The sequence below is a fragment of the Pleurodeles waltl genome, chromosome 5, assembly GCF_031143425.1.
Source record: "Pleurodeles waltl isolate 20211129_DDA chromosome 5, aPleWal1.hap1.20221129, whole genome shotgun sequence".
NCBI lineage: Eukaryota > Metazoa > Chordata > Amphibia > Caudata > Salamandridae > Pleurodeles > Pleurodeles waltl.
In genome coordinates, this window is record NC_090444.1 from 1815530749 (window position 1) to 1815674927 (window position 144179).

General features: G+C 45.8%; 1 protein-coding gene and 1 long non-coding RNA gene across 4 annotated transcripts; one reads left to right on the forward strand and one right to left on the reverse strand.

Annotated features, from left to right (window-relative positions):
• Nucleotides 1–21150: 21150 nt before the first annotated feature.
• Nucleotides 21151–35135, reverse strand: LOC138296839 (uncharacterized). Its single transcript, XR_011203909.1, has 3 exons — nucleotides 35050–35135; nucleotides 34321–34370; nucleotides 21151–21379 (listed from the first exon to the last, which is right to left on the reverse strand). It is a non-coding gene; the product is annotated as an uncharacterized lncRNA (long non-coding RNA).
• Nucleotides 35136–43527: 8392 nt separating this feature from the next.
• VEGFA (vascular endothelial growth factor A) lies at nucleotides 43528–103163 on the forward strand. 3 transcript variants are annotated; one of them, XM_069236306.1, is made up of 8 exons: nucleotides 43528–44604; nucleotides 75977–76028; nucleotides 78660–78856; nucleotides 79684–79760; nucleotides 80382–80414; nucleotides 96034–96087; nucleotides 98813–98944; nucleotides 101230–103163. In XM_069236306.1, exons 1-8 carry the CDS (start codon nucleotides 44539–44541, stop codon nucleotides 101249–101251), a joined length of 633 nt encoding a protein of 210 aa, XP_069092407.1. In that variant the 5' UTR covers nucleotides 43528–44538; the 3' UTR covers nucleotides 101252–103163. The 3 variants fall into 3 exon arrangements, with proteins under 3 accessions (XP_069092407.1, XP_069092406.1, XP_069092408.1); XM_069236305.1 differs by having other exon boundaries at nucleotides 43529–44604; nucleotides 96034–96105; XM_069236307.1 differs by lacking the exon at nucleotides 96034–96087 and having other exon boundaries at nucleotides 43536–44604.
• The last annotated feature ends 41016 nt before the right edge of the window (nucleotides 103164–144179 follow it).

Genomic DNA, 144179 nt, shown 5'->3' on the forward strand with positions numbered 1-144179 from the left:
CAAAACATTGGTCAACGCGCCTTTCGGTGGAACACAGACACTTTTGACCACTTTCTTCAGGACCTAACACTCTTTGAATTTCTTAACTCACCCACTCTGGCAACTAGGGGAATCTCTACTGAAAGAGAAGCATGTGGGTCACAACCACATTTTCAATTCAGCAAAGCTTCAAAAAATACTTTTTTGTTAATGCTCTAAACCAAACCTCACAGTTTCATCAGAAATGAACAGAATAAATAAAACATTGTGAAAAGGCAATTATCCTTAAAGCTAACCATGGAGCAAAATAAGAATAAAGAAGTTGAAATGAAAACTCTTACTACCTCACAGGTCCCCTCGTGCTGCACATTTAAATGCATTCAGTGTGCCAATAGTGAAGAAACAGATCACCATCACACACCCCCAGGAACCTTATATTCGAAATTGATTAAAATTACACAGTTAACTAGGTCTTATCTCTTATAAACTATAGCCACATTACTTGAATTTTCCAACTACTCATACATAGTCCGATATTGAATTTCCAATTCAACATGCAGCCATAACAGCCTATAGAAAATCTCCATCACAGACATCTTTCCTTAAGATTCTAGTGATCAAAGATTTCTTAGAAGGGCTTCAAAAAGTATTCCCTCCACTTAGGTCACCACTCACTCTGTTGGAACATAATATTATTCTCTCTAACTGAATGGGTCTAAATATAAAGCCTCTTTGCGGCATCTGTCATGAAAAGCTGCTTTTCATGCGGCCATAACTTCAGCACGCAGAGTTAGTAAGATTCAAGCTTACTGCTCTGTAGAACCATACACAGTTGTTCATAGTAATAACGTGGTGATGAGAGCGCATCCAAGCTTCCTGCCGATAGTGGCTTTAAACTTCCATATTAATCAGAACATTTCATTACTGGCCTTTTTCCCTGGTCCATCTGCACCATTTGAAAGGTCTTTACATTGTCTTGATTTTAAAGGATTACTCACATTCTACCTAGATAAAATCAAATACATAAGTTAATCTGATCATCTCTCTATTAATTATGGTCCAGTGAGAACAAGTTTGTCACCTTCAAAACAGACTGTCTCTAGGTGGATAGTTTCCTGTATACTTCTCTCATACCAAACGAGGTAAAAAGTCCTTCCTACTAGAACTAGGGCACATTCTACAAGGGGAAAGGCTGAGACTGCAGCTCTTCCAAGAAATGTGCCTATTTAAAAAATATGCAAAGCCACTACATGGAAATCTGTAATAACCTTTACTAGGCATTATTGTCCAGATTCAGACTCTAGAGCAGACACTTAGGTAGGGCAGGCTTCTATCAGGAATCTTTTTGGGTAATTGTTGGAGCTGTTTATTTTTATTTCAGGTCAGCTTCTTGTGGGATGGTCTTGCTTTTCTATTCAGTGCTTATGACTATTGATGAGGCTACACTGGAACAGAAGGAAAAGTTGCTTACCTGTAATCCTAGTTATTTTCCTTGGGAATCCTCATAAAAGTCGTAAGCAATCCTCCCACCTTCCTGGATGGAAATTGTTATAGCTCTCAACACATACTTCACCCTGGATTCCTAATCACCATAAAAATGACCTGTCCCAACTGTCACCTGTGAGGTATAATGGGAATCAGGGGTAGTGTCAGTGTCCTTTTCTATTCTTTGAATGGCAGCCTGAATTGGCTAACAATGTCTATAGTCACTTTTATTAATGCCAGTTTTTTGTGATTAGTTTTTTTAATGAAAACTCATGGTAATCTGGGCATTTTTTGTCTTTGTAAGCTGCAGATAAATATATATATGTAAAGCTCTGCATACAAGGTAATTACATATATGGAACATTTTTTAACCCCTTCTGTGCCCAGGACGTAACCATTACGTCCTGGTCACAGAGCCCAGAGGGAGCGCTAGCGCTCCCTCTGTGGGGTTCCCCCCCAACCCCCTCAAGTCAGGGATGGAAGGGGAAGCCCTTCCCCTTCCACCCCGACTCCCCCAACCCCCCCTGTGACGTCAGCGCGCGAGCGTGCGCTGATTAGTCACAGGGTCTCCCCCATTGCGCTGGAAGCTCTGCTTCCAACGCGATTGAAAGAGAAATGCAAAGCATTTCTCTTTCAATCCCATGTGGGAGGCCCGGAGGGGCTTCAAAGGGAAGGAAATGTATTTCCTTCCCTTTGAAGTCTCTCCCAGGGTTTCAAAAGCCGGATTGCTTGCAATCCGGCTTTTGAAACCCCACTAGACACCAGGGATTTTTTTTTTTTTGTCTGAAACTGACAAAAGGGAGCAACCCCTTGGGCAAGGGTCGCTCCCAGGGGGGGCATTTTTTTGGGAAGGCCTATTATTAGGCCGATCTGCCCCAGGGGGGGGCAGAAACCTCTAGGCACCAGGGATCTTTTTTTTTTTTTTTTTTGTTATGTTTTCTTTTTTTTTTAGGTGGGGAGCGACCCCTTAGGCAAGGGTTGCTCCAATAGGGGGCAAATTATATTTAGGCCATTTCTGCCCCCCTTGGGGTCAGACTGGCCGATTGTCGGTCAATCTGCCCCCAAGGGGGGCAGAAACCACTAGGCACCAGGGATCTTTTTTTTGCGCCGTCACGCAAGGGGAGCAACCTTGTAGGCAAGGGTCGCTCCCCGGCTTAAATTTATTTTAGGCCATTTCTGCCCCCCCCCCCCGGGGGCAGATCGGCCTATTGGTATCAGGCCGATCTGCCCCCAGGGGGGCCAGAAACCTCTAGGTGCCAGGGCAAATAGTTTTTTTGTGTTTTTTTTTTTTGTTTGTTTTTTTAGAGATGGGGAGCGACCCATTAGGCAAGGGTCGCTCCCCTGGGGGGGCAAATTGTATTTAGACCATTTCTGCCCCCCTTGGGGGCAGATTGGCCGATTGTAGGTCAATCTGCCCCCAAGGGGGCAGAAACCACTAGGCACCAGGGATTTTTTTTTGGCGCCAATGTCACGCAGGGGGAGCGACCCCATAGGCAAGGGTCGCTCCCGGGGGGGTTGGGGGACAAATTTATTTTAGGCCATTTCTGCCCCCCCGGGGCCGGCTGAGCTAGAGGCCAAAATCCACAGGTAGGCACTGTTTTCTATGAAAAAATGTGATGTGTCCACGTTGTGTTTTGGGCCATGCCCTGTCGCGGGCGCTAGGCCTACCCACACAACTGAGGTATCATTTTTATCGGGAGACTTGGGGGAACGCTACGTGGAAGGAAATTTGTGGCTCCTCTCAGATTCCAGTACTTTCTGTCACCGAAATGTGAGGAAAATGTGTGTTTTTTAGCCAAATTTTGAGATTTGCAAAGGATTCTGGGTAACAGAACCTGGTCAGAGCCCCACAAGTCACCCCATTTTGGATTACCCTAGGTCTCTAGTTTTCAAAAATGCACAGGTTTGGTAGGTTTCCCTAGGTGCGGGCTGAGCTAGAGGCCAAAATCTACAGGTAGGCACTTTGCAAAAAACAGCTCTGTTTTCTGTCAAAAAATGGGATGTGCCCACTTTGTGTTTTGGGACATTTCCTGTCGCAGGCGCTAGGACTACCCACACAAGTGAGGTATCATTTTTATCGGGAAACTTGGGGGAACGCTGGGTGGAAGGAAATTTGTGGCTCCTCTCAGATTTCAGAACTTTCTGTCACCGAAATGTGAGGAAAATGTGTTTTTTTAGCCAAATTTTGAGGTTTGTAAAGGATTCTGGGTAACAGAACCTGGTCAGAGCCCCACAAGTCACCCCATCTTGGATTACCCTAGGTCTCTAGTTTTCAAAAATGCACAGGTTTGGTAGGTTTCCCTAGGTGCGGGCTGAGCTAGAGGCCAAAATCTACAGGTAGGCACTTTGCAAAAAACAGCTCTGTTTTCTGTCAAAAAATGGGATGTGCCCACTTTGTGTTTTGGGACATTTCCTGTCGCAGGCGCTAGGACTACCCACACAAGTGAGGTATCATTTTTATCGGGAAACTTGGGGGAACGCTGGGTGGAAGGAAATTTGTGGCTCCTCTCAGATTTCAGAACTTTCTGTCACCGAAATGTGAGGAAAATGTGTTTTTTTAGCCAAATTTTGAGGTTTGTAAAGGATTCTGGGTAACAGAACCTGGTCAGAGCCCCACAAGTCACCCCATCTTGGATTCCCCTAGGTCTCTAGTTTTCAAAAATGCACAGCTTTGGTAGGTTTCCCTAGGTGCCGGCTGAGCTAGAGGCCAAAATCTACAGGTAGGCACTTTGCAAAAAACAGCTCTGTTTTCTGTGATGTGTCCACGTTGTGTTTTGGGGCATATCCTGTCGCGGGCGCTAGGCCCACCCACACAAGTGAGGTATCATTTTTATCGGGAGACTTGGGGGAACATAGAATAGCAAAACAAGTGTTATTGCCCCTTGTCTTTCTCTACATTTTTCCCTTCCAAATGTAAGACAGTGTGTAAAAAAGACATCTATTTGAGAAATACCGTGTAATTCACATGCTAGTATGGGCACCCCGGAATTCAGATATGTGCAAATAACCACTGCTTCTCAACACCTTATCTTGTGCCCATTTTGGAAATACAAAGGTTTTATTGATAGCTATTTTTTACTCTTTATATTTCAGCAAATGAATTGCTGTATACCCGATATAGAATGAAAACCCACTGCAGGGTGCAGGTCATTTATTGGCTCTGGATACCTAGAGTTCTTGATGAACCTACAAGCCCTATATATCCCCGCAACCAGAAGAGTCCAGCAGACGTAACAGTATATTGCTTTCGAAACTCTGACATTGCAGAAAAAAGTTACAGAGTAAAACGTAGAGAAAGATTTATGTTTTTTTCACCTCAATTTCAATATTTTTCTTTTTCAGTTGTTATTTTCTGTAGGAAACCCTTGTAGGATCTACACAAATTACCCCTTGCTGAATTCAGAATTTTGTCTACTTTTCAGAAATGTTGCGGTTTCTGGAATCCAGCGTTGGTTTCATGCCCATTTCTGTCACTGACTGGAAGGAGGCTGAAAGCACAAAAAATCGTAAAAATGGGGTGTGTCCCAGTAAAATGCCAAAATTGTGTTGAAAAATTGGGTTTTCTGATTCAAGTCTGCCTGTTCCTGAAAGCTGGAAAGCTGGTGATTTTAGCACCGCAAACCCTTTGTTGATGCCCTTTTCAGGGGAAAAAACCACAAGCCTTCTTCTGCAGCCCCTTTTTCCAATTTGTTTGAAAAAAACGAAGTTTTCACTGTATTTTGGCGAATTTCTTGGCCTCCTTCTAGGGAACCCACAAAGTCTGGGTACCTCTAGAATCCCTAGGATGTTGGAAGAAAAAGACGCAAATTTGGCTTGGCTAGCGTATGTGGACAAAAAAGTTATGAGGGCCTAAGCGGGAACTGCCCCAAATAGCCAAAAAAAGGCTCGGCACAGGAGAGGGCCTGGCAGCGAAGGGGTTAAAAGTGCTTTGGGTCCCCACACGTGGGCAGGACTATTCAGTGCTTATGACTATTGATGAGGATCCCCTGGAAGAGAATTATCATGTATCAGAAATTGAGGCATGAACTTAAGCTGTCTGTTGCTGCTGGCATGTGCACCATACGTCTTTAACGTTTTATCCTCAATCACAGCAATAACAGCTGGCACAATTTTCCAGATCTTGCACCCTGCTTCTAGCTGCTTCTTTGGTACTCTGACAACAATACACCTGCATGATTTGATACAAGCACAGTTATTATGGCGCTTCTTAGCACCAATACACATTCTTTTTTCTTGCCACTGTTGAAAGCTTCACACACACGAAAATAGCATTATTTTGTCCTATTGTGTGCAACTTAAAGTTGCCTACAACATATGATTCATGCACACCTGGTGCAGCTTAATGATCCAACACAGAGGACATGGAACATTCTGATTCTGGAATGGGAGGACACATTTATTTTAATTGGTTTTAGCATGTTCCTGTGAACAAATCCAGAACACAACAATGTTAGAAATGGGGTCTCAAGTTGGCAGTCAGTTTGCACCCTGTCCAAGTAGGGACCCTCACTCTAGTCAGAGTAAGGGAGATACACTGCTCAGATAACCCCTGCTCACCCACCTGGTAGCTTGGCACAGGAAGTCAGGCTTATCTCAGATGCAATGTGTAAAGTATTTGTACCAGTAAAGTAAAAAGATTCTTAATCCATAGAAATCAACGGATGCCTTGTTTTAGCACAAAGTACCTGGTATGCATGAAAAATAATGCTGCACGCACAGGCGTGCATTGGGAAAGCAAGCGATGTGTCGATTCCTTACTTGCAAGTGAGGCCATGCATTGATTCTTTCTCTTCCGGGTAAGCGATATGTCAGTTTCAAGACCAGCAACCTCGAGTCCATGCAGTGATGTTGAAGATTTTGACACCCAGGGATGATGTGTTAAAAATACCGACACACGTCAGCAATAAATCCGCACTGAGCTACCGATGCGCTGATTTCCCCGGTGCTGCATCGATTTTTCTGCTGCTCGGCTCCAGTGTGTGAATTTTCTCGCTGGTTCTACTAGCTTCTCCTTTCAGGGGCCCAGTGAGTGGATGTGGCACCACTTGGCAAGTCAGGAGGTCTCAGCAAGAGAACCCAGATGCTGGCAGATGAAGTCTTTGATGTCCCTGAGACTTCTTAACAGGAGGCAAGCTCAGTCCAAGCCCTTGGAGAATCTTCACAAGTTGGACACAGCAAAGTCCAGCCTTTGTCCTCTCTAAGGCAGAAGCAGCAACTGCAGGCCAACCCGGCAAAGCACGCACAGCAAGGGGTCAGTACTCCTCCTCCAGCTCTTCAGCTCTTCTCCTTGGCAGAGGTTTCTCTTGATCAAGAAGTATTCTAAACATCTGGGGTCTTGGGACTAATACTTATACCCATTTCTGCTTTTGAAGTTGGCAGACTTCAAAGGAAAGTCTCTGTTGTTCACAAAATCCTGCCGGGCCCAGGCCTGGCCCCAGGCACACTCCGGGGGGTTGGAGACTGCATTGTGTGACAACAGACACAGCCCTTTCAAGTGCAGGTGTCAGCTCCTCCCTCCCCACTCTATCCCAGGAAGACTCATCAGGATATGCAGGACACACTTCAGCTCTCTTTCTGTCTAGAGGGAATTCACAAACAGTCCAACTGTCAGTCTGACCCAGACGTGGATTCCACAGGTAGGCAGAAGCACAGAATGGTTTAGCAAGAAAATGCCCACTTTCTGAATGTGGCATTTTCAAACAGACGATTTAAAAAACAACTCTACCAAAAGCTGTATTTTTTAAATTGTGAGTTCAGAGACCCCAACCTCCAGATCCCTATCTGCTCCCAATGGTAAACTGCACTTAAAAGACATTTAAAGGCGTTCCCATTGTTAACCTATGTGAGAGATAGGCCTTGCTATAGTGAAAAACGAATTCAGCAGTATTTCACAATCAGGATATGTACAACACACTGGTACATGTCTGAAAAAATAGGACGAAGGAGGCAAAAAGTTTGGAGATGACCCTGCAAAAAGGGCCAGGTCCAACAATCAACAACCAATAAATATCCATTCTTTCCTCAACATTTTTCAGAGAGGCAAAATGCCTCAGAAGCAAAGAGACTCTTGGACTTGAAACTAAAGATATCAGTTTCAAGGGCTGCCTCATCTTTTTCAAACTCTTTCCCAGAAAACTTTAGATGTCAAGAGAACACTGGGTTGTTCTGAATAAAACTCATAACTCTACTGTTTGGCATTCATCTAAGCGTTTAAATGCTTTGACCCCTTTAAATGATGAAGGATAATTTCTATATGTATTGACTGACAACCCCTTCTTCGTGCTTCTTTGCTTTCGCACAAAGTACTTACGTCCTGCATGTTGTTTTGATTCTCTGTATGGTTACATGCTTTCTTGTTGTTTTAATAATATTCTATGTTTCTCACAGCTACTATTTTATTATTGATTGTAAAGCACATTGACAACTTTCGCCAAAGCTATAGAAAAATCTTATTTATAAATATATAAAACGATGCTGTGCTGCAGCTGATTGGTCGGTATAGTGTGTTACTGAAGCAGTGGTGTTGGCGCTGGATTTGGTAGGAAGCCATGTATGTGCCTGTGTTCTTGCTCTGCAGTATTAGGACAGCTATACCACAAGCTATGTTTTATTGGAGGAGGTGTAAACATTATGGTATTTAGGGACATTATGCTGAAAGACATTATTACTTGAGGTTGCAAGTCAATGGAATATGCCCCTCTTAAGCAACTGTGGTGGTTACCTTGACCCAAGCACAACCCATGTCCATGATGAGGGCAGAGTGCCATAGCTTACAGTGGACGGATGTCACCAGAAGAGCTCAAAGAACAAGAAGAAATCTCACAAAACAAGTGTGAATTGTTCACCATCTTCTTCATTCCCCTGTACAGAACAGGGGCCAGAACCTGGACAGAGGGAAAATAGGTTCCCTTGAACCTGGACCAAGGGACCATAGGTTCTTAAGGAACAGAGTGTGATGTATTTACTTATTGAAGGGGAAAATTGGGGTTTAAAGAGGATGATGAAATATTGAGTATCTATGATGATTCATTTGGTCAAGTTAACCATTTTAGCAGTCCTAGGCTGCTAATGCACCTGGTGGTGAAATGAGTAAGCTTCAGGGAATGCAAAGATGGGGTAAGATGTCAATCTCAAAGTTAATGACATATATGTTTAATATGGAGGGTGCAGAGGAAGCACTTCCTCTGGTAGCATAGATGCGCTTACTAATGAGTAACCTCTCATGGAAGAACTCTATTGTCATGTCTAATGTTCAGTCAAATTATTACAAGTCTCTCTTCTAACAACCTCCTCAAAACCCTTTCAGTTGAGCTTCCATTGCCTTCATTCAGCTAAAACCGCACTCAGAGATGTTGCCAACTTTATTTATTCAGCTCACCACAGTCACTTTTCTCACATCTGTCTAGGTAAAAGGCTGTCCTTGAAATGCATTGCTCAATAGCTCAGGGTTTATCTACAGCCATTAAACTAGGGCCTTCAATTGTTCCAAATGTTCTGCCTGCCACAAACATTAAACAAAAAATTGCTCCTTCGTCCCTTTTCCCGCAATGTTTCCTCTCTTGAGGAGGTGCTGCTCCACTCGCTGGGATGTAATCTTCAGCTTATTTTCAATAAGGTATCTCACCTTTTCATTATATGAATTCATTTATTTAAAGTGTACAGCTTTAATTACAAACGAATTATTGTCAATGTTTTTAAAGTATTTGTTTCAGTGTAATGTGATAATTCAGCTTGCTCAAATGTATTGTTTAATGTTGACTTCAGCATCATTTGATATTCTGATTTTCTAGTTATTGTTTTTAAATAATCAACACGATTTCTTAGAATCTGATATCTGGATTTCTCAGCTATTGTTCATAAACAGTAAACCATGTTTCACAGAACATAAATAAGTGAAAAGCCAGAGGAAGTTCTATATTGATTGCTTATTTTAAAATGTTAAGCAACTCTTAGGCACATAAACATTGCTGCACTGCCAGATAGAGAGGAACTTCTATCCAGGGACTGCAGGCTTAGGATTTTGCAATAGCTTTAAACACCTTTCCTTGCTGAAAGCCTAAAAAAATGGCACATTCTCCGAATAGGTTTATGTGCCTGCTTAAGGATAACATAGTCACTGAGGCGCAGACACAGAAACAACAGCTTCTTCTATTGTACGAAAAATGGCATGCTGGTGTGTGCAAGGCCATCTACAAAACACACTAGACCCCTTTTGGTGCCAGGAAAAAGTTAATTATCTGCGGTAACGATCTTTCCTGTAGCTAATCTACCTACCTGCAGATTCCTCACATATAGAGCAACCCCAGGCATCAGACTGGATCCGAAAAACTTCAAGGCTCTCAAGTCACCAGTAGAGGGTGCCGGAGTTGATCTACAGTGGAAGTGAAGTGAGGGAGCATCACCCAGCTCATAAAGCGTGGACATGGTGCAACAACGTCAGTTTCCCTCCATTATTTTTTTTAAAGTCTTCAAGGTGAGAGGGCAGTTCATCAATGAAGAATTGCAGTACCGATTACATATATATATATATATATATATATATATATATATATATATATATATATATATATATTATATTTGGATCTTATTAACTTTCCCTATAACTCATTCATCAAACGGAGAGGTGGGCGGGTCGGTGAAGAGTCTACAGGGAGATAGAATATTCATCAGAAAGATTGTTGCCACAGGTAAGAAACTTTTTCTTGTTATGGATACTTCTCTCTGGAGATTTCTCACCTTTAGAACAGATTTTATAACAACACCCAACCCTGGAGGGGGGCTGATGGATGGTTAGAAGGGAAACTCTTGTGGAACAGACCTGGCATAGTGTCCAACCCTGAGCACCTCCAGTACTGCTTTGTGAAGGTTTGCAAGGACACACAAATTGCCTCCTTATAGATTTCTGCAATTGGAATCCCTTTGGCAAGTGCAGAAGTGGTTGACTGAATCCTTGTGGTATGGGCTCTGATCCTTTCAGGAGATTGTTTCTTGGTTAAGGGATAGAAGATTGTGATGCAGAGGGTGATCCAATGAAAGAAAGAGTCCTCTTTAGCATAACCTTATCTTTTTTGGTGCCACAGTACCTGACAAAGAGCTAGTCATGTAAATGAAAATCCTTGGTGTGGTTAAGGTAGTTATTAGCTGGACGCCTAAGTTCCAACCCATGCAACCGTTCCTCCTCTTTGGTAAGATGAGGAGGAGGAAAGAAGGTTGAAAGGGTAATGGAATGGCCTAGATGGAATGGGGTCACCACCTTAGGATGTAAAGCAGGCCTAGTTTGCAAAACACCATCTTACTAGGATCAGGATAGAAAGAGGAGAATGGAGGGCACCAGCTAAGGGCCTGTAGCTCTCTAACCCTTCTAGCAGAAGTGAATAACATTCTCAAAGGACATCTATGAAGGGGCTCAAACGGAGTCCCCATCAAAAAAAATAAGAACAAGATTCAGATATCACTGGGGAACCACAAAGGTGTTAGAGGGTACACATTTGTCAACCCTTTGAGATAATGCATAACAACAGTGGACTTAAAAAGGAACGGTTGCACCAGCCGACAAAGCAGTGCAAACAAAGCAGCTAAATACCACTTCACAGTACCATTAGCACAGCCTCTTTAGGCAGAGAATGCACATATTTCAAAACCTGTGACAACTTGGTCTGCATAGGATTCACGTCATTATCTGCACACCACACAACAAACTTGCTCCAGCTGGAGTAAGCAGATTTTGTGGAGGGACGGCATACAGATAAGATTACGTCGACCATCAACTGAATGCGAATTAAAGGAAGTTAGTTGTCCCTACTCAATCTCCCAGCATGTAGTTGGGGGTCTGGTAGGCTGGGGTGCAGAAAGATTCCTCCCAACTGTGAGTGAAGGTCCGGCCTGAATGGAAGGTGAAGCAGGGGACAAGTGGAGAAGCACAGAAGGTCTGCATGCCAAATCCTTCTCTGCCAATCTGGGTTGATAAAAATTACTTGGGCCTGGTCTTGGTGAATCTCAGTTAGAACTCGATCAATCAAGGGTATGCAGGGAAGCGTAATGTAGCTGAAATTTCCACCTTAACTGAAAAGCGTTCCCCAAGGCTCCCTTCAATGGATATTGGAGAAGGCAGAAACACTGACATTGAGCATTTTCCGAGGAGGTGAACAAGTCCACCTGAGAAGTGCTCCACTGGGTAAAAATGTCCTAGACTACCTCTGGTAGAAGACACCAATCATGATCGGCAAGATAACGCAGCCTCAGGCTGTTGGCTCTGACATTGAGACCCTCCTAGATGATTGGCGGTGAGCCAGATCCCTTGGTGGTGTGTCCAAGACCACAGTCTCAAGGCTCCCAGACAAAGGACGTGAGACCCTATTAGCCATAGCTTGTTCATGTATCACGTTGCTATTGTGTTGTCCATCAAGATCTGGAGAGACCAACGTTGGGTGGACCGGAGGAAGGCCTTGAGCTCCAGATGAATCTCACGCAGTTCCAACAGGCTGATGCGAAGAATATGATTTTCCTGGAGACCACAGGCCTCTGATCTCCGGATCCTCCACATAGGCTTCCCAACCTAGAGTAGAGGCATCCGTCACTATTGTGGTCATGGATGGAGGGGGAATAGAGGCCCTCCCACAGCTCAGGTACACCTTGTTACCCCACCACCCACTTCCACTGCAGGGTTAGGGAAGATTAGGATTGGGTGCAACGTGCTTCACCTGTACTGTAGCCACTGCCAGCGGAGGCACCACTGCAGGGCTCTCATGGCCCAATGTGCATGAGTAATCAAGAGAATGCAGGAAACTAGCTGACCTAGGAATCTGAGGATTCACAGGATTGGGACTCTCACACCTTATGCAGTGATGGGACCACTACCCGGATGTCTGCAATCCTCTGAGATAGAGGAAAGACACTGAGAAGGGTTGTGTCTAGTACCACCCCTATGAACTAGAGTCACTGGGAGTGGCACAGCTGAGATTTTGGCTCATTGTTTGAAAATTCCAAGTCGTGCAGCAGAGATGCTATCGACTGCAGGTGGCAACATCATTTCTCGCAAACTGCCCTTGGTTAGCCAGTCAACCAGGTACATGAGAATGGGAAAGAGCTACCTTCTGAGAAGGGCCGCAATCGCTGCCATCACTCTTCTTGAAGACTCGAGGTGCTGATGTATAGCCAAAGGAAAGTACAGCAAATTGGTAATGCGTAGTACCCTCCCCCCTCCACAAATCATAGGTACTTCTGCTGTGACCACAGGATAGAAAGGTGGAAATACGTATCCTGAAGGATGAGTGAGACTATCCAGTTTCCAAGCCCCAGCACCAGTAAAACTTGAGCGAGGGTCAGCATCCTGAAATTTTCCTTTTTGAGAAAAAGTTCAGGTCCCTGGGGTCCAGGGCTGAACTGGACGCAAACCATCATCCTTTTTTCAGTACTAGGAAGTAACAACCGTAAAACCTCTGCCCCCCTTCCTGCTCCTGTACTAACTCCACTGCTTTCAGAAGAGTTGTGACCACCTTCTGAAGTATGGCCAAATGGAATGACAGTGGAGAAGCTGGAAGGGTGGGATGGGGTTGGGGGTTGGAGCCTGAAGAGAGGGGAGGGTATAAACCTTTTCTATGATTTGATGGACCCAACAGTTTGACGTGAGTGCCTTCCGGGCACGAAGAAAGAAGGGTTGGTCTTCCAGACTTCATACAGGCTCTGTGTCAGCTTGGGGAAGTTAACTAGTCTTGCTTCAGGGGTAGTGAAGGCATGGAGGAAGAGAAAGAGGGTTGCAGGGTGGATCAGTGGCCCTTACCTTCATTTTTACCCCTGTGTTGTTTGACGAGAGGGATTAGGTTATTGTGGAAGTTGTACTTGCAACTGTATAGGGCAAAAGGAAGATCCTCCCAAGAAGCAGCAAAAGCCACAAAACTTGTGAAAGTCTCTCATTGGAGGCAGAAGCTATAAACCAAGGGAAAGCATAGTGGTTTTGCTAGCTTTAAAACGTTCTAAGGTTGAGTCAGCTTTTTTTTTACCAAAGATTCGCTCCCCATTAAAAAGGAAGGTCCAACACGTTGTCCTGGACATCTGCTAAACAATTAGAAGTGTGTACCCAAACATGCCTCCGGATAGTAATTGAACTGTTCATGGCACAGGCTACTGAGTCTGCCATATCAAGGCCCGACTTGATAATATGACGGGAAGCATTTTGGTCATCCGAGCTAAGCTCCTGATAAGGACCTTTCATATTGTCTGGGATATGTGGTAAAATCATCTGGGCCATATCCCATTGGGCATAAATTACTCTGGCTAAAAGACAGTTAGCAACAAGAGAGTTTAGGGCCATACTGCCTGCTGAAAAAGCCTTTTTGCCCCAAGTTTCAAGGCACTTAGACTCCCTATCAGAGGGGACTGCTGAGAAGGCTCTTGCAGTTTGAGTACCGGAGCGTGAGGTTTAAACAACCAGGTTCTCCAGTGATGGGTGGGGTGAACAGAAGGCTGGGTCACCTGGTGCAGGGTGATATCAATGAGCTACTAGCCGGTTAACTGCTAGGGTGGAAGAAGGGTTATTCTATGCAGCTAACACAGGATGTAAAATAGCTGTGTTAAAGGAGAGAAGAGGCTCTGTACTAGCAGCAGAAGGCAGGAGTATAACCTCATGGTCATGGTGAAAGGCAGAGCTATCAATAGGAAGAAAATCTGGATCTAATAAAACACCATATGACCAACAAAATTACTAATAAACTAACAGTTTCCACCTGTTCAATCATATCTAGTGCTCTTTGGACAACTCATCTCTTGCCCAAGAGTATATTCTACAACTTTGGAGCTCTCTCTCATCTTATCTCTTGGCCAAGGATATTCTCTAACTGTCCTCAATCCTGAAAAAATCTAACTTTGGCTCTAATGTCCTCTTCGCCTACAATCTGCCTTGAATGTATGCCTTCGATCAATCATTAGACACCACCTATTGGTGGAATACTAGTCAGTGTTTCATGCCAGATAGAGCATTGAAACCATAATTAAAACCAGCATTTACAGTACAATGCAATGGGTCTCGAATATTTGAAATAAGTTAACTATTACCTTTTGACAACAGCGCCCACGAGCAAAAAAAAACATACGTGAAAAATGAGGGAAGACGACTTAGCAAAATCAAATGAAGTTAGCTTTAAAAAATAAAACTTTGTAATTTTGTTTGTCCTGCTGGGCTCGTTTTTGCCAGTCACAAGCCTTCTGTTTGCTGGGCACTGAAAGTTAGAACAAAATGGTACCGCAATCACATCGGGAGCAGCGGACGGGCACTAATTAAGTTGAAATCAATTACTGCTTGATCCCTGCTCCACACAGATGAATGGAAATGATGCCAGATATGCCTTGACAAATTACGAGGCTGTAAAGAAGAGTGCCATGCAAACCAACAAATGGTGAGCGACAGGCGGGCTCCAAGCCCTGTACTGAACACAACAGCGTCTCGTATGCAAGGCGCATGCACTAGCGCATGCATGTGCAGGCTCAACCCTAAAAATTGAGGATGATATGCACTGCATATTGGATGAGGGGAGTTCTACTTGTATCCCTTGACAAGTCATTGGACTTCAATACAGCTGATCACAAAAAGCTAAGACTAAACTTGGACAGTGGCATGGAGTTCCAAGTATTGATTTATTCATCTCCTTTCTATACAGTCGTTATCAACTATGATGCTATGTGATGGCTTCCTCTCAAATCAGTCTGTATCTGGAGCATTTGAAGTTAGTGTTTGAGGGGGCAGGACTGTTTATCAAACAGTTTGTAGGCTACACCCAAATGTACATCAAAACATCACCCATTTATATATCTTTACTCTCCATCACATGCTGGCAAGGCTCCAGGCCTGAATGTCAAACAACTCCCTACTGCTAAAGGCACTGAAGACTGAATTCCTTCATTCTCTTCTCTCACAAAAATATAAGCAAGTTTGGCACATCACTCACTGACAAACTCAACATGGCCAGTTTCGCTTCTTCTCTCTCAACATACATAAGGTTATTGATTTAATTCGACTTTACGTTTTCTCTTACTCCTAACATCAACAGAATCATTAAATAAGCTTTCATGTCTACACCCTCAAAAAATAAGACAGGTCCTACTTGCACAGCTGGAAGCTACTTGCTCATGTTCTAGACACTTCATGATTAAATTTCAGCTGGGATAGCTTGTCACTCTCCCAAAACAAACCAGCCCTTCATTCAACATCCAGGCTGTTATCATCATTGAGAAAATTCGTTGTTTTGGCTATCTTCAAAAAACTACATTGGCTCTCTGTCCAAGAGACTGAATTCAAGACATGCTGCCTCGCCTAGAAGGTCATCTACTTAAGTGAACCTCTGTTTCTGGTGATCATGTTCACCATCTCAAGGGTTCTAACAAGTCTCATGAGTCAGTACTCCCTGCACCTGGAAATAGCCAAATTAAAGACTTCTCAAGAGTTACACCAAACTTTCTATGAAGCCATCACCTTTAATTGGAACATCCTTCCAATGGACCTGAGACCCGATCTCACTCTGCCATCATTATGGAAATAACTTAAACCTCATCTCTTTTTGCATTTATCTGAATGATTGAGGCCCCCCTCCTCTGATCCTCAGCTACTGTTCAAACGGTTACCGATGATTATCTGAATCATCACTGCTACCCTCGCCCATCCTAATGTTTTTTATGAACTACTTCCCTCTGTTTTTTTCTGGGAATGTCAGGTATGCCTTACAACAGTGGTTCCCAACCTTTTGGCTCCTAGGGACCCCCACTGAATCACTACTGGAAGCCAGGGACCCCAAGCAATTTGTATGATTTGTAGGGGGTTCGCCAAGACACAATTTTCTGTTGTGTGCTACGGCCATGGTTGTTATTGGTAGTATTATTCACCTACGCCAATATGTAGGAATCTGCATTCAAATCAAACTTCTCAAAATAACATTTGAAAAGGATGTTAAGTGCTTGTCAGCAGGTGAGCAGTTACTGAAAGGTCCCCTTACATATCCGTTTTAAACTCAAAAGCATAAAATGCTTTATTTTCACTCTCCATCCCGCTGTTTTTTGTTTTTTTGCCGAGATCTCATAGAAATGGATGGCTCAGTAGGCAGCCCTACATTCATAGCTGCCAAGATGCCCTGTGTAGCATGTGACATCTTTTTAACTCGCCTCACATTGTATTCTCTGACTTGTAGCCATGCACTGATTGGTGCCATATAGCACCAAGCCTTGCCGGGTTGGAGAGACCAGGCAGAGGCTCCCAGTCTGCCTGGGAGCGCCCTGACTGGGTGCTCCCAGCCAATCCTGATGCTGCTTTGGCCACAGGGCAGGCTGGGAGCCTGTACCTGCAACGATGGAGGAGAGTGGAGCTGCTGGAACGGCGTGGAAAAAAGGTATGTTTTATTGATTTTAATGTTGAAACTGAGATTGATTGGAATTAGTGTGTATTGTGTCAACAAGATTTACCAGATGTTTTAGTGTGTCCTGCTACTAGTAAACATTCTGATAAAGGAATTGGGTACAAAAGTTAGCCTCATGATTTGCTAGTTTTTGATTAAAGAAAAGGACTTCCATCAATCATCAAGACAAAATTGATAAAAAATCATGATGCAGTTGAACAACTGTTAAATGAAAACTGTGGACAATTCAATAAAATGTGTAGAAACGAATTTGACAAACACGAATTTGCAAGCTTCACAAAACACCTAAACTAGTTCAAGACAGTTTTCAAGAGAGTACTTCAAGGTGTACGCATGTTTAATTTATTTTTGGTGAATTGAAAGACACATGTTTTTTCTGTGAAGAAGAGTCACAGGCTGAGCTTATGAGTAATCGAGTTCAAGATGCTGCAGTTGCATTAAGTGACTTAAAAGTGCTCGCCAAGTTAAATGGTGGTGATATGGTTGTGACTGAAGAAAAGTACCACAAAAATTGCCTATTTCATTTTTCTAACTAGCTTCAGCAAATACAGAACAAAGAAAAAAGCAAAAACAACAAACTGACATTAATCTATGGCCTGGTATTAGGTGAAATTGTAAACTATCTCGAAGATACACTACAAATTTCTGAAGTATCACAAATATTTACTTCATCTATCATAAGATAACTGGTAGTTCATTGTATGTCAGAATTAGGTGTAAAAATGCGGACAAATGTGTACACCGCATAAGATTAAAAGAAAAGATTCTTGTGTTCATACCAGAACTTACAGCTGAATCAAAAGGTAGAGATATTCTTCTAATACGCAAAAATGATATAGAAGAAAATATATTCAGTATCTGTAAACAAAATGCTCTGCAGGGTGGTGTCTGCCTGGCCACTGCAGCTGCTATTATTCAAAAAGAAATGTTTCAACTTGAAGTAGATGGATTTAGTGGACAGTTTGAATAAAACTGCCAAGAAAAGTCAGTAGGGACTGCTATGCAAAATGTAATACGAATGATTATGGAAGGTTGTAACATTTCAAATGACAGCACAGTAAATGATAAGAGAAGTGCAGCTTTGCCAGCCTCACGACTTGTTCTGTATCATACCAGTAAGTGTAAGAAGGCAAATCCTAAAGGAAACATCCGCCACAAAAAAGATGATGAAACTCCACTGCCTCTTTATATTGGATTAGTGGTGCATGATAAAACTCGAAAACGGGAATTAGTTGACAAACTGCACAAATTGGGCGTATGCGTGTAATACGAGTGTGTTCAAGAAGTGTCAGCAACAATAACTAACAAACAATGTAAGCAATTCTGCAATGACAGGGTTGTGTGTCCAACAGACCTTCAACTCTCTACTTTCACTTGTGCAGCAATAGACAATATTGATCACAATCCCTAGTCATTTTCATCCACTTATTCCACAGAACAGCCATATCTCTGAAACAGAGAAAATCAGATGCCCAGGATATATCACCCTTCTTAAATATGGAAGAAGATGAATGGACCACGAAATGTACTTCATCCCTACCACAGTGGTATTTGCAGTTACCATGTTCAACAACATAAAAACAGCCAAATGTACCTGTAAGTGATATCAATGCCTTCCAGCCTCCTCCTATTCATCATGAACCTATGTCAGACGGATGGTTGCAGATGATTTAAACTTGTGATCTCCATAATGTAACCAATATAAGCCACACCAGTTGGGCTGTTTTCCACTCCAACAGAAGTGGTTCTGTCACAAAAAGCCCAAGTATTGCTACCTTTATTCAATTAGTCAATAAATTCTACTTCTATGGTACACCACTGCTTTGATATACTAAAGCGTACACTGGCCACAATTAATCCTAATCAGACTCCTGTGGTGACCTGATCAACCACTCTGTGCAACAGCTAAACAACTACAGCGGTTACTTCCAGAATTGTATGGGGAAGACAAAATGGTAGTCATGATGGAAGCATTACACATTGAAACGTCATTCCTTGCAGTTTTAGGAGATTGACATCATGGAAGTGGCTGGGCCAATATTTTAGTTGAAGCCAATGTTACCAGTGAGGGAAAGGTTGGGCAATGTCTAAAAGTGTCTCATGTAAAACAATCCTGCAACATAAACGAAGTTAGTGTTGCATTACTGTATATACTTTTGAAGAAGGCTTATGATGTATCTACTGATGACCAAATATCCATGAAAGAATGGATTACACGAAGAGTTGCAGAGCCTGTTCATTTCAAATATTGGTATATTTAACTTTGGCTTTAATTACTGCTATTCCAATTTCTTGATACCATTCGATCAGCAAATTTTAGATGTTTATTTTAACCCAACAAATGATCTGTCCTTGGATGTTTGCTATTGACCACACCCACTATGCCAGGTGGATGCCAGTGTTCATTAAAACACTTGTCGAGCTGAAAACAAGAATTCCAGATGTTTATGAAGAATTTTCAAACAGATATTTTGTTGCTTGTAAAAGTGGTAGACTGCATTCCTGCAAATCTCATGATCAGGTACGAGAGCAGTGTAACAAGGAGGTAAAAATCAGATGGCGGGGCAGTTGGTATTCTGCATAATCCTAGTGCATTGATGAAATTGATAGTGTCTGGACATGTAATTGCCAACTTACTGGGACAATTTGATAAAGAAATGGCATTGAGTGAAAACGAAAATAACTGTGTTCACCATGACGACAACATCACTTGCAACACTTGATTTGTAAATGATGTTAAGGAACTTACACAAGTGTTTTCGCATGATAACAGAAATCCTTATGCCTGTGGTATTGGTGAAAATCTTATGACTAATGCATCCAACTTAATCATGAGTGATAATGCAAATAAATATGTGTGCATTGCTGACAACGTAGTGAGAACTTAATATGGAAAGTTTGTTCAAGAATGCCTGGTACGCTGAGAAAAATATATTTTAGAACTTATTCCTAGAAACAAGCTATGTTTATTTCATAAGGTAGTCCCAAAATCAGTGAACCACAAAGTATCCATCTTTAAAAAAAGCAACTAAAGATAGAGAAGGAAATTTAAAGCAAATTTTTGCCCATGAGAATCTTGATTATCCCCCATCACTTTCCGAAGGAGGATTGCTAAGAAAAGAGACGAAGGACCTCATTATGAGTTTGGTGGGCAGCTGCGGCCGCTCGCCAAACTCTTCCCGACATCAGGCCGACTGAACCCCGCCGGCCCTATTAGGAGTTCACCGCAGGGCTGGTGGGCAGAACAGAGTTTCCGTCCGCCGGCCCTGCGGTGAACACCGCCTTAACATTGCAGCCAGCTCCTAATATAGCTGGCTGCAATGTGAGGGTGCGGCAGGTGCAGCAGCACCCGTCGCGCATTCCAGTGCCCGTAATTTGGGCAGTGGAATGCGTGACCGGGCTGTGCATGGGGGCCCCTGCACCGCCCATGCCAAGTGCATAGGCAGTGCAGCTCTCCCCCCAAGTCCCCCATTCCACCAGCCTTTCCATGGCAGTGTAAACCGCCATGGACAGGCTGGCAGATGGGGACTCGTAATCCCCAGGGTGGATTACAACTGCCGGGATCACCAGTCTGTAGGCTGGCAGCAGTCTGGCGGTGTTGGCGATTGGACCGTGGCGGCTTGCCACGGTCATAATGTCTATGATGGACTGCCACTTTGGTGGCGATCTGGCCGTGACCGCCAAGGTCATAATGAGGCCCAAAGTCTGACATCATCTCTTGTTTGGAAAAGCTTAATGGTGCTGTAGATAACATGAATAACATTAACCTGACATTGGGGGTGGGAGGGTGTGGCCAAGATGGCGTCCGGAAGAGAGTGAAATCTCCGAACTCTGCTGTTGGATGGATGTTAACGGCAGAGATCGGGCCTCTCCTACTCTGCCAATCGGTGGAGGGGCGCCCGGAGCGTCACTGGTAGATGGAGGAACGCGGGGATTCCTGAAGAAGTGCCCCGGGCTCACGTTTCATTGCTTTTTGGCGGAGCGATATGAGGCACGCCTGACTCCAAAATGGCGGCTGTCTGGAAGTATGCGCAAACAGAGACCTGCTGTCCTCGGTGACAATGGTGGGCTCTCCCCCCACAGTGAAACAATAAAACTCCCCAAGGGGAAAAAACAATCACCACACAAACTCAGATAATCAATCTCTCAAATGATCAATCTCAAAATAAAGCAATCTAATAATAATAATTTAATAATACAATTCCATATGATTAAAAACCCAATATGACGACAATCACAATACAAAAAAAGTTAATAAAAAGGTCACATATAAACAATAAAATCCAACATGTGGGAGACAGAAGAAGACATCTACTATAGTCTATTGTAAGTAAACTGTCCCAGTTTTGGTAGATACAGGCCAATCAATTTCTGTCACCAATCCCTGTTCGATTCAGGCCTGCTCCTATAGGTCCAGTAATGTCATGTAGCGTCATCGCGTTTCGGTGGTCTTTCAGGTCCTTTCACCACCTTCTTCAGGACTAACAAATGTGCTCCCAACAATTATTAAACCAAACCTAAATAAACAAATAGAAAAGCAAACTTAAATATGTCCAAAAACTTAACATCACCCTTCAAAATAACCCCCCATTTTACCAAATACCCCAAATATTATTAAAATAACCAACATTTAAAAATAAACCTAGATTCCTTTATAAAGACCATCACCAGGAAAGATTTCATTATCAACTTTCATAAACACTCTTAGAGGGGAAAATGTATAAATAAATATCCAATTTCCCAAACACTCACCTCCATAAAAAGCAAATCAAACCATCAAAACCAATCCAAATGTTAATCTGTATACTTTCCTTTAGAAAGAGATTTATATATACTCACGAAGATGCTGGGGAAGAAAGCAAATCAACAAGAGGAAGTCACTCAACTGGTGCACTCAAATGCAACGGGCGATGCCACCAGAATATCCAACGAAGCTGAAGCAGTTACATGCACCTTCTTGGAGGCCCTCTTTGGAGCACTAAGCGTGGATATCGCAACACTTAAACAGAACCTTACAAAGGATATCAAGGGCCTTCACTTCTGTAGACAAAAATAAATCATTGTGGCAGCAGCACATGACCACAACCACATTGACTTTGAGGGTAACAAGATCTGACTGTACCAAGACCTCTCGCCCATAACACTACAGCGACGCTGCCAGCTACGACCAGCGACAGAATTTTTACAAAAGCTAGAGGTGCGCTACAGCTGAGGCCACCCTTTCTGTCTCACATTCATATGGTAAGCTGAGACACACAGCGTGCGCACTCTGGAAGAGGCACAGGCAGTGCTACCCCTAACCAAGAATCAGAATGATGAGGAACTACACCAACCGCAATTAAGTACATCATGTTCATCGGCGCCCTTCTGAAGCCCAGTGAGAAGGAAGAAGGGAAAGACGGCTGGGCTGACTGCCATGGAGAGTCGTAGTGAAAGGGCAGCCCTACTCTGCCAGTTGAATTCCCGGGAGCAAGCATGCGACCTGGATAATGACTCAGAGATAACTGCTTGGCACTGAACTCGCACTAGACTCCAACAATGGCACACCCTACTGCCTATCAGGCACTATACAAAGTTGGACCAGAGAGGCCCGTCTCCAGTTTTTGAGGAAGACATGAGCCGATGGTGGTGCCTCTGACCCCATCCAGGGGAACCCCATTTTGACTGAGATGCTTCGCCGTGGACCCCATCTTGTTGGTTCAAAGCAGCACTGCCAAAGGCCACGTTGGTTCTCTTTCCTGTTTCTATGTTTGACACTCTATGTTATCTTTTTCTGCTCTTTTTCTTACCTACTATGCAATATGAGACCTAATTGGTATGTTATAGCTCAACATGGAAAGCTAGTTGGTTACTCCCAAGCTGCCAGGGACACACCTCACAGATATGCACTTGTGCACTGATCCCATAATGATACGCATTATTAGTTATATTATGCGGGGGCTCAACGTGCCAGCAAAGCGTTTAGCATTTCTATCTTCAATCCGAGACTCTGGGTGTGATATATGTCTGGTACAGGAAGCACACCTGGTGCAAGCAGATTGGAAGGGTTTATGATCCAAGTGGTTTGGTAGACAATATTTTTCATCTGGTACAGGGAAAAAGGCTGGAGAGGCTATTCTGTGGGCTACCCACTTTCAGGGTAACGTGATCGAGACTCAGGCCGATATTCCTGGTAGGTTATCGTCACTCTGTATCACATTACATTTGCACAGTTTTACTTTAGCTACACTTTATGCACCTAATGACCATCAGGAGGCTTTTATATTAGAGGCCTTGGATAGAGTGATGGTCACTGCAGATAAGGATGTGCTAATTAGAGGGGACTTTAACTTAGTGCCTGGCACAAGTTTGGATTGGTAAGCACAGCGGGTGGGACAGACGGGGGCATTCTTCAGGCAGAGTCTGGGGACGTTAGCGGATTATGGGATAACAAATGTTTGGCAGCATCATCACCCCACAGAGAGAGATTACACTTTCTACTCGGCAGCCCACCAGATATCTGAGCGAATCTCTATCTAGCTACACCGTATTTTTTGCAATATGTCACTCAGGTAGCTATAGGTACAGCGTCAATCTCGGACCATACCTCACTCCATATGACTATATCGTCTCCTGGCCCAACCTCCCAGCAGCGCACTTGGCATCTCAACATCCGGCTTCCTACAAGTGAAACACACATCACAGAACTGTCAGGCGCCATCACTGAATATTTGGAACACAATGACTGCCCTGATACACCCATAGCAGTGCTTTGGGACGTGTTGAAATCAGTCCTTCGCAGCCGATTGATTGCATTGACGACCCGTCTTAACAGAGACCGGAGGGATAAAAGGACTGCACTTGAGAGATAGGTAAAAGGGCTAGAAGTGGAACACAAATGGACGGGATCTCATAAAATACACTGACAATTAAACATAGCTCGTAAACAACTATGGGCACTGGACGTGGATAGAGCAATGTATGCTCTGGTCCGCACTAAACAAAAGTATTATGCGTGGAGTAATAAAGCTGGCCGCCTCCTGGTGCACCACCTACGGGCCCAAACAGCACGACAGAGGGTGGAGACACTGGAGGGACAGCAAGGAGAATGCATTGACCACGATTAACAAATAATCCAAGCCTTTGAGCGACTCTATGCCCAGCTTTACACAGCTGACTCCTTACTAGAAGGGGACTATATATCCTACTTAGAACACGTACCATTAGAGGGACTGCCCACCATAGATGCTCTGCAGTTGGATCAGGACATAAGGTTGGATGAAGTACTTTTCGAGATCTTCCGCTTACAACCTAGTAAGGCCCCAGGGCGGGATGGCTACCACTCAGAATTTTATCAATTATTTGCTAACCAATTGCCCCAGTCCTCACACTTCTATATAATTCCTTTAGCGACACGGGCTCCCTCACAGACTCCATGAAGCTCGCCACGATCACGGTCCTTCCCAAGCCAGGTAAGGATCCATTGCACTGCTCCCCATATAGACCAATTTAGTTAATCAATGTAGATGCCAAGATATTCACCTCTATCCTGGCGAATCAGTTGGCCCCTTATATGCAAGACATTGGAGACCATGATCAAGCCAGATTCATTCCTGAATGTAATTGCAGCGACAACACAAGATGCATATGCCATCTGCTAGATAAAACTCAGCGATCTCGAATACCGGCACTTATGTTCTCAATAGATGTAGAAAAGGCATTTGAGCGGGTGCACTGGCCCTACTTGTTTGCAGTGTTGTGGAAGGTGGGCTGAGATAGGCGGGTTCATTGATTGGATACAGTGCAGTTATAATGGGCCTAAAGCAATGGTTGGGATCAATGGACTAATGTCATCCCCCTTTCAGGTGACTAGGGCCACTCGGCAGGGATGCCCATTGTCCCCACTACTATTTGCAGTACAGATGGAGCCCATGGCAGAGCGAATTAGACAAAACCCCCTAATAGCGGGCATCCCCATGAGGGAGAATGAGAACATAAACTAGCACTATATGCAGATGACATTATGGTGACTCTGTCCCATTTGAGAAATGGCTCCAAACTAGAGCTCTGACAAATGCATCCTTTCCGATATTTACGCTTTCATTAACAATATACAACACTCATCAATATCATCAGCACAGCGCCGATGGGAGAAGGAATGTGAGCGCTCTTTTACCTCTAGGGAGTGGTCAAATATCCTTAAAAGGGCTGTCTCGCAGCCCAAAGAACAGCGGGTAAGGAGACCCTACTAAAAGTAGTGCATTATTGGTATTACACGCTGGCAAGTGCCCTGATGGAGGAGGGATGGGGATGCACACAAGAAGGGACACTGATCAACCTCCTTTGAAGGTGCCCAAAACTCCACTGCCACTGGTCTGAGGTTCTGGATGCTCTTGATAGGATGTACATCATAATGATACCAAGATTCCCGAGTTATATTCTTCTGGGCCTCCTGGATGTCTTAAACTGGCCATATGTGCAGCTAAACAGGTGTTGTTAGCACAATGGGATACGGACACCATACCTACTCACTTAGTTTGGCTCCACAGACTCTGGGACCTATTAAGCATGGAGAAACAGACAACCACAGCTGAACAAAGACTGCCCCAATTTGATAAAACATGGGGGCCCTGCTTGTCATACCTCTCACAAGAATTACTTACGGGTACTCCGCCTCACACCCACAGACCCAGTACTGGCTTAGCTTTACATATTACAGACGAGAACCCTGGCTAGCCACATAGTGCGATACACACATCAGCCACAAGGCTGTAGACACCTACTCAGCAACATAGACACTCCTTCTTCTTTATTTCTCTGTTTCTAACTAATTTTAAATCTTCCTTTATTGTTCCTCACTGGCCTGAGGTTGTGGGTGAGTGCTTTGTACTGTACTACAAATTTTGGTAAAATCAATAAAAAGATGTAACCCTAAAATCTGACAATGTACCCAACTTTTTGAATCTTGAGATACCAGATGGTAAAACTGTAGTACTGACAAAGGATGATAACACAGTGACTATTCCTGAAAATCTGAATGTATCTGAACTCAGACCATGTTATCAAGAAGAAGCTGATACCTAAATACTATTACATGGAAAACATGCTAGTGAAAGTGGCCAGAAGTATATAACTATATGTATTGTTGATTACAATGTAGAAGATATTACTCTTTAAGCATTTAGCAGCTTAAATCTTTCGAATTTGTGGATTGATGTTGGTATTGGGAAACATCAAAGGCTACTGCCTATCCATGAGTATGATAATAAACTTGACATAAGTGTTTGTGAATTTACAGGATGCAACAGTGTATCCCCATTAGCAGGTCGTGGCAAGAAAACAGGTTTGGAAACATGGCAAAATGTTCAGGCTGTCACGGAAACATTTATTGTCCTCTCTAATTGCCCACCAGATATTTCAAATAACAGTTTCAGTCAGTTTCCACAATGTGTAATTAGATTATGAAACAAGAACATTAAAACAGATTCTGTTAACTAATTATTGAAGAATGATGGGGACCAAACTTAGGGCCATATGTACCAACACATTTTCCCATTGACACAGAATGGGAAAAACCCTTTGCTACATCTGGCCCTTAATCGCTCTCTAGAAAATGTGCTACCAAGTAAAGCTGCTCTTCTGCAGCACAGCAAAAGAGCTATTTTCCAAGCGGGTTATGTGTGATCTCAGTGGTGGAATGTGTACCCTGATATACCTGATCCAGCTCAATGGGGATGGCAGAGGGAAGATTCTGGATATGAACTCTGTGGTCACTTTTGCCTGATGCTTCAAAGTACTGCAAGGAACGTGTTAAGTGTGAATGTAAAACATTGTGTACCCATGCTTGTAAATGTAAACAAATGTCTCTTCCATGTACTAGTCTCTGTGTTTGTGATGGACAATGAAATCAGGAGGACATGTTTTAGATGACTGACCACATTCTAACCTTTAAAAAACTGTTGACTAAAATAACAATAAACATTAATAACAATATCATTTGTATCTTCATTCTTTTTCAATAAAAAATATTTTAATATTTAAATGTTACAAAATCTGTTTTATATGTAATAAATATATAGCAAAAATATGCTGGGTGTCATTTAGGATTTTGTAATAGACTTTTGGTGTACCCTCTATATGTGGCCCAAATAGCCCTAAAAAAGTAACAACATAAACTAGACATTTTTTGATGAACCTTGATTTTTGTTGGAAATTTCTATCTTTAGCCCTTCAAACGTTAAGGGGGTGAGGACGTTATGTGGAACACCCTGTATATCTACCATGTAGCTACATACTTATCATAGTGTAGAATGAGTCAATAAAATTGCAACATTTTTTAAATCCTTGGCTAAAACACCATTACAACTATGTGCTGGAAGACTAATATTACATTTATGATAATCTACTGGCACTTGCAGCAGCCATTTTGTATTATGACATCACACGCCTAAAATGGGGGTCAGATTTTTGGGGTCTTTATCAAACATCAATGTTCCTATGACTGCCGAACACTGTGCCAAGTGCCATATTATTACAACATTTTGCACGATTTTGTTGGTTTTTGACTTTAAGTTACCTCACCAGAGCCCATCATGGAACATGACCACGTAAAGAGCAAAACGTTTCAAACTTTTGGTAAGATTCCGTTTTTCCTTGAAAGAGGACACATTTTCAAACTTTTGGAAAGTATCCGTTTTTCTAGGGTTTAATTTCTAACTTTCATCCTAGATTTATCACTACGGGCATTTGTATACAGATTATTTTATGTTGATAATAATTACAGAAAGACAGCAAATTAAGGTTGAACTGCACGTGGAAGCTGCAATAGGACGCGCCAAGCAGTACACGCCGTGCTAAGAGCAAAAAGCGGTGAAGATCGCCCTCTGGTGGCTGATGGTCTGTATTGCTCTAGCAGTTCTTGCTTATTGACAGATGTGCAGTGTAGACTTCAAACTTACTTCTAGTGCTTAAATGGTCTCTGGAGATGAGAAGCAGGTTACGTATCCAGAGAGAACTCTAGTGATCAAATATTGTGAAACGTGTTCTCCGGCTTTCTCTCAGGTAATAACATTTAAAATCGGGTGTCTGCAAAATGACACTAACTGGAGAAGCATAAAGGGCGCCTCGCTAGATTTCTAGTTAGCAGGCTCCAGATGTCCGACGCACCTCTGCAGCAAGTGCATGAACACACTGACCTATCGTGTAAATCAAAGTTTAGAAAGGGGCTGCTCTCGGAGTGGGCCACGAGGAAGCCTCGACACAAACTGAAAACGGACCCCAAGACGTGGTCGTGCGGGGCTCTCTCTTTCGGCTCTCGATAGTCGTTTGTTTTACAGGAAAAAACACACAAGCCATGAGCCAGTGCTAAAAACAGGCTGGACGACTGCAGAAGCAGTCAACCATACAGAACAAAATCGCCAAAGAGCAGGCCCCCTAGATACGGTGACCAGATTTTGAGAAGCAAAAACCGGGACAAGTGAGACATAAAAGAAGGACTAAAGACTTGACTCTCTCACTTTTATACCTGGACAGTCACGTTTTTTTTGCATAGCTTTGTGAATGCGTGCCTATACCTGTGTGTGTACACACACACATTTATACACACACACACACATTTACAAGACTACATATATAAAATTAGCCATGGTTTGACCTCCCACACTGCGCCTCCAACTCGTCCCCCCCCCAACATATCTCTGCTTCCCACTCCTCTCTCTGCTGGGAGCAGACAGGGGACTGTGTTGCCTGACAGTAACAGATAAATTACTTTAATTATTTCATACTTTGTAGGCCTCTTTAACTTATGTTTCCCTAGATGATCTGACCTTTGTCCCAAAAAACTGGACATTTATTTAATAATCTGACCCTTGTTCCAAAAACCGGACATTTATTTGAAATTAAGAGAAGCGTCGGGACATCGGGACAGTCCTCTAAAAACCGGGACTGTCTGGGGAAATCCGGGACGTCTGGTCACCCTAGATGCACAATACTCAAGAATATATTGAACTGAACAATCTTCTCACATCTCACGAAGTTGCCCTTCTGTCCACAGTGGGGTCACTTCCCCGTGCCCCAGCCCCCCGTCACAGGCCCTTGATGCATCCACAGCGTCAGTATCTCTCCGCAAGTGGAGCCTCTTACCGCAGCCACCCTGCTTCCATCTGCCCCAGCCCCTCTACCTCGCTATAGCGACCCTCTTTCCACAGCACAGCCATTTCCCCAAAGCCTTAAAGCTCGAGCTTGTCTCCAGAGCCACCTCGTTTTTTGCCACAGCCCTGTTGTCTTTTCATAGCTCCAGCATCTATCATCCGCCCCAATGTAGCCCCCCCCAGGCCTCGTGCTCACACCACTCCATCGCTGTGCAGCCCCATCATTGCCCCCCAGTTCCAGTCCCTCTCCGAAGCACCCTCGTGATCCCTGACCCTGCATCTTACCAGTCAGATAATGTGACTACAGCCCGGCACCTGTCACCGTCACACAACGAGACCCTTTGTCTCTTTAAAACCCCAACTCGCCACTGCCCCCACACCTCCCCATCCCGATGACTTGAACGCAGAACCTCCCTCCCTCCGCAGGCTCACCGGGTCTCCACTTTCACATCACTTTCCCGCGGCTCAGATCTCTCAGGACATCATTCTTGTCTTTGCCCCAGCACCTTCTGTAGAGAGCCCGAGCAGCTTTAGTTTCAAATTCTTGCATCTTTTCATGTTCCCAACCCACAATGCTTTCAAGCACTCTTCTTTCCCCATTAGGGTGCTGGTGGATGTGAACAGTAGGCCGACGTTACCCATTCATTCTCTGATGCAGCAGAATATTTTAAGGGAACACTGAAGCCAAAAACCGATAAACGGGCCAGATCCGCAGAACCAGTAAACTCTCCACCGTGGGCAGGCATCTCAGAGTGATGACAGGCCACAGGCTTGTGGTATTTGATCCTGGGAGCTCCAGACAGGTGCACAGAACCCAACCATCAGGGGGTAACCCAGGACCTGTTTCACTTTACTGCAGTGACTCTTAACCCTTTGTCTTCTGCAGACCCCGTGGAAGCCAGGGACCCCCGAGCCAACACAACAAATATATAAACAGGCATACGACTCTGCATATGAACTCAGCACATCTACTCCCCTCTGCGACTCCTCCAAGTTTAATTTGAGAGCAGCTACACACTGATGCAATCCACAGGTCGTTCACACAAATCAATAGGTAATGATGTGAAACCAGGGCTCTCGGTAGAAGTGGTGGGACGGAAGCAGTAACTGGACAGACACAGGGCAGCAATCAAGCTTAGCATGCACACGGCTGGAGACAGCGCAGGGTCTTTGTGTCAATCGGTGACACAGAAAGGGATTCGATCAAAGCTAGAAGACCAGGTGCTCGTTATGCCAGAGCCCAGGCTGCCTAGGGAAGTGGTACCCTGCCTGTGGGAGTATGTCAGCTCAGCTCACACGCGCAGGCATGCCTGTCCCAATACAAGAAGGAGCTGTGCTCCAGTCTGTGAGTGCCTGCCCATGTAAAGTAGAGCGTGCGGCCCGGAGGGGGCTTTTCGGCAGTCACATGCACAAATTATGAGCACTAATAACACTGGCTGTCTAAAAGTACAGATGCTAATGAATTTCTAGAAAACCACAAGCAGTTCAACAATTGATTTTAGCCAGAGGCCGATTGTTAGTTCAGGTAGCAGTGTGTTTGAATGCAAACAATGGCTGTACTTTCACACCTACTCTGAACCGAACTAAGGGCCAGATGTAGCAAAGGATTTGCGCCTCGCAAACGGCGAAAATCGCCGTTTGCGAGGCGCAAATGCCTCTTTGCTATGCAGAAATGCATATTGCGAGTCAGGACCGACTCGCAATCTGCATTTCAGAATCGCAAATAGGAAGGGGTGTTCCCTTCCTATTTGCGAGTCTGAGTGGTATGCAATACCATTTGCGACCGCATATGCGGTCGCAAATGGTGTCGCAGTTACCATCCACTTCAAGTGGATGGTAACCCACTCGCAATTTGGAAGGGGTCCCCATGGGACCCCTTCCACTTTGTGAATGGACCCCAAAATATTTTTTCAGGGCAGGGAGTGGTCCAAGGGACCACTCCCTGCCCTGAAAAAATACCGAAACTAAAGGTTTCGGTTTTTTTTTTAAGTGCAGCTCGTTTTCCTTTAAGGAAAACGGGCTACACTTTAAAAAAAAAAAAAACTGCTTTATTTAAAGCAGTCACGAACATGGAGGTCTGCTGACGACAGCAGGCCTCCATGTTTGCGAGTGCCTATACTCGCTATGGGGCCGCAATTTGCGACCCACCTCATGAATATTGATGAGGTGGGTCATTGCGACCCCATAGCGAGTTGCAGTTGGTGTCTGAGACACCGTACTGCATACCAATTTGCGAGTTGCAAATTGCGAGTCGCATTGACTCGCACTTTGCAACTCGCAAATTTTTTTTTTGCTACATCTGGCCCTAAGGGCCAGATGTAGCAAAGGGTTTGCGCCTCGCAAACGGCGAAAAACGCCGTTTGCGAGGCGCAAAAGCCTCTCTGCTATGCAGAAATGCATTTTGCGAGTCGGATCCGACTCGCAAAATGCATTTCCGACTCGCAAATAGGAAGGGGTGTTCCCTTCCTATTTGCGACTCACAATGCTATGCAATTTCATTCGCTGTTACCATCCACTTGAAGTGGATGGTAACCCATTCGCAAACGGGAAGGGGTCCCCATGGGACCCCTTCCCCTTTGTGAATGATCACAAAAACTATTTTTCAGAGCAGGTAGTGGTCCTATGGACCACTGCCTGCTCTGAAAAATACCGAAACAAAAGGTTTTTTTTTTTTTTCTAAGTGCAGCTCGTTTTCCTTTAAGGAAAACGGGCTGCAGATAGAAAAAAAAAAACTGCTTTATTAAAAAGCAGTCACGGACATGGTGGTCTGCTGTCTCCAGCAGGCCACCATCCCCGTGAGTGCCCTGAGTCGCTATGGGGTCGCAAACTGCGACCCACCTCATTAATATTTATGAGGTGGGTCTTTGCGACCCCATTGCGAGTTGCAGTCGGTGTCTGAGATACCTTTCTGCATAGCAAATTGCGACTTGCAATTTGCGAGTCGCACGGACTCGCAAATTGCAAGTCGCAATTTGCTTTTTTCCTACATCTGGCCCTAAGTGATCAAGCCAGTCTAAGAAGATTTTTAGAAATAGTTATGATTAATTTTTTTAACAAATCCTTATTGATTGCATTCATTTCTATATCAAATAAATTGGGGAGGCAATAGAAAAACCTCAAGAAAGTATTACTGTTATTTGATAAAGCTGTTGTCCTTGTAGGAGGACAGGTATTTGAATCAGTTTGATACGACCAACTGCAGACCGACCTGCCTTGTGCCATTTCACATTTGACATTCTAAACATCTACATGCTGAAAGCTGAAGGGCCCAAGGCTGTCTGGGAACCATCCAGGCCTTAACAAAGAGCTAGAATAGAATACTAACATTTGTTTCAGATAGCAGGCTTTTGCTTGCCCATCTGCTGACTAGTGAAATCCAGTCCAGTTTCCACCATACCCACAGCAAATAAGCATAAAAAAACTGGCTGGTTATTTGTAAATTTCTTGGTCAGTCTGATGACATGGATGGATTTTACTATTCAGTTTGCTGATGAATACTACCTCATCACAAAATAAATGCATGTAACAAAGGAAAATTGGAACCGAGCTCCGGAGTTCATATGGCTTACAACCTCAATTTCATCTAATGTTTGCTTTACATACAATATTCACAATGAATATATTCACTTCTTTCAACCCCATAATATTCACAATACAAGTAAAATACTCTTTATAAACACACATCATAGTCATCATGTTCACATTTAAAATTCTACAGCAAGCTACATATTTAAAATGGTAATTGATCTATTCATACTACTAAAACTAATGAATTTTAATTATTTTACATATGACAAGAATTTCTCCACTCAAATGCACCATAAATGTCTTCTACTTAAAAATAGAAAGTGTATGTCTTATTCACCTGAAAAACTGTTCTATTGATGGAAAAAGGGCCAGATCCTGTACCTGTAAGATAGCTATGATCTGGAATTCCAGATCTAATGAATGAAAGGTCATTATGGGCCTTATTATGACTTCGGCGGAGGGGATTACTCCATCCTAAAGGTGACGGATATCCCGCCCGCAGAATGACGAGTCCATTATATCCTATGGAACTCGTAATACGAGGGGCGGGATATCAGTCACATTTGGGATGGAGTAATCCCCTCCCCTGAAGTTGTAACCAGGCCCTATGTGTTGTCTTGTTATGTCCAGGGCACTGTGGGTAGTACCAGAGACAGTTCAAATTCTCAGAATAATGTGAAAAATATTTTCAATTTCTGTTGGGGAAAACGTGTGTGTGTAAGATCTTGTGTTGTAATTGTGCTCTTACCCCCAAGAGCACACAATTGCTTGCTACATTTGGTCATGGTGAAAAAAAGACATGGACCGCTCGGTAAATGAGTAATGAAAGATGGGTAGAATCTCCTGATAGATGCTGCTATGACCCTCCCTCTTTTGACCAGGTAATAATTGCCTTCCTTTTTGAAGCTGCTGCAGGTTTTCACAATAATTTGAAATCCAGGCAGAGACAGAGAGTGCAAAAAAAGTTGAGGTTTAAAATAAATGCCTAGAAAGCACTGCAAACGTTTAGTGGGACATCCTTGCCTTGAGCAAAGTACACAGTCCCTGCAACTTCCTGAAGCACAAAAGTCGTGCACTTTGCACAAACGTTGTGCACTTTGCTCAGCTATATTTTGCATACATGTGTTTGATGTGGTTATGTTACACAGGCCATAACCCAAATCTGTTCACGTGCTGATATGTCCTGGGTCTTGGGGAGTGAGTTGGTCTGTCTACCCAAAACATGATGATGACGGAAGAAGAAAGACTCACTTAAAAACCAGGCAGAGAGGGTCAGACTACCTGGAAAAAGGAATGAATCAGGAGAAAATACTTAAAGGAGGCAATCGTCAAAGCCAAGATTAGAAGGATTAGCCATGTCCTCAAATTCTGCTTTTCTAGAATTGATCATGGTTTCATTGGCAAATTGATGAAGTTTCTAAATGAAGCCTATCAACGCTGATTAATTACAGGATTTAAATGATTTTACTCAGTTCAGTTCATGACCGGTCGTCTGTTTTAGCATCGATTTTTAAGTCTGTATTGTGCTTTTGTATTGTTAAGTAAAAACCTGAAAAACAAATAAGGGTGGAAAAGTTTGTTTAACAAATATACACATTACTCAAAAACACAAAATGTTTTTTCAATAATCCTCCGTTAGCACGTCCCATAAGTAGAGATCTTCATCAACGTGCACAAAGAAAAAGTTTGCAAAAAACATACAAAATCTACAATAACTGAATAAACCAACTTCCAATAGACTCTCCCTACAATAAAGGTACCCTTATGACTGCATGCAAGTAAAAAAAAAAAAAGGTTCCTACGTGACTGAAGCAGCAGTAAACGTCCATCCTTGACCGCTTCACTCCACCACCTAAAGAAAGAAGAGGAAAAACAATGAATACTTAAAAAATATAACAGCTGTAAAAACTGAAAAAAAATAATTAATAGGGTGGGCGGTGAACCCTGTGCTCCGCTTAGAACACTGAGTTCCGAAAAACTCCATGGAGCGGAGTTTTTTTCCCTCATTTGCGCTCGCCAATGTTAAGATGGCGAGAGTGCGAGGAAAATCTTACTCAGACCACCTCTCAGCGAGATTTCTCAAAGAGGTTGGTCGCGGATGGTCGCTACTGCTTTCGTTGAGAAACCTTCTGTTCGCGTTGCGGAAGGTGCCACTCGACTAGAAAATCTACTCGAGTGGCAAAAAATCACGCAGATTATTCAGCGTGGGACAAACACCCGGCGCTAAAAATCAGCGTGATCGGCGTGACCTTATGCACTCCGCTGCTTTCGGAACTCAGCGTAGACAGTGGAGTTTTTTGGTTACTTAGGGGAGTTCTGCATAGCTGAACTCTACAAACTCCGCCTAGACCTAATAAGTATACCCTACAAAATAATAGAATACTATGGGCAGCGGCAGCATTCTACCTGGGGTTAAAGGAGGAATTGAAGGATGCTTTAGCTTTGATTATGAACTGGCCTGTTAACACGGCCGCAATAATTGACTTAACTTTACAAACTGATGTGGAACAAAGAAAATTGCAAACACTCACGGAGACCAGAGTAGGGAATGTGTATATGGGAATCTTCAAACCGGACACAAACGTATGCAGTTATGCAGAACGAAAAAGACTCATCTAAAGAGAAGAAAATAAAAGAAGTTAGAAGGGCCTGTGTATATATTGTGGGGAACCAAGACGTTACATTAAAACATTGTCATGAAGGGAGAAAGCTCACCCTTAGAGGGATGCTAGAGATCAGGCTTATGCATGTGCAGTTCGTCTGCACATAGGAAGGCACATTTCAACATGGTAGTGTTTCTCTCGTCTTACAGAGAACCATACACCTATATATGGTGATCAACTCTGATGCATCCAGATGCTTTATGCACACTTGAGGAAATTCAATGGCACACTTTTACTTCAGGCGCAGTGTGCAAGGAGACAACCTATGAGTATGGCAACTAGTTTCGGCCATGTTGAAGAAATCATTGTTGGGTCGAGCCAGCAGGCACCACATGCACTGACGCTACGGCGACGATCTTTTGCATCAAAAAAATAAAATCGCTCAAAAGGGGCTTTTAGCCCTTATTTACCATTCGTTGGCATAATCATCACTCTTCTTTGCTTCCTTCTAATTCGGCAGCACTGCAATGCCAACACTTCCTGGCCTTCACCAAGAGCAACAGATTTATTTAACTTAATTGGTGTCCGTCCGCTATGATTACACAGCACCAACTTGATAAGCTGTTAGGACACTTTACATGAACTAAACAACTTACAACTTGTAAAGTTGTTTAGTCCAGTGTTCCTTTAAAATAATTTGTGTTTTCATTGAAATAAAATTTGTGCTTTATTACTGTTCCAATACAATACTCTCTGCTGCTTTCACATTTTTTTATTTTAAGTGGCCTTACATGACCAGCCGTTACTTCATACAAGTTTGCATTCATTGTTTTTAAAGCCAGCCAGGAGATTAAGTGATTTGCCCAGAATCACAGGCTTTTATTGAGGCGACGCTGAGACTCAAGCCGTGTCAGATCCTTCTCCTATTCCACCTACTCCATCACTCAAGTTGGGCATAAAAAGCAGAGGCTTTCTCTGTGATATTTCCAACAGCACAGCATCCAGAGGGTTGGCTGTGGGTCACAATAAACAAAGCTGGGACTCGGGGTTGGTGAAACCAGCGCACAAGCAACGTCAAAGAGGGCGCGCCAAGAAGGTAGAAGCTGAAGCGTAATTTAAAATACACAACGCACAGCATGCATTGCTCATCAGTAGGTTGCGAAGACTGAAGCTAAAATTGCTTTTCCGCACCCCCTTTAAGAGAACAGTCTTGTGCGTGTTCTAACACATTGGTGCACTGCCTATCCCATTGTGCTTGCCTAATAGTTCATTGTGGAAGCACTGTCGACTTCTTATGCAACTCCCAATCAATAATTTTGCCTTCCTCATGCTCATCAGTAGATGAAGAAGGATCATCCCTAAGAGGACAGCAATGTTAGATATTGGGGCCGTTCTTGGTGTAATCGGAGGGGGAAGGTGCTCCTGAGTTGTTTGTTGTTGAGGAGGTGGAGCCGGCACCTGGTCTGTAACTGGTTGGGGAGGCACATCTTGGTACCTAGTTTGGTAATCCTTCAACATCTTTCGCAAATCTTGCAGTAATGTTACAGGTACTTGAGACACCTGAGGTTGCTCATGTAATCTATAACACTGAGAAGGGGAGGGTTTACTAGCAAATCTTAGTTCTTGGTAGTACCCACCACCATATTGGTCATCATCATCATCCTTGTCCAAAACTTGGCATTTTACCTGTAGTTGTGAAGGACTATACGCTGTCCCAAATGGACTCTCATAGTCAGAATTGTCTATATCCAAAAGGTGGGTAGGTGGAAAGGGAGAAACCTTGCTGGGAGAGGTATGCTCCAGTCTAATTGTCTTTTTGGATATCTTGTTAACCATTGATGGTGTCGTCGACAATGCCATCGATAAGGGTTTTAGATTTGTAAGTGGTGGCAGTTTTGTGACTGAATCTGTAGTCGACAAGGACTTCGTCTGTACCGTCAACGGTGGGATCGTCAACAGTAAGGATGTCAACAGTTGAGTCGTCCACTGTGGAACCATCATCGATGGCGATGTTGGCGACAGCGGAGTCCTCTTCTTCGATGGAATTGTTGTCAGCAGTAATGCTTGCAGCATAGCAGGGTTCGTTGTCGCTGATATCATAGTTGATGGGATAGGCGTTGGTGCAAACGTCGACTGTGTTTTCATTGTTGTCGTCGACATTGCCATAGTAAATGTTACTGTACTTGTCCTCACCATTGTCAATGTTGCCATCGACAGTGTTCCCGTCGACAAGAACTTCAAAGATGATTTTGCCATTGGTGGTTCTGAAGATGGTTTAGAAGAGATAACAGACTTTCTGGATGAAACAGGAGAATGGAATCTACTCTGTCTATCCGCATGCCTTTGTTTTTTGTGCTTATCCGTTGTGCCTTTGGCAGTCTCATGATGAGACTTTTTTAAGGCTTTCTTTGAAGACTCAGGTTGTTCCCCAGAGAATATTTTCCTCTTTGATGTTTTTTTTGTGATGAACAGTAGAGGAGTCAGAGTCCTCTTTCAAACTGAGTGATATTGAGGTCTGCGATTTTTGAAGCCATAATAGGAGTCTGCCTTCTCGGTCTTTAGGGGGCTTTGATGAAAATTTGCTGCAAATCTTACAGTCCTTCACCTTGTGGTGAGGAGGAAGGCAGTATATACAATCCTTATAAGGATCATCAATATGTAATCTCTTTCTTTCACAGAGTCGAAATAATCCTTTTTTAGGTGTGTCAGCCATATCCAAACTGATTCAGTAGGTGAAAATACCTGAGATCTGAAAACAAAACTGGGCAGAGCCCAGGAAGACTCCCTCTCATAAGACATGCAGTAGAAAATCTGGGAGAATCAGCATGTCCTGTGTGCGTTCTAGAGGGTGCTGTCGTCTGATTGGTCATAAGTTAAGTTTGGTCCTTTTTTAAAAAGGACATGGATATGTTATTAAAAAGGCTGTTCATTGCCATTAGGGCCTACAGTAATGATATATACTGCTATGTTACTGTACCTCAGGACTCCCACTTCAATGACAGGAATGATTCAAGCAAGTGAATCTATGAAAGATCCAATACTGGTGAAATATAGAAACATCACTTAAATCAATAATATAACAATTTGAAAAAATCCTCCAGGCTATATATGGAGCTATATTACCACCTCCACAAGTAACTAACTGGGATGGCTTTCTTTATTAGTTTTCTGCAGTGAGTGTGATTCTCACAGACTACTGCACTTATATTATTCTTAAGTCTAATATTCCTTCACAGTGTTATTTTTCCCCAGTCATTGTGTGCAAATGAGTCACTCTACGTCACTCCACTCCTCTCTATTCTACTCCATTCCTCTTCACTCTACACCACTACACTCTATGCTACTTCACTCTACACTACTCTTCACTGCACCATTCTATGTCAATGCATTCCACTCTACACCACTCCATTCCATTCTGCACCACTCCACTCCACTCTGTACCACTCCACTCTATTCAATTCTATGCCAATCTACTGTACTCCATGCCACTGTACTGTATGCCAATCCACTCTATTGCATGCCAATCCACTGTACACCTATCTACACTACGCCAATATCTATGCCACTCTACTCTGCCACTGTCCTCTGTGCCTATCTACTGTCTGACACTCCACCCTATGCCACTTTGCTCTACACTTCTCAATGCTCTCCACTCAATGCCACTCTTCTGTATAATATGGCTAAAAGACATTGACCAAGTCAATAGTTCACATATAGGTGAGACCAACTGGCTTTTCCAATGCTTGTTTATATGAATGACGCTCCAGCACTTTTGGTTGTTTTAGGAACCTCACTGCTCTGTAAACACAATCCAGGGGTTGACTGGAAGACACTAGTGATAACATTTTGCTTTGAGAATTGTTAAAATACATGTTTTCCTTGTTAGGAAATGGCAAAGCCCCAAATTGTAACTTGTCTTGTAATACAGGAAGAAAGGAACATAACGTCAAAGAAGCAGTGCTTCCAGAAGATCCAGGTTCCAAACCAGGGGAGTAGCCAGAAAAAAGAAATACCCCACGTGGATAAACAGCCAGCGTGGCTCTCTGTAAGGACTAATCGACAACCCCCTCTCTCTGTCCTCTTTTCTCTCCCATTGTCTATCTCTCCTGCTCTCTAATCTTCCCTTTTCTCTCTCCTGCCCTTTTCTCCTATCTCCTTTTGTCTCTCTCCTTCCATTGCACTCCTTCCTGTTTTTGCCTTTTCCTCTCTTTTTTCCTTTTGTCTCTTTCCTTCCAATGTCTCTTTTCCTACTTTCCCTCCTTGACCTCGCTACTCCTTGTCCCACCCACTCTTCTCCAGTCACACTGTTCTCTCTAGGCCTATATTTGCATATCTCGTTCCTTTCCATATTTCATGTGTCTTTCCTTCTTTTTTCTCTGCTCTAATTCCTCTGCACATTTGTCACTTTCTTTACCTCATATTTCTCCTGTTGGCTCTGTTCTTCCCTCTCACTCCTCTCCTTCTTCTATGTTTATCTCCCTAATTTACTCCCTCTCACACCTTATTTCTCTTTCCTGGACAGTTGACACAGCAAGAATTCACTGTTTTGCTCAGCATGGCACAAGGTTAGACAAGCACAATTAATCATGTGTTACGATTATTACAAAAGGGGGCAAAAATTATGCATGTGATAAAATAAATCTTTTGGTTAGAAAAAAAATGCATCTTTGTTTCAGAAGCATGTTTGGTGTTTTACATTCATAAAGGGAAAAAGTAATTTAAAAATTATGTGATTTAAAAAATAGATTTGGCAGCTGGAAATGCTGTACAATGCTTTCTACTTTCAGCAAAGTAAATTCTGTTTTTTAAAAAAATATTCGTTTCTGCAGGCTTCAAAGTTTTTCATGCAGGATCTTAAGGGTTATAACAGGTTGGGAGTTTTTGAATGCAATTTGTGGATGTAAACATGTTAAAAGAAACAGCTTTAAAGATACTTCTCACAGTAAACAAGGAAACACAAGATACCATATTTAATACTATGCTATAAAGTATTGTTAGATTATGCAAATTATATGCACCATAAACAATATATACCCACCAACTTAGAAATAATTAATATAGACACACTGCAGTAACCATTAGCATATTCAGTGTCATGTTTGTCAACCATTTAACATCTGGTTTGGAAGGTGCTATCCTCTGCATCTGCCCCATGAGCACCCCCATAGATCAGACACCAGGTCCAGCAGAATGGATGTGTCTAGGATCACTTTGTGCTTCCAGCAACCACACTGCGTGGTAGAGGAGAGGTGTTGTTCAAGACACTCTATCCTGGGCATCAGATGCTCTTTTATCCCAGTGGCCAAAGAGCCTGTTGTATACCTTGCCAATGTTTCCTGGTCTCAGATCAATTCTAGTGAAAGTGAGGAGGGAGCAAGCTCAGGGGGTCTTGATTGCTGCTGGTCCAGGGCCTATTGGCTCCCTCTATTGATTGCCATGAGGGTGTCACCAGAATGGAGCCTTCTGATTGTTCCTTCTCCTCTTGAGTTTCCAGTCCTCAGCCAAGAGGACAGGGCTAAGTGGTCAGAGGGTTCCAGAGAGTCTAGAAGGTACTCTACAAGCTTCAAGAAGGCTATCAAGTTTAGCATCATATAATAGACATTGGAGGTCTTTTCCACGCAGGTGTGAGAGGAGGGACTTGGATCCTATCTCTATGAGTTTGATGCTGATTAAGGAATTTTTGCAGGAAGGGGCAAGGTTGGGATTGACAGTGGCTGCCCTTAGGGTACAATGGCCAGATATCTGTGCTTTTAGAGGACCTTGGAGGAATGTGGCAGATGAAGGAGGTCTAGCAGACATACTATTAAAGGGATTGGCCAATATGTGCACTAACTCATTGACGTCCTCTCCTCCTTTGGATTTGAATTTAGTGTTGGAGGCATGAACAAAGGCCTCTTTTGAACCTTTAGATCATGCTGATGTTCAGTTCCTGACCCTCAAGTCTTTTTTGTGTTGATCACGTCAGCAAGATAGCTGGGGGACTTAGGGGCTTTGTCCTGTAAATGTCCCTTCTGTAGAGGGTTTCTGAATATGGTGGTTTTGGTTCGGGTTCCTTCTTTTGTTCTGAAGAACATTTCCCCCTTTCACAAATAGCAAGAAGGTATTCTTCCTGAATTTGTTCTCTCTCGTGAGGAAAGAAGGTTGCATTCTTTAGATCTTAGGAGGGCCCTCCTCATCTATTTACAAAAGATTAATCCTTTTCGAAAGAGAGGATATGTGTTTGTTAAATCCGATACTGTGAGAAAAGTGGAGAAGCCTATGTTTTCTACTTTAAGCAGATGGATCAGGCCCCTAAACGCTGAGGCATATCAGGCTGAAGGTCAAGTTCCGCCTGAAGGGGTGAAAGGCAGGCTCACTCGAAGTATGTCTTCAAATGAGGTGGAATTGAAAGGCACTTCAATAGCTGAAATTTGCAGGGCAGCCACATCTTCTGACTCTTCTACCTTTACAAAGCGTTGAAGGCTTTCAGAAGTCTGTTACATAAATTATGCTTTTGGTTACAGAGTACTATCTTCTGTGAAAACCTGGGGCTCTGTTTCTTTATCTCTATCAGTTGTCCATGTGATATGCTTGCAAACTCTCATCTGTAATGAATTCAAGCAAGTAATGTGCGTAAGGGCATTGCTTCTATGAGCAGTGGTTATCTTCAGGCTTGAGGTGAATGAAATAGTGTACATCCATAAAGTAGAATAACAGGGCTTACATGTGGTTTTACATGAAGCTAAAGCAGTAATAGTATTTCAAATGGACTACACCATAACATATATAAATATATCTTCCAAGTAATGTTACATTTAGTGGGATTTTAGGCCGTGACCTACTAAGTTTAAAAAAACTACTAGTACCAGCATGCAGCACTGTAGTGCCTTATAAACCACATCTACCTGAAGTGCCCTGCAAAACAACAGACCACCTGGAAACCACTTGAAACTTTTAAAAATGAAGTTTCAGTTTGTAATTTTTGGACATTATTTTTGCAAAGAATTAAACGAAGTAGTGAAAAGAAGGGACGCTTGATTTTATGTGCAGATGATCGAACTCCAGTGCAAATGGAAAAACTTTCCCACACCTTTAAAACAATGGATTGTGCTAAAAACGGCCCTCACCATGAGAGCCCCCAGCGTGTGTGGGCCTTAAATCCCATCACCACCACATATAAACCTCAGCTCTCCTATGGTCACAACTGAAAACTACTGCAGTGAGAAGTTCTCACACAGAGCAGAGGCTTTGGCGCGAGGTAAGGAGGCGGGAACTATAATTACAGTACATAATAGGTACGCTCCAATACAAGGTGCTGACGACTGGAGGTGCCTCCCATGGTGGCATGAGAATGAGCTGAGTCTGTGATGCGCGCAGGCCCCGCCCCTGGTGTGACGTCACGCCACAAGCGCGGTTCCCATTGGCTCTGCCGGTCTCCACCCCCAGCCTCCGGCACTCCTGAACACCCCGGTGCCAGAGCCATCCTCCCCAGTCTGCTGCTAGCCGAGGCACGGCGAGGAGGTGTGTCTCGGACCCTTCGGCCGACTGCAGCACAACGGTCCGGATTGTTTAATGGAGCACTTACTACAAGTCTCCTCTAAGTGCTCCCAATTTAGAGTGCTCCCAATTTGGGGCTAAAGGCGGAGCGGTATATTTTGGCGACGGTCACAGGATTAGTCAAGTGGGGAGCCGGAGTGATAAGGACTTTGGCCATCTAGTTTAAAAATCCGCGACTTCAACAGACCATATGTTCTCGCTGGCAGAGACAGAGTGACAGAGGTCTACTGCTGGAATTAAACACGTGACTGTTCACAACGCTTTATGCAGCGCCCCGATGTTTAAGAGTTAAGCTGAAGCCCTGTAAATGCCCCGAAACAGTATAAGTGCATATAAAATGCCAGCGTGGTGGGCAGCTGTTAGAGGACAGCCGTCTTGGGCAATTTACGCAGGGAAGAGCGGAGATTAAATCACCTCTCAAGTGGGTGCTTGCTCGATGTCAATTAAAGTGCACCCGGACCAGCATTCTCACAGGTGCAGGAGCCCCAGTGTACGGGGGCGCTGCCTCAGGAGTTTGAAGCATGACATCCCCAGGCTGCGGTGGGACAATGCATCCCAAATCATGTTTCCTCGCTTTCAGTTGAATAATTCATTTACATGCCTTACCATACTAATGACCACAGCACAGCATTCATATTGTGCCTACGACCTCGGGCTAGCAGCGCTTCGAAGCCCCGTTAAAAGGAGGCGTTGACACTGACACATTTGGAGTAGCTGCGTAAATCTGCACGTAAATCTGCACGTTTACAAATCACGCATTCGCAGCTTTGGCGCAAAAGCAATAAAGCGTCATTGTTAGGTGTCTCTTGCGATATAATTATCACAGAATCCCAAATATTTGCATATTTGATTGAGTGCCTCGGGCGTGCAGCTTCTAAGCGCCCTGTGCGTTATCATCAGCCTCCACCTCTGGATCCAGTGAGTGTGCCAGGCTACCGAGTGTGCCCACCGCTGCCACGGTGTGCGCAGATCACAGCAGCCGGGGCCGAACCCACAGACCCACCTCCCGGCTAGCAGCCATTCCCACCCCTCCCCCAGCAGGTCGGGCGAGAGGAGGGCTCATTTGTATGGGGGAGGCGCAGGGGCGGGCCCTGTGGTGGAGCCGGCAGAGCCTGCCAAAGTGCCCAGATCAGGGTAGAGGCAGAGCGGGAGCAGCTGCCAGCGAAGCTTGAGCACCGCAGGACGCAGAGGTGACCCACTGGTTAGAGCCTAGGACGCCTAGCGCCCAGAGGAGGAAGGGCACGGCAACGCAGCACTCTGAGGCCGGCCAGCTAAGCCTGTGAGGGCGCACGGAGAGCCCTGCGGGATCCGGAGGAAAGAAGCGCAGACAGTAGCTAGACTCCTCTCCACGGTCAGACCGAGCGGGGGAACCAGTCGGTATTCGCAGCCCGACCCGCTCGTATTTATTTATTTATTCGGATCTGCGGAGAGATTAAAACCGATTTATTCGTGTCAGGCTTCGCCGAGGATCGAGGGCACCGAGAATATCGAAACCCGATTTGCAGAGCGAAAATGGATTGAAAACTTTTTTGTTTGTTTCTACTAACTTTTTTCGTTTTGGAGAAACCTGTTACAAATCGTGTCGCTTTAATTGCGCGGAGTGCGTGTGACGGGATCTGGTGTCGGTGGTTTGACCTCTCGGTGTCTGAGTGTCCTTTGCTCTCCGGGGCCATGGGGGGCCACTTCCACCGGAGGAACTAGAGGGGCGGCCGGCGGCGTCCAGCGGTCCTCGGCCCTGCCCGGGTTCTGCCGGGAGTTTGGGGGCTGCACCGGGGAGGCTGGTCCGCCTCCTCCTGCCCGTGCCTCGGGACCGGATCGCCTTTCTTTGCTCTCCTTCCATCCCGGGGTTGGATTTTGTTCCCCGGGTCTAGTCCCGGAATCATGAACTTGCTGCTGACTGTGCTCAACTGGAGCTTGGCGGCACTGGTGTACTTCGGCAATGCCAAGGTAAGAGGGCACAGGGTGTGGGGGCAAAATGCAGACGAGAGAGCGTGGCACTCGGGACTAACAACGGGGGCGCATAGCGACAGGGCACTGGGGTGCACGGGAGAAGGATCTTTTCTTTCTTAGGGGGGGCTGAGAGAGGACATGAGGACTCAGTATGTGTGAGCCGTTCAGCAGCCAGGCCACGGCACTGGGCTGACTCGTCTGTAGTAGAGCGCCGAAGTACAGGGGCATGGGCCAGGTCGGGCACTGGGGTGCACAGCAGAAGTGATCTTTTATTTCTTAGGGGGGCTGAGAGAGGACAGGAGGGTGCACTCAATATGAGTGAGCCATTCAGCTGTCAGGCCACGGCACTGGGCATGGGCCAGGCAGGGCACAAGACTTGTGAAGTTGTGGCACCGTACTGCCCGAGGGTATGACGCTCTCGAAGGGGCTTTACTGGTACCCCCGGAGGGCTCAACAGAACGCATTCAACTCACTCAAGTTACCCGAGACTTTCAGTGTGTTCACCCCAGAAGGCCCGTGGGGCCAGGTAGGGCACAGGGTGGGGGTAACGTCCGGGGAGCCCACCACAGCATCCCCGGGCACCATGACAACGGGATGAACCGAGGGCTAATAGATGGGTCCAGGGCAGCTTTCAGTCATACACAAGGACGGGCATTTCTGAGATTATTAGGCTAGGCTGGAGCGTTGTAAAGCGCCTTCCCGGGATCAGTGAGACGAAATGTACAGCTATAAGGTTGTAGACTGGTGACGTTGCTCCCTCTGTGCTCCAACAGCACAATAATTAAAATGACCGGTTCTTTATTACTCTGCTTAGTTCACTCCTCACGTGAAGAAGGGAAGCGCGCCGCTGTACCTGTGTACCCCAGTTGTTGGCTCAATGAAAGGTAATGCAAATGGCGCCACTTTAGTGCGTAACCCTCGGAGTTTGCTCCAGTTTTGCGTACAGAACCACGGCACGTGGGCATGAAGTGTGAATCAGTGCACACCACACGTCCTGTACAAGGTACGGACACAGTGTGCAGAACAGGCAGTGCTCATTTGTAAAATAGCGCTGCACGCCGGTAGCGCTGTGCTCACATGCAAGCGCTCCCAGTTCTCGCCGATCAGTGTCCCAGGCCCAGTGTCACACCGTGCAGTAAGGGGATGAAGGCAGGCACTGTCTGAAGGCTTCAAAGCACACGCCACAGGTCTACGTGTACCGGATCATTGGCCGCGTTTAAAGGCGCACCATTCTGTAAGAGCCCAAGTTAAAGGCGCTACTCGAGAACTATTAATGCACGCCCAAGTGTGCTTTAGCTTTCGATTATTGTGTTAATAACAGGCTTTTATTGTGAACATTCTGGGAAAGCAACAAGTACCTCCTTGTACAGAACACCATAAATGCATATTGTAATGTTCCTAGATGTCTTAGAGGCCCTTAAGAGCGGAAAGGTCTGGCACCGCTCTTGTGTGTGTGTGTGTGTGTGTGTGGGGGGGGGGGGGGGGGGGGAATCTTTGACTGTGATTGAGTACCCCTCCCCCACACCTCACTTTATTAAAAGCTAGGGCATTGGATTTCTATCCCGCAGCCGGGCCTCTCCAGCGATGTGCGATTTGGGGGGCCCAGGGGAAATTGGGCCCCCCACCAGCGAGGCCCCGACAGGCAGCTGCTGCTTCCCAGATTGGACAGACATATTCCTGCATTCCTTCACCGGCAAGGCGCGAAATTAAAACACGAAATCCCCGCATGCTGCACGGAAATGGAAAGGTCAGCCCCCGTCGCTTTCTCATTTCGAGACCAGATCCCCCCTCCCTTTATTTAATAAATCTTGTAGCTTGCCTTCGGGTTAATAAGTCTGGTGCGCAAAATCTGTCAGGGGGGTTACCAATGGATAAAACGCGATTTACCTGTCGTGAAGAAGCTTGTTTAGCACTATACTGCAGAGCGAAACGTGTGGGTTGCTCGTACCCTGTATATCTGTGTACAACCAGTGCCATCTTAAGGTGTCGAGGGCCCCTGCAAAAACATATTGTAGGAGCCCCTAACAGGAAGAAAATGTAATATTATTACCCACTCGAAGCCCATCGGATTCCAGACTACACTAAACTATGGTAACATTTAGCACTGTCCTACAAAAACAGTTAAACTATGTTTTGCCCAGATTGCCAAAAAGTCATTAAAATGTACTGGCAGTGCGAGACCGATGTGGAGGCGGCGATAGGAAGAAAGGGAGAGGCGTTTATATAGCGATAGGGGTGGAAGAGACAGAAAGTTGCGTTTCCCAGGTGGCCCATGCCGTGTGCGGCACCAGCCTGGCCGAGCGCTGACGTGAGGCGCATCTGTACCCCGGGACAGTGCGACCACCCTGCCCCTTTAAAAGCTGCGGCTCAGGAGTCGGTAACATTAGCAGGGGTGTTGATGGCCGGGGGCTGAGAGGCGGCAGGCCGCCCCCATCACATGCCCGGGTGGGAACGGATGACGCTGCAGAATGTCAGTGCCGGAGGGAGTGCGCCTGAAGGCGAGGTCTGGCCGCTGTGCAGCGAGGCAGGCTTGCGTTGGCTTGTCGGAGCGGGCGGGGGCGGGCGGGCGAGTGAATGAACTTGCAGCGCTTCGGAGTTCAATGAACTCTAGCTCCCCACCCCCGCTGGCCCCGGTCCCGTGGAGGGGCGTACCCGGGGCTGCCGTGACCCCGCAGTGCAGGGTGTCTCTTACCTCCACGTGGAGCAGAGGGGTGCAGGCCCATGCTGCCGCCCCGCTCCCTGGGATACTTGAGCCCTATTCACCTCGAGCCCAATTTAGAGCCTGTGGCAATGGAAAGTCCTCGGATTTCTGGAAGAAGTGCTAAGTCGGGGGGACGGTCCTCTGGTGGAGCCTCCACTTGAGACAGCCGCTCCTCGCCCCAGATCAGGGATTTTCTTCCAGCTTTGTTACTTCTTCCAAAAATCGGTCGAGTGCCTCCCAGCCGTGAATCGGGCGCTATTTAGCCTGAGTGGTGTGTCTGTGCTTGACAGCTGGGATGCATACTGGGCTAACAGGTGCTCGTATCTACAGCTCGTCGTCTACGTCGCCATTGTACAGCAGGGCTACATGCGCTGTAATCACTGCCTCGCTGTTTTCGGGTGATTGGGGGCAGAATGCTGCTGGCCTGGCGCCTTTCTAGCCCCCCAAGCCACCCAGCTCATTGTCCCATAAACTAACACGCTTACCTGCAAGTAACATGCGGGGCCCGGCAGAAGATGCTGAGCCTAAAGCGCTTCGAATCCAATGCCACCAGGTGTAGAGAAAATCCAGCAGTAGGACCATGTGGTTCAGCCTAGACGTAACTCTTGGGCAGGGCTATTATACCTATATATACCTTGCTGCAGTGTGTTCTTAATAATTCTGGATTTGTTGTACTTGCCACATAATACATCATTTGCTGAATAATTCGTAGAGTAACAAAAAATGTTTCTAGCTCAAATGGACCAAAAGTTACTAAAATGTTGCAGCACATGTTGCCACTCAGTGGAAAGGCCTTCACAAACGTTTACTGGTCCCCTTTCAGCTGCTTATTGCTGGATCTCAGGGCTTTACGTGGGCCGGGTTCTGTCCGGTCTCAGTCCTGCCAGTGATTAATAACCGACTTTGAAACAGGCCCACAGCAAGTTCTGTTCATCTATCTTTTGTGGTATTGAGACTATTTGATTTCGCAACCTTGCCTGTCAAAAGTAAAAACCCTTAAGGTATTTCATGTCAGCGATGCAATCCCAATTTATATTTCACTTTTCATCTTGTATCCTCTTTAAGTGTTTGCCTATTTCAAGGTGCGTTTCTGTAGTTTCTCTTGTCTAGTGTTTACCATAAACTGGGTCACTTCTATGTGTCTGGGTGAGTTCAGGTGGTGGGTGGGTGTTTGTGACGGCATAAGGTTGACAAGTCTGTAGTTGAAGCAGATGGCAGTGCAAGTTTCCATCAGCACCTGTTTGTGCGTCTTTAAGGTGTACACCCGTCAGTCCTTAGGGGGCTTTCTGAGAGTGCACAGAACAATAGTCACAGATCTGACAGTAGTAAGTGTGAGATGCAGATGGAGGATTTCAGAGAGATGTGGTGGGGAAAAAAGACATGAGAGAGATACCACACAAGCTAGTGCTTTAAAGAGCGAACAGGAGTGTCTGAGACGCTCCGAAGACCACTAACTGCCCCTTCCACAGACCTTAGTTAATGTTTAATTCACAGTCTCATATTTTCAGAATTAAAACATTTTAAAATCTAATTATTTACACAGAATCACTTTATTCATTTATCTCATACAGCTAACACCCAGTGGTGTAGCCTTGACATGCTTGTTGTGTGATTCAGGAACACAAATATCTGGTCACGTGACAAGCTGTGTGTAGTTCAGGATTTTAGTTTACGTTTCAAGCCCCACCCTTAATTGGAGAGGCCACGCCCATCGGAAATGAGTTTTAGTTCTGCATCATTGGCCATGTCGCTTTTAGAGACCACCCACCTTTTTCATCCCACTTAAAGCACTGCTGTCTTTTAGTGTTAAAATAGTACAAATAAAGAGAAACCTTAGTGAAGACATTGTTAACGTGTGCAAAGTTCAGATTAATGAAATGTGCCTCATTAAGATGCATAATTTGCCTTTTTCTTGACAGTTTAGTCAGCTTTCACATTATTTGTGTGAGTGTACTTTTTAGACGTAAAATAGTCTCATTCATTTCAGTGGGGACAACCAGACAGTAGAAAGAAGGTGACGCCGAACACTCCTGTGGGTTGGTCCACGGTGTACCAGTGTAGTATGTTGGGATATGGAATGTAACTGTAGGCCTGGAATGTAGAGCCTAGTTACTGTGAGTGGAACATTGAATACTGAGGGGGAGTTGGCGTTTGAATGGAAAGTCATTTAGATGCAGGCCAGTAGCAGGTGTATTTTATTTTTTGACCAGAGCGGCCTGGCTCCGGCACGTAGGTAACCCCCATGGTATTCCCTTTGGCGTGAGTGTGACTACAAGGGAAAACCCCCCCCGGTTCTAGCCAGACCAGAGGCAACACGCCCCCAGCTCCGGGGCCTACTCCACCGTGAACTACCTGTTCAGGTAGGACACACACGTTTACTTTGAGCACCGTATTGATTACACGTGCTCCGACCCTGACGAATGCCCCTGACCTACCAGCACTTAGTGAGGGCAGAAACATGTTGGTCATGTACAACCCCTTTTAGACTCCAAGAGACATTATCCTCTAACGAGCCTTTCCCCTTAGTTTTAGTCTTACCAACATGCACCACTATTAAAATTAATAAGAGCCACCGGTGACATGTTAGGTAATTTTATTATTCACCCCCTCTGGATCACTGTAATTATCCAGTCAATTTAATTTCAGCACTCCCTCTGGTTCTTTTAACCAGAGGTCGAGTCTGCCTGAGTAGTATCATCTTACTTAGGTGGGGCTAGGTGGTCATATGATGAAGCATGACACTACTATGTGTGTGAGACCACCTAGTCCGTAAAGGAAAATCCCCCGTCATTCCTGTAGGTCAATACAGCACCCCTTATCCAGCAACCTTAAATAACCAGACACTGGTTAAAAGACTAACCCAGTCTTACCCCCTGTTCCCACTACCCCACACCTTTTGTGATTATATAGTTTCTTTTGGGAAGCGGTGTGGGTTAGCCTTGCTTCCCTTGCTCTCTTTCTGTGTATTTGTATTTTATGTGTATCTGTCACTGGTTTAAATAAACTGTTCTTAGCTGAAAGAAGAAACTTGTTACTAGGTTGGTGCCACAGAGGTTAATTCACTACCAGGGGAAGGAAGGGGAGTTTGCTAGTGATGTGGACCTGAGGGAGAAGGTGAAAAGGTACCAAGAGAAAATGAAACAGAGATTAAGGGGTTAGAGTGGAAATGGCAGAAGTGAGTTCCCATAGTGTGTGGGACAAAGTGTGAGGCACGAGAAACCCAGTATTGTTGCAAAGAGTTGAACTTGTCGGTCGGATTCTCATTGAGTAACAGAAGTGATGTCAGCTGTAGGGGTTCAGGACGGCTGAGCCTGTAATTTGCCTAGTCTCACTGGGCCCAGAGAAGGAATCTAAGCATTGCAGACTAAATGAAATCGTGCAAGGTAATGTATTTTTATCTGTTTGTGATAGTGGTTTGGGACTAAGAAAACAAAGTTTGGAGTGGTGGCTATGGTGGTGTTCCTGTGGGAGGTATACAAGGTGCAGCTGGTGACGAGCCAGGGTGAGGAGAAGTTGTGAAATGCCTTATGGTTATTGGATCAGTTGTATTTCTTGTTGTTCCATTCACTGATACTAACAAACAGTACGCACCCTATCTCTGTCCAGTAAGTCTTCTAGGCCTTGAGTTAAAGTAGTCAATGGCTGAAGGAGGCTGAACTAAATCTTCCCAGAGCATTAATGAATGCCTTTACATGTCAAATCTGAAAGGGAAATGCAGATGAATTCTGCCAGGCGAGTCAACAAACTAATGGCTTTCTTTTTTGCATACAAGTCACTGGCTTTAGAGTTTATAATCTGGAAATCCTGAATCTCCAAAGAAGAGCAATTGCTTCCAAGTTTCCATGCATTTAATTACATTGTCTCCTCGCCCTAGAAATGAACTGCATATTCCAAGTATCACCTTCAGAAACCATTGTTAATTGGCTAACGCTAATTTCCAGGAGAAGTGTGTACAATATATATATATGTATGATTTTTATTGTTTTATTAAAAGTCCCTTAGGTGGCCACAGCAGTTTTTGCTGAGGAGTTTCAGGAACTCTTCTTCCTGACATTTTCAAAAAGCACCAGTAAAAAGATCAACTTAAAAGTACAATGAATAAAATAATGTAAAATGTTACTCATGAACACAACTTAAATTTGTATTTAAATTGAAAGAATACCATTCCCAGCGGGCACACAAATGGCTTCTTCACATTATGTGGCACAGGGGCCAGTTTTCTGCACTTCACATACAGTGGGTTGTCTCTTTGTATGAAGGTAGAGCAGGAGAGTTTACCATCTGGCTAGAAGGGTTTTATGACAAGGATTCAACTAGTCCAGAACAATCCAAAAACCTCCATATATTTGACCAGTAAGACCACAATTTCAGCGCATGATCTCCTTAAATCGACACCTCCAGCCATCTAACCTGGGAAGTCTTTAAAATTGGTGTTAAATTACCTGAATATCTGCTGATTGTCTGGTCTGTCTTCGGTTTTGCTCTGAGATTTGAACAGAAGGCAGGAGCTTTGACTTGCTAGCTTACTTAAGTTGCATTTATTGACTTTTGTGGTGAAATGCATCAAACTTCCAACAAGTGTGTCGACTTTAATATTTTTAAGTATGGAATTGTATTACTAAGTCTACTAATATATATACTAAAGCACGGCCTGCACTCCCTTTGAATGCAAGGAGCTGCGCATGGGTGCAGTATTCAACCTCATGGGAGTGGGAGCCCAATTGTGAGTCTCACTCAAGATGCATGAGATTCCAGTTCTATGGCTTGACCAGCGGCCGGTTTCTAGGAACGTGATTAATAAACAAATGCAAAACAGTGCGGCTGCACACGTCTGACGGTGGTTTAGGATTGCTTCAAATTACCAGAACTTGAGTATGGATGGAAAATAATACACGGGGAACGTCCTTAGCGTTCCCTGCCGCCTCCCTCCTATCAGATTCGCCTGCCTTCTCCCAGCCACGGCCTGGCACTTCTCCTCTCGGTCTGGACTGTTTCTGCTCCCTCCTAAGGCTGTCTGGGCTCCCCCCAGCATCCTGGCTGGGCTTCCCTCCTTACTACTTGGACTGTCTCCATTCACGGCCTGCCAGGCTCACTACCTGGTGTCTGCCTCCCCTCTGCTGCTGCTTGCCCCGGCTTACTTCCTCCCAGTCGGCCTCAGTGTCTCCCTCCAGCGAGCTTGCTTTCGGAGCCGGCCTGTCCTCCCCTACCACCGCTAGGACTGCCGTGAGCCGGCCCTACCCACCAGAAGGCTTGCCGGCAGCCAGCACATATCTCCGGCACGGTTGAGGATCTCCTGGGCCGGCTACGAGCGTGCACCGTGGGATGCTGGCCTACGGAGGAGGACGCGCGGCCTGCAGGCCTCGGCACACCCCGCAGCCTGGGGCTTGCGTCAGCTCCACCCGGGGAGCCCCCGACGCCCACAGGCGGCACAAGGCCGCCCGTGCTAATTGTTTCTGCAGCCATTCACAGCTCCAAAGCCGTGCTAATGAGGCTGCCCGGGGATTACAGGCAGACTTAACCCTTCCCCCGCGGCGGGAGCATGTCACGGGCCCCTAGGGCCCACCTTCTATACCCCCCCCGGCCCTCACTCATACAAGAGCCAGACTGAGTGCGAGGGGCGTGGGAGAGTCTTCCGTGGTGTGAGGGGGATCTGTGCAGCAAGGCCGGAGACACGGGAGCACTAGCAGGAAAGGAGATGGAAAGAAGGCTCAAACCCTGGGGTCTGGCCGCGAGACGCGTGGGGGGCCGGTCATGCCAGGAGGGGGTGGAGGCCTCCAAGGGTGTTTGTTGCTGCAGAGTCCACGGGAGGTGGGTGAAGGGGTAACTTACCAGCACTCGAGGGAGAGTGATTACAGCATAGCCTGCCCCTAGGAGTGTGGTAACCCCCACAGGGGGACAAAGGGTCGAGCCCGGTGCGCCTCAGCGTGGGGCCTTGTCAGATCATAGCGCTGTGGAGGCTGAGTCCAGCGGGGGACCGAGAGACATCCTCTCCTATCGGCGCAGAGGTTTAGTTAGGCAGAGGGGGTGACATCCGCAGGAGCGCACGCCTTCAGTCCTCCCAAACAGGCCCCCGGGTTATGGTGCCCGTAGAGACACGCGTCTGCCAATGCCCCGTGTCTCTCCTCTGATCAGAGTTCTCATTGCGGACTGATTTCTGCAGAGACATTCCCGAGGGTGATCTCTGCGCCCCCTTACTGAGGAGACATTTAATAGGACTGTAGAGTGAGTCCTGCAGGGACCCCCTTAATCTGAACTGGTTCCTAGAGAGACCCTGCCCCTATCAGAGCCCCGGGAAGGAGGCTCCTACGGTGACACAGGAGATATCCCTACCTAAGTGGACTTTTCGGGGAGGTGGAACAAGGAATCGCCGAGTGACTCGGGCAGAGACCCCCACCCCTCGGACCCCAAGGCGCAGATAGTCCAGGAGGCAGGCTGAGGCCTTCCCTGGCAGGTCCGACCTTCAGAGGCCCCGAAAGGTCGCAGGCCTGTTGGACACACACAGGCCCGGCCCCGGTTTCTGTTGACAGTGAGCTGTTCTGTGGACTGTGCCCGTGCCAGGGCGCAGAGTTCGCCTCTTACTGCCAGGCAGGGCGTATTATATTAACCATTCACGAGTATACAAATTGCGGGTTTGTTGGAACTGGACCCTTGCCCGACCACTGAAAAATTGGGCGCCGTGTGGGCGACAGACTGTCTAACCTTGTCGTCTTTTTCTTGTAGACAATGTGTTATCTTGTATTTATGTGTTAAATTCTTTAACTGGCTAATTCTCCAATTTACATTGCGAAAGCTTTCCGATTTTCAAAGAACACCATAGCACTTCTTTGGCTCTTAGCCCGGCCAACCGGACTTGGTATACCTATCCGAAGAAGGGTGTTTGGGAATCGGGGAGCCTGCAATCAAAAGCGTCAGTCCGAAGTAGACTCCCCTTCTGCACATGCATGGCCCTCGTTGCCCAATGCTAGGGCTGCTCAGTACCATTTAAGGCGAGTGGTCTCCTTCCCTGTGGGAAGGCCCTTGTGGATGAAAGTGGCATAGGTTGTTTGGTGTAACAAAGTGCTATGCCTCGTGCCATTTGCTTCTATAGGACGTGGAAGTGGAACGAACTGCACAGCTTGGCTATAGTGGTGTTGGTGGTGATGGCAGTATGGAACCAATGGCGGCAGGGACAGTGCATGTTTGTGACTAGCTGTGCAGTCTCTCTCCTGACCCCATCTCCAGAGCCATAGGGCTGGTGAAGAAGAAAATATCAACACAAAAGTGATCTTCGAGCTAGAAATGTCCTTCAGAAGAGTAAAGCAACAGGTGACATAATTGTGCCCTTTTAGTTCCACCCATAACTGCCCTGAAGGGATTTCACCTTAAATCTCCTCAATTCCAAAGTTTGGGATTTGGGAGATTAAGAAATGTGATTAAAGTTAGTGGAATGGAAAAATATGAATTAACTTGCGGTATGACCAAACAGGACAATGCGTTTTTTACCAAAAATGCCATTGCTACACACTTTCAAGGGCTCTGCAGATGGAGTTTGACAGGATGTGTTTCCAGTTCTGGGCCTTTCTACCACTTTAAGAAGTAGATGCTGAATGGACCATGAAAGGATGCGCGCGGCCCACTGTCTCAATGCATGGGTCTAGCGGAGTCCTGGAATACTGATGACACTTGTATACCACAGTAACACTAACAACACCGCTTCTTGGATGGTCTGTTCCCAAGTTTGGCTGCCCTCTGAAACGTGAAACACAAGTAGACAAAAAGACGTCTATACGGCCACATTAGTTACGAAACTGAAGAAGCAGGGACCAGAAACCGTGTCTTCTGGTTCAAAAAAGTGGCACCTTTTTAATGGAAGGGCTTGTCTTTCTCTTTCTTGGGACAGGACGTTCTTATTTTGTTAAAAGCACTAAAAACGTTTTCGGGTGAGAAGTACACAAATAGTTAATCTAGCAATACTCCTCCAGATCCTGCACAGACGCCATCCACCCTAACGTCCTTATCCCACAGACCCTCTTGTGTGCTTTGTCAAACACTCCGCAGACCTGCAGTCAAGAGCAGCACCATCTTGGGCACCCAGTCCTCTAGAAGTCTGGGTTTGTGTATTGAAGGTTTAGTTGGTGGATGGCTTCTTCACTTCCTTCTGATGCTGTACAGGCCTCTGCATAATAATACACTGAACATATGCTATCTTTTATAATCAAACATACTTGCTTTGCGCAATATAAACTTTTGCTTAGATCTTGAAACCTGTTTGGAAAAGGTGTTCATAGAATGCATTTCCACACCTATCAAACCTGGTTTAACACACGTTAGTTTAGTGCTCAAGAAAAAAGAGAACTGATGCATGAATTATGCATCACACATCACCGGGAATGCGGCAGACACCTGGTGAAGTCCTACAGGAGTTATGAGAAAAGCGTTTGAAAATGTTACCCCCTTCACAGTCAAAAGGCGGGGGACCAGTTTGATGCAACATTTATCTGTAGACATGTCGGTTGAAGTCAATTCTGTTTTTCACACCTTGCATGCACCATCCATGTGCCATGACGGTGAGCATGGTTTCTGTTCTAACCAGCACACACTGAAAACCATGGCCTGTTCCTTTTATATGAACGCAATCCCTGAATGCTCGCTAGTTTCCCAAACCAGGTTCTCACATAGACCAGGCGTGAGGGCAGCCATGCTGTTTGCTATGACCATTGAAAGGCCCATTGTTAGTGTCTAAAGAATTATTCAGACACCTAGGCTTTATTAATTCGATGTAAAACGGACAACCGGACCAATTTCCTTATCTCTCTGTCACAGGATCCCAAAAGTGTGACGTGATCGAAAATAAATCAGCTTGCAATAGCAGTGTCGGGTACTGCTATGGCGAGGATTCACATACATGGAGTGACTGCCAGACCGCTGAAATATTGCCACCTATGGGCTTGGGTCAGTAAGAAACTCGACAAAACACAAATGTAGCTGCTGACGTGCACTTGTCAATAAGTAGTCTCGCAGTATCTGTCGATGAGATGAGACAGCTTGGCATTGAACCCTGCAGTGAGTTACTATCTCTGACCTGAAGTGCCCTGTTCTCACATGTGCGTGAGGTCCTCCTCCAGTGATATAGCCAATATGATCTCTCACACAATCCACTTGCATGAACACCTTCAGATACCGAGAGTGGTGATTTTGTGTGTGATTATATGCAAGATATAATCCTCATCATACCCAGTAAGTGTCTTGGTGGACTTGTTTTGTGGTCGTGTCTGCCTAACTCCAACGATGACTGCTTTAAAAGATGTAGCCTGCAAGTCTCCATGCCGGTACACCATCTCCAGACCTATCTTGGCATCTCTCTGGTTCTCTCTCTTAGCACCTTAGACAGTCTTTGTACTACTGTGCGATCTTCATTTCTACTCATTGTGTTACATGTCTAGCTGTCTGCTTCAGTCTTAAATTACAATACAAAGTTATGGTAATCATATCGTTTCTTAGCGTGCTGTTCTGTGCAGTATATTTGTTTTAAAAAAGACACAAATCACATCCTTGGTGACTGTTTTCAACAAAGGACAAAATGCATACTGCAATAAAATCTCCCAAAGTGGTCACATCTTCTATATATGGTTGGTTGACGTTACGGAGGACTTGTGGCAATATCATAAATGTCCTCTCTGGTGGATAGGTTCTAGTCTATTATGTGCCTGTGATGCGAGTGACCACTTTCGTGATTCCATTAAGGATCAGGGCCTTCCCTAGGCAGCCACTGCTATGAAATGCTGCTTATTCGAAGTAACTGTAGCCATAGTCTAGTAGAGGTAGGTGACAAAGGAACAGAATCCTGGGGGACTCATCGACATCTTGGATAGACTAATGTGGCTACACAATTGCAAAAAGCCATAAGGCTTTATGTCAATTTTATTTCCACTCTAGGAATCCTTTCTAAGGCCTCCTCTGGAATTCCCTATATAGTTTTGGAAGCCATATCCCCTTAATATCCCCCACTGAACTCCATCTAAGAAGAGAAACTGCAGACCTGACTCACAGACTGCCACCCCCTCCCCCCAAACTCCAACTAGCGAAAACATCCATTGAGGAAAAAAGTTCCAGACTGGCAATGAAACGTATCCATTCGCTAAGATAATACTTCAAGAACCAAGAAAATATATTAAATAAGAATGACTATGAAAATGGAGCCAACTTCTTTCAACACTGACCACCGTGGCACAGAAACACACAAACTACACACCAGACTTGAATCTCTTTTGTCAGTGCTTTACTCTCTCGCCACTGACGTCAAACTTGCCAGCATCTTGATTCACAACCTGGAAAGCATGCTTGTCCCACTCATAAACACAAAACACATGCCTCGTTCACTCTCAAGCACTGAACATGGTTTCCAAATCAAGACTGACAAGGAAGGAACCGATTTGCTAAGACAAAAGCTGATTAACCAATTTTCTATTACAGTACCCCAAAAATCAAGAAACGTTATTGAGAATTCTCCTGATAAGTCTAAGACTCGAAATCATTCCAAAGAAGGAGCCAACTGCTGTCTCCCACTTGACCACCCCAGCACAGAAACACGCAAACTACACACCAGAACAGAGTGTTTTTGCCACTCTTACTCTCTCGTGACTGACCTCAAACTCTCCAGCTCCTCGAGTCACAACCTGGACAGCATGCTCATCAATACTTGCCTCAGACACTTCCAAGCATGAACATGAGACCCAAGGCAAGCAGTAATTGAGAACAAAGTCTCAGGGTTTCCACAGCATAAGGATCTAGTTCAATTTTATAACTATATTTGATCACTCTCAGACAAAAAACACAGGCAAAGGAGTACAATCTAAAAGACATAAAAACTTGACCCGCTACTGTTTTAGACTCATCACTTCCTCCCTCTGTATGTCTGGCACACCTGTAGATGAGCAGCCATACAGCAACCAGAGTGCTCAGACCTTAGTAGACGCTATGATCTGGGCCTCCTATTCCTAACAGAAACCCGGGTTAATGGAGCTTCTCAGCCAATGATGGGCTTGCTGGTTCCGCTACACTGGACAGAATCGGCAAGCAGCCACGCAGAATCTAAGAGCTCAGGGATGATTCGTCCCTACCTTCCAATGCTTTTCATTGTTAGTCTGCCCTCGATCTTGAGGTTACATCCAGGCTCTGGAGAGGGAAGGATCAGACATAACTTTGGATAATTTGGTCTGGCGAAGGCTACTGAATACATGCATCAGCTCAGGCAATGTGCTGTAAAACCCATACACAAATTAACAAACAAAGCTTTGAGCAGAACCCATGCAGCATTAGTACGCAGCTGTAAAGCCGGACACCAGGTGGTGTCCTCATGGATTGCTGTGAGAGCCACTGCTGCTGGCTGTTTCTGCCTCGCTACGCTGCCAGCTTGGAGTCACGGGCTGTCCAAGTGACCATAATAGCAGCGCATGATCTGATCCCTGCAGGTGCCCGAGGTTGATTAATATGCGCTCGATTAACCTGCCTGGAAAGGCCAAGCTGTAGCATGGTGCATTCTGTGACCTTGTTCAAAGCTCGTCTGTGTACCTGCTCCGCAAGTAGCAGACACCACAACGTGTGCTCGCCTTCCAGGGATGTGGAAGTCACAGGCGCCTATTGTATTAGGGGAGCAGGGCTCGCCGAGTGCCAAATGTCTTTCATTGCGAGCCCCCCCCCGTGTCAAAGGGCAATTTCCTTGGCACGGGAAGAAAGTCTGGCTCAGGTTAGAGACAAAACGTCAGTGAAAGCAGTAGGCAGCGGGCTGCCTCGCTTCAAAGTGTGTTACGTTAAAGACACCTTTCAGTCTGTGGGCGTGCGCACCCGGAAGGAAGCGTTTTCTGTCTGACCCGAGTTAATCTCGGGCCATTGGTGGTGGTGGTGGGGGGGGGGGGGGTCACCGGGGCCCGGCACGATGGCTCGTCAGACGGTAAGCTTCCCAAGGCGGCGAACCACGCCCTCTGCCTTTTTTGTGTTGCGTAATTCCTCTTACATGCCCGCCGGTTCTTCCACCCCAAAACATCTGAGTGCCGCTGTCGCAAGGCAATGTTTATTTTTAAGCTAAAATACATCAGTGTTGCACATGGCACGCCCTGTTACGCTCTGTTTCCAGCTCACGCTTCCAGTCGCCGCCTGCTCTGACGAAGCCCAGTGGTGCTAGGCGTGACGGTGTATTAGTCCTGTCCCACGCCCCTGTCGGTTGGGGTACGGTGACCAGGTGACTCCAGATCACCGAGGCAGGGCTTTCCCAGTTCTGAGGTTTGATTTGACATTCCAGTGCATTCCCGGTTCATTGTATTTGAGCTCACTGGACCAACACACACAAACCAGGTGAATGGGAGAATGGGGTCCGAGGACATGAAGCCATCTTTACATTGGCAATGTCTTCGTGGGTGGCATCTCTTTCCAGCCTGATAAGATGGAATTGGTCCCTGGGCGTCTAGAGACCAAACCCCTTGATTAGACTTTTACCAAAGCAACCTAAGATCCACATAAACTATGCAATGTCTTTCTTGATTTTAAACACCTGCACATCCCTACTTCTGAGGTTACCACAATCCAGATGGACTCGCACCGACCCCAAAACCCCTTGCCAAAGTGCTGGGTTAGGGGATATTCTGTCCCAAAGCTTTATTCAGTCTTGTATTTTAGTGAATGCCTTTTATCGCAGAACTACAGTAAAATCACATTATTAAAAGAAAAGCCTTATGTTGGCTTGAATGTCACCAGGTCTCCCGATGACAGGATAACAACACTTTCTCAGTCCTGGCCTTTCGTTTTCTCAGATCATCTTTTTCAGATGAGTATGGCCAGTTGGTTCGGTGTAAATTAAGACCGAAGAAGGAGCTAAAAGGAGGACATGAATGTGTTTTATATAGTCAATGTTTTGCACCAAACACGCCTTGGCCAGAGTGTGTGACCTTCTCCTGGGTGGTTTGGGGACACCCGCCTCCTCACATAATATTTTTTGTAAAGCAGGCCATGCAGTTAATTTTGTAGCACACTTTTTCTGATTAATTGACTAAGAAGCCATTGAGTTCTTACAGGCAGTTAATAAGATACTCCTGTGGGTTTTCAATACTTCAATGTCGAACTCACTGTTCCTGAGTATTATTTCTACACAGGGGCAAATCATGTCTGTTCCTGAAGGAAAGTGTGTGCTGCAGGCTCGGGAATGAGCTTAAGGTGCCGGAGGCGGCCCAGCTCTGAAATCCACCCCTCAAAGTCCACTGGAAAGGCGCATCCCCCATAGAAGCCAACATGCCCATGAAAGTGGTGCCCGGCCGACATTAGCTGTTCTCACAAACCCTGGCACACCCATACATGCCAAGGGTCACGATTTTGTTTTCATCCATTATAATTACGGGCTTAAATACCCAGCATGCACTGTGCTGATGGTTTAAAACAAGGCTGTCTGCAGTTGCTTTAATAGTACCATCAGGTCGTTAGTACCCACTGCTCCCTGCCTCTCACCTGCCTCACCTGACATCTCTGGTGCTAGGGTTGAGGATGCTATCGGTGTGTCTTCGTTGCTTGCCGCCTGCCACTCACAGCCCCCACCGCAGGGCTCTGAACATTTCTGGGAAGCTGTTCCCTGACAGGCCGAGCTCTGCTGCTGTCAGGAGGCCGCCAGCCTGGGGGCCTCTGATGTCTCCAGCTTCTCGCTGCCTTTGACAAAACAGCTTGGCCTTTTACTCCCCACCTAGGGAGACACGATGCTAACTAGTTCCAGGGGTTGTCGTGTTTAATCAGCAGCAATTGCTGGAGACATCCCTTGCATTTAAGCTTTATTTTACACGAATGCTGTAGCTGCTTTGTAACTATGGTCGGGTCGCACTCTCCACTGAAAAGGCATTTTTGTCTATAACTTTTTACCATATGGACTGATTTGCACGAAATTTGGCAGTCCATTAGTTTTGTTAGATAAGGTTGGTCATGACACGTTTTGTGAAGATCCATGCAGTGGGAAAAAGTAGAATGGGGGAGGGAGGATAAACAAACGCATTTTAGCTCCAGAGGTAACTTGCTGGCTTCTACAGCCTGAACCACTGCTAGCTTTACCTCAGACTTGGCATGAAAGTAGAACTTTGAGTGTTTTTGTTGGTATGGTGTAAATCTGTTCAGTAGTTTTTGGTATATGAGCATTAGAAATGTGTCAGAGCGGGCTTTAAACGGTTATAAATAATTAATAATCAGTGACTCTTGTTTATCACATTTTGCCTTTTTTTTTTTTAGAATCACCATTGGTTGGAGAAGGGCCTGAACAATGTTTTCAGCCATCTTGAAACTCACGAGTCAAACCAGACTCAAGTTTAGCACTGTGGAGGACATTTTTGTATAGCCACAGGAGGTCAACCTCAGAGTTGTCCGACCCCAGGGGAGCATATTCGAAAGTCATAACGAGACTTCGATTACACAAGCAGTTATTTTAGGTAGTGGACATGCCTGCCATTTAAAAAAAAAATTAAGGCAAAAATGGCTCGCTTGTAACCATACAGTTTACCGGTATTTACGAATCAAGCACGAACAGCACGTTTACAGCGACGCCCTCCAGAACATTCCCAAACATGGTTCCCTGGAAAATAGGATTCTTATGGGCCACCTGGGTGAGATTTCCCAGATTAATAAATCCCAGGTAATACATGCAGGAGAACTAGATGGACGGGACTGGAGAGATGTTTGTATGGCCCGTCGCACTTCGGTAATTTCTGCTAGACCCAGCTTTATACAATTCAAATACTTGCATCGAGCATACATGACCCCTCTCCGTTTGCCCAAAGCTGACCTTGTGCTTCAGATGCAGGAGCTTTCTGGGCATTTTTTTCCACGTGGTCTGGATATGTCCTGTGATCCAGGACTACTGGGGGCGGTATTGGATGTGTTATCTGCTGCCGTGGACGCAACCATTGCTAGGGATCCCAAGATCATCCAACTGACTATACTTGATGGCCTGGATGGGCCCAGGGGGATAGGATATTGGTGGGGATAGGCACAATGATTGCTAAAAGAGATATTGCCTGAAACATGACTTCCGTGACAGCCCCTCAAACAAGGCATGGACTGGTGTGGATAATTAGAGAAAGTAATTTATGAGGCTCGGGAATGCCCCGCAAATATGACAGAATTTGAAAAAAGTGGTGGGAGCATGATGGTATGTCGATCAGGTGATCATGGGACATTACACCATGGTTCTGTGATTTACACAGTTGGCTGGGAGGGTGACTGGATGTTGATGTATTGCAATGGGAATACTTGCTTGGGACAAGCAAATGTCATGTTGTTGTTACTGTACAAAACTGCAATAAAATGTAATTATCAAAAAGAATAACCATACAGCCAGCATGTAAGGCAGAGTCATAGGAATGCATGCAGCGGGGATGGCGGATGGCTGATGGCAAGGAATTGAGCGGAGGCCAAGGCAGTGGAAATAAATGTGTCAAAATAATGTGTTATTTAGAGCAACTGAGCAAATTATCTCAGTTATTACCACAGAGCATAGGTAAAACTCCAATATATTACCATAGATTGTGTACTTCAATGTTAGATTTTCAAGTGGAAACGACTAGGCAACATCAGTGATTTTACTTTGCTACATAAATCCAACTTTTTACTTCCTGTTTTTGGTTAATCACCTTATTTTAAAATGAATACTCAAGGAAAACTGTCATGGCTTAAATTACATATGCAGATGCACAGAGCGCACCATTCTATTACTATTGGTATGGGAGGGGCATTGTGACCCACTCAGCTTCACCTCTCGTGAGACCTGTCCCCTCCCTACACAAAACAAAGATAAGTAGCCTATACACGTAGACAAAAGGCAGTTTGCCCTTATGAGATTTGAAGATGTAACCTCCAGCTCACAGCAGATGTTAGAGGGGAGCAGAGACTCACTGAACCACATTCCCGGCTACAGGAATGCTGAACGTGAGGGGAGAAGCACAAGAAAGGAGACTGCAACCTCTTTTCAGGGATTTACCCAACACTGAGCAGGGGTTCAAAGCAGTCTTACTCAATGATGAGGGCCAGACCTGGAACAAGAGTACAAAGTCTTCCTTAAACTCTCTCCAGCCTAGAATAGGAATAAAAGGAGCCCCACGTCTGGCAGGGAGTTTCTCCTCTCCAAGACCGTGGTGGACAGGAGAGCCCGCACTCACTGGATGCTTAATCCGTCCCGGGTAAGAATATCCGTAGCCTTTTGTTCCAGGGAAAGCCTTCCTGGGCGAGGGGTACAAACACCTCAAGCCATCCATTAGTCAGTTGGAATCGTTTTCTTGCCCATGAGACGTGATGTGTCTCTTCTCTGCTGGCAGGTGAGAGAAACAAACGTTTCTGAATGCCAGTGAACAACATTTTAGTGCATTGAAGTAATCGTTGAGCGACACGCGGCACTTTTAAAATACAAAAAAAAAACATCTGGTCTCTAAAATGTGTGCATATCTCTGCAATCGGCGACTGCTTTGCATGTCATATAGCAGGGCCCTGTAAACGCTGTTACCTCTATATGGAGGCACAAGAGATTTAGGTGTGTTAAGACGCCCATGGTAATGCCTGCTTTTTCCTCTACGTTCCTACTCTGGAGCCTAAGTTTTCCTCGGATGCTCCCTGCTGACATCAGAAACTGCACAGAGATGTAGAGAGCTGCCCACGGTCGCACAAGAAGCAGAGGTTACAACTAGTCGAGCCTAGTCCAAGGCCTGCGTTCACCTGGTAGTCAGCTGCTCTGTCCCATCTGCTTAGCCCTGTTCCTTACTGCTCTGCAGGGGGACGTGGTACCCAAGAGGGTAGCCTTTGCCGTAAAGCCTGCCGTTGCTGGACGATATGGGCCTTTTCTGCTCGAGTGGGATTGATTTCAGACTCAACAGCCATTTCCTTATGGGTTTAAATCGCTAATTCCATCTTCTTTTAAACTCTCTTTAAGTGCAGAAGCTCAGGCCCTGTGAGAGCCAAGTGTGCAGCTTCTAAGTGACAGGTGGGGGACGCATCGATACCTACAAATAGCCCAAATAGTTCACACAGGTTTCCCCTCTATGATCCACTGTTTGGAGGAGCATACTTAATGTTCACAGTAAACAAAGCAGACTGAAACCTTCCTGCGATGGAGAATATACCAATTCTCAGGCCGTATTTATTCACAACCATATAAACGCGACATAAAAAACATCATCATATTTACAGTATTTCTTTTTCATCCTTAAATTTCCATAATTATTTACAATATGCATCTCAAATAGTTTATGTTCTTTAACAAGAGTCATGGTTGTCCACCCACCAGGCACCTGTGGCATGTCTGACACGCAGTTACCAGAAAGTATCTGCTATGCCGTACAGAAATATATCTCTACCAACACTCCGACATGCATTTAAAGTTGCAAACAAGCTAAAGAGGCTAAAAGCGCTTCTGACATGCTATGGCTCCACTGGCCCCTCCTGCACGCTTCCATGGTGGGCCCAGAGAGTGAATATGTGTGTTCTAACACCCCTTGTGCACCCAGGGCGATGCAGGGGTTAATGACTGCCGCCCTTGGCAAGACACGACTCTCCCAACTTGAGATCACAAGCGACATGTAAATAAATAGCCGGTTGAAGGAAAAAATAAACAGAAAACCCAATTAGGGCGGCTCTAAATTAAAACATGTGTATTCGCTGCCCTCGCGTCAGTATAGCATTGTGACACCTCGTTCCCCAGAAGTGTTTTCTTGGCAGTAAATATTCTGTTTTTAATTAAGGAGCGCGTATGAATGCCTATGGGGCGGAGGTGGGGGTTAATCAACAGTGCGCATTGGCACAGGAATGGGCGATGGCACATGTTTGCACAGTGTATTTGAATATTCCCGCTTCCGCTTAAAGAGCCTGCCAACGCCAGCTCACCCCGAACCCTGCTCTGGCCGTCCTGGTGCCTTCTCACTAGACACAGTTCTCATCCCAGCTTGTCACTGCCTCCGATAGGCAAGTGAGGCTGAAACCGAGTCTGTCGCGTGGAATCTTTTTTTTTTTTTTACAGCGTCGTGCATTGTGGGTGATGTAGTCTTCTTTCATGTCAGTTGCACCAAAGAGTACTACATGAAAACTGTTGCTAAATGGAAAATCAGGGAGGGGAAGCGGGGTGTCACAATAACATGATACATCCCAGTTTCTTTCCTCAGTTCCCTCGATCGCCGGGTTGACATGAAAACTAGGACTGGGAACATGTGCATCAGTACGTGGCCAGGGCTAAAGTGCTATACTGATGCTAGAATAAAATACATGAACTGCACACCCAGGACATGGCGTCGCTTGGTGGCCTTCCTTGTGCACCACTGTAGATGTTTCTCTGTTGCCCCTCTGTCTTTCCCTGGCCAGCGTTTGTCGCCTTGAATTTCTTTTAAACAATTGATGTGACCCGCAAGGACTAGGGGAGCTCCTTTCCAACGTTTGTTTCAGGAGGACCCTTCTCCATCAGGGACCAAACCTTGCCTTCCTTTCTTCTACTCACGAGTAGCAGATTTCTCATCCTCCCGATCACGCCCACCCTGCAGGAGCAGCATATCCCACCTCCTGCCCCAAGCAACTGCGATCTCCTCGCAGAGGGCAGGTGAATTCAATATGATGACTACCTTTACACCTTCAGTTTAATGTATGGACAAGATGGTGGCAGATGGAGTCTGTGCCCATCTCTGCTTAATCGAGCAAATTTCAGGAAATGTAATCTCCCCTACAATTGAATCATTTGGATGGATGGCTGTGTAGGGTCTGATGGAGGACAGTGCTCCCCCCTACCCCCGGGTAGAGTAAGCTTGCACCTACTTATGTAGGTGCTGCTGGGAATGGTCCCTGACACTGATCCGCCCCATAAAAGGACAAGCAACTGAACTCGCATTATGAGAGCAAAGTGGGAGGTTGATGGTATCTGCGCCCCCAGAGGCTGCTCCCTGTTTTTAACACTGTTGGATGGAAGTCGAGTCGCTGAGGTCACTTTATTCGATCTTGTTGGCTTTCTGTGCCTTTGAACAGCCTGTACCACTCTGCCAAGTCAGTCCCACATGCACGAGCACCTAGGCCCATATTTAGCAGAGACGGGGCATGCTTCGGACTGCGGCCTGATTGTTTCTGACTGCACAGAATAACATGGAGAGATCTGGTTTCCTCTCTCTCTGGGCCTGGGCCTTAGCCAGCTCCCTTCCTTACATAGGTTCGGAAAGTGTCTCCCTACATATTTCCTTCTTCATCCAGTGTCGTATCCCTCCCATGTTTGATCTTCTTTTTCTGTCCTCCTACCCATATCACCCTTTCTTTTCCTCATGGCTCTCGTCATCTTCGTGTTCTTTCCATTCCTGCGCCATCTGCATTTTGCCCATACCTCCCAACAGTCCAATGTGTGGCAGATCTAGCTCCTTGTTCCCCTTACCCTTTCTCAAAACCCTAACCTTACACCCCGGTCCCTTAGTCCTGCTGCATTTTACCTGACTGAGAGGACCTGCACCCAACACGCTATTCCGCCCTTTCCCTTCTAGCGTAACCCATGGTGTGTGTGGTAACATGCTGCGGCACACCTTTCCCTTCTAGCGTAACCCATGGTGTGTGTGGTAACATGCTGCAGCACACCTTTCCCTTCTAGCGTATTCCATGGTGTGTGTGTGGTAACATGCTGCGGCACACCTTTCCCTTCTAGCGTAACCCATGGTGTGTGTGTGATAACAAGCTGTGGCACACCTTTCCCTTCTAGCTTAACCCATGGTGTGTGGTAACAAGCTGCAGCTCACCTTTCCCTTCTAGCGTATTCCATGGTGTGTGTGTGTGGTAACATGCTGTGGCACACCTTTCCCTTATAGCGTAACCCATGGTGTGTGGTAACATGCTGTGGCACACCTTTCCCTTATAGCGTAACCCATGGTGTGGGGTAACATGCTGTGGCACACCTTTCCCTTATAGCGTAACCCATGGGGTGTGGTAACATGCTGTGGCACACCTTTCCCTTCTAGCGTAACCCATGGTGTGTGGTAACATGCTGTGGCACACCTTTCCCTTCTAGCGTAACCCATGGTGTGTGTGTGTGGTAACATGCTGCTGCACACCTTTCCCTTCTAGCATAACCCATGGTGTGTGTGGTAACGTGCTGCGGCACACCTTACCCTTCTACCGTACCCCATGTTGTGTGGTAACATGGTGCAGCACACCTTTCCCGTCTAGCGTAACCCATGGTGTGTGGTAACATGCTGTGGCACACCTTTCCCTTCTAGAGTAACCCATGATGTGTGTGGTAACATGCTGCGGCCCACCTTTCCCTTCTAGCGTAACCCATGGTGTGTGTGGTGACAAGCTGCGGCACTTGGACGCCTCCAATGCGTTTCCTCCTTAGTATCTTTTTTCTGCCACCCTCATTGTTTCCTTTCCACAATCAATTTTCAGTGGAAGTTTCTGTGAGTTGTTTAACTCATCTTAACACATCGTCACCAATATGCATGGGAACCCCAAAGCCTGTCCATCCTCCTGGAAGTTCTCTCACACCCACACATACCTTTCCACTCCCCGCAAGACTCCGTATGCATCCCTGCTCACTAACCTGGACCCCCAGGTATGAACATCAAACGTCTGTGCTAGAACAGACCAGGGTACCTGCTCGGGAACACACAGGGGGATGTGTGCAACTGGCTTGCACTCCTGCAGAGTTAAGCTGTGTGCGTTGGAAATCTTCAATAAAATGTGTGTGTATATATGTATGTATGTGTATATATATATATATATATATGAGAGAAGACACTGGCTGTTAGTGGAGGATGTTGCACTGGGTAGGGTGCAGCTCTGCGGGACGCCGTAAGGTCAGCAAATCACCACTGTGCCATTCTGTGCTACTCTAGGTTTAAAGTGTTCCTCGGGCATTACCTGCTGCAAGTCAGGCTGAAACCCTGAAAGCACTGCCTTCAGTTTTGCTTCTCATATCATAAGGGATATGCGTTTTCTTTTTTTTGTAAAATGTTTACACGTGCTACAGTTTAACCCCAGTGTTCAGCCCGTTTGAGGGTGCTCTCATTTATCACATACTGCATGGGCAACCGAGGTACATGAAGCGAGTGCCTACAGGATAGGCAGGAAACCGGTGGTGGGAGAAGCGCCCCCCAGGTCCTTTGGCTCACCCAGCATCAATGTGGTCTATGAATCAATCGCTCTCTGGTTGAAAGGCGCAGGCGGTGCACTTTTTATGGCATAAGCATCGGGGAGTCCTCTGCTGTGGGCACAGATTTCCGTGGCGCATGCATAAACCCACTACGCCATCTTACCAGCTGTACTGTGGCCTCTCGGGTCTCCTTTCAACATCCCCTTTGCCCCCCCCTATTGATGCAGTATGCATACATTGGGCCTTATGCTCTACTGCCCGCTTACCATATTAGCCATCGGTTGAGCAACTAACCAACATTACTTTAAACGTCTTAAACATAGACTGCTCTACAATTTCTCAAAGTAAGTTATTCTTGGATGTCTAGATGGCAGTTCATCCAAGGGGGCCAGAGATTAGCCAACGACTCTGGAGTTTCCGTCAGTACTGGGCACTTGCCAGGCCCTGTAATGAACCGAGATACAGACAGATTTTAAAAAGAGTGTACCTATTAGGCATCCTTCTGCTGTGACAGGGTAGGTGACACTGGCACACAAAGGGATCAGACCACAGCTGCACACTGAGCCAGCAAGCAAAGCAGAGATTTTGAGTCGGATACAAAAATATGTAAATGCAGTCAGCAAGAAAGTGAAAGGATTTCTCAAGGTCTCTTTGCTTCCCTTTGGCCTCTGCATCCCAGGCAACCGGTAGGTGGCCCCAGAGTGCTGTAGACGGTTCGAGCATGCTGCAACAGGACAGAGGCCTCAAGTTCACATCAAGCAGCAGCAGTGGGAACCAAGGCCACACGGAACAGGAGAGGATTTAGGGCCAAAGCTGCCCTGAGACGCCTTCTACAGGCTTCCCAACCTGGGAGGGGTCCTGTTTAATTTCAATGTCACAGCTGGGATGGTGAGAAAAAGCGCCTCTCTATACATTAACACAGTTTGCATTCATGTAGATATGAGAGGGGCAGCCAATGGTGCATCAGTCACCTGGTCGCAGTGTGGTAGTGTTCCAAGGAGCTGGGTCGGTGTATGAGAGGGCCTTCTGAATGGAGGGGAAACGATGTTAAGGCTGTGCTCGCTTTACTCGGGCACCAGGCGTAGGGCATTGGCCAAGTCCACACAACTTGTGCAACTGATGAGGCTTGGTATTGGCCCCTTTAAAGCCATAGTCGATCATTTAACCACCACGGGACTCTTCTAGATGCTCTAGGGTGCTTCTTAGTGGGGACCTTCGGTTCTTGATGCCAATAATTGTTTTAGATTATCAGGCAGAGTTTTCGCATTTGGGAGACACATCTATTACGTTCCCTTTATACCAAATATGTTTTTGTTAGGTGCCATTGCATAGCTCATTCCCACTGTTTGGCTGGTGCTGAAACGCTTCCATCATGTGGGTGCCCTTTATAGCAAACAGGACTAGTTTGTGAATTTATCTTCCTTTTAGTTGTTTTCTGTTGCTGATGTCTTTGTTTACACAAGAGGCATGCTGGTTTCACTTTTATTTATTGTTTTGTTTTTGTGCTCTTTTAATAATAGGACCAGCTTATGTCAGCTCTCTACCAGAAGGCTAAGCCTGCCTTCCACCTTGCAAACCAGCAGAACGGGGAGAGACTTAACTTCGGATAGCCCAACCTCCCCCTCCTCTCACCACTCCCCCATTTAAAAACACGGTCTCGTTGTGTGTTGGTTGTGCCGAGTCCTCTTACCAGGCACCGGAGACAAACCAGCCATGTCCTGTTCCTTTGTAGGTCGAGGTGAAGTTGCAAAGTTTTTCTCTTGCAAACTTATTGTAATTCTTGTATATACTACGATTACCACCTGTGGTTCGCAAAGTATTTTGGTTTGAGCCTTAAAATCTGGACTATCATGCTCCTTTTATTAGATTGTAACATTTACAGCACTTTCTAACCCTACGTGGTGCGCTGAAGCCCTTGCCTAAATGGGTAGCACGCCATGTCATGTCGGGCTTGTGGTTGAAAGTGTTATCAGTCGCGGCTCGCGCTTGCTGAAGGTGCGGAGTGGCATGCGCGCAGGGGAGGGAATTAAATAAAAAAATAATAAATAAAATAAAACAAAAACACTTACATCCTCGGCCGTGCGCCGCTCCTCTCTCTGTCCTTCATCGACCGCAGGCATAGGCTCCCATCCTGCCTTGCAGCCAATCTGACGCTGCTTAAAGCAGCGTCAGGATTGGCTGGGAGCGCCCAGCCACGTCTGTGTTGCCGGGCTGGAGAGAGCCCTGTGCGCATGTGTGTTTGGCTGGCCCGAGATGCCCAGCCAAACACACATGCGCTCAGAGGGGGAGTGCACAACACTCCCCCTCCCCCCCCCCCCCAGAGCACGTCACCCCCATGGCCCTGCCCCTATTCCAAAAAAACGATCATAAACTGTGTTTATGATCGTTTTGGGGGAAAAGGTTTGCAGCTGCTGGCAGGGGGCGACCCTCCTTCGCCCTTATGGAGGAGCCGCCCATGGTTATCAGTGTTGTGCTTCCATTTTGTGAGTGATGACCACCAGGGTGCGGTTGTGTTATGGGATGCAGCACGTAGCAGTTGATGGATCAAAAAGTGTGAGTGATAGAAACAGTTTACAGTTTTCACTAAGCTGGCAGCATTAAAAACCTGCAGGTCCCTTTATGATATTTCTTGTTGGCCTTCTCCAAGAAGCTGGTTAACACACCAGGTTGTCCAGTTTGAGATTTTTAGTTTAAAGTTTATGGACCCTAGTAGACATAGGTTGGAGGAAGAGATGGGGGTGGGGGTGGGAGGTCTAATGGGATGGGCTTTGGCACACTCATCCCACATAGGATTGACATTTTGAGGTGCCAAGAGTTCAAAGTATGTATCTAGTTGGGACCTTCACTGGTGCACTAAATGGCCAGTGGTATGTGGCAGATTTCTTAAGTTCCATGCCTGTTCAGTTGGTGGTGGGTATTTTACTGCTGTGGATTAGTGCAGTGATGGACATGACCTGAAAGGTTCTATATTATAGGAGTATAAAGGGGTTGAGCAGTATAAGGGACTTATTATGCAGCATTTTTGAACTCCAATCATCTGCCCGACTGCAGAGTGTTATGGTGTTGGTATTATTGAGGCCAGGAGGGTTATATATTAATTGGAATTGCTGTATAATACTCAGGCTAGACACAGGTCTGCCCTACATAACTTATCTGCACATAGAAAACTGCCCGTTAATCGGGCTGTTCAATATCTGTAAACTGCAGATTGTATTTGAAGAAGCAGTTATTATTCCAGGTTCAATGTACGGGTTAAGGGATGATGTAGGTTTTATGGGAATAGCCATGCTTTCAACTCTCTTCTGAAATGCAAATGCTTCCGAATGCTTCAAATTTTGACTGGTAGTGAGTTAGAGAGCTTGGCGGTGTGTACAGAGACAGGAGTGCCTCCTGTAGATTTCTTATGGAAAGGTAGTTTGATGATCAATGGCGCAAGCCTGGAGCACAGTGTCCTATTATGTTTGTATTGCTTGAATTTAACTTCTAGGTGTAATAGTTATTTCATTGTGAGGCTCTGGATGATGCAAAGTGCTTTGAACATTGCTCGACTAGCTACAGGTACCCAGTGCAGAGTTTGCAGGACTATATTTTACATATGATGAAACTAGGAGCACTAAGGTATAAACCTTTGGCATAGTTAAGCCTGAAAATTACAAGTGTGAGGATAGCCTGTAATGTTTGTTGGTATCCAATATATGAGAAGATGTGCCATGGTGTTTTTATTGTGTAGTACCTGCCCTTTGTGACATTGTTAACTTGTATCAAGGATATCCCTAAATGCATGGTTAACCCAACAGGTCTTTACCTCTCTTCACGTCATCAAAGGGATTTGCGTTCCTTGGGTCATATGGTGGTAGGCTCGTGTGTCTGCCATTTTCCACAGGTTATGGTCTCTTTTTGTATAGATAAGTTTTAGGTGGTTACCAATCATCAATGCATTTATGATGCAAAGGCAGTTACGTTTTAATTTGTAGTGCTCTTCAGAATCATTAATTTTTAGAAAGATTTGCATGTCATCTGCATTGTTGCAACAAGTGAGGTTGACTTATCTGAACAGTTCCAATAATGGGGGGGTTAGGTAGATGTTGCAAAATAGAGTAGATATCATGGAGGCCTGAGGAACACCACTGTTAGGTGTGAGGGACTGATGTGAACGGTGGTAGGTATACCAAGCACGGTCTACCTTTATGGTAAGACACCATTCATTTTACACCATTTCCACATGTTTTGAGATGATGGAGTCTCTGTAGTAGTGTGCAGGGGTGGACAGTGTCAAATGCTTGTGCTCGCTCGGTCCAGACACAATAGGCAGCAACACTGTTCTTGTCCACCGTGAGTTAGGTTATTTCAGATTAATACAAGGGCTCACCCTGTGTCTCTACCTGGTCTAAATCTGTATTGTTGGTGCAACATTAAGTAAGTTCCTCTATAAACTTGGGAAGTTGAGTAAAAACGTCTGTTTCAAATATTTAAATGGACCATTAAATATGTGTCTGTAGTTTGCTAAAAATCACCAAACTATCCATCTTTTTTTCGGATTTTTGAGGAAAACGATTAAAAAAAATAACATTTATTTTTTGCATCAGCTAGCGCTTGTGAAGAAATAGTGGCAATTTTTTGGCAAAACGATGTCAAAGAGACTTTGGCAGTGCTGGAAAATGCAAAGGTTTACTCCATGATCCCTTCAACTGTGGCAGCCGTGAGATGCAGTGTCCTACAAAGTGGAGCTAATGCCAGACAGACTATAGATTCTTTTAATAAACTGTGACCCCCAAAGTAATGGGCAACAAACCAGAAAGAGTCTAGTCAGCAATGAACAAAGCAGACTGAGCAGCAATTTAGTCTGCTGAGTATTGAGATGTCTGAGTACTGGCATAAGCAGGTGGAGAGGTGAGTGGGACTGCTGAGCACTAGCTGCAGCAGGCTGAACATAAGCGACGCGAGCTGAGCAGTGGTGTCCTAGACATGAAAGAGAATCTGAAAAGGAGCTGTGCATAAGCCTGAAGCAGTCTGCATGCCCAAAGCACAAGCTATTCTAGAAACCCAATGAAGGTAGTGCACCCTTAAAGAGAACCAAAGTAAGAGTATGCTTAAAGTTGGCCATCATACCAGGTGTTGGTTCTTCAAGCAATACCTGGTATGATTGTGATATTGTTTAGATTGTGGAAATATGGCAGCTCCTAATTTTTCTTTTAATCTTTTAATTTTTATAGAAAAAAAAACATTTCTGCAACTGATCTATTGAGTTTCAAATACTCTAATTTTGGCCCTTGACTTTGTTATGAGTACTTGTAGAGCGCGTATCTCACTCTGGAGGGAATACAGGTGCTAGATGAGGAGGTGACTGTGCTGGCCGAGTCTATGGACTAGATTAAGAGCTGTATCTTTAGTTTCTTGTGGAAGTTGAGGGCTGAGAAGGTACCTTGCAACCACCGGCTGTCTCTGCAATGCAAGGAATGTGTGCAAGTAGGAAGCCGGCAGAGCAGATGTTTCTGGTCGGTGTGTGGAAATTGATGCAGCTCTTGAGGGATAAGGGACCTGGATTGTACAGGGCTTTGTATGTATGTGTGAAGGAGCATGAAGAGTGCACGTTTGTTGAGTGACCCCGGTGGAGGTTTTTGAGGTGCGAGGGGATGTGTGTGCGGGGTGGAAGCCTGGGTGTGAGTCTGGCCACTGGTTTACCTTCTGATGCCAATAATCATCTCTTTCGATTTTTTTTTGGGGGGGGTGGGTGAGAGAAGGGGGGCAAGACTGCATTCTACAGCCATGATTGCAAGAAACTATAATCTTGTAGATTTCGTTTTAGTTCTTTTATTTAGTTCAAATAAATTGTTATTCCACTACATGACACAAGTGCCTTGGATAATTAAAGAAAAAAATAGAAAGAAAAAAACCTTCGAGAAATATAGAATTATACATGGGTTACACTGAAACACAAGGATGTTTTTCTTCAAGAGGTTCTGAAGGACATCAGATACACAAAAGTGAAGCTCAAGTTGTCTATGGTGTCACTTGGAACCACGAGGTGAACAAACACATCCTTTAGTCACTGCTACCAATCTACAACTTAATGCATGGCGCATCCAAATCATCTGCCCAACTTTCAACAGCTATGCAGGGTTAACAGTCATGACAGAAAAAAAACACAAACTGGCCTAACCGGTCTGTGCCTGCCTCGTGGTGCACCCCTTGTTGTGCCACCAACATCCACTGCCTTCTGCCCATCCCAGTCCTCCATACCCCATCCCCAAAAAGAGAAAAACACTTGGCATTCTGCAGCCCTGCCACACTACACTCCCTGTTACCCCCATATTTAAAAAAAAAAAAAAAAAAACTGGAGTTCTGCCATCCACCGTCAATACACTCGATTCAATCATCCCTTCTGAAGAGTTCTTGGGTGGCAGCTGCTCCCTCCGTTATCCCCTCCATGATTTAGGGGCTGTGGGTCAGTACCCTGGTTTGAGTTGGAGCCCTGCACCTCTATTTGTGCCAGCCTGCCATGTTTAATGCCCATTCACCCACAGCCTCAGCCCGACGAATGGAGCAGCCTGCTGCCCCCTGTACACTGTTCTTGTATGTAATATAAAAATACACTCCTTGCGCCTGCCAAGCCGCATTATGGCAGACGATATTGCATTCACAGTCCATTTCTGTCAACTTTTCATTGCAAAATGTAGCCACGCCAGGCAGACTTCCCGGAGAAAGGCTAAGAATACTCAGGCGTCCGGCGGAGCCAAGAGTCTTGTGTTTACTTGGGACTGGCTACAGCATCCTCACACAGTTCTGGAGAACCCTAAAAATATATGATGGTAGATCTGCCCGATGCAGTGGGCTAGGCTAGAAAAGGTACACCAAAGAGGCAGCGCGGGCATGTGTTTTCCAGCTTTCCAGATCCGGTAGCTTTGAAGTACCCACAAGGCGACCTACAAACGCTCTAATAAACACCATAAATTACAATGTTTGTTCCCGTAATTATCGGAGCACTGAGGGAGTTTTGGGGTCAGCTCATCTTCGCAAATTGCCCACTGGCCCTCCAAATTGCAGAACCAATCCCATCCAAAGGGCATTGCAGCTGCCACGTCAGTGCCCTCTTAAGAAGCCTCATCCCACTAGGTGATTAACGAGGAGTTGAACGTTGCCATTGTGCCCTGCTCCTGCTGATTTCATCAGTTGACAGACAGCCTAGTCCCCTACTCTGGGCCAATAAGCTGTACTCTAAAGCCTAGGTATCCAAAGAAATGACGTGGTGACAATCCAGGGGTGTGTTTATAGCCATATGTGCCCTGCTTCGTTGCTTTACCACAGGCAGCTGTATGCATAGAAATGATCCGGGGGTGAGGCTTCTTCAGTGGCGGGTGGAGGAGCTCGGGCGGCATGCCCTGCCTTAAATGGAAATATAGAAGTGCAGGGTACTCGCTGTTTTGAATACCTGTTTGCTGCTGAGAAGTGCATGTAACTCCCTTTGAAATTCGAGAAGTGCAGATACTCAGTTCCGGACAGTTCCTGTATTTAAAGCACATGGTTAAGTGTTATGCTCAAGAGTCTTAACGTGGTTTGTCTTCTCTCCTTCACAGTGGTCGCACGCAGCTCCAACCTCGGGTTACGGAGAGAAAAAAGCAGCCGAAGGTAAGGGCAGATGGAAGCCGTTGCCATTTGTTAAAATCTGTCCGTTTCCCAGTATGCAAGGGCTGCCAGTATGCAAGGGGTACCAGTGTGCAAGAGTTAGTTTGGGGACGTACACGGGGAGGAGCCTAAGAGGTGCACAATGACAAACGGGGGAGGAGGGGAAATCTCGAATAATTGCCCACAGCGGGAAGATATAGAATAAACTGCTGCCACCCAGTGGATGGAATTGTAACTCAAAGGAGGGGTTTTGTGATCACAATGTACACCTGATACACACTGCCCACCCGTTTTCTCAAGGAGTGGTTTTTAGCTGTTGTTTCTATAGAAGGAACTCTTATCGGAATTCTCCACTTGTCAAAGTGCATACAGAAAAGTACAGGAACTGGGATACTAAAGGAGTCTGGCGTTCGGAACATCTGCCTGCCAAACTCCAGACGCGGAGACTGCCATAGTGCTAGTGGGCTCCCCACCAGTCCCATTACAGCTTTCCCACTGGGCTGACAGGTGGGAAACAAGGTTCCTGCCCGTCAGCCCAGTGGGAGAGGTGCAGCAGCAATGTTCCAGGCTCATAATTTAGCCGGGGGCAATGCTGCCGCACGCACGGTACACCAGCAGACGGTGCACATTTTAAGGGTGCTGGGCAGGAGGACCCTTGCACTGCCCATGCCATGGGCAGTGCAGGGTCCCCCATGTGACTCCCTGCACTTGTTCTCCGCCTGCCTTTTCATGGTGGTCAGACTGCCATGAAAAGGCTGGTGGAGAACAAGGTTGTAATCAGCAGGGTGGCGCTCACTTCAGCGCCGCCCTGGCTGATCACAACCAAGACCACTGTCATCCCATCGGGATCAGAGATCCTGGCAGAGAAGACAGTCCCCTGGTGGTTGGACCACCACAGCCGCCGACATTAAATGAAAAAGAACTGCAACTTAACTTTGTATGTAGGAAATTACATTTTCTAGTAGAAAACCTTGGTTGGTTAATGCATTCAGTTTAGATGTCTGTGGGCATAACCGGACAGTCACCAATTTAAATTCTGGTCGGTCTACTGGGAAATAGTGGCGTGTATTTATAATGCTAAGACTGCAAGCCTCTGACAGAAAGCGCTGTTGATATGTAGATCGTTAGATTAAAAGATGTATTACACATAGCATTTACCAGGCTGTTTGAAAAGGATTGTGTTTAACTGTTTACAGTGCTTTCTGAAGTTATGTTTTAGTGTGATGCTGACTATATCTAGTGCAGATCTTTATATAGGTTTCCATAAAAACGACAAAATCCAGATATGATCAATTAAAGCCTATGCTGGCTCCCAAGCAATCGGCCTTCAGATTTGTTGATTAACCAATTGCACATTTACTTTTCTTTCATCAGCTCTCACTTTGCACTAGAAGAGACCTTGCCTCTCCCCTTTTAACATGCGGCAACGCAGCCGTTCAGAGTCAGTAGTTTTATAAATACAAAATATTGGAAACTGTTTTGATCAAATTAACAAAGCTTGGGAACTTCGTTCCTCTGCCCACTTTGCCCTCTGAATCATTCTGTCTTGAGTAGCAGCTCCAATACCTACCTATGCCTCTGGCTTCTTGTTTACAGCAGAATCTACGATTGCAGGAGGCACACAGTCACTTTGTAACAAGCACTGGCAAAGCCAGTAGGTGCGGGTTTAATGTGTGAAAACATGCAAACAGTATTTGTGCATGCTTGCTTTGCCACTGATTGTTTATACAGCATATATGGCGTTTCAACAGGCAAATTGTGAGTCCCAACTAAACAAATAAAAAAAAAAACCTTATGCAGTGAAGTAAGTGAAAGGATTGCTTTCCCTATACAACGCGTGTAAACCAAAGAATTATACGACTGATAATTCAATATACTTTTGAAACATAAAAAGTCCCTCGTGTGTTCCCATTCTAGCACTCCACAAGAGGTGGAATGATACAGCACGAGGGTAGAGAAAGGTACGCCTTTTGGAAGCGTTAAAGCCCATTTTATGTGTAGTTTAAAAAAATGATAACAATATGTCATGCCAACTGCTTTGCTGTCTAACACGACCTTGGCATTTTGATGTCTTCATAAAAGGGGCACACAGCTCTGGCGAGTTCAGATCCTCGTTTATCACAGTCATGGCAGAGCCACATGTGCTCCCAGCGAACTGAAAAAGTTCTTGCGCCTCTTGGGCAATTACATCGCATATCCGCATCCGCTCCTCTTGGCTGAATGTGTCACAATCACAGCGGCGCTAAAAGCGAGAAAAGACTCGTTTTGCACCGATGACTTTAAATAAGGCCAAATATGTGAACACCATCGCAGCCTTGATATCTGTTTCTTTCCACCCAGTGCTCTACACAAAAGCAGATGTGGGAACGCAGGTGGAAACATGCACACACTAACTCGCACAAAGGCAGTCGATGATTACTTTTTTATACTCTTAAGAACTTCCTCAGAAAACAGTAAAGTTACTTTACATCGTTTGCTTGCAGCTTCGAACATATGCTGCAGGCATCTCTATAAATTGTATGCAGTCTTTTTCAGTTAATGACAACATGTTGTCCCTAATCGCACCTTGGCTGCCCCCCAACCAAATGTAGCACAGAAGTGAGAGCGTCTCTTTTTCTCTCCTCTCTCCTGCAGTTATAAAATTTCTCGACGTGTACCAGCGAAGCTACTGTCAAGTTCGGGAGGTGCTGGTGGACATCTACCAAGAGTACCCCGAGGAGGTAGAGTACCTCTTCAAGCCGTCCTGTGTGCCGCTCATGAGGTGCGCGGGCTGCTGCACGGACGAGAGCTTGGAGTGCGTGCCTCTGGACGAATACAACGTCACCATGCAGGTGAGTCCACGGCGCCCAGGGACGCCGCGCCACGCGCGGGACACGTCATCCCGCGCCACGCGCAGTACACGTCATCCCGCGCCCACAGCACCGGCGCCAAGGTTCGCGGCCCAATCTCCTTACCCTCAGCTTTATCGATTTACCACAGGGGGAGCGCCTTGGTTCCACCTCCTGCCCGCTTATTGGTTAAAAACTGGATTCTTAGTTGTCAGTTTGTCAATATCCACTATGTCTGTTTAAAAAAACAAAAAACAGACAGTATAAATGGTAGCAACCATTTAGTGGAGCCCCTTCTGTCAACTGGCGATTTGGAGATCTGGAGCTAATGGGAACTGGTGACCTCCTTCAGAAGATTACGCCAGGGGTGGTGTGCAGCAAAGCGAGATCCCCAATCTTCAGGGGGCCCTAGACTCGGCCCTTGGCCCATGATATGTGCGAGATATGGGCCCCACTCCTTTGCACTAAGCAACTGGGCAGTCCAGGCCCCCTCTTCTGTGGCCCTCTCCTAACTCCATGGAATACTATGCTAAGGTTAAATCATCACCTATGGCACCTAAGGTCAAAATTAAACTATTAGTACACAATATAAGACTAGAGATGACTTTAAATATTCCGTCTGAGGGTAGAATTAAACCTCATATTTACAGAGCTAGATGTTTTAAGATGGGTTTAGAACATTGGGCGCTCTTAACATGGGTACGTAACAGACTGGCTACTGGTAACACCGGCGGTGCATGTGTGTTTTGTGATTTATGCCTAAGATATTAACCATATGTACCTGCATACGCTCTTATTTATAGTGGGTGTATATGTTTTTTCCATTTCAGATAATGAGGCTCAAACCACTTCATAGTGAGCTAGTCGTCGACATGAGCTTCAGGCAGCACAAACACTGTGAATGCAGGTGAGTAGTGCAGCGCCCTTTTCACTTCTAGACAATAAGGGAGATGTGCCCAGATCCCATAGAGAATGCAGGGAGGGAGCTTACAGACAGACCAGAGGAAGCACGGATGAACACTGGGTGGAGGAAGATAGGCCACCTTATCAATCTCCTTCGTCCACCTCTTTGCCTGCTGTAACACCATTGACGACTCATTTCTTACTAGCTTGGTCTCTGCATAGCACTGTTACTACCATTTTGAATACTGTTTCTGACTTTTCCCCAACCACTCTTGCAAAACAATGGTTCCATTCTTTCTGGGTAGAGGAACTTCTTGTGCTACTTCTGTTGAGCCTTGCCAGGACAGGCCTCATCCATTAGGCAAACCTTCTAGGACCTAGGCTTTGCTGGCATCTGGCAGAGTAAAGAGTAGGAGATTGGCATGTTTGAAGCAAAGGGTTATGAGTGGGGAGGAGGACATAGAAAAATGAGTAGAACAGTCCCGTGAGCATCATATTGAGGGTACAGTTACCATGCACCCAATGGCCATGGGAGGTTGTTGTATCATCGGAAATCAGTGGGTGGTGAGACAGCTATCGAAGCCTTGCGTGTTCGCTAATCACACTCTCGTCCCTCTCCTTGCAGACCAAAGAACGAAGTAAGAGGTAAACAAGAAAAGTAAGTGACTCCAACTTTTTACTATAAATGTTTTTTGATGACTGTTTCACAACAGAAGCTGCTAAAGTCCAGCACTACCTGAACAATAGGAAAGGGAGGGTTCAGCATGTACCCCCAAAATTCTTTCTAATCGGGGTGCCTGTGAAATATACTTATTCCCTTGTCCTGACACAAAACCCAAAGGCCATTAAATCTGGTCTGCCTACAGCTTACTTACTAGTTCCCAAAAACAGAACAACAAACAACATTCACACATTTCACACAGCCGAGTGCAAATAGTAAATGACTGAATGCTTCGATTATCTGTCTCTGAATACATTGGCATCACATCAAAGGATATTAGAAAGAGTTCATTTAGAGATTTACTGTTCCACCTCAAAGTCCCAGTGAAGCAAGGGGCTATGTGAGATAAGGCGGAGATGTCTGCTGCACTGTGCTGTAGAGTGCACCCCCGTGCGTACAACATGTAAAGGCCAAACCAAGAAAAGCACCTGTTTTCTGATGGTTCATGAAAATCGCTGCAGGTTACAGCATGCAACAGCTGTTATTACATTGTGTATGATCACATGGCAGCGGTATCAGCTACAAATTAACCAAAGGGTCCAGGAAAGTTGCTTCTCTTGCCCAATGGCCCTGCCTTTTTTATCACTGTCCTATGTTTAGACTTACTTCCAAAACTTGTAAAGTGTCCGAGTAGCCATTGATACGAGTCTGAGGACCAATATAGGATGCCTATGGTGAAGTGTTTTGCCCCAGGCCTGGTATGCAGATCACTCATTGGTACCCCCAAAATACCACAACACAGTGGTTTGTGAAGCCAGAGGATATTTTAGGATCAATCTGTACTGGAACAATTAGCTGTTTGGTCGGGTTCACTAAGTTGCCTGATGAAGGTTAGTTGGTAGGTGCCAGGATTTGTTTATGATTATTGAGCAGCATTCATATTCCAGTGCTAATTTTTCTCTTAAAAAGTCCCAGCATTGATCACGTTTTGTCACATGAGTTACTTTGAAAAAGGCCTGAGACATGTGATGCCTGGTATCTGTAATTAATCAGTCGCCTGTCCACAAACAATGAGGGATCAGAGTATGTGAGAACCAAGTTAGAGCATGAAGGGTAAACGATGACTGGTCATTAGTATAGAGACTTCATAGCATAAGGAAAAAGTAATTTTTTTCCTACAGGGGTTTTCAAAAACTGGAATGAGGTTTTTCTCATTCAGATAGATACTTGCATAGCTACCTAGATAGTGAACATGTTCATAGCAAATACATATGCAGCTGTCACTAGGTTCTGTTGTCATGCCTTCTACCATTAAGCTGTTGGTGAGGATGTTCTTCCCAACTGTAGAACTAGTGAAGGGAGAAGCGTGATCAATCTTGGTACAGCCGTCTCCTAACAGTGATTTTGGGGAGATGTCTTGCTTTCACAGTAGAATTGTCTTAAGTGTTTGCAAACAGTCTTTTGGTTGACATTAGGAAAATATGTTGACATTACCATTGTGGTATGCCGCCCATGGCTAAAAGCATATGGCTTGAGTTGTCTAAAGGAAGCTCATACCTGGATTACACTTTAGTGGGTCCTGAAAGTGTCGACAGAGCGCATGCATTGGTTTGATTATATTCTGAGAAATAAAAGACACAAACAGTCTTTTACCTTTTTACTGTGTTGTGTCTCACTGTGATCATCACTACAAATGTATACCATAAAGGTCTTAAAAGGAGCATCCTCTTTCCGTCAATCTAAAGATCACTGAAAACTGTGAAAGGCACATATGCTGTGGTATAGCCACATGTGGGATTGCAGGGCAGGGTGTTCTTCTGTGAAGATTGCTACTATATCCATACTGAAGTGAGTTTTGTGTAAGATGAAAGAACCCTGCCTTGCTATTACCCACTAGGTGTCCTAAGAATGGAGACCCCATCCCATGTCAGAGCTTTGCATACAGCTGTCATGAATGGTCATATTTCTGGATTGTGGACAAGGCTAGGTCCTACAAATATTAAGTGCTTGATGTACAGTGGTCACATCTAGATACTATGGGCGTGGACGGGTTCTGTGAATGCCCAGTGCCAATTCTTAAGATGGCACATGATATAAAAAGGTGGTGAAAAGAGAGAGGGTGCCAACACTTTAAAGAAAATAAAGTCTTGTCTTGTTACTGCTCTTCTAGTACCACTAAGCTCATGAGATAACACTAAAAAGCTTTGCCACTAACATACAGGATTCCTAACAAATGTAGAACATCAATGTTTCACATCCCTTAGGACAGAGGGTCAAGAATGGCGACAGACCCAGGTTATGTGCCTTAACTTACTCAGCGCCTACTGCGTCTTCTGAAACAAGAATGGATTTGGTGACTGAAGCATAACTGTAAAGAAATGGTCAACACTGGATCTGTTCTGTATCATTACCCTACAAAGGTGAAAAAAAAAACTGAATTCTCTGTGTCTCTAGAGAAAAATGTGTTTTGTTTTTAGGAAGAGGCTTATAGTTGCCACCGTGGACGATACAGGTTGATACATTTTGCGTTATGGTAATTGTACCAAGCAGGTATAGCAAAAGGCCGTTTTTGACAATTCGTCGGATTAAAGAAGATGGTGGGTGTTTCTGATAGCAGAACTTGCTTGTCACTAGAGGCCTGGTGTGCAGCGCTAAGGAGCATTTCTAATTATGGTTGTATTCGTGACAGTTTGAGAGGTATATAATAGCAGGTAGGTATGCTAATAGTTTGTTAAAGAGGAAATATTAGTTAATTTGTCAAAGCGGTTAGCATCGTTGTCAATTGCCTTATGTTGGGAGCTTCAACCCCATAATAAGACAAGAGGAAATGAAACTACAGAGGCCAGCATGCTTATTGCTATTGGTTGAAAAATGAAGACTAGCTGAAAGTCCAACTCAAGATGCCGGGTCAGTTAAAAGTTATGAATTTGATTGTAATAGTGGGTGTGGTTTGCAGTGGTGAAAGGGGTTTCCAATAGTGGGTGAGTTGGAACAATACTATATGGGGCTTCTTTGGCCTTAGGGTGGGTCTACTATGTTGAGTGCATTCATTATGGAAGGGTTTACAATCAGTGTTTGGTGTGCATGTGGTACTGTGATGGCAGCTGTGGTTTGCGATGTTGCTTGGCAATATTGGTACAGTTAGGTTGTAGTGGGTTTGTGCTACAATGATAGGTTTGCAGTAGTAGGTGTGGTTTTTAACAGTGAGAATTGTTTACAGTGGCGGGTAGTGTGTAACATTTGTAGTTGTAACTGGTACTTTTTGACAGTGGCATTTAAAAGTAACCGTTGACAAGGCCAATTGGTCTCAGCTCTAAAAGTCTGATCTATTGGCTTTGCTGATGCTTTTTTCAAATCGCCCGCATGCACATGCATTGAGACACCTGGATACACTGGCAAACTTTCTGCAGGCTTTCTGTTAAAGAAAAGTAATTCCTAGTTGGCTTCCAACACACGTGTGCGTACACTTGTACTGTGACACATGCGCAACGGTGAGTCATGACACACGTTGTGACATGCTCATACGCTGCAACACTAAGAAACACAAAAGGATGATGGACGGAGTGTTGAAACTTTTCAAACACTCACCCCCAGTCCCAGATCTGGGTTTAATCCATCGTTCTTTTGCCCACCATGCCACCCCAGTTTGGACCCAGCCATATGCAAATCAGTCTTGACCCTGTTCCTCATGGGAACAGTCCAGCCCGAACTGCCAAGCCAGGTCCTCCCTGGACCGGAAACAAGCATCCTGGGACCAGTTTCAGGGTATCACCCTTCATCAGTCAGGCTAGCTTGAATCCAGTGGCACAGTGAGCAAGGGACCCACGTCTGGGCATTATCTTCCCACTTAGGGCAACTTTAGCAACACAAAAGGATGATGGACGGAGTGTTGAAACTTTTCAAACACTCACCCCCAGTTACAGATCTGGGTTGAATCCATTGTTCTTTTGTTCACCATGCCACCCCAGTTTGCATACGCTGCGACACAGGCAGACATTTTTTATTTCCTTATCTGACATGGGTTCTGAGATGAGGTAGAGCGCTACTAAATATGACTAGCTGTTGTATGCCAAAGCAGCAGAGTATATTCCTCCACTGACCAGGCGGAACAGAATAAAGCCTACCAAAGATTAAAGAAGTCCCTTTGGTTTGCTGCTGTGGTCTGTCGAGAAATCAATGGGGCATAGGCATCAATCAGCCAAGATTCGGTGATGAAAAGCAAATTTTGTTTTTGGTCTGCGTTTACATTAATCATAGTCCGTTGGTTTACTACACTATGGGCCTGATTCTAACTTTGGAGGACGGTGTTAAACCGTCCCAAAAGTGGCGGATATACCACCTACCGTATTACGAGTCCATTATATCCTATGGAACTCGTAATACGGTAGGTGGTATATCCGCCACTTTTGGGACGGTTTAACACCGTCCTCCAAAGTTAGAATCAGGCCCTATATGTATATTATTCAGTATGGAGGGTAATTTATCTGTTTTATGAGATTAAGATTGTGACAGATTACATATTATGACGTAAAGGAACAGGCAAGCTCAAATCCACAGAGTGAAATATTTTCTCCAAATGGTAATTATATGATGTAAAATTCTGACTGCCGAAACTAACAATTTAAGTGCCTCTCCTGTCCAATCGACTCTTATCTGAGAAGGGTGATGTGGGGTGGTGAGAGTACATATGTAATCTATAGCATCAATGTACTAGATCTAGGAATGGCACACTTTTTTTAAAATCTATTATCCCTCTTACTATATACAAGGGTTGAAGGGGGTAAAGGGGGAGGCAATGGCATTTTCTGGTCCTGCTTTACTTGGTGGTGCTACCGTATACAAGACTCCTATACCTTCATTACTATTGATAAACGCAATACTGTGACAGTTCAGTCTAAGATCGTACACGTCACCACATGGTATTGGGAGCAAATTTGTTAGTATTTATATTCAGAGCAATTTTGTATTTGTTATAAAAAGAATGTATTCTTTTATCACGTGGACCTTAACATGTAAGGGTGATGTGTTACCGTAATAAAACATATATATTTTTAAAATCAATCAAAACGTCTATATACTTTTATAAACCCTGTGCTGCTGTAAATAATACTACGTGGCACAGGTTGCTAGGGGCTGTCTCTGTACTGCCTACTGGTTACAAGCTAAAGAGGCCTTAGTACATTTTAAAACAATTTTGGTGTTTTTACGCATCGATTAATACCTTGATACACAGTGTATAACTCAAGTTTAGGAGTTCAGATTCATGCCAGATTGTCCGAAGAAGACCTACACTTAATAAGTCTAAATATAGTTCATACACAAAATCAGTGGTTATATTCAACATCTGGCATCCTGCCTTCCTAGATCTGTGTTGTACACCTGTAATATGTCCTTTGAGTACCAGCAGCAACCATGTGGCAGAGATCCTCCTTTTATGTGACACAGTGTCTGCACTTATGGTGGACTCTCTGAACCTACCTCGTATACTTTTTCTGGCGATTGACCATATTGAATCTCCATCACGCTCCAGTTCTTTCTAAGAGATTCATTTGCTGTCTAGTGCTTAAACCATAAGAAAAAGGTGAAACACTTCATGCGTTTGATAGAAACAGGTCCTTTTTAATGGGAGAGCTTCCGTTTAGATAGAGGCAGTCAGTTATATGTGTTAAGCAGGAATATACTTGTATTTAGTTATGGCGTAAAAGAGTCCAGTGCGTGATGGGACCACTATGATCATGGCTTCTAAACAATGCCAAATCCGGAGTGCTGCAATTGGCATATTTTTGGTATTGCCTAAACACTTCAATTTCTTTTACCTCAAATTAATTACTTCTGAAGTTTTACTACTCGAAAATAATTCAGAATAATAGAATAGAAACGGATCAAGGAAAAGATGGAAAAGGAGGGGAGACCGTGGCCCTTAAAACCAACTAACAAAAGAATCTCCAAGCAGAAAGGGAACAGGGTGAAAAAGAAAACAAGCTTTGGAAAATCCAGTGGGTCTCGCATTTAGGACCCATTGTCATTGCCTATGGCTTTATCAGTGCTGCACAGCATCCATGACGCAACATAAAGAAAAGGCGTGTGTGTGTGTGGGGGCGGGTTGAGATGAGGGGAGTAACATGGAGGGTGATGCAACTTAGAGAGTGGGGGCAAACCAACATGGTTGGAGGGCATATGGAGAAAGAGACAAAGTAACACAGAAGGCAAAGCAACATGGAGAGCAGAGGGGTGGAGGGTCCTGAAACAACACAATGGAAGAGTACAGGAGGGAGACTGCTGGAAAAGACATGCACTCTAGTTGAGTGCTTAGACAAAAGAAAAATATAGCACCCAATTAAGGGGGTAGCGGAAGGACACAAATACATCGGCCATGCTCTCTATGGGAGGGACAAACGCAAGAAGTGTAACTGAGTGCTGCATGCCCCAATGTATGAAAAACTAGCAAATGAGAGTGAAAGTTAGGCCAACCAATGGTAAGCAACGGGCATCTTGTAAACCCCTGTAACAAAATGTCTTGCAAGCAACAGCACAAGTGCTGTCACAGGCAAGACCTAAAAAATAAGGAAAGGGGGGATGCAGGTTGTGGGGGGTTACCACAAAAAATAAAAAAAGAGAAGAAGAAAAATACCAGAAGAAACCGAAGTGCTGACTAAACAAAAGAGGAAAACAAAGTGCCGAATGGGAAAAAAACTGATGTGATACTATTGAGAGGTAGAATGTTTGATGTTAATCTGGTGCATTCATTTCAAATGTGAACAGTCACTATTCATATACTTCCAGGCTTTGATGCTACTGTGCCTTATTCAAAGCATTTCTGCAGACATGTAGAGCCATTGTTCAGGATACACCAACCATACTTGAGCAGTAATTTGTTTCAATTGGTTTGCAAGCACAATGTAAGGATGTATAGAACTTGTTGACTGTACAGCTGTTTTTGGTTAGGGTTCTGGATATTGTAAGAGTTTGAGATGTGGCGAAGGTGACAGATACGTTACTTACTGCAACCCTCGGATGCAGTCAGTGGAATTTCCTATGCAATCATAAGCACTGAACAGTCCCACCCTTGTACAAGGTCCTGGAGCACACACACAAAACTAAAGAGGCCTATTTGTAAAAATAAATAAAGCTGAATTTTATAACAACATAATGCAAGCTATATTGGCCAATTTTAGCAGTGATATCTCAAAATAGTCAGTAGATTTATAAAAGAAAGAAGAAAAAAAAACACTTCACCAACTTTTTTTATTTTTAAAGGAGCGAGAAAAAGCAGAGTAAGTAGCGAATTGGGATACAGCCTGAACAGGCTAAAAACTGATACAACCTCTTCGAGGCAGCACACTCCAGCAGTATCCAGTAATACTCTGTCTGTTGGCAGTTGCTCTATTTCGTTTGTAGAGGATCACCATAGATAACCAAAAGTACTAAATAAAATAACATGCACATCCCTTAGAGTGGTGGAAGAGAAGAGACAAAAAATGCTTCAATCTACCATCACAGATTTGTGAGGGAGTTGACGCTCCTAAGTGTCGGATCCAGAGCTGAATTCAAGACATTAATGTCTTGTGAAAGCATGGACCGACTTCAAAGTGGCTGCATAACAGCTTTCTACTAAAGGGATGTTCCTCGTCAAGGCAGTAGTTGCTGTTTTGCATCTTGTAGAGTGAGCTTTAGGTGTTCCAGGAAAAAACCTGTTGGCTTTCTGGTAAAATAGACAACACAATCCCTCTGGAACTAGTTAATTTAGAAGTGGATAAACCTGTATAAACAGGACAATTACTCGCAATCTTCCATTGTGATTTCCAAACGTCTTTTGTTTTGTCTACATAAAATGCCAGAACTTTTTCAACATCTAATGACTGCAGAGACCCTTCTGCTGGAGTGGGGCAAAAAAGCTGAATTGAGCTAGCCTGATTAGGTTGGATATTGAAGACTAATTTAGGAAGGGATCTCCATTGCGTCCGCATTGCCTCTTTGTTTTAACAGAATACTGCGTAAGGTTCTGACGCTGGAAGCAGAAAAGTGGTTTTCCACGATATATGTTGAGGGGGAGCTTTATGAATTGGTTCAATAGGAGGACCCATGACTTTTGCGAGGACCACACAAAGTTCTCAGGGAGGAGGTCTCCTTTTCTGGGGAGGAGAGACTATTTAATACGCTCAAGTAAGTTCTTAACTACTATGATTCTGAAAGAAATAGGTTTTTGAAGAGGTTTCTATACGTCATTATGATGGTAAAGTGTACCTTAATGGAAGAAAAATGCAACTTCGATTCATCCAACTAGAGTAGGCAAGGCAATTGCTCTTCTTAGCACTTTGTTGGGTCAATGTTCCTCTGAATTCACTAAATGTAGAGCCTCTTCCAATTAAAGATGTACAATGCTCTGGTGGAGGGGCGTTTTGCTTCTCTTAGAATGTTCATGCAATGTTGTGGAAGACTCAAGTGACTATACGGGATGAGGTTAGGAGCCATGTTACCAAGCTCAGTGATGGTAGGCTGGAAGCAGATCATTACCTTTGAATTTGTGAAGAAGATCCAGTCTGCATGGTCTGTCTGAGAGGTGAAGCTCATCTGTGTACCACCACTATCTTGGCCTCTCTAGTAAGGATCATCACATGTTTGCAATAAGTAAGTTTGACAGTGACTGCCCGTATAAAGGGGATTGGAGGGAATGTGTAAAAAAATAATCCTGACAAGTCTCTCAAATGGGCATTTTTCTTCTAGGTTGAACCTAAAGGCGATGTTGGGGTATTTTTTTTTGTTTTCAGCATTTTTTTAAAAGGTCTACTTGTTGGTAACCCTATTCACATAAAACCTGTTCTAAGACCTTGCTATTTATGAGCCCGGTGTGGTTCTCCTGGCAGATTCCGCTGAGAGCATTCGTCTCTGCATTTTGCCACCCCAGGCAGATTAACTACTGTGATTTAAAGATTCCTGATTGGCATCCAGTTCCAAATTGTGCAGGCCTCCATAGAAACGGCCCTCTATCTGATGTCTTCCTGATTCTTTAAGTAATACATTGTTGTTTTGCTGTCCATTTGAACAAGAATGGAGTTGGACTTAAAGCCGGTATAAAAAAAAAAATGAGAGCAAGGTGAACTGCTCTGAGTTCCAGGAGCCAGATATGGTAGGCCATTTCTCTCATTTCTGTCTGGAGTTGATCTGTGTGCGCACCCCAACATGTCAGAGAGTAATCTGTTTAGTATCATCTGGTTAAGAAAATCATGGTGGAAAGGAACTCCTTTTAAATGATTGTCTGGTTTGCACCAGTATGGGAATAATCGGATAGCCGCTGGAGTAAAAATTAACTGTATCTTGCCAATTTCCTGACGATTAAGACCACTGGTCCTCGAGGCATTGTTGTAGCGGTCTCATGTGGAGTCAGGCACTAGGAACACGAAAGATGCACAAAGCCGTTGAACTTGCACGGTTGTCAGATGTTTTAGCCTCTGAAGATTCGGACATTTCAGGTGGACAGAAGAGACATTTTCACTTTTGCACTCCCGGTGTCCAGCACCACCCCCCTTGAAGACAAATGGATTGAATTGAAGTCAGGATAGCCATGGTATGATTGACTTGTAAACTTAAGCGATAAAGACTGTCCACCATCAGACTGAAATAAGTCTCACTTGTTGAGGAGAGACCCTTTTATCAGCCAGTAGTCTAGATCATGGTTGACAAAGATTCACATTCTTCTCAAATGTGCTGCCAGCACCGCCCTGCACTTTGTGAAAGTTCTTGCAGCTGACAATAACCCAGGTTGATGGACCTAATTTCGCCACGTTTTATGATTGGCAGCAATTTGAATATGAAAATAGGAATCCTGAAAGTCTACACACATCCAGTCTCCTCCACGTAGGTGAGTGAGGGTAGTCCTGGTGGAGGGCTAGCATCCAGAATTTCTCTTTTTTTATTCCATTTGTTAGCTAATTTTTTTCCCAGTGGTTTTATTTTTGCTACTAGGTGTTTATGTCCTGCTGTGTTTTTCTTGATGTCATTGATTCTACCTCCTTGGACGGACTGCAGGTGGAAGGGACCAGAATTTGAGATTGTAGTCACTTTGCACAAAATTCCACACCCATCTGCCTGATAATCTTTTGCCGTTCCCACAGATGTCCGATGATACTTCCCCCTACTGCAGTGACAAAAGGGTGATGGGGGGGAGAGGAGGGGGACGGGACTGTTTTCTAGCTGGAGGGTTCTCTAGAGCCCCAGAGAGATGGTGAAACTCCCTTCCCTCTTCACTTACGGCATGCTTGGTACTGCTCCTCCGCTGGTGTTGCTACGAAGGCCACTGAATATGAACCCCGATTGGGAATATCAATGGTCTTGATGTGTGTAATGATAGTTACTGTAATTCTTCCTTTTCTCCAGTCCAGCGGTCTTCAACGCCTCCATTTCTGTCTTTGTTTGGTTCACCTGTTCCTCACCAGGGAGTTACCTGAGAAAGGAAGGTTGAGAATGTGTTGTAGTACTCTAGGCTATAGAGCAGTTATCAGGAGGACATTTCATGATCGATATGTGTGTGCAGCTAGAGTCTACTGCAACATCAATTATCTGCTTCGCGACCATCATTCGCTAAGAGATGATCGCATTAAAGTCCTCTCTTTTGTCTCTTTGAAGTTCAGCAGGAAATCTCTGTGGGGGGAGTTAGAGCGAGACCCGGTGGTACCGCCACAGCAGAACAGTCACACTTGCTGCTTTCATAGGTGACTTGATGATTTCAAGGGTGACCACAGTGCCACATATTTTGTGCCCCACAGAATCTAGACAATTGCTGTCCTTTTGTGGAGGTAATGTCGACAATGGTGCAGTGGCATTGGCTTTTCTTGCCACGCAGGGAATAACTCAATCAGGGATGGGATCCGCCCTGAGATATAGAGTGTTTTGTTCGGGAGACCTTTATTTCTTTTTTATTTTAAAAAGGTGTGCAGTGGCAGTTTTTGCTGGAGATAGGAAGAGATTATCGGCTGGTTCTAGAAGGCTTAATACTGAAGGGATCCAATGATGCAATGCCAACTTCTAATGAAGAGATTCAACTACAGCAGGGGTTTTGCCGGTAATGTACGAATGCAAACATTCAGTTTAGCTGCGCTTCTGACTAGGATTTCATGGAAGGTATTAATATGTGAAAGAGTCTGCCTGGAAGGGAGTATTTCCCAATAGAAGATAATAAAAAGGATTAAGTTCAAAGAGACCCGAGATTTAGGGCTTGAGCAAGAAATTGGGCCAGTGGAAGTATCGCGACATCTAGTATACATGATCCCTTATGAGCAAGACTCCTCGAAGACGGACAGTGATGGCTATTAGTAGAACAAGACCTCCTTGGTGAGGGGCCATCTTGATCTGTGTGAGTTGGCAGAGGTAGATGCGGCAGAGAAGGAAAAGTGACTGCTGGAGAAAAGCCCTATGTATAGATGCCCCAGCTTTGCTTGCCTCCCTTCTGCTGCGTTGACCTCAGAGATTTACATGTATGTAAATGATTTGTATGTAGCTTGTTTAGTTAAACTCTTATCCCTATGAGGCCCACGTTCGGCTCTGCACGCAAGTGGTTCTCACAAGCACTTAGACACGTTGTGTCTGTGCTCTTACTTTGATGTAGGCCCACAATGAATCACCTCAAAAGGACATTGTGTAATCTTACAAGTAGGTCAATCCCATCTCTCTACCCCCACTAAGTTGCAGGTTTGCAGAGCGTGTAAACCTGTTTCCAACGCTGGATTTTTGCGCTTTTGATAGCGATAAAGACGGGTACTGTTTAGTTGACAGTATTAGATAGCTTGTCACGTTGGCTGAATATCTGTTTAATAGGTCAGTATGATCACTGAACAGATTACTGTTAGGTAGCATTTAGGCCTCGCAGTTAAAGAAAGATGTGCGTAGTCTACTTAATAAGGTACACACTGTAAAGAATATTGTCCACGCTCCCGCTGTGACTGGACTTAGCTTGCACTAGGCGTCCTACAGTACCCTAAATCCTTTTCACGACTTGAATCGAATTTTCAAGACTCTATTAAACTCTTAAATAAATCCCAACTAAAGTGTTCCAGCACGACGCACCCCTAGATGGGTGTGCATGTAGTCTGAGTGGTATAAATCATGCAGATAAAGTGAAATTGATAGTGCCTGGAGTTCCCAAGTGCACAGAGACAATGCTCCGACCCTTCAAGGCACCTCCAATGACCTGCATGTGAATATACATTTGGTGAACACACCATCCTCCCCGATGGAGCTCCCTGGAGGAGAGACGATGGGATTTATGGTGGTCGCTATACCCAGCTTTGTCTCATGGCAGCTCCAATAGTGTCAGCACTGTGAGCGTATACAGCATTTTGCTTTAAGCTGAAATTATCACGTTTTGCTGCATACTTGTCCTGCCAAGTTTACATAGCTATGTACTACACAGAAAATGTTGACCTTTTTCTGGCCCAATACAAGTTATATAGCTTCATGGACAAAGGTTTTGTGCAGTGCTACTATGGTTAAACCTATATTTTTGTTTAACTTATTTCACCAGTCTTCACAAGGGATGTGTAAACTTTCTGCACAAACTATCTGGGTACTTGTCACTTTAACTGATAGAAGTATATTTTGGACAGATTTATGAGCAGAACTAATTTTTACAATAAAGTACCATATTTTAATGTTTCGATATGACTTGATATTTTTCTTAACGAGGTAGGCAATTAAAGAAAACATTTTTATATTAACCTTTCTGTTCTAATGTCTAATCTTGCAATTACTTAAGACCCATTATGTGGCATTGGTGTAGGTATTTTTTTGAGATATTGACCCGTCTCCAGATTTATAGTTGACTGGTAATCCTGCCCCTTCTGCACGGTTCCCTACATTATGTGTGAATTATAATTGTCTGAATATTTAAAGCGGGTTTTGAATTGTAGGTACTTTTGAGAGTGAAGCCTCTGTATGCTAGTAGAGGTGTACTTAATGGTTATTCTACGGCAGTAGTACACAGAAATTCAGTCTTTGGTGCCACTTTGTCTAAAATAGAGCGTCTTGCCCTTGAACCCCTTTCGGAAACAATTAATTTGAACTGGAGACCTGGACAAAAATCAAGGTGGCGCTAGTTAAGCATCATCCTTCTACTGGCGTGAGCTGTGATACCTCAGGAGTGTGGTACAGTAGAGGAGTGACTTCAATTATAGAACAGGAAACACATTAGGATATCCCATTCCCATGGATTACCACATAGTCCTTTTGAGGTTGCGTTCACTTTCATTGCATGCAGTGACAAATGCAGACTGGTACCTGGTACAAAACATGACGAGGCAGCAAAACAACTTACAGCTTTCACCTGGAAGTCCCCTAGACCAACACCCATCGCAACCTGGTTCACAAGACTATGGCACAGTCTAGCAATTGAACACATGACACACAAGCTATCTGGCTCTGATTTAAAAAAAAAAAAAAAAAAAAAATAAATCCTACGACTTCGGCAACCTCATCGATTACGTCTCAGCTGGAATACCTTATCTTTCAACCACCTTGACTATGTGCCCTACATTTATTTGACTGATTATCGTGATCGAAGATAAACTCCTCCCTTTGGCCATTTCAAACTTCCCCCAGGAGGCTGCTCCCTTGAACCCACATGATTGGCCTATCCTATCACCAGTTATTCTACCACCCGGTACCATACAGATGTCATCCACACACCGCAAGCGGACTTCCTCCGGAAGTTCTCTCGCTCCCCCAACCACCCTCTGACCATCCCCCCACGTTCACTAATTGGACACACCACTGCCTTCCACTAAAGAACCTCATCTTGGGGCACTCCTGTCCTACCTCCCTTACTGTAGTGATTATTGACATTTCCACCCCTCGAGTGCTTGCCAATACCTAATGTTTATCAATCAGAACTTAATGGATGCACATTTTGTCTTTTCTGTATTTACCTCAGGATTCTGCATCTCCTATGCTGTAAGTCTCTACTTTTTACGCTACTCCGAGTGGATTTATAATAAATTATATTGTGTCCTCATTTTGCATACCAACTGCAATATCTCACTTTGTGAAAACTTTAAACAGAGTTTGAGCAAAAGTATAGCATAGTAGAAGACTGACATTGAGAGAATATTGTACAGTGAGGAGTTTTTCTGTGAAATTATTATACCGTGGAAGAGTGCCCTCGGGAGTTTAAGACAGTAAAAGAGGGACTACAGGAGTGCAAAACAAGACTGACGACTGGAAATACATACAGTTGCCTCAACAATACACGTTACCTCAGTAGTTTAATGAAATAGAAAAGTGATCCCTACAGTATGTATAGTTAAAGAGTGATCTCTGCCAAAGGTCATAGTTAAGATGGGACCTGAGAAGTAATTTAAGTTGAGGAGCGGCATTGAGAGAAAATGCAGTAGTTGTGAGTCTTCAAGAGTAAACACATTACAGGGAGTGACCTCAGGGATAAAGTCAGTGGAGAGAAACCGTAGGGGTAGAATGTGGTTAAGAAATTACCTCAGGAGTTTGATACAGAGCAACAGTGAACTCAACAGTTTAACAAGTTGTGGAGAGAACTCAGTATTAAAACAAAGTGAAGAAGTGATATCAGGAGTGTAAGTAGTTCAAAATGACTTTGGTAATATAATTTGAATAGAGGAGTTTCCCCAGGACTTTCAGATAGTAACAGCGTGGCTCTCGGAGCAAAAGCAGCATCCTAGAAGTAATTACACCCAGGGCCTCTGAGTACTCTCTAAGAGCAAAAACCTAGCTTGATACAAGAGTAGGTTTTACCTGTGGCGCTGCGACTCATAGGTAATGGACAGCCTGATTGCCCTTGAGGCACTTACTTTCTGTAAAAACCTCAGGCCCATCTTTCAGTTGTAAGTGGAAATTTGAGGACGGGGTTATATATTATGTATAGTCAAGATCAGTGGTGGACATTTTTTTTCCTTTTTGCGGTATGCAGATGCCAATCACCAGATGAATTTTCCTTTTATCATAATAAACATCTGCAGACATTAAAAAATGGGGGCCAAAGGCTGCTACATGATAGCTAGTCTGAACATCCTGTCGGGGGCAACCCATGTTTAGTGCCATAAAGTAATCAATTTTCTAGTGCTCAGCAGCTAATCGGAATTGTAATACGAGACTGGTTCTGACTGGTTGACAGGCAGTCAACCAGAAATAATTAAAAAAATAACCTCTCATAGTAACAGTTCTAATTGGTGCATTCCACCCAATTAGACTAGGTCTTTACGTTTACAGGATCTGGCTTGCTATTGGATAGCCAGTCAGAATAATGGTGGGAAGCTGACATCTCCTTAAATTGCTCTTTTACACTTTTTTGTGATTGCGCAAGGACTTACTTCTTCATTTTATTTCCCTTGGAGAGGAGTTTTATAGAAACAAATTTTGCTCTCCAGGCAGACTATAAAAAGGAGCAGATTCTGCTGAAGGTAGTTCTCAGATGATAATTTCGCCAACTACAAAGTCCAGGTCTGGGAAAAATAATTTTTCCTTAAGGCGCCCCTAGGAATCTTCTGCCGCTATTCCTCTCAATTCTGCTAGTAGTCTTGGCCAATGCACGCTGACATTTTTTTTTTCTTTTGCAATTCTTGCTCTGTCTCTTGCTCTTCTTTTTTTTTTCTTCCAGAAAGTCAAAGCGAGGAAAGGGAAAGGGTCAAAAAAGAAAGCGCAAGAAAAGCCGGTACAAACCACACTGCTTGTACGTTTGTATCGTGTACCCCAGTCCCGTTGCGACTTTGAACCTACCCCTCCTTTCTGCTGGCCCAATCAGACACACATGAACACTTGCCCCACGTGCCGAAATTAGAATCACAACCTTACTATCAGACTGTACAAGTGGTTGTGCAGATCGGCAGTCGGTAGCAGTGGAAACTCTGTTTGTCTTGGTGGTGGTGGTGGTGGTGGAGGTGTAAATGTAATCTGAGATCCAGACTACCCGTATCAAGAAAGCGTTGATTGCTTTTTTGGTGTGGGCGGTCACTCTGTTCAGCTGCCATGGAAAAGTCACCTCTGTTGCCAGAAACTCAATACTTCCCATGGCAATTTCTTTCTTCAAGGGAAGAAACCTTTGTTTGCCAAAAAGGAATTAAACATTTCCACTAGGAACTACACACACACAAACACACACTCCTTTCGTTTAACAGCTTCTGTCTGTGTTTAGTCACTGTGGCAAATCTTTTTGTGGAGAGTACTTTTTGTTTTGTATGGTATACCTTTTGTCTTGTTCGCATTTGATGTCGGATTCTGCTTGTATTTTGTGTAAAGATCTCGTTTGATGTTGGAGGTGGGAGTTGTGGTTGAAAAAAATTATGTCTCCAGCTGGGATGGCTTGCTTACCTTTCTCTTTTTCTCGCAGCTTGAAAAAAATCCTGCATTAGAAGGAAACTTTTGCCCTATAGATTTTGTAACAAATTTGCTTGCTATCCTCCTAAAGAACTATTGCGTGAGACAGCAAGAGGTTTTCCATTCTAGATACTCTCAAGAAAGTAGGATTCGAGAATTGAGCAATAGTTGATATTATGTAAGTTGAACATGGAAACATGGTTAGACAGTAGCTTGGAAACCACAGGTGCATGGTCAAATACAATTCTAGGGTCATATTTTGCACAGTGATTTAAACACGTGCAGGCTACTTCTGAAAAAAAAAAACAGCCAGGCTGGCGAAAAACCAAGTTGTGAAAATGAGATCTGTGGTTTGGTGCTCCAGGTCTGCTCTCTGACCCTAGAATCGGCATATATTACTGAGCAACCAAATGACGCTGCTGTGATCCTTTCAGCAGTTGTACCGAAGTTCACAGTCAATGGTTCGTATCTGGCTTGCTTTGATGCTACTGAAGAATGTGTGAGTAGCCTTCAGTTCTCGTCTAAACAGATGCTGAGCTAGATGCCTTTGAGTCCACAACCCGTTTATATAATTAAAACTGTTTAACTTTCTTCTAGGTCTACAACCCATGTACCAAGGTGGCTTGGTGTAGACACAGGAGTAATAAGCTGCTCCCTCTATTCTTACCTATAAAGGCAAACTAGTTAAGCGGATCGTCAAAGTCAACGTAAAATAATAAAAAATAAAAGAAAAGTGGGAACTCAGACACCAGAAACTGGCAGGTAGTTTAAGGCTGCCACTGTATGTACAATTTGAATGTTTTTATTCACCACCTAGTTACAATAAGTCATGCAGCAGCAGGCTTGTTGACTGATAGTGGTTCCAGGACTGCATGGTACTAAGGATGGCAAGAATGGTGAATTTAGTAACAAAAAAGCTACACATTGGGATTCCATATTTGCCTAGAAATGAAAGCTACATCTAAAAGGAGCAAGAGTACATCTTTTATTGACGCAAGAGGGTCTGTACTCCAAGTTTAGAGTAAATGTGATGAAACAAGCTGCCAGAGAAGTGATAGATAACTGACCTGTGCTCTTGTCTTCATTGCAACTTTGTGGGTTCATCTCCCAGTAGACTTCGTACAGGACACGTTACAAATAAACCACAGTGGTACATTTGAGACTTTAAAACAGCAAGGAGCTGAATGTCTTATAGGGTATCTTTAAATTGTATTGTCATTATCCCAGCATGCTTAGACCTAGATGATACCTAATTGTCCTGCCCATATCTACAAAGTCAGTACTCGGGCTATGCTTGAGCTTAAGTAGAGTTTTCTCAGCAGCCACTATCTCTAATTGTATTTACCTCCACTATGGATGTTGATGCACTCCTCTAGGGTAACTTGTTTGCCAGCAAACGCAGCTACTAAAGGTACTGCAGAATTAGTGGAGTTGTTCTAAATGACGTCCTGATACCAGTGTGTCTCAGAACCTGTATACAGTAACTTAAACTAACAGGTGGTCCTTACTATACTATTAAATTCACCACAAGGTATTTAGTTGATATTGCACCTGCACTCCTGCTTCCTTAGCACAAGACAAGAAAAAGTCCATATACTCCATGGCCGAGGAGCCTATTGGACTGCATAGAGTATGGCATTTTAATTCACTGTGGCATGCAATCAAGTAGTAAATCCAGAGTTGAATGATAATCATCAGGCTGATGTGGCATATTGGATGTGTTCGGAAACTGAAAATTGTTCCAAAAAAATCCCCCACTCTTGTCTGTGTGCTGAGACCCTCACTTTGTTCCGTAAAATGCAGGATTTTTCGAAGTGCTCTGCTATGTATGCCTTCTGCCCTCTCTCTAGCTGTCTGCCTCTGCTATCTCTTTGGAATTGTGATACCTATGGTTCTTTGCATTGGGGTTAGTTTCGCCTGAAGGGGGGAGGTGGAGAAAGATGGGGGCGAGGTGGGGTAGGATTGTGGGACTGGGAGGGGCTTTGATGTTATTGCATGTTAACGTTTCTTTCTTGCTGAAGCCGCTGTAGCTTAGACTCTGTCTCCCTTTTGCCTTTTTGCAGTCATTGTGAACCTTGCAAAGAAAAGAGAAAACACTTGTTTGTCCAAGACCCCCTCACCTGTAAATGCTCCTGCAAATTCACAGACTCACGTTGCAAGTCGAAGCAGCTTGAGTTAAACGAAAGGACTTGCAGGTTAGTTTATTTTTCGCCGAAAGACAAGAGATATTTTTAAATAAAACAACTAAAAAGATACTGCTCAGATTTTAAAGAATGCCTGCTACTTTTTAGCAATATTGCTTCTTGGGGAGGGGGATACATTGGGGCATGGAACATTAACAGCATGTTCTAGCTTCTGGAAAGGTGAGCATACCTTCTGTTACGGTGAGCATAAAGTGTTGCACTTGTACACTTGAAAAAATAAAAATCGTTGGTTGCAATTTAAGATGCATTTTCTGCATTTTATTGGGATGAGGGTAAATGGTACGATTTCCGCTCTTAAGTTAGCGTGCAGTGTTTGTGGCATTACTCACAGGAGTCACGTAATGCTTTTCTCTCTTTTGGACCAAGATGCCCATCAAAAACTCGTGATTATAAAGTTTTCGGGGTTCCACTGCGCTATTACCAAAATTAATAACCATGATCCAATTTTTTTCAATATAAAAACATATTGACAGTGCACTCAACTGTGATGGGGGTCCGCTTAGCCATTCACGCCTTTGAGTTCAGCCACTTCTTGCATCAAGTTGAGTACTGGATCATGTAACTCCAGAGCTCCTCTAGATCAAATGTATCTAAAATTAAAGTTCTGCATCAAAAAGAAGTTGTGTTTGTGCTTGCAAATCTACTTATTCCCAGATACTCTTGTTGAGAATTAATTGATGGAGGGCATGAATCTTTACCAAATTTGTTCTTATGCATACTTCACTGGAGTGTTCTTACCACTTGTTTGAGACTTGTGGTCACCTCCACAGCAAGATTTGGGAAGATTAAATGACAATCCGCCAGAAAATATATGTCCGAAGTCCCCTTGCCTTACTACTGAATCCTGGAGATGGCTCAGTTGACAGGCACAGGTGGTCCTAGACTAAACACATCTCGGATAGCTTTGGTCACAACTGAACACCTTGTGGGTTGCATCATACAGGGCTGCATGTTTGTAGGCCTGGAGCTTTCACAACTCAAACTACCCACAATTTGCATGCCACATAGATACGGGCTTTTGATTCATTTTACCCATGCTGTTGATTCTAAATTGAAAACCATCTTTAGAAATGTTCCCTGTTGTGTGCTAATAAAAATCCAAAAAGGGTAATTTACCCATAGATATTACGAAAGAAACCGTGCTATAAGCCATGTATACTTATTAGCGCTATTTCCATAGCGCAAACCTAGCTGAAAGGCAGTGTAGCACTTTAGAGGTTCAAAGGCACAGCCAGCGTATGGTTGGATGGGTAGCTGGTTTCTGAGAGTGAAAGTTTACTCCTACCATGATGTAGTGTTTCTCCTTTAAGTTCACCACCCTCCTAGTTGCCACACTGATCACGGAGCTCTTACTTCAGGTTGCCCGTGTATATAAGTTTCTTCTCTCTACAGATTAGAGTAACTGGATGAATCAGCAAGGGCTTTTCTGTTCTCCACAATATCACAGGTTGTCATTAAGAGATCGTAACCAGTTTTCCAGCCTAATCAACCATAAGTGGTAAAACTTGCAGTCAATCATTATCACCCTGGGGAAAATCTTTGTAGGTCAATCTTAACCAATCGTAAACATGGACAAATCATCTGAAACTCCACCAGAGAATGAGTCCACCCTTAATTTCTCCATAGAAGATTTTAAACAAATTGATTTGTTTCCTACATTCAAGTTTGATATTTGGCTTTTAGAAATGTTATCAATGTTTTTTTAGCCTTGAGGTTTTCTATTTGCCCTTCTTTTTGTTGAAGAAAAGCATGGTTTCTTGGTTCTTCTATCCACACTTCTATCTATCTTGGGCAGGGACCTTAGAAAGAGGGCACAGTTTCTACGATATCTTTTAGATGTTGCTAGTGGTGAGCAGTGTGTGCGAATGTGTCCCTAGAAATCAGATCTGAGTGGGAGAACGTCCTAGTGTGGAAGTTTGTGGTAGCCCACTACATCACCAGGGTTATTAGCACCCTGGTTATCTATAAAATGAATGACTTACTTTTGTATATTCATGGTATTGCACATGACCCATACATGTCGATGTATTTGGGTGTATCATCAAAATGGGCTGACCAGAGCCATGGGTGTATTTCCAGGATGATGGAATTATACATGGCCTATGAAAAAGTGCCAGGCTTGTGTTGGCTTGGTAGTTAACACTCCACTGAATGGACAGTAGTGTACCATAGTTGTTAAAATTATGCACCTATTAAGTACACATTTGCATTCATAAGAGTGGTTAATTTATGTCCTGCTCTAAAATGTTCTCTCCTTCTCTCCTACCCTAATCTAGATGTGAAAAACCCAGACGGTGAGAAGAGGGAGGGCCTCTTTGTGCAGACAGTAGAGGCAAGCAAAAATGAAGGATCGGTACAGAGCACAGCACTTTGAGTGGAAACCATTCCCTAAGGAGGCACGTCACCCTCACCAAGATCCGCCCTTCTTCGCAAACAAAGAGTTTTTTTATGCTGCTAAACACCAAGAGCCAGAAAGCCACACAAGGGTCTGTTTTGGATTCCTAAAGAATATATATACATAACAAATAAATATACATACGTATACATTTATGTATATATATATATATATATATATATATATATATATGTGACAGGCTTACACATATGTCTTTTTAACATTGCTAATGTTTTTAACATCTTCACTGGATTATGCCTTTCACCTCTGGGTGCAACTTGGCTGCCCATACAGGAAGAAGGACGCCAAAGGGATTGAGGAGACTACCAGATGAGAAATGGCCCAGGACGAGAGGAGCATGGCCAGACGGTTAGGGAGAGTGGCCAGTGTCAATGGCCTCAATACTGCTGAAAGGAGACTCTAAGCACTGTCAAGGTTCGGGCCGGTGGACGATAGGTTAAAGACTATTACTCAATGAGTGTTGATTCCTTCTCCGGTCTCCTACCAAGTTTTCATGACTCAGTTTGGGGTTGTGTGCCTCTTTCCATGCAAGGAAAGGCCATGGGTGAGAAAGGGGTCACGTCAGGCCCGCGGAGATTTTTTGTGTGTGTGTGTGATGTGTGTCTCTTTGAAAAGTAAACTCACTGGGCCAAAAGAATGGCTATCCTTCGTATCAAGAACGAGTGGTCGTTTCCTCTGTCGATCTCCTTTGTCCAATTAACCCCTCTGTGAGGAGACAGATGGTTGGCTGTCTTTAATCCGAAACACTGCATTAACTAGGACTTCTGCTATTTAACAGAGGAGCTGTGCAGGTCTGTTGACTCTTAAACTGCAAAGCGACGGACAGTATGTCAAATGAACTTTCCTGATAATGGTCATGTCTACAGAATAACTTTGTCCACTATACAAGAGAAAGAGCAAGACCACAGTGGAAGCTAAGTTACAGTGTCAGTGGAGCATGGCACCAGAAGTCATCCTGTGTGCGAAAGAGTTTCCTTGAACTTGGTTGGCTCCATTATCTATCCTGTCCCTACAGTGTTATGCTGTCAACATACTCAGATACCAACGTTTAGCCACTCACACCTTTCTCTACTTACAGATACATATGCTTCTGTACAAGAAGACAGGCTGAAGGTCCAAAGTGCACAGTAACTCCTGATCTTTGGAAATTAATGGAGAGTTGTCGAGCGTGAAGCGTGAATGGTGAATCGCCAAATGGCATGTTTACTGTGTACTGCATCACTGCTGGCCTACAAGAGAAAGTAATGCTATTTGGGTACGCTCTGCATGTTATGTGTTTAAGGGGGATGTCACTGAGGGCTTGAAGGGGTAGAATGCTGAGCAAGTAAAGTTGGAAATGCAACATCTTGTGTAATTTTAAGACTTCTGAAAAAACATGTTGCCTTGCATACAGTGGTTAATCGGATTGCATAAATACCTTCCTCAGTGTCACTACACCCACAAAGAACACTGATTATTTCAATCGCTGTAAAGCGTCCCATTCTCCTACACCATGGCCGTCTATTCGACACTGGCAGAGGCCCCAATAGTACACTGAGCAACACGTTACCAATTGGTAATGGAAACACTGCTTCCCTACTTACGTGTCTGCTCAAGTATCTAACTCTATGCAACCTTGACAACCTACTTAAGTGGTCATAATTTAAACAATTCCACATGGGCACAGATTTATACATTTGAAATGGGTTCTTCATTAATATCCTTCGAGGCATCTACGTCATGCTGAGTTTCCAAAGGTTTTGCCACATTATATATCCCATTCACTGCTTAAACTCCCCCTTCCCCCCCCCCCCCCCCCCCCAAAATCTGGTACTGCACATATAAATGTCGATGTACCTGCCAAAAGTCTAAAGCCTTGTGATGAGCTGTTTAGGGGTCTGTTGCGATGTCTATGCTTTCAGCTATTGTCCTTTGTTACATCACTTGAATAAGTTACGATCTATGAGCTGGGCTTGCTTTGCCATGGTATATCAGGGCAGCGAAATGGAAATGGCAGTCTTCCAATGGAGGAGGAATTGGCTAAAAAGAGGTTCAAAGATCTCTGTTGATAGGGTTCGTAATCCAAAGGTTTCAGAGAGGAGGGTTCGCAATCCAAAGGTTTCAGAGAGGCAACAGAGGGGCCAACAATACCTTGCAAACGCACTGAAGGAAGAGGTGGCTTTAGTGGCTTGGCTTAGGTAAATTCTGTCCCTAATTGGTAGAGTAACAGAGATCTCAGCTTGAGCAGGTCCAGAACAAAGTGTCCCTCGAGCATGGTTTGGCAGCCCATTTGTTGCAATTTAATAATCTTGGTCAATCCTAGCCACAGATGTTCCTGCATAAAAGAAATTCAAATATTTTACACACATTCGATAAATCCCAGATTTTGGCTACATTCCTGCCAGCATCATGCTGACGCACAATCGCGCAGGTGAAAGGCAGAATGCATCACGTTGGTGGGTGTACAGTTTGATTTGGTTGTTGTCTTGGTAATGTCAAACTACCTCAAAGTCGGCACAAACCATTTCGCTTCTTATTCTCTTATACCCGAGTATTCTGGAATGAGGAAGAAAAACAGTGAAATATGGGCAATGCAGCTTGGTTATCGCATTGCCCAGCACGGGGTGTTCAATAAAGCACCTTAAAACGCAGGACAGCAAACTACAGGTTCTCCCTCACTGTGCTCAAAGACAAAGTGAAGACTAGTCACTGCGCCCTTGTTCTGTGTACCAGAGAGCTATCACCCCCCTCCCCAGGAGTAGCTTACCTGTAGCGTCACACGTGCTATGTTACCCTGCCTTTTTATGTGAATCTGTGTGGCTTTGAGCCCATGGCACTAGTTATGTATTTCACACTGCTGCGTATCTGCGGGTCTTGTAGTAAATGTTCTCAGCAGGCTTTAGTAGAGTGTTGGATATGCGCATTGCTTCGGTCACAGACATTGCTATACATGAAGCAGATTTGGTGGGATCACATAGGCTGTCATGGCTATTTATGAATTTGTAGTTGGACAGAGATGGATTTGTAAAATAGTTGCTTAGTTGTCACATCCCCAAATATAACCTGCACAACTGTTGCCAAAGGCTCAGCATAGATGAAGATCTGAGCCTCTGATGCTGTACTAAAGTTAATGGGCCACTGCCATTCTGTTTGGAAAGCAAAATCCATACCCTTATGGGTACAACAGATCACCTTCTATGTTGTTCTTCCCCCCAGCTCTCTCTCTCTCTTTCTACAGTCAGTAAACCGAGAGGTGGGTACTATTCTGCCTTTGCTTAGTGGGCACCATAGTGTCGTCTTTGTTGCTGGTTATCTATAAACATTGTGCTCTTGGCCCCTCTCAACAGTCTGATCTGAAGTGACAAGTTGCAGCCACAAAGGGGGATGGCGTTTGGGTCTTTTTGCATGAATGTTACCATTAAGAATCTTCTGTGGGAGGCTAGTGTAGCTGCCATGCAGTTTCGTAGGTGGAAAATATTACTGACATATTTTCTAAAACCACTGACCTACCTTCTACATTTCTGTATCTTCCAGTTAGCTTGTTGGCCACTCCTTGAACTCGCCCACAATTTGACGGCACCCACAAGATGGGAACTTGAAGCTATGGGAGGCAGGAATTGGTCAGTCTTCCCTCTTAGGAATAGCCACCTTCTGTTACACAGTGGTCAAGCTGGTGTGAAAAGATTACCCTCAATCTTGAGCTGGATCATGCTACTTCTACAGCATGTCTGACTCGTGCCATTGTAGCTTTTATCTTCTTATTGTTGCATGGCAATACACAACTCTGCACTACTTTTCTAGACTACTACTGAGCCACGATTCCTGGCCCTTCCTGCTCTGTGAATCACTTAAAATAAACATTTAAGCAAACAACGCTAGTGGGAAGTGAGCCTCTATCTGGGTAGACCTGGAGGCAATGGCAGCGCAAACTGCCTACGGATTTGCGGGAGAGCAATGCCAAGGGATAGGGTTCCATAGCATAATTCTAATGCTGCCACCAATGGACAGACTCTGGGCTGAATGATGCCCGCCTGCTTTTTATTAGTCGGCATATTCTTAGACCATAATGCACAAGAGAGAGTACATGACTACTAACCACTAGGATTTTCCAATCCGGCATACAGCATAAAGTTGTAGAAATTTCAAGTCCGATTATCTGTATATAAGTATATTTATTCTCTTTCTGCAAATGCACACTCAGATATACAGAACAGATCTTGTTGCACTGGTAGGCTGGTTTTGCAGCTGCAGGCAAATTAATGGTCAGGCAAGCATCATTCTGTGGCAACCTTCTTTCAAAAAGTAGGGCAAGCACCTTCCTGCAGGCCCTTCGTGGCTATTCAGGACCACAACGCATAGAAACGTGTGGCCTGACTATGCTTTGCTAATGAAGGTGTATGTGCTAGTGACAGTTCATTCTACCAATTCTGCTGCACTGCATGGGCGAGGGGGCAAGTGCTTAACGTCTTGTCCCTTTGATGAAAATGGTATATTGCAGTGTCCAATGCTGCATGTAATTTGTATTCGAGATTCCCTACTAGTCAGTGCAAGGGTCAGTTCTACACTATCGCTTTTCCAAATGTAACATCATTTAGCTAGAATTATCCTTTTAACTCTCACATAAATACATGTAAGTGCATATGTATATACGTTTATTTCTAAAATGTATGTGCGTGTGCCTGTATATAAACAGAAATGTGTTCTGGATGGGAAAACATTCTTAAGCCTACAGCAAATGATTTATCCAATATGCCTATTTAATACCCCGTTTTGTTATTAGAACTGTTATTAATTTAATAAGAGTAGGATTTTCAGTATTCTTTGGTAATATTTAATTTGTAAAGCTATTTATGAGCAATGACAGTAGTTCCAGTGTTTTCACTTGCTCTGTTGTGTTTTCTGTGTCTTTGTCAGCAGGCATTTGTTCCTGTTATTTTGGGCATTTTCGAGCATGTTCTGGGCAAACTCTACAGCTACATTTGCTATTTCTCCAGCCCTTATTTCTATATTCCCCAGCCCTTCCCCTCTCCCTGTACACATTCCTAATAAGAAAGTGGACGAATAAAGACCACTTCTTAAGAGAAACAAAAGTCACGCAATGTGTGCATGTTTAAATGGGCATGTACCCAGAAATATTCCAATTTGCCACACAGTCAGGACAACGCAGTCGGCGATACAACAAAAATGATCTTGTAATTCTTTGCTGATGCAGGAGTAGTTGCAAGATCCTTTCGTGTTACGGCTGATCAGAATAACATACCATCAGCTGGCACCAATTTTTTTTTTTTGTCTTTGTGTTATGGATTTGTAGCCCAACATACAAGTATGCAAATATTTCTTCACATTGCTGTGCAACTTGCAGTTTAATGCCACTGCGTGACCTATCTGCACAATTGCAGGTTTGCCAACACTTTCAAATCATAACCAGAGTGTGGGATTGACCAAATGGAAATTAGATGCAGGAGTGTTGAAAGGTTTGCATACATTAAAGACACGATACATAAACAACTGTACTGTGTGCTGGCAAAAAGGGTTGGGATGCCCAGACTGAATCTGTTGCTTTGTTGGGAGGATGCACCAAAGCGTCACATACTACGAGTAGTAAAATGACAGTGTGGCACACAACAAACACCCTCGGAAAGCGTGTGTGAGCAAGTGTGTGCTATGCTCTATATTCTCCCGCTACCACATTAGTGATTTATACTGCTCCCTCCATATGCGCGTCTGTATGTGCAGACGCTGATGAACCATTTTGTGCTTTTAACTGGATTGGTCATTTATAGCCTATTATCCTTTTTCTAACTTTGATTTCTATGTGGCCTTACATGTTAATCTACACAGTGCTGGAGATGGTTGCATGAAGAGTGAATAGGTTTGTCTGAACGTGTGCGTTTAACTTAGAAATGGTAATCGCAGACTCCTACAAGGTTTCTGCCTCAGTCAGCCCTCTAATCTTCTTCTCCACAGTGGCACGTAATCTATCAAGACGAGTAAGATAAACACCAATGTGGCCTTTCAGCAGAATGGCACTTTCAGGACAAGTGTTCATCAACTTGAGACATGGTCAAAATGAAACCAGCCCCATTTATCTAAGGAGTGACGTACAGAATGCCAACACTGCTCACGTTTCAGCCAGTTTGGTTTGAGTAGAGGGTTTTGTGGAGGTAGTGTAAGACATGAGATACATTTTGGGGTTGTGACTGGAAAGTAGAGAGTTTGCGGTAGGTGTTGTAAACTCATGCATTCATGTGCACCAGCTGAATGTAGTTTTGGGACAATGCATGTCCTTTAAGAAGGCCTCATCTGTAAATCTGTGCATCCATGTAGTTTTTAACACTTGAGAGCACAGTAGGCAGACAAGGATGTGCGCACATGCACCTTCAACTAGGCTTTTTTGTTAAAGTTGTTTACTTACGATCTACACCAAATGATTCAAAAATAAATTTGAATCCTCATAACGTAAAACTTTTTGTGGATGCCTTATCTGTTACACAGACAACCAACTTATGTATACAAAGGATAGATAACCGGTAGCCATGCTCCTGTAATGTAATCAAGGGGTTCTCTGGACATTATAATGAACAAGGTTGAGAGGGTTGTAAGCTTTTCCAAAACCCCGTGATGGCTTCACCAGACAATAAAACAAGGATCCCTAGTAACTATCTCCTAATACATAATGTCACTGTTTTAGCATTTGGCTAAGTTTTCTAATGGTTTGAAATACAGGGCTAGATCTTCTGTGAATTCGGACCATATACACACATTTACATCGTCATCTCTGTGCATTATAGGATTTCATCTCGCAGCTAAACCTTTAATAAAAACACCTTAATAACCTTAAAAACACAATCCCGTGCATCCCTGCTATTGGTTCCTCCAGCTGACCTCCGGTGTATTTGTACAAACTTCTCTCAACCGTTAAGATGTATGTAGCTTGACTAATGTCTGCACTGAAACAAGAACCCACCCATAAGTAGTTACTAAAGTAAAAGAACATCTTTCTGGCCTCCTACCACAACAGAGCAGCTGCACTACCATACTTCTCGGCCACATCCCCTCTAAACAGCTTTCCTTCATTAAACACGTCTTTCCTGTTGTACCTGTGAAGCAGAAGGGAGCAGAATCCACTTTAGTGATTTAGGGATGAATGAGGACAGCACATGCAACAGCCAAGTCACTAGTAGTCGCAGGATCCTGTGAATCTCAAAGGGTTCTTCTGTAGATTCTCCTACATTGTATAGCTTCTAAAATGTCTTCGCTTGAAAATTAGAGACAACAAAACCAATTCCTTTAACCAGGAACTGTACGTGTTTTCAAACTATTGCCAATATCCATTAAATCTGGTCAATGCATCCTAATGCCCCAATATTTTTGTTGTCTGCCTCCGACAGCCCTTTTCGTTGTATTTATACCTGTATATAATGATGTATATTGGATAAAATAAACACTACAGTTGTTTTATATTTAAAAACCAATAAGCATACTGAATCTCTTTTGTATCTTAATATTTGTTCTTCGTTTATTTATTGGTGCTACTGTCTGTTTGTAATTACTGTGGATACGAATATTAACAAGCAAATGTGTCATGGGGTATTGTTTAGTAGAAGCATATTTATTTTTAAATAAAACAAGATACAAATATATCATTAAAACATGTTTTTTTTATGAACAACTTTTACTTCGGATCTTATTTTTTTCAATTTTTATTATATTGTTGTCCATGTAAATAATGACCAGCATAAGGCAAGCGTATGAAAAATGAAACACAATGATGATGAATTGTCCTTCTAATATCACAAAGGGTGTTGGCTTGAAAGGTTTCACACTACCTAACCACTGATACTGCAGGCCACATAATCATGTTTAAAGAGTATCCTTAATGGATGAAGATGGGGACCTACAAAATCTATTGTAATCCTGTTTTCGCTCCATTCTTGATAGCAACAGCCTAATTTACGTTCTCTGTCTACCACTACTTTCCTGACATAAAGATATAATTAAGTGAACCTTGTATTCTCCACCACTCTACAAATACTAGAAAGTGCAAGTATGTGCAGTATTCTGGGACAAGGCTGGGTCATACAGGGATTAAAAGTATAATTTCCAAACCTTTACCTGTTTTCAAACTCAAAGCAGTTGGTAGTGCCTCATCGTGGTCACTTGAAGTAAACGGAAGTAGTTCTTGCTGCCCTCTCTGGGGGTGAGGATTTTGCAGCATTAATCTTTTCTGTATTCACATTCTGTGCATTATTCCACCTTCGAGTGGCTGTGTCCAGAATAGTCTTTTTTTAGTCTCCTTTTTTTATGTGGGCATAGTCGGCTTTAACCATTTGGCTGTAAGTTCCACTTTGATAGCATCTGACATATGCTCCTAAGCCCCCTGTGGTGGGGCCAGCATTGGGTCTGGATGAACGGGCAAGAGCTCCACATCGAAAAGAAGAAAAGAGAGGTATATTTCCCCCAAGGAAATACGCCAGAAAAGACACCGAGATAAAACAAGAACCTTCAACAACCGACAGACATTGAGGGAAAATGCTGAATACACAGAGGAGTTTTCTTATGCCCTACAAAAATAAAAGAATGTAAAGACGGTCTGGAGCACAAAATACATTATCTCAGAAGGACATCAGTGAGGTGTGCATCCTCTGTTTGCTAACACGCCATCAGTTGCAGGGCTTTGAAGTGTGTTCAGAGCTTAATTCCAAAATTCAAAAATTGAAAAGTGTATCTTCTGGGACTGAGAAAAAAATTGCCTTTGGATTGTCTAAAACTCCAGCTGTGCAGATCACTCGCTTGCTTACTCCCATTTTGAAAATGTAAGCTCATGCAGCAATCAACTGTGTATCAGTTTAAAAAGATCGAAACAAGTGTTGGTAGCATGTGTGGCTGTGGATACACATCCTCTGCATACTCCTGCCATCTAGCATTGGGATCGGATGTTGCAAGTTGGTTTTCGTCAAAGTCCTTTCGAGGCCGAAGGTATGCAGTGACTTCTACCTCAGTAGGGAATGCACATGGGCACCAACTCCATTGTTTGATTGTTTTACCTTGCCATTGGACTCCGATGCATGTAGACGAGGCTCCTGGACTTGAGATTTCTAACGTTTATGCTTCGGGCTCCTGCGGTAAGAACGTCAATCCCAGTCACCGAGAGAAGCCTTTTCTTGCCGATGCCTAATAAAGTCTTCTTGAAAACAATACTGGGACATCTAACACCGATTCAATTCCCCGACTGTCGTGGCACTCATGCCCCGCCAGGAATCAGTCTCCATCCAAACATGTGCCCTTTAAAAAAATGCCCCAGTGTGACTTAAAATATCCCTGGGCCAACACTCATGAGGTCTGAAACCTGTGCCTTTCAACCGATCAGAAGGACATCAAGTGCACTTTTCTTTGGCGTTTGCAACAAAAAGACTTTGAGGCAGCAAATATATTGATGCCTAGCACACCTCACGATGTAGTGCTAAATCATTCAACACCATGCCCAACATCTTGTTGAAGCTGAGCCCCTTGGTGCAGAGGTAGAGTTAAGAGGAGGATGTCGAGTTTCCAGCCCAGAGAGCCAGCGTAAAATTCAAATGCACGCACACATGGGGATGATCTATGCCAAGGCCCATAACAAACCTACCCACAGAAGAGGAGGCTCACTTTCAAGAAGGAGCCCACCTCGGAGACTCAGTCTTATGCTCCACCACAACCAAGCATTTTGGGGATGCAACCATTAGCCCCTCATCTCACACACCTGCTTCCCCACCAATTCCTTGGCAAGTCGTTCCGACATCACCGTCCTCACTCGTCCCACCAAGCTGTTCAGAATCTTGCACAGACACACATAGTCCTCCTTTTGGAGGCAATGATACAGAGGTGCAGCATAGGCCCCTCCCCCAAAGCAGCATAGGCCCTCCCTCCCCCAAAACAGCCCCAGTCATACCAACATCAGCAGCAGTCATATCACCAGCAGGCAGGTAGGGGATACTAATGTGGTTCCTGCTGGTCAACTCCCATACATGCAGAGGCATTTCCACTAAGGAAGCCTCCACCACAAAACAGAGACTTGTCGCACCTTCCCCTGATCACACCATGTCTGTTGGGTTAAGTCCACAGTGTTTTTTACCACACTTGGTCAAGATCTCGCCATACCACTGGGTTCAAAGCATATTACAGCACTGTTATTCTCAACCCCATCAAACATTCCACACTGGTCACACACCCTAAGTACATAGGATATCTGACTTCTACCAGAAGAGGTGCAAGCACTCCTCCTCAAAGGGACCATAAAGTCTGTCCTCGTACACCACAAAGGAGTGTGCGCCCTGTACTTTTTAATTCCCATAAAACTTTGGCTTCTTGAGGCCAATCTTTGACCTCAGGCCAAGCAACAGAAACATCTTATCAGAACAATTCCATATGATCACTCTTCAGTAGGTTATCCTACTGCTGCAGCAAGGCAAATTTATGACTGCCCTAGATCTGAAGGGTGCTTACTTCCACTTACCCATCCATCCAGCTCACTGGCTACCTTTCTTTTGTGGTACGTGGTCAACACTACCACTTCAAGGCCTTTCATGTTCACCATAGCCCCAAGGGTGTTTACAAAATGTCTAGCCATTGTTGCCACTCACCTTAGGATGGGAGGCACACCTCTTTTCCTCTATCTGGACAAATGGCTGATCAAGAGCACCAACAAACAGCAGTGCCTAGCACACACTAAAACTGCTATCTTCTTCCTTCACAGGGTGGGTACAATAACCGTGACTTTCAACCTCTACAAATTCAGCCTTTCCTTACAGTCAATTTTAAATACAATCACTGTAAAGGCTTACCCCAACCCTCAGAGTGCTACCTTTCCAGTATCAACTGCCTCCTTTTCAGTCATATCGTCCTCTTTCAGTCAGAACAGTCATGCATCTTTTGGGAATGATGATCTCTTGCATTGCCATAGTTCCACATGACAGATTACACATGTCTGCTACTGCAGTGTCTCCTGACACAATGGTCCCAGGAGGAAGAGGGTCATCTACAAAATCTAGTGTTGGGAAGTGTCAGTACTCATCACTCTCTGCAGAGTGGAACAGCAACACTTAGCTGCAGGGTGGGCCCTGTGCAAACCCTATTCTGTAGGTGATCATCACCAGCTATGCTTTGCTTTCTCGTGGGAGGAGGTTGGGGGCTGCATCTCCACACCATAGGAGATAAGGGTCTCTGGTCACACCAGCAACAGCAGTTCAAATCAGTTACCTCAAGCTTCTTGCCATTCAACTAGCCCTCAAAGCCTTCTTTCAGAACATTCATGGCAGGGTGGTATTGATCTAAACTGACAACATCACATCCATGTGGTGCCTACAGAAGCGGAGGGGCACTCACTCGCTTCAGCTCTCAGCACAGGAGCAGGAGATTTGGCATTCGATAATTTACGATCAAATACATCTTCTAGCGGAGTACCTTCAGTGAGTGGGCAATGACTTTGCAGACCTATTCAGCAAGATGCATCAACAAGTCCATGAGTGTGAACGTCCCCCACAAGTCCTAGGGTTTCCACAAATAGACCTCTTTTCCACTCACAAAAAAAAAATGTAAAATGCTAAAGCTTCACCTTAAGATTTTCACACCCACAGTCCGTGGCAAATAGCCTATGGATGAACTGATTAGGGTTATTTGCCTAAGCTTTTTCCTCCTCTCCTCCTTCCATATGTGATCAGAAACTATGGCAAACATATTGAACAGTCATCCTGGTAGCCACACGTGGGCCAGGCAACCATGGTTCTTGACCCTACTCTAGGTATCTCCACACATGAGGTTTCCCAATAGTTCACACCTTCTCACTCAGAAACAAGGCAAGATCAACTATCCAGTTCATAGGAAGCTCAATCTAGCACCTTAGGCCTTAGAATTTGGTTACTTAAGTCTTCCAATAGAATGTATGGATGTTCTAAAGAAGTATGCAGACCTATTACTAGAGCCTGCTACGGAGCAAAGTGAAAGGTTTTCTACTACTATAACTTCAAGAGTTTAGAGCGTCTTAACTCGCGGTCCAATAAATGGTTTGTTATTTGCTTAACCTATATCTTGCAGCTATTGCTGCATACATGCATAGCTAAGAGAATTATTGTATTTCCAAACTTTTTGCCATTATTGCTTTTATGGAAGGCCTTAAAAGAGTGATTCCACCAGCAGTGCCACCTGCCACTCTATTGAACCATAACATAATACTCACTAGTCTCATGGGTTCCCCATTAGAACAACTGCATTCCCGTCTTTTACAATTCTTTTCTTGGGATGTGGCTTACCTTATAGCCATCACCTCACTAAGGTGCATAAGTGAGTTTCAAGCCCTCACTGTGCAAGAGCCCTTTATCCAGGTCCACCAGGACAGGGCTGCACTCAGAACTGATCCAAAATCCCTTCGGAAAGTGGTGTCTCCTTAATCAAACAACTGAACTATCAGTCTTTTTTCCTCACCCAGACTCTGTAGCCAAGAGGGCTCTTCACAACCTAGATGTCAAGAGCTTTAATGTACGTTGACAGAACATAACCTTTTTGCATAACTCAACATCTTTTTGTTACCTTTGCTAAACCCTATTAAGGGCACCCATTATCAAAAGCTGGCATAGTTAAATGGATTGTTGAATGTATCCAGACATGTTACCTTATAGGGTTCTCTCCACTCCCTCTTGGCCACATTCCACTAGAAGGGGCAACCATCACATTTCTAGGGAATTCTCCCATAGCTGACATCTGCAAAACAGCTACAAGGTCAACTCCACACACCGTTACCAAATATTTTATATGGGTATTATCGCCCATCAACGGACTAGATTTGGCAAACAGACATCTGCATCATCCACTGACTAGCCACCACTTAGAGGTACTGCTTTACAGACTAAGCAAAACAAGTGTTTCGGCAGTCGCACATGGTATGAATGGAATATGTTACTTACCTCATACCTTTGTAGCTTGTAGTGCTGTAGATTCACATGGACCTACCCTCCCAGGATTCAGAGTTTTGTTTGTGCATTTCTGTAACATGTATACTTTAGTTCTAAATACCATTTGCATGTTCACCACTGTCACAGGACTAGTCAACCCATATTTATCCTCACCCACTGCTCTGAAAACAATCAACAATGGAGCATTCCATACTAAAGGAGAAGCCACAGCATACAATGTGACTCAAAAGGGTTTCTTCGAAGAAAAACAACTTGCAATATCCTACCCCAACACTAGGTGACAAGAGTATGCAGAGCACAACAAGCCACAAACAGATGCTTACAGGGCAAGTGTTAGACTTGGCATCCTTGGCATGGTTTCCACCCCAACATTTTTCCTTCAAACATGTCAAGTGTGCCGTTGCAGTCTGTATGTATAGGTTAAAACTGCCATTTCAACCTAACTAAATGAACCTTTTACCAGGCCCAAACCTTACTTTTTAATACATATGTCACCACTAGGGTAGTCCTTTGAAAGCCACATGGGCACGGTGCAGTGCGTTTAAAAATATGGGCATGTACGTTTAAGTTTTACATGCCATGGTAATGAAAAACTCTTAAATTAGTTTTTCATTACTGCAAAGCCGACCTCTCCCATAGGATACCATTGGAATTACCTCATTGCATTTTTATAAGTGTAATTGCTAAATGGAAACAGGTAACCGCCAACCCCTTCATGTTTGATGCCTCTGGAATCACAATTTAAAATCTTGAGGTTTATATCAATGAAAAGGCCACTTTTAGAAAGTTGGCATTTTCTTACCTTAGCCATTTGGTGACTGAAGTCTGTCTCTTGGTCTCATGACTGGGTGGGGGTGACAGTAGGTGTGACTGGGTAGCCCATCACTGGCAGGACAGGAGGGAGGAGCTGGGCCCAGCCCCACTTACACTTCAATAGGCTGTGTCCTCTCCCCAGAGGCTGCATACCCCCTGTAGTTAGTCTGGAGCTAGGGCCAGGGCGGCAGGGCGCCAGTGCAATTCAGAAGCATGCCTCTATAAACTTCTCCCCACTTCAAAAGCACAACTGTGTATAAACACTGGACCTCAGACACCATCACTTCAGTACACTGCAGGACATGTGGATGGTCTGCCAGGAAGAAAGACTGCTGAGCTGCTGAAAGGGCTTCCACTCTGATGGACTGCTGCTCTGAAGGAACTGCTGCTATGCTGTGCTCACCGGCTGTCCTCTTGCCTTGGTGAGAAGGACAGGCCTGCATCTCTTGAACTCAGAGGGAGTCAAAGGGCTAGTTGGCTGGGACATAATAGACTTACAACAACCTTGCATCTGCACCTAGACACTGCCATCTATGACGTCTACCCTGCCAAGTGGTGCCACCCCAGTCCTGGAACCTTGAAAGTGGGATTCAGGTGCTCTGCCAGCCTCTGTAAATTCAGCGGAACCAATGCATCTCCTCTGCTGCACTGCACAACCCCATGACGAAACGGTGCATCTCCTCTGCATGGACTAGACTCGTCAGACTTGTACTGCTGCCGCAGCACTCATCACCTTCAGAACCACTGCTGTGTGACGCATTCTTGGCGCAGGCCCTTGCATCCCTCACCTGCAGAAGCCTCTTCAAAAACGAAGGATTCCACATCGAAGCCTTGCAGCTCTGCAGAACAGACGCATCACCCTGACTGCACACCGCATCCTCAACACCAGAATTTGCATCACCATACCTGTCAAAGGGATCCTCGCAAAGCTCCGCAACCCAGGATTTAAGGTTCTTTGTCCAGCAGGCCTAAATGGGTCCCTGTGGCCGGCCCATGCTCCATCACGGTCTTGTTTTATTTATTTAAGAAAGTGCTATTTTTCTAACTTGGTGTGGGATCCTTTTTGTGTGGTGTTTTCACTTTATTACTGTTCAAATGTTGCAAAAATACTTCACACATTGCCTCTAAATTAAACCTGACTCCTCTGTGCCAAGGTACCTAAGGGTTGAGCACAGGTTAATTCAGGATTGGCTTGGGCCTCACCCAGACAAGACCAGGGCTCACACCCCAGTCAACCAACAACCCAATTTCTCACAGCAAGTAACATAATCCTCACACAAACTCTTGAATGAACTACAAAGCTAATGTGATTTCATTTAATTTATTAATGTCAGTTTACAAAGCATGGTCAGCTCTTGGAAGGGTGTCCCTGGTGCTTGGGGCAAACACAATGGGCCAAACCAGTGGTGAATGATCGATGATCAAGGCTGAGGAAATAGTCAGGTCTTCAGCTTGTTGCAGAAGGAGGGGAAGAAAATAAGTTACTTACCTGTAACTATAGTTCTCCAGTATTGGAATCTTTCATAGATTCACATGCTTGAATCATTCCCCTCGTCGAGATGGGAGTCCCCGGTATCCTAGAAAAGACAACGTCCCCAAAGACATGGTAGCAATATCATTAAAACTCTACATTTTAGTAATCTATCCAAGTCCTTTTGTAAAAAGGACCAAACTTGCGCCTCAGCCAATCAGAGCGCTCCACCCTCTAGAACCCTCATGAGAAGCTCAAGTACCTCAGATTTTCTAAGCACTAGTGTGTATCTTAAGGGTTGAACAAGAGATATTTAAGGTGAGCTTCCCCCGGGAGGCGTGTATGTCGCATGTCAATCTATGAAAGATTCCATAACTGGAGAACTACAGTTACAGGTAAGTTACTTATTTTCTTACTCCAGTATAGGAACTTTCATAGATTCACATGCTTGAATCAGACTAAAAAGCAGTATCCAGAGCACATAGCATTGACTTCACATCATTTTAATTAGTGAGAAATCACTGCGTTATCTGCAATAACATGAAAGCATTACACTCTATAAAGATAGTATCACCTACTAGCATACCTATTTATATGCTATGAAAACTATATGCAAATGAAACATACAAAGATCAAACCATGTAATGTGCATAACAGAAAAGAAGTATGGAGGGAGGTAAAGTGAGCTCACAGTTACTGGAACAGATGTCGCAGGACAGCCTGACCAACCGCTGCATCCCCTTTAGGGATGGCATCCAGACAGTAGTGCTTCGTAAACGTGTGAGTACTTTCCAGGTGGCTGCTCTGCAAATGTCCTGCAGGGGTGCACCTGCAAACAGTGCCATTGACACTGAGACAGATCTCGTAGAGTGCGCCCTTACCGAAGAATGTAAAGGCTTACCAGCTGCTTGATGGCAAAAGTTTATAGCAGCTACTATCCACCTGGCTATACTCTGCTTGGAAAAGGCCTGTCCCTTCCGCAGGGCACTATACGCGACAAACAATTGAGTAGTCTTTCGAAAATGCTTAGTTCTTTCCAAGTAAAATTTGAGATTTCTTTTGATGTCCAAGTGGAGAGCCCTTTCTGCTGGAGCTGTCTGGTTCGGAAAGAAAGATTTCAAAATCAACAGTTCGTTAATATGAAAGTCTGATAGTACCTTTGGAACAAATTTCGGGTTAGTACGCAGTATCACCCTATCCTGTTTAAATTGAAGGAAAGGCTCTTGAATGTTCACTGCCTGGATCTCGCTGACCCGCCTAGAAGAAGTAAGGGCTAGCAAAAGAGCTACTTTCCACAATAAGTGCTTTAAATCCGCCCTATGTATTGGTTCAAATGAGTGTTTCATAAGCTGAGAGAGAACCGTGTTGAGTTGCCGAGACGGTAGAGGAGGCCTTACTGGTGGAAAAACTCGAAAGAGCCCTTTGAGGAATTGTTTGACCAATCTAGAAGACCAAAGAGATGGCGATGTCGGCGAACGTCTGAAGCGAGATATAGTCGCCAAATACACCCTGATGGATGCATGCGCCAAGCCTGTCGAAGCCAGATGGAGGAGATAGGGCAATATTCGCTCTGGCGGTGACAGCAGTTGATCAATCTGCTCCTTCTGACACCACAAACAAAACCTTTTCCATTTTAAAGAGTACGATTTGTTGGTGCTATTTGCTCTGGCTTATGAAAGAATATCCCTACATTCGGGGTGAATATTTAAATGGGCGAACTCATTGTGTTAAGGAGCCACGCCGATAATTTGAGTGATCTGGGGCCCAGATGCAAAACTTGACCCTCGTTCCTTGCCAAGAGCTGTGGTGAAATTTCCAGTGGAATGTGGTCTGTCACTGAGAGCAGGAGGAGTTCTGAAAACAAATGTTGGTGAGGCCAAAATGGAGTTATCAGGATGAGCCAGGAAGGCAGAACGAGACAGCAGACCCTCTCAGCAGGCTGACGTCCTCCAGTCACGAATGGGAGCTGAACCAGGCGGTGTTCGGCCAAAATGGAGTTATCAGGAAGAGCCTGCAATGCTCTCTTTTGATCTTTGCAAGTACTCTTGAGATCAGGGGGATGGGTGGAAAAGCGTAGGCAAATATTTCGCACCATGCCATCGGAAATGCATTCCCCCAAGAGCCCGGATGGTGAGCACAACTTGCATAAAAGCAGCATTTGGTGCTCTGCGGAGTTGCAAAAAGATCCAGTTTGGGTGTCCCCCACCAACTGAAAACTTGGCCGAACACCGCCTGGTTCAGCTCCCATTCGTGACTGGAGGACGTCAGCCTGCTGAGAGTGTCTGCTGTCTCGTTCTGCCTTCCTGGCAGATGTTCTGCTCGTACACTGATGCCATTCCAAATGGCCCAGTTCCCAATAGTCTGTGATTCTCGAGATAGGGGAAGAGATTTTGTTCCCTATTGCTTGTTTAAATAATGCATTGTTGCAGTATTGTCTGTTATTATAAGAACCGCTGAGTGTCTTATTCTTGGAAGGAAAGCCTGCAAGGGGCTGGAAAACCGCTCTCAACTCCAGGAAATTGATGTGATATTTCCAGGAAGAGTTGTTCCACCTTCCGCTGATCTGAAGGTCTTGAAGATACGCTCCCCCCCATCCCTCTAGGGAGGCATCTGTGGTAATGACCAGCGGAGGATGAGGAGGTAGAAAAGGAAGACCAACTGCGATGTTTAACTGGTCCACCCACCAGTAGAGCGCTTGGATCATTTGAGGAGTTACTGTGATTAAGTCGTTGAATGAGCCCTCTTTCTGAATCCATTGAAGATCTAGTTCCTCTTGCTGGGGATGCATTCTCAGTCGACAAAAGGGGACTAACTGTATGCAAGAAGACATCATCCCCAGAAGCGACTTGTAGCTGCGCACTGAAAGAGACTTTTTTCTTTGTGCTCTGTTTGTTAGATAAATGAGTCTCGTTTGCCTCTCCACCGAAGGAAAAGCCTTGCCTCTGATGGTGTCGATTTTTGCCCCTAAAAAGGTAATCACTCTTGTTGGCAATATATTCGACTTGTTCCGATTCAGAGTGAGGCCTAGCTCCTCGAATAATGCCATGCAAGCCCTTGTTGAGTTGTGAGCTTCCTGATACGACTGCGCTTCTATTAGCCAATCGTCTAAGTAGGGACAAATTTGCAGTTTTTTCTTTCTAAGAGACGCTGCCACCGAAGCTAGGTACTTTGTAAAGATTCTGGGGGTGGACTTCAGGCCAAATTGAAGACCCTGAATTGGAAATGGCTGCCGGCTACTGTGAAACGCAGATATTTTCTGTGGGCAGGGGAAACCGGAATATGAAAGTAAGCGTCCTGCAGATCCAGGAATGCCATATAATCTCTGTGATTCATGTGGAGAAGAATGTCTTGCAATGTGACCATGCGAGAGGTTTGACGTTTGAGGTATTTGTTTAAGTCCCTGAGATCGAGAATGGGACACCAAGACACCCAGTTTTTGTGTACCAGAAAGAAACAGGAGTAAAAACCTTTTCCTTTTTCTGAAGAAGGAACTCTCTCTATGACTCCTTTCTTGAGCATGGTCACGACCTCTAGCCGGAGTTGTCTTAGATGCTTCTGAAAGAAGGTATGAGGAGGACGAGAAGGTGGGTGTTGAATGAACTTTAAAGTGTAGCCAAATTGAACAATCTTTAAAACCCACTGGTCTGATGTAGAAGTGTGATATCCTTCCCCCTATCTTTTGGATTCGTGGTGAGGTTGTAGCCGGAGCCTGGAACTTGTCATTAGCGTCCAACGCGCTCTACCCCTGGGAGGGGGTCTAGAATAGGACGCCTGGGGTGGTTGCCTTTGAGAATACTGAGGTAGTAACTGCTGTGCAGTATAGGACGGGTAACGAAAGCTCTGGTAATTCCCTCGATATGCTGAAACTCCTCGACCCCTGGAGGCACGAAAGGGCATCTTCTTAAATTGAAGGGTTCCTAAGGACCATTCAGTGTCTGTATCCGTTTTGATGGCTTGTAGGGCCTCATCGACATGCTTGCCGAAAAGAGCCTCCCCATCAAACGGGAGGTCCAATACTTTATTCTGAACCTCCGGACGAAAGGAAGTCGCTTTAAGCCAGCCCTGACATCGCAGCACTGCCTCACCAGCTAGATGCTGAAAAGCTGCGGTCGCAATATCCATGGCGCAGTCTATTACTTCAGCAGAGGTGCGCTCTCCCTCCAGAAGGATCTTCTTGGCCTCTGCCTTAGAGTCTTCCGAAAGGTGCTCTAGATACGGAGCAATCACCTGCATGAAAGTCCTTTGCGGGGTACTTTTGGCCGATCTGGGAGATAACCTAGGCTGTGGCACTGGAGTGGCCAGCACCGAGGGAGGAGGTGCCGTTTGTATGTCCGATTGTGGCGCCGATGGAAACCTCCTTATGTAATCTGATAACGTCAGTTGTAAGTCAGAAATAAGGGAACTCTGGATACAGACCATATCCTCTGGCTCATTTGGCTGCTGTCGTTGAGGAAAATAATACTGCTGACAATATTCCTCTTCATCCTCTTGACATTTAACATGGAGCTGGGAAGGACTATGGGCTGCCCCAAATGGCCCAGCATCATCAAAATCTTCTTCCAAAAGATGAGTTGGGATTAAAGGTGTGACCTTACTTGGGGATGTGGCTCTTGGAGTTATAGCTCCTCTCCCAGACAAGGACTGTGTTTTCCTTCTCGTCGTCGATGAAGTTGTGTCCGTTAGCCCAACTGCACCAGGCCCCGTCGACGGTGCCGCCGACGATAGCATAGTCATAGAAATCCTCGCCGTCGTCTGAATCATCGTCAACAACGACATTTTGATCTTCAGCGTCGACGGTCTAGATTTCATCACTGTCGACTAACAGGAAGCCACCGTCAAGAGACTGGTAACCGTCAACGTCGTCGATACAGCCGCTGTATAAGTTCATGTCAACTACGATGACTTTGTCGACGGTGGAATTGTCATCGATGGACTGTCGTCAGGAGCTGAGGAAGGCTTTCTGAACACAGTCAGAACCTTTGGAGGAGGCGTAGGAAGGTTTAGGCACCTCCTTTGACGTTGAAGGCCGATGCTTGAACTTTGAGGAAGACCTTCTCTCCTGAGGTGAGGATGAGAGACTGCGGCCTTCACAAGACCCCTGTAAGGTCTTTTTGAAAGTCTTTGAGGGTTGTTTTGAACCCTTTTCAGAATGAGGTGATCTTTGCCTCTTTTGGGATCTTTTAGAAGACAATGAAGACTCTTCACTATCAGAGTCTGAGACAGGGTTCTTTCTTGATTTAAGCTTTTGGAGCCATATTAACAATCTTCCCTCTCTATCCTTCAAAGTTTTTGAGGAAAAGGTATGACATACCTTACAGTCAGTAGCAGAATGGTCAGGATAGAGGCAATATATGCAATCTCTATGAGGCTCCTCTGAATGGAGCCCTTTCTTCTCACAAGTACTGCAGGCTCTTCAGACATTTTGCTGCTAAAGCAGGCTCCAGAAAGTGTGAGTGTAAATCAGAACACTAAAGAACCAAGTAAAAATTCAGATGTAGTGACTAAATCTTCTTCCACAGGAACAAACTGAGAAGAGCTCAGAGGAGACTCCCTAGCAAGACTTGCGGTAGAAAATCTGAGGTACTGGAGATTCTCTCAGGAGGGTTCTAGAGGGTGGGGCGCTCTGATTGGCTGAGGCTCAAGTTAGGTCCTTTTTACATAAGGACTTGGATAGATTATTAAAATGTAGAGTTTTAATGTTATTGCTATTTTGTCTTTAGAGACATTGGTGGTCATTCCAACCCTGGCGGTCGGTGTTAAACCTACTGCCAAACCGCAAACGGGCTGGCGGGGTAAAAAATGGAATTCCAACCCTGGCGGAAACCGCCAACAGAGACCGCCACATTACCACACCGCCCGCCACAGCGGCACAAACAAACAGCGCAGCGGTTACCGCCAACAGACAGGCGGGAGACAATGTACCGCCCACTGTATCACAACCTACCAATCCGCCACCTTTTCCGGGGCGGTAGCCCCGCTGATAAAAACACGGCGGAAACAGCCATTTCGAAGGGAAAACGCCCACCTCCATATACCCCACGAGGAATCAGGACAGCATGGAACCCGAGCTCCACATACTCCCAGCGATAGTGTTCCTACTCCTCTACCAGGAGCACGAACGCCGGCGCAGAAGACAACGGTGAGAACTGCACCTACGACACAGGGGAGGGGGGAGAAGAACATATTACGGGTACACACATACGCGACACACCCACCCTCACCCTCACCCACTACAACACACACATCAATGCATAGCAACACATCATAGTGACACTCCCCAAACCCCCCGGAAGAATGCAAAGACAAAAGGAAATGATTCTAAACATTTGAATATATTGTATAACTGGCTTAAAAATATATCTACACATCAAAAAATCTGATATACATAAATGTACAAGTCCGAGCATTGTAGCATGCATTGTCCGTGGACCACTGAGCCCAAATCACATGGGCAAAGCCCACACAAGATACCTGACTCCAACGGAGAGAACACTGCAGGGGCATCAGATAGCAAAACTACAGGCACCTCAGGGGGAAGGGAAGGGGGGGCACCTCAGCCAGATGAGTGAACGACGCCAGATCCACGAGGGGCCTCCATGGCCACTGTTCAATCCTGGGGAGTGCAAAGCCACAGTCTCACAAGTCTCTGCAGTCGGTGGTTTGCCCACTGGACCATCCTGGGGAGTGCAAAGCCACAGTCTCACAAGTGGATAACAGTCTCCACTGGTTCTGGAGGGGGCTTTGTGCCCAGAGTGCTTCGTGCAGCCCTGCCCAATACAGATGCGGGCCATCCCCTGCCGCTCATGGGGCAGCGGTGCTTGAGACGGCGGTGCCCAGTTCAGCGGTGCTTGAGACGGCGGTGCCCAGTTCAGCAGTGCTTGAGATGAAGGGCCCAGTTCAGCGGTGCTTGAGATGAAGGGCCCAGTTCAGCGGTGCTTGAGATGAAGGGCCCAGTGCAGCGGTGCTTGAGATGAAGGGCCCAGTGCAGCGGTGCTTGAGACGGCGGTGCCCAGTTCAGCTGTGCTTGAGACGGCGGTGCCCAGTTCAGCGGTGCTTGAGATGAAGGGCCCAGTTCAGCGGTGCTTGAGATGCAGGGCCCAGTTCAGCGGTGCTTGAGATGAAGGGCCCAGTTCAGCGGGACTTGAGATGAAGGGCCCAGTTCAGCGGTACTTGAGATGAAGGGCCCAGTGCAGCGCTGCTTGAGACGGTGGTGCCCAGTTCAGCGGTGCTGGAGACGGCGGTGCCCAGTTCAGCGGTGCTTGAGATGAAGGGCCCAGTTCAGCGGTGCTTGAGATGAAGGGCCCAGTGCAGCGGTGCTTGAGACGGCGGTGCCCAGTTCAGCGGTGCTTGAGATGAAGGGCCCAGTTCAGCGGTGCTTGAGATGAAGGGCCCAGTTCAGCGGGACTTGAGATGAAGGGCCCAGTGCAGCGGTGCTTGAGATGAAGGGCCCAGTGCAGCGGTGCTTGAGACTGCAGTGCCCAGTTCAGCGGTGCTTGAGACGGCGGTGCCCAGTTCAGTGGTGCTTGAGATGAAGGGCCCAGTTCAGCGGTACTTGAGATGAAGGGCCCAGTGCAGCGGTGCTTGAGACGGCGGTGCCCAGTGCAGCGGTGCTTGAGACGGCGGTGCCCAGTTCAGCGGTGCTTGAGACGGCGGTGCCCAGTTCAGCGGTGCTTGAGACGGCGGTGCCCAGTTCAGCGGTGCTTGAGATGAAGAGCCCAGTTCAGCGGTACTTGAGATGAAGGGCCCAGTGCAGCGGTGCTTGAGACGGCGGTGCCCAGTTCAGCGGTGCTTGAGACGGCGGTGCCCAGTTCAGCGGTGCTTGAGATGGCGGTGCCCAGTTCAGCGGTGCTTGAGATGAAGGGCCCAGTTCAGCGGTGCTTGAGATGAAGGGCCCAGTTCAGCGGGACTTGAGATGAAGGGCCCAGTGCAGCGGTGCTTGAGATGAAGGGCCCAGTGCAGCGGTGCTTGAGACGGCAGTGCCCAGTTCAGCGGTGCTTGAGACGGAGGTGGCCAGTGCAGCGGTGCTTGAGAAGAAGGGCCCAGTTCAGCGGTGCTTGAGATGAAGGGCCCAGTGCAGCGGTGCTTGAGACGGCGGTGCCCAGTTCAGCGGTGCTTGAGACGGCGGTGCCCAGTGCAGCGGATCTGGCCATGGCGTGGAGGTCATTTGCCACCTGTCCTGTGGCTGGCGGAGCCTTCCTGCCCATCTGTCCTGTGGCTGGTGGGGCCCTCCTGGACTGCAGTGCCGGGCCTGTTGGTGGCCTCCTGCCCACCTGGGATGGGGCTGGCGGGGCCCTCCTGGCCAGCTGGGCTGATGGCGGTGTTGTCGGGCGTGCTGCCCTTCCCAGCCTTCCCTGATCGCCTCTGTCCCTTCCCCACCTTGGGAGGGGTGCCAGCTGTCACCACACTTCCTGCCGGAGCCATTTTTAGGGGTTTTAGTCCCTGCTGTTTTCACCCTCTCGCGCCGGCCACTGCCTATCTTTGGGTGTTTCTCCGGGGGTGGGCTGCCCGTGCCTTGGCTCCGTACTGAACTTGCTGCCCTGGAGGGTCGGGGACTCCACAGTCCATGGCAGACTGTCATGACAGGGCCCGGTTTTGTCGTGGCTGAGGTGCTGACTATAGTCCTATGACATGGACGGGGTGGGAGAGTTGGTGGAAAGAGGTTGAGTTTGGACAGGAAAAACTTCTTAGGAGCAGTGGGACGGGTAGGTGTAGTGGGTATGGGAGTGGAGGAAGAGGTTGTGGTTGTAGGAGTATGAAGTCTGGTGTCTTTGGGTGCAGGTGCTTTGGCTGGAGGCTGTTGTGAGGTGGATGGCTGTTGGGCGGGTGGCTGCCTGCGTTTGTGTATCTTGGAAGAGGGGGTCACAGACACACTGGGAGAGGACACAGGGGACGTGTAAATGGTAGTGGGGGTGGTGACTGCACGTGTGCGGGGGGTTCTGGTGTGTGTGCTGGTGATGGACGTAGTGGCTGAAGATGTTGTGCATGCAGGTGTGAGTGGAGACGTGACAGGGAGGGAGGAGGGAGACGAGGAGGAGGGGGACACAGTGGAGGCAGTGGGTGTTGGTATGTCTGTATGTGGATGTTGCTTGGGTGAATGCCTGTGTGATCTGTGGTGCTTATGTCTGCCTGAGCTTCCCTTGGGTGTTGAGGTGTGTGCAGGCTGGTCTGATGGTGTGTCAGGGATAGGCAGAGGTACAGGTGATAGGGTCTGGGTGGAGGAAGTTGGAGGGGGGAGGCTAGAGACAGGGACAATGGCTGCCATCAGTGCTGAGGCCAGAGTGTTGAACGATCGCTGTAGGGCAGCCTGACCAGAATGAATGCCCTCCAGGTATGCATTACTCTGGTGCACCTCTCTTTCTACACCCTCGATGGCATTCAAAATGGTAGACTGCCCAACAGTGAGCGTCCTCAGGAGGTCAATGACCTCCTCACTGAGGGCAGCAGGGGTGACTGGGGAAGGGCCTGAGGTGCCTGGGGCGAAGGAGATGCCCACCTTCCTGGGTGAGCGGGCACGGGACAAACGCTGAGGGGCTGCTGGGAGGGCGGTGCTGGTGCGGTGAGTGGCGGCTGTACCTGTTGTTGCGGGGGCACAGATGTTGCCGCCACCACAAGGGAGCTCCCTTCAGAGGACGAGTCCGTGTCGCTGATGTCTGCCCGAGTCCCCGCTGTAGAGCTCCCCTCGCCCTCCGTCCCACTGGTGAATTCGGAGTCCGTTGCATGGCCCTCCATGGCCATGTGGGATGCAGCTCCCTCGTGCTCCGATGCCACTTCTCCTCCGCCTGATGATGCTAATGCACACATGAACAGGAAGACCACAAAAAAGGGGGGGGGAGAAAATAAAGACATGTTGAGTGCATGCATTGGCGACACCGTTGGCGGACAGGACAGACACAGAAGCCCCCTGCACTACGCCGCACACTTGGGGTCGACTACTCAATCCATGGAACATGGCCTGCAAGCCTATGGACGACATCTGCACACATAGATGACACAGGGCCTTGATTAGCTGTACTTGGCACCCTACAGAGGTGGGGGGCGGGGGCACAGGGCCATGCCTTACGGAGGGGCCTAGCCTACAGAAATCGCCTGGCCTAGGGATACCCACAGCCCTCCTCCCCCACCCAGACACCTCCACTGTGCGCAAAGTCAACAGAATGAGACTGTACTCACCCCCTTGTGTCTGCTGTGATGTCCTTACGCGCCCATCCAAATCCGGGTAGGCCACCGCCAGGATCCGGGACATCAGGGGGGTCAAAGTCCGACTGGCACCCCTCCCACGTTGGGAGGCCATCCCCAGCTGAGCCTCCGCCGTCTTCCTGCTTCAGCGTCGGATGTCCTCCCATCTGTTCCGGCAGTGGGTGCCCCGTCTCTGGTGGACCCCCAGGGTCCGGACGTCCTTGGCGATGGCACGCCAAATATCGATCTTCTGGTGGGCGCTGACCTATGTGAAATGTAGAGTGGGGAAAAATAGTCATCACCATCTGCATGCTCAATGTGAGTGGCCCCCCATCCCTACCCTTGCCATGTGGCACATGCTCTCACAGTCGTTTGATGCATGCCTCAATCGCTCCCCTCCCCACCATCATTCATCCACCCCACTCAACACAGGCATTGCCCACAAAGCATGGTCCCAGTGTTCTTACCTGTTGGTCTGGAGGACCGTAGAGTAGCGCATACTGGGGGAGGACCCCATCCATAAGTTTCTCCAATTCCTGAGCAGTGAAGGCAGGGGCCCTTTCCCCAGTCGCATGAGCCATTGTCTATTCCAGACCGAGGTCACAGCAGCACTTGCAGTGTAGGTCCTCTTAAGCTGATAGAAAATGGCGGTCACGCCCGCGGCGGTGCGTACCGCGACCGCCGGCGCACATCTCCATTGGCTCCTGAGACCCATAGGGTTCAATGTTAACCAATGGTGCTTAGCGCAGCGGTCTTCGACCGCCTACCGCCACGGTGTGCCACGCAAGCGCTTTTACCTCACATCCCATTGTCGCACTTCACAGGTCAGGCAGCCGCCATTTCAGGGGCCCACATGGCTTTCTTTCTACTGCGTCACACATACCTAGGCCTTGCATCAACACTCATACAAGCCATTCAATGCATTGGGAATCGTGTTATGTGCAAGCTGTGGTTACGTACCTGTGGGTTGATTGAGTCTGTGCTCGCTGTTGTCCTTCATAGGCACTGTCCGCTGGGACATGCGAGGAGATGGAGGAATCTTCCCGTGTACAGACCGCTGGTGGACCTGTCGACAATGGAGGAAAGACATGTCATACTGACATACAGGCTTGACCGAGCCACTATCCATGAACTGTGTGCCCAGCTGGAGCCCGACCTGATGTCACCAATCCGCCAACCCACAGGGATCCCCCCTCTAGCGCAGGTGCTGTCAGTGCTCCATTTCTTTGCAAGTGGGTCATTTCAAACAACAGTGGCCATATCATCAGGGATGTCTCAGCCTATGTTTTCCAAGGTGTTGTCCAGAGTGTTGTCTGCCCTGCTGAAACACATGCGCAGCTACATCGTTTTCCCTGAGGTGGGGGATTTGCCTACAGTGAAAGGTGACTTCTATGCCCTTGGACATATCCCCCACATCATAGGTGCCATTGATGCGACACATGTGGCTTTGGTACCCCCCAGCAGGAGTAAACAGGTGTACAGAAACAGGAAGAGTTATCATTCGATGAATGTACAGATGGTGTGTTTGGCAGACCAGTACATCTCCCGTGTGAATGCCAAGTTCCCTGGCTCAGTGCATGACGCGTACATCATGCGGAATAGCAGCATCCCTTACGTGATGGGTCAACTCCAGAGGCACCGTGTGTGGCTAATTGGTGACTCTGGTTACCCCAACCTGTCATGGCTACTGACCCCAGTGAGGAATCCCAGGACAAGGGCAGAGGAACGCTGCAATGAGGCACATGGGCGTACTAGGAGGGTGATTGAGCGGACCTTCGGCCTCCTGAAGGCCAGGTTTCGGTGCCTCCATATGACAGGTGGTTCTCTCTACTACTCACCAAAGAAGGTGTGCCAGATCATCGTGGCCTGCTGTATGCTTCACAACATGGCTTTGCGACGCCAGGTGCCTTTTCTGCAGGAGGATGGTCCAGATGGTGGTATTGTAGCAGCTGTGGAGCCTGTGGAGAGTGAAGACGAGGAAGCCGAAGAGGACGACATAGACAACAGGAACACAGTAATACAGCAGTATTTTCAGTGACACACAGGTAAGAATCCACACCGGCATATTACATATACTTAACCACTACTACGTCTCTACTGTCTGTCCTTTTCCCCCAGTGTATGGTAACTGAGTTGTAACTTTCCCTTCCGATTTCAGAGATGTGGGCCCCACTGCGTGACATCTGCTTTGTTTCCCCATGGACTACAGCTGTATGACAGTGGTATGTTGGCATCACAATGTAAATATGCATTTTGGCACAGTAATCTCTAATACATTTGTACTAAATCACAGCCAGACTCCAGAATGTTTTGTGCAATGACTGTGTTTATTTCTGTGCTCTATATTGGTGGGTGGTTGCAAATCGGTGAGTGGTGATGGTGGAGGATTGTCCATGGCAGAGTCCAGACTAGTATTATCACAGGTGCATTGTCCAAATGGCTGTGGGAAGGGGAGCAGGGGCAGTTTAAGGATGGAAAGGGTGATAATGTGGGTCAGTGGGATGACAATCAGGGAGGTATCCATTGCTGGCGGGAGTCTTGGCATCTTACTCTGTCTTCTTCCTGGATCTCAGGGCCCGCTTGCGGGGTGGTTCTCCTTCTGCAGGGGGCGGGGTGCTGGTGGACTGTTGGTCCTGTGGCAGGGCCTCCTGTCCACTAGCGCCGGCAGAGGTGGTAGGCAGTTCTTGGTCCATGCTAGTGTCAGGGGCCCTTTGTGGTGCCACAGTGTCCCGCAATGTGGTGACTACCTGATTCAGAGCCCCTACAATGGTGCCCAGGGCGGAACTGATGGTTCGTAGTTCCTCCCTGAACCCCAAATACTGTTCCTCCTGCAGGAGCTGGATCTCCTGAAACCTGGCCAGGACCGTCGCCATCTTCTCCTGGGAACGATGGTAGGCTCCCATGATGGAGGAGAGGGCCTTGTGGAGAGTGGGTTCCCTGGGCCTGTCCCCCCCTGTCGCACAGCAGCCCTCCCAGTTCCCCTGCTTCCCTGGGCCTCTGTCCCCTGGACCGTGTGCCCACTACCACTGCCCCCAGGTCCCTGTTGTTGTTGGGGTGGTGGGTTAACCTGGGTGCCCTGTAGTGGTGGACACACCGCTGATTGACGTGTCCTGGGGACAGAGGTATGGCCCGCTGGGTGGGTGCTGTGCTGGTGTTCCCAGAGGGGGGAAGGTCTGCTGTGGCCTGTGGCTGTCTGAGGGGAACCGACTGTCCCGAGGTCCCCGATGGGCCGGGCTGGTCATCTAGATCCAGGTCGACAGAGGTGCTGTCATCACTGTGGGCCTCTTCTGGGGGTGGAGTGGACATTTGTGGTCCCTACTGCGCGGTGACGTGGCGTTTGGGTCCTGCAGGGGTATAAATGGATGGTTATTGCATCTGTGTGTGCCATAGCGTGCAATGGGTGGGTGCCCGTGTACCCCAGTGCTGGCATTCCGGTGTGGGGGCTTTTGTGACGGTGGTTTGGGGGGGGATGGGGATGTGCAGTGGGCATGCTTTGGTGATGGGTGTCCATGCTTTGTGGTCGCATGCAGGGCTTGGGGTTGGGATGGGTGGGTTGTGATGGTGAGGCATTTGCAAGGAGTAGGTGTGATGGGGGTGAGGATGGGGGTATGAGTTGGCATGCTGGTGGGGTGGGGGGGATGAAGTAGTGAAGATGAGACTTACCAGAGTCCATTCCTCCAGATACTCCGCCGAGGCCCTCAGGATGCAGGATCGCCAAGACCTGCTCCTCCCATGTTGTAAATTCTGAGGGAGGAGGTGGGGGTCCGCCGCCAGTCCGCTGCACCGCGATGTTGTGCCTGGATACCATTGAACGCACCTTCCCCCGTAGGTCGTTCCACCGCTTCCTGATGTCGTCCCTATTTCTTGGGTGCTGTCCCACTGCATTTACCCTGTCGACTATTCTGCTCCATAGCTCCATCTTCCTGGCAATGGAGGTGTGCTGCACCTGTGTTCCGAAGAGCTGTGGCTCTACCCGTGCGATTTCCTCCACCATGACCCTGAGTTCATCCTCAGAAAACCTGGGGTGTCTTTGCGGTGCCATGGGGTGGTGTGGGTGATGTGTGGGGTGGATTGTGTGGTGCTAAGTGTGGTGATGTGTATTGGTGTGTTGTGTGAAGTGCGTGGTAATATTGCTGGGTGAAAGTAAAATGCGCGTCTGGGTGCTCGGATCTCTATTTCTCTGTGCGTGGTCCCGATTCTGGAGGAGTGGGGGTTTGAGGGTGATGTGGGTGTGTGTTTTATATTGTCTTGGGTGTGTGGGAGTGGTGTTTGTATGTGTATCAGGTGTGTGTATTTTGATTTGTCCAATGTGGTTGTATTTTGTAAGTGTGTGTGTATTTTGAGCGCGGCGGTGTGTACCGCCAATAGAATACCGCGGTTGAAAGACCGCCGCGTGGATTCGTGTGTCCTGATAGTGTGGGCGTATTTCTGTTGGCGTGACGGCGGAGGTTTGGTCATCGCCAGTTTCTCGCTGCCCTTTGGTGTGGCGGACTTTTGTGGATGTCTGTATTTTGGCGGTTTGTCTGTTGTGGGTCAGAATAACCATGGCGGTTTACCGCGGCGGTATGTTGGCGGTCTTCTGACAGCAGTAAGCTGATATTACCGCCAAGGTTGGAATGACCACCTTTGTCTTTTCTAAGGTACCGGGGTTTCCCATCTCGACGACGGGGAATGATTCAAGCATGTGACTTTATGAAAGTTCCAGTACTGAAGTAAACATTCCTCAGGGCGTAGCTTGAAGAGGAGAGGGATCTGTATGGTAAATCCATAAAAGAAATATCTTCCACCCCACCCCACATGCTTGTTGCATGGTACAACCATGAGGCAGGCTTTTGCAGAGTGAAAGGGTCAAGAAGGGGATATATGAGTTAATGTGGACTGACTAAACACAGCCCTTTTCTATATAACAGAAGGTGACAAAAACAGAGTTTTAAATTGAATATGTCTATGCGCTGGCAGCCAGTGCAAGTTTCTTAAGTAAGGTGAAGTAAGGAAACTGGGGTCCATTTGCACAGCAGTCTCAAGCATTTTGAATCTGTACAATATGTTAAAGAGCCAGTTTGAGGAAGCCCAGAAAAAGCTCATGGCAGTGGTCGATGGGTTTAGGGCACAGACCACTATTTTATGTATTGAGTCTGGTAAAAAAATAAAGAATTTTGCATTAGATCTGGATGAAATTTCAGTTAGGCTGGGAAAATTTCATGAAGTTTGGTTATGCTTGCTAGGCAAAATTTCTAAAATGACACCACATTATATAATTATAGTGCAGCAAATCTGGCAAGAGCAAAGGGAACCATTTCACAGCACTTTTGTTTTTGTTGCTATTTGTTTAGCATGAAATGAATCATCTCGTTCAAATGGATACGATGATTGATTTTGCACTAACGTTTACAGCTAAATGCCAGTTTTGAATTTCCCATTATTTCATGTAATTACACAAAAGCAAATTATGCAAATTTTGCATACCCCTACGCTGCTTTTATAGATGTCCATGATGGCGGAAGCAGGTGGATCTGATGGAGTTAATGTGGTGGGCTAAAGTAAGAGACACACTGATCTAATCCTCAAGATTTTGTATCACCTCTTTAGCATTTAGGGCAGGATGTACAGCCTCACATCACCATTAAGGGGACCAAGTTACAGAGGATCCCAAAACAAGAGTAGCTCAGTTTTATTTCTGCTGAACCTAAATGAATGACAACTCCTCCAATCTGCTGCTGCTGATATACAATTAATGAACTAATGCTTAGGCAATTTAGCGTCCCCCGCATAGTCGAAGATTGTCATCAGTGCATCACCTCCACTTGAATCAAACTGCAGATAACCAGAGCGAGCAGAGTCAAGTACATGTTAAAAGACTGGGACTCAGGAGGGACCCCTGAAGTATCCCACATTCCAAAATGTTCATTTTCTATGTAAAAGGCTTATGATGCTTTGCCTGAGACCAGTTACTGAAAAGGGATATGAGCTACCAATGTTACAAATGCCAAGCTTACTGAGCTAGACCACAAGACTGGAGTGTGAAACAGTATTGAAGGCTGCATGGAGATTAAACAGACTCATCATTGCTGTTTCATAACTATCCAACCTCACATGGATGTTGTCCGTGACTGCCACCAAGACAGCCTTAGTCTCATTTAAAGCGCAAACCAGCCTGATAGGAGTCTAGCAGATTACTGGACTGAACATAAGCCAATAGACAATAATTTAGTTTTTCCTAGATCGTAGCCAACTATCGACCTATCTCTCTCCGTCCCTATAAAGATAAGACGTTGGAATTAGCTGCAACCTTCTTCAATAAGGAAACTATAAGACATTTCTTCCTTGTCTGGGGATGAATACAGTGATCAAAGAAAGCCTTCCCTTAGTTCTCCACCAAATATTCTAAATTGGGATTGAAAACCAGCTAGACCAGACAGCACGAGCCTGTTGTTCATACATTCGTCTGGCTTCAAACTGTAGCTCAGGTAACAGCGGACAGCATATATTGTTTGCATAAACAGTGGCTGTCTAGTAGATAAATGGCCAAAATGGTCAAAAAGGACTGTGAGAAATTGGGTTTTTAGTTGAGGGCAGAGTGAGTTCCACTCAAGCATCAACCACAAGTCTTGTTAGGATGAACCAAAACGGTCACTAAATTAACCTGTGCTTAACCCTCTGGTAGCTTTGCACAGAAGTAGTTAGTCTTAACTTAGAGGCAATGAGTATTTATGCAGCATTCAAATTGTATTAAAGTGAAAACACAATGCAAGAAAAATCCAACACCAAGCTAACAAAATAGAGTACATTTTAAAAATAAAATATCAAAACAACAAAAATCTAATTGGTATAACTGGAGTTATGCAATTTGAACATTTTAGATAAAGGTAGTGCCAAAACGCGTAGGACCAGGACAAAGTCACAAGCTCAAGCCAATTGTGATGGAGAGAAGGCCAGGTTCAGGACAGAGTTTGGTCTGCAGGACAGTGTACCTGGTTGTACTTGGTCTGAGATGTGTGGTCCTGCGTCGAGATGTGTTGCGCTGCGCCGGTTTCGAGGAGACTACTGATCAGGTGCCGCAAATTGCTGTCATGCATTGCACTTTGTTGGTTCTGATGGGGTCACCGATCAGGAGCTTAGATGTGCCATCCTGTGTCGGGATGCATCACGCTTCATTGGTTCCGAAGAGGTCACCAATCAGGAAATGCAAGGTACTGGCATGCAAGTTTCTGCGTCAAGATGCATCGGTTCTGATAAGGCGATGCATCATCCAGTGTCTGCTTCATCAAGCTGCGTCACGCTGCGTCAGTTCTGAGGGAACTCACAGTTGGGCCAGGAGGAATACACTCTGACACCAGCCAAGGGCTCAGGACGTGGGGAACACCTCTTCTGGATCAGGACTCACTCCAGCTGAGGCCAGCAGGAAGGCACAGGCAGGTCCAGCTGAGTCTGGGCATATGCAGGACAGGTTTCTGGAGCGTGTTATGTCCCTGTAGCTCAGAACAGGAGGCCAGTCAGCTAGGTCTTGGAGTCACTCTGATGGATCTAGGTTCCAGGAGCATGTCCAGTCATCCTTCCGCAGGCAAGTCCTTCTTGCAGCAGGGCAGTCTTTCTTCTGAGTCTTTCACAGGTCCAGAAGTGAAGACTTGGTCTGAGGGTCCAATATTTATAACTGGTGACAGCTTTAAAGTGGGAGAAACGTCTGTACTCTTCCTCCCCCAACATTTAGTTCTGGAATTTCCTTCCTTCCCCTGCCCTGTTATGTTATGTCAAAAGCATTTGTAGAGCGCATTACACCTGAGGGCATCAAAGCACTTGCAGAGACCCGGCTGAAACGGCAATAGCACTCATTTAGGAGCATACTGAGTAAAAAGCTTTTAATTGTTTTTTAAAAGTGGAAAAAGTTTCTATATCCACAATGTAGGATGGCCAAGTGTTCAATAACTTAGCTGCTCCCTCAGAGAAAGACTTCCACCCCGCCTAACTTTACAAACTATACGGAACAACCACCAGTTTGCGCAGGGAAGACTTAAGAGGTCTAGGAGGGGTATACCATTAAGCTGTTTTATGTTCTGGAAGTGAAGGGCCTTATGCACCATGCAAAGGGCTATGAAGACAATTCCTTTCTGATGGGCAGCCAATGAAGGGCACGCAACCCCTCTCTCACGAAGACTCTCTAGAGATGTTCAAAGTGAGATAAGCAGCTGCGTTCTGGACAACCTGCAACTTGTTAACACTAGTACAGTTAGCGTTCAGATATAATGAATTTCAATAAACCAACGGAGATGTAATGAGCACGATGACAACAGCCTGACGTAAGTCCTTAGGAATAAAAGGAAAAATCTTCTTAAAGATTCTCAAAATGTGAAAACAAGTGCCAGCCGTGTGGCTAGCCTGGTTGTCAAAACTCAAGGAACTGTCCAACAAAATACCTATTTTTTTGGCAGACTTCATAAGAGTAGGAAGAGGCCTACATTCCTCTGGTCACCAGATGTTGGACCAGATTGAGTCTTTGGCACTGAAAACCAAGACCTCCGTTTTGCCAGCATTGAGTTTGAAATCATTGTTGTTCATCTATTTCTCAATACTGGACATGCAGTGCCTGAAAGACTCAGCAACACCGCTCACATTGTTGGAAATTGACACAATAATTTAGGTGTCATCAGCATACAACTGAACCTCAAAGCCAAAAGACCGCACCAGGTCTGCCAAAGGTGGCACATAGATGTTAAAATGGGTCGGACTCAATGTGGAGCCCTGGGGAACGACACAGGGAAGAGTAAAGGCATTTACTTTAATGTCCTCACAGGAAAGCACCTGGATTCTGTCCATGAGAAAGGAAGAAAGCAAACAGAGGGCAACAACCCCAACCCCTATCTCATCCAACCGTTGAATCATACGTGCTGGCCATATCGTATCGAATGCAGCAGACAAGTCGAGCATTAGAAGTATGGCCGCACTCCCCTGGTCAACATGGCAGTGGATGTTGTCAGTTACTGCCACAAGTATAGTCTCCATATTATGTCCAGCTCTGAAGCCATTTTGAGAGGGATCCAGGCAGCCATGTGTTTCTATGAAATTGACAAGTTCCAGATTTAAGAATTTTTCCAAAACTTTGGCTGGAAACAGGAGCAAAGAAATCAGGGGATAGTTCTTTAAATTGTCCGGATCAACATTGGGCTTTTTCAATAAAGGAGTGACCAAGGCTCTTTTCCGCAGTGCGGGAAAGATGCCGGATTGAATAATACATCTGAAAGTATTATGCAAGAAGTCAGCAATACGATCAGTAGCTAGATGGAATATTTTGGCAAAGCAAAAGCAGGAATCTAGAGAAGACCCAGATTTAGGGGGTTATTACAACTTTGGAGGAGGTGTTAATCCGTCCCAAAAGTGACGGTAAAGTGACGGATATACCACCAGCTGTATTACAAGTCCATTATATCCTATGGAACTCGTAATACGGCTGGTGGTATATCCGTCACTTTACCGTCACTTTTGGGACGGATTAACACCTCCTCCAAAGTTGTAATAACCCCCTTAGTGTTTAAAAGCAATTCTTTAGTCTGCTGAGGAGAAATAGAGGGAAACTCCAATAAATTTAGTCCAGGGGAGTCTACAGTTAGAGAGTCGCCACCTACAGAAAGATCAAAGGTAGAGAATAGATCAAGGATCTTGTTTTTGAAAAAGAGTTTCATACTATTGCAGAAGGCTTGGGAAGTAGAAGCCTGATTCTGAGAAGGAGAGGAGGTCAGTTCTTTGATAGTTTTAAACAGAAGTTTGGAAGAATTGCCTGCTGTCCTAATTTTATCAGTAAAAAGGCTGTTTTTGCGGCTTTAATAGCCGTTTTATAATGTGACAGCAGAACCTTATGTTTGGCTTTTTCCATGAGTTTTCCCTCCGTGATGGTAGTAAGCAACCACTTGCGCTCTTGCCAGCGACATATCAGACACATCTCCTTAAGTTCAGCTGAAAACCAGGGGGCAGAAGGTTTGGTTCTAGTCATGGTTTTAGTTCTTAAAGGAGCAATAGAGTCCAAAGAGGAAGAGACCCATGTGTCAAACCTTTCATCCGAGTAACCCAACAATAGCACAGTGTTATGTTTAGAAGCACCGGGAATCCATTCAAAGTTTGCTGTGGTAATCTTACTTACATTTCTACAAGTAATAGACTTTGCAGGAGTTAGACTGACAGTAGAATGGGCTGAAGGGATACTAAATAAAATAATATAGTGATGCGTCCAACTCAAAGGACGAATTTAATTGATACAAAGGTCATGATTATTAGAAAAGATACCATCAAAGGTATGCCTGAAGAGCGAGTAGGTCTCCTAATTCTCTGGGACAGCACACAATTAAGCATTAACTCAAGTAGAGAAGCGGTGTCCTTATTGGAAAGATCATCAAAATTAAAGTTAAAATCCCCTGGAATAGTGGTGAATCTATAATTTAAATAGGGTTCAATAGTCTGTCCCTAAGAGTCTAAGAAACTGTCCCTTGTGCCAGCGGGTCTATAAACTAAGATCCCTGAGAAAGTGTCCTTCGCTGAGGGCTTTAGTTTAAAAAAGGCTACCTCAGTGCCATCTTTGATGTTGGGGGTTATTAAATCCAACGTGCAACCTAGAGTATTACTAGCAATAATAGCAAGGTCCCCATCCATCCGGCCTTGATGATCCTGTGTAAAAAATAGAGTAGCCAGAAGGGCTCAGTCTCAGTAATGAAGAGGGAATCAAGAGCCTTGGTTAAAATTAAATTGTATGTTTCAATGTTATGTTTAATTAGAGCATGAGTGTTCAGCAGACCACACCACAACTTCCCAAGGTCTGAGACTATCTTACGTGAGATGTAGGCCTGAGAGAAGTCTAACTTGCTTTGCTATGGGTTACCGTCATTTCCATATTGGGCGCAAATCAAAAATCACAGTTAAGACAATGCTTTGTGGAGGGATCTAAAACATCCAGTGACAGGACAATATGCCTGGCAGTTCAGAGCTTGTAGGTCGAAGAGCTGCTTACGTGACAAACAGTGAGCCTGAACCTGGTCGTTTTTTTTAGTCCAACCATCAGCATGCCTAGCGCCTGGTGCCGTCGAGGTGCAGAAGGGCTTGCCCTAGGCACGCCAGTGGTGCTCCAGCGGTGTGTCCGCTGCGTGTCCGTGCTGGTATGTTGTTTATATAGAGTGGGAACAGGAAGTTAATGAGGCCACTAGACTGCCAAACTGCATAGAGTCCCAGGATGTCTGGAGTCAGAAAAGGCTAGTGTGAAGTTTTTTGTGTCTGGGCTGGGGCAGCTCTTTTGAAGTGCAAGTGTGGTAGGTGATCCTTGCAATTTGCAGTGGCCATATTTTTAGACTCCAATAACTAAGTTCCTATACACACACTCCCCAGCACACATATAGGCATTAATGGCTACTTGTAATGACCAATAGACATAAGGCAAGGTACTTGCCAGGGATGCCCACAATCACCTCTGGTGTTTGAACTGCCCATGGAACCACTACCATGCAAGATCAGAGAACGACAGTAGCAGTGAGGTTTGGCTTTTAGAAACAGCCAACTAGCTATGTCTCTTTATGCGGAGAAGGTTTTGCTATTTATCAAACAACCAGCTGAAAAACGAATAGCAACATTAACTGGCATAAATCAGAGATTTCCCTCGGACCCCAGCAACAAATCAGTGTAAACTGAAATACCCACAGAGATGGTGTTCAGAGTTTGTTAAGTATTTAGGGCTAGTGATCAATACATTTTAAGAGCTAAAAATCCTATATAATTATAGCCCTGCGATTGATAAATTGTCTATGCAAGTAGAGAAATGGATTAAGCTCTCACTACGGCCAGCAGGGCAGACATCTCTGATAAAAATAGAGGTCCTGACCCGGTTTATATATTTCTTTTCGAATATGCCTATTCTAGCCTGAAATCCTTCTTTTATTCAGTGATGAGCTACCTAACCAGGCTAACTGGGGGTGGCAGGAATCTCAGGGTCAAATAGTCCATGCTGATTTTAGCATATGACCAGAGGGGTTCTCTTTCCCAAATTTAAAGCTGGTGGTGCAGGCACACAACGCATTGCATTGGCACTTGCCACTCCTTTGCTGCCACACGTGGTGGCTGATGACGTGGTGACCTGCAGCACGCTAGCAATATCATTATATCACCAAGCTCAATGTCCTGGAGAGAGTATGTCTACAGTGGCAAGTACTGGTAAAGCAAGGAGCTGATTATGTATGAAGGTCTCAATCCCAGTTTTGTACTTCCCAGATATATCACTGGAACATAACCCAGCATTTCCACTAACATTAGAGAAGGTTGTGACTGTTATATGGTTACTACTAAAATAATAGGTCTATATATTAGGAACACAGAACTTCAGAATGTGAGGGACTTAGGGGGTTATTACGACCTCAGCGGTCTTGCAAAAAGACCGCCGAGGCCGCGGGAGACAGAATACCGCCATTGCCGGCGGTATTCCTGGCTCCCTATTATGACATTTCTGCTGGGCCAGCGGACGGTAACAGTGTTACCGTCCGCTGGCCCAGCAGAAATGTCACATCAACATTGCTGCCGGCTCGTAATAGAGCCGGCGGCAATGCTGATGTGCAGCGGGTGCAGTAGCACCCGTCGCGCATTTCACTGCCCGAAATTCGGGCAGTGAAATGCGCGACGGGGCTATGCCTGGGGGCCCCTGCACTGCCCATGCCAAGTGCATGGGCAGTGCAGGGGCCCCCAGGGGCACCCCAAGTCCCCTTACCGCCAGCCTTTCAATGGCGGTGTTTACCGCCACGGACAGGCTGGCGGTCGGGGACTCATAATCCCCAGGGCAGCGGTGCTTGCACCGCTGCCCTGGGGATTATGACCGCCAGGCGGAATCCTGGCGGGATATTGGAGGGGCCGGCGGTATGGCCCGTGGCAATTCCGCCACGGTCATAATTGCTGGCGGAACACCGCCACCTTACCGCCGGCCGCCAGGGTCGTAATGACCCCCTAAGTCCGTCCACACCATCAGAAACCGCCAGCCCAACTCCTGGCTAGCTGATGGTGCCTCACCTGAACCCCTAACTTGACTGAGGTGGAAGGTGATTATGGCAACATAAACATGACACTCTGGCTCCCCAGGCAAGGCGTGGAAACAGATCTCACCCTTTTGTCGGATTAGTCACGCACGTCCAGGCAAAACACAAGAGAGATACCAGATAGGCTTTCAACACATTTATTGAAACAATCATAGTCTTGCATAGGGAATGAGCTGCAATATTTAGGCAGGTGAAACAAAGCAAAGTAACCAGCATTACGAACATGGTAAAGAAGATGAATAAACCAATCCTGATACATGATTCCTGAGGCTGGAATGCCCCACTGCCCCTTATGGGGCAGTGCATCATTTATATAATAAAGTCACATTGCAGCTCTGATGAAATGCTATGTCTAGAGATTAGAAGCTGTCTCCCGAAAGGGCAAGGCAAGCATTAGGATATTGTGCACTGCCTTGAACAGAATGTACTGATTAAGTGTTGAGAAAGGCTAATTAAAGCAAGCAACTCGTACAATATGGGGGTCATTACAACCCTGGCAGTTGGTGATAAAGTGGCGGTAATACCGCCAATGGGCTGGCGGTAAATACCGCCAAATTATGACCATGGCGGAAACAGCTCAGACAGACAGCCACTTTAACACACCGACCGCCAGGGCGGAATCAACAGGCACCACGGCGGTAACCACCTACAGCCAGGCGGAAGACAATGTTCCACCCACTGTATTAAGACAGTCCAATCCGCCACCTTTTCAGGGGTGGTACCAACGCCATCAAAAGCCTGGTGGAAACAGAGCTCAGAAGTTAAAGGACTCAGCTGTGGAGACTCAGGGAAGAACCACGCCTCCATGGAGCCCGAGCTGCATGTCTTCCCCGTGCTCTTCTACATGCTGCTCCACTACGAACACTACCGACAGCGAAGACGACCACGGTGAGTAAAGCCACCTAGCACACAGGGGAGGGGGGGAGGAAAAACAGAGTGACACACACATGTAACACCCCCACCCCCAACACCATACACACAAGCAGATGCAGTAACATAACATATTTACCCCGTACCCCTCTGGAATAATACAAGGACAACTACAATAGATTAAAAAGAGTGTAATAACATAGAATAGTAGCAATAAGTGCATCCAAATTAAAAAGTATATACATATTTACAAATATAGGGACACTGCCCAGTCCTCAGTGTTCGAGGGCCACAGGGCAACATTACAAAGTCCAAGGCCCCACTTCACTCCTGCAACAACACGGAGAGAACACTGCAGGGGCATCAGGTCGAAAATAGGCAGGCACCTCAGGGGGACCGGGAACGGGGGGCATCTCAGCCGGAAGATGGTACAACGCCACTGGTCCTGGAGGGGGCAACATGCCCTGTGCCTGGTCCTGGGGAGTGCAAGGCCACAGTCTCACAAGTGGGTGACTTGCCCACTGGCTCTGGAGGGGGCAACATGCCCATTACCCTGTCCTGGGGAGTGCAAGGCCAAAGTCTCTCAAGTGGATGACTTGCCCATTGGCTCTGGAGGGGGAAACATGCCCATTACTCTGTCCTGGGGAGTGCAAGGCCACAGTCTCTCAAGTGGGTGACTTGCCCACTTGTTCTGAAGGGGGCATCGTGTCCAGTGAGCTTCATCCTGGGGAGGATGGGGTGAGTGGATGTCATCTCCACTGGTTCTTGAGGGGGCATCGTGCGCTGTGATCTTCATCCTGGGGAAGATGGGGTGAGTGGATGGCATCTCCACTGGCTCTGGAGAGGGCATTGTGCCCTGTGATCCTGTGATCTTCATCCTGGGGAGGATGGGGTGAGTGGATGGCATCTCCTCTGGTTCTGGAGGGGGCATCATGCCCTGTTATCTTCATCCTGGGGAGGATGGGGTGAGTGGATGGCATCACCACTGGTTCTGGAGGGTGCATCGTGCCCATTGAGCTTCATCCTGGGTAGGATGGGGTGAGTGGATGTCATCTCCACTGGTTCTGGAGGGGGCATCGTGCCCTGTGATGCAGATCTTGGGGAGTGCAAGGTCACAGTCTCTCAGGTGGGTGTCATACCCACTGGATTTGCAGGGGGCAGGCCGCACAACAGCCCATGGATGCAGGTCTACAGAATGTCCGCCGGCGGTGACGGCTGTTCAGTGGTGGCAGTGGTGGTGCTGCTGCTGCTGGTGGTGGGAGGAGGCAACAGCCCATCCCCTGCAGCCTCGGACGGCTGCCCACTGCTGCTGGTGGTGGTACTGGTGGTGGCAGGGGGAGGCTCCAGCCCATCCCCTGCAGCCTCGGACGGCTGCCCGCTGGTGCTGCTGCTGCTGGTGGTGGTGGGGGGAGGCAGCAGCCCATCCCCTGCAGCCTCAGATGGCTGCCCGCTGCTGCTGGTGGTGGGGCTGGTGTTGGTGGGGGGAGGCTCCAGCCCATCCCCTGCAGCCCCGGACGGCTGCCCACTGGTGCTGCTGCTGGTGGTGGGGGGAGGCAGCAGCCCATCCCCTGCAGCCTCGGATGGCTGCCCAGTGCTGTTGGTGATGGTGGTGGTGGTGGTGGGGGGAGGCTCCAGCCCATCCCCTGCATCCTCGGACGGTTGCCCTCTGATGCTGCCGCTGGTGGTGGTGGTGGTGGCGGGAGGCTCCAGCACATCCCCTGCAGCCTCGGACGGCTGCACACCGCTGCTGGTAGTGGTGGGGGGAGGCTCCAGACCGTCCCCTGCAGCCTCGGACGGTTGCCCACTGGTGCTGGTGCTGGTGCTGCTGATGGGGGTGCTAGTCGCAGTGCTGCTGGCGGAGCTGGTGGGGGGAGGTTCTAGCCCATCCCCTGCAGCCTCAGACAGCTGCATCACCATGGTTGGTGGTGGGGTCTCCGACTGAGTCCCAGCACCAGGCCCCTTGTCCTTACTGCCTGCTGGTGCAGGCCCCTTGCCCTTCCTTCCTGCAGCTGGGGCTGGCTCCTTGCCCTTCCTTCCTGTAGCACTTGGGGCTGGCACCCTTTCCATCTGGCTGGCTAGTGGCCGGGATCGTTTCCCACTTGGAGTTGCTGGGGACACTACTGTTTTGACCACCCTGGCCTGACGTGAAGGACGGGGGTGAGGGGTAGGGAAGAGGTCAACAGAGGAGAGGAAAAGCTTCTTAGGGACATTGGGGTGGGAAGAGGGAGAAGGTTTGGGAGTGGAGGAAGAGGGAATGGTTGTAGGAGGTGTCAATCTGCTGTGTTTGGGTGCAGGTGCATTGGCTGGATGCTGTTGTGAGGTGGATGGCTGTTGGGTGTTTGAGTGCTTGTGTTTGTGTACTTTGGGAGAAGGGGGCACAGACACAGTGGGAGAGGACACAGGGGACGTGTGCATGGATGTGGTGGTGGTGACTGCCAGTGAGGTGTGTGTTCTGATAGGTGTGCTGGTGATGGGGGTAGTGGATGAGGATGTAATGCATGCAGGTGTGAGTATAGGCACAACTGGGAGGGAGGTGGACGAGTAGGAGGAGGAGGGGGCCACAGTAGAGGCAGTGGATGTTGGTATGTCTGCATCTGGATGGTGTTTGTGTGAGTGCCTGTGGGATGAAGTATGGTGCTTGTGTTTGCCATGTCCATTCTTGTGTGTTGTCCTGTGTGCATGCTCGTCTGTCTGTATGCTTGGGATAGGTTGGGGTTGAGGGGAATGGGATTCGGTAGAGGAAATTGGAGGGGGGAGGGTGGAAACAGGGACAATGGCTGCCATCAGAGAGGAGGCCAGAGCCTGGGTTGATCTCTGTTGGGCCGCCAAGCCGGAGTGAATGTCCTCCAGAAATGCATTGGACTGTTGCATTTGGGCTGCCAGCCCCTGGATGGCATTCACAATGGTTGACTGCCCAACAGAGATGGATCGCAGGAGGTCAATAGCCTCCTCACTTAGGGCAGCAGGGCTAACTGGGGCAGGGCCTGAGGTGCCTGGGGCGAAGGAGATGCCCACCCTCCTGGTTGAGCGGGCACAGGCAACTCGCTGAGGAGCTGCTGGGAGGGCGGTTCTGGTACGGGGGTGGCGGCTGTACCTGTAGCTGAGGTGGGCACAGGTGTCCGCCACCACCAGGGAGCTTCCATCGGAGGAGGTCTGCATGTCTGAACTGTCCCCTCCAGTCTCTGCTGTGGTGCTCCCCTCGCCCTCCGTCCCACTGGTGCCCTCACCATCAGTGGACTCTGCCTCCTGGGTCCTGTGGGATGCAGCTCCCTCCGTCACCGGTGCCTCTGCTCCTCCGCCAGATGATGCTAATGCACATAAGCACAGGATAACAAAACAAAAAGTGGGGGGGAGACAAAGGATTCACTGGGTCAATGGTGCCACGAACACCACCGCTGGTGTACACAACACACTCACACACAGGGAACAGCCCTACGCACTAGGCAATGCACTACCAGTTACAATGCTAGTCACCAGGCCATGGGTAGGGACACACACCGCCAAC

Coding starts and splice junctions, on each gene's coding strand:
- VEGFA (XM_069236305.1), top strand. CDS start 44,539: ATGAACTTGCTGCTGACTGTGCTCAACTGGAGCTTGGCGGCACTGGTG. Junction 44,605..75,976: donor TGTACTTCGGCAATGCCAAG/GTAAGAGGGCAC, acceptor TCTCCTTCACAG/TGGTCGCACGCAGCTCCAAC. Junction 78,857..79,683: donor AATACAACGTCACCATGCAG/GTGAGTCCACGG, acceptor TTTCCATTTCAG/ATAATGAGGCTCAAACCACT.